The sequence below is a fragment of the Anopheles coustani genome, chromosome 2 (genome assembly GCF_943734705.1).
Source record: "Anopheles coustani chromosome 2, idAnoCousDA_361_x.2, whole genome shotgun sequence".
Lineage (NCBI taxonomy): Eukaryota > Metazoa > Arthropoda > Insecta > Diptera > Culicidae > Anopheles > Anopheles coustani.
The window spans coordinates 26,037,599-26,179,599 of NC_071289.1; the positions used below are offsets into that span (position 1 = coordinate 26,037,599).

Below are 142,001 nucleotides of genomic sequence, written 5' to 3' on the forward strand. Positions count from 1 at the left end.
TCCGAGAGCGAGTCCAACGATGCTGACCCGATTCGCATCCGCCCGGGCGACCCGTTTTCCTTTGCCGTAGGTCAGTTTGGGAGGGCAGCCGATTACCTGGTCCGCAATTTTCGCCCCACTCGTTGCATAAGCAAAACAAAGGGTCGTCCCGAGCGCCCACCAAGCGCCTTAGCGCCCAATCGCGACAATGTAACAATCGATGGTCATTGTTTTTTTCGAGTCCGCAATCAATTTGCACCTTCGGATGCAATTCGGCGTTGGTGAAAGCGGCGCAAAGGGAAGCGTTAGCTTTCGAATCCCTTTCGACGATTCGTTCCCGAAGCTAAACTCGATAGACACGAAATTCGGGGAGGACCACACGAGGCGTCTTCCTGGTGCTAGCGCCAGGTTATATTTAACGCCGGCACACTAATCAACCCCGGTGACACAATAATCAAATTGAGGAGAGTGGAACGAATTGATCGTTAGTGTGAAATGTAGGTTGACATAGTTTAAACCTGAATCTTCCTAATAGAGAGAAATTTTGATACGCATGTTGATGATATTTTGACAACGCCTCTACGTCTGATTAGTTTGGGAGGTTCTTCATGAGATTAGTTTGGGATATTAGTCTCTTAGAATTTTGCACGTTTTAATAATGACGATCTCAAGGACAAGAGTTCTTCAGTATATTAGTATGAGAGTTCTTGAGAAGCTGTTCATAATATTATTTTGGACCATTGGTTCTTCACTTGTTGCTACCAATGTTGACTTCGTTTTTTTTATTTTGGATATCAGGAGGTAAATGTTTCTCAAATAAATTTTTTTTAGAAGTTCTTCATGAGATTAGTTTGGTGGTTCTGGAATAGTTCTTTATCAGATTAGTTTCGAATATTAGTTCCTTAGCTGTTACTAATGGTGAACTCATGAATTGATGTGGTTAGACGGTCAGTAAGAGATCATTGTCAGATAAGTTTGAAGAGTTTATCAGATTAGTTTGGTAGTTCATGAAGAGTCCTTCATCAGATTAGTTTGAGGGATTAGTTCCTTAAGATTTCACACGTGTTACTAATGATGACCTCATGATTTCATTTAGTTTGATGGATCCGAAGAACTTCTTGATCAGATAAATTTTGGTTCGTCTCGTGTTACTAATGGCAACCTTATAATTTTGTTTGATCGGGAGTTCAGTAGGAGTTCTTCATCAGATATGTTTGGAGGATCAGTTCTTGTGGGTTTTGACTGTGTCCCAAACAGTGACCTCATGAACTTAAGCTTTCCGAAATCCAAAACACCTTCGAGACTTCCGCACACTTGATACCATCTCCCCTGCGCACTTTGATCCTAGTACGATCACACGCGGAACAGCTGATCTACGCACTCTGCCTGTACGTTCTCGCGTCAATGCGTGCCGGACCACAGCCTCCCTGGCAACCACATCTGGCCAACAGCCTTCGGCTGGGTGAGCGATAGCTTCTACGATTACAGCTGAGAGCGATTACATCCACCGATAGGCATGTTTGTGCAGGCAGACCGCGGTGGGAAGCTGCTTAGAGGCTTAGAATGCGAGGTTACATACCGAACGGCAGATAGTTCCAACCGCCACGCAAATCTCCGCACATCTCCGCGCGTTAATCATCGCGAACGAGGAAACGTGCGCGTGCAGCTGGAAGCATTTGATTTATTCGTTTGTTGAGAGGATTAATGTTTCGTTTATTTTTTTCCTCTTCCTCTTATGAATCCATCCTCATCCTCCTCGCCCCTGATTCACTTGGGGGAATGGAATGTTACGTCAAAGTCTCGTGCGGCATTGCCGAAAACGATTGGCCCTTAAAGAGACCTCCAAAGCAAGTTCGTCAAGTCCGTAGACCAAGATATTTTAAGGTCCAAATTTAAAATCGGTGTCCGGTTCAAATTACCGCCCACCTCCCCCGCTTGGCAAAGAGTCGTTAAATGGCACCCTTTTGTGGACATTCGTGAGGCTAGTTCTTTGAGCGTTTGTGTGTAAGTGTGTGTGTGTGCGTATTTGGAGGCATTGGAAGGCCTCTCGACTTCCGTTGGGTTGCCTCACGCTGGAGAGCCCTTCGAGCGCATCTTCCTCGGATTGGTCGGCGGCGGAGAGTTATGCCATTGAATTGGAGACGCGGATCCAAGCCGCTTAAGGTCAACGGCGGCGAGGTTCCCTGCCTCCTGCCACCAATTCATCACCCTCCCGTTCCTCCTCCACACGCTTCATCAACGCAGGATCTGGCATAATCGAATAATCGACACACAAAACACCACGCGAAGGTCCCATAAGGTCGGGCGGTATATGCTGCTTTTTAGTTGCCTTGTCGTTCGTTTATTCTTTAACTTAATTTTATTCGAGCGTCCCCTTGGGGACCAACATAAACTGTTCGGTGGATGTGTGTGTGTGTGGGTTTTTTTTTTGTTCTGCGTCCATCCTCATCTTTTTCGTTTGAAGTGTGTTTCTCGATCGATCGCACGTGAAAGGGACACGAACAAGATGGCCAGAAAGAAGCATCGAGATGCGACAAGACATCGGTGTGCGCCGCAGGGTGCGGCGAAAGGTGGCCGTAAATACGCACGCGCACGTTTTCAGCAGCCAAGGCGTAAAGTAGCGGCAAAGAAAAGACCAGAAAAAGGCTATGAAAATAAAACCTATGATCAAAGCTGAGCTGCGCGTGCATCCAATGGGGGAAGGAACGGCAGCCGCCGCTACCGGGGGAACAAGGGAAGGAAGCCGAAGACGAAGTTCAAGGTTGGCAAGTTAATGTTGTGTTGTGCCACGGAATTTTCGATCCCCTTTGTGGTGGACAGCGGCGGTGGGTGTTTGGGGGAAAAGGGGGTGAAAAGAAGCGGTATCTTCCCCAAAAATCGACACACTGCACCTCAGTACCGTTTAATAATCGCGATGTTGATGATGATCATCATCACCGCCATCAGCATCATCATCATCTACGTGAAGTAAACCAAAAAAAACCAAAGTTGTGAAATTCCAACGGATACACTTTCGCAACGTCCTCACCAACGCGGGCCGATAAAAAAACGAGTTGATGCACGCATTATTAGCATATCAAGCGGGATCGTAGGGTACCGTTGCCCTTTTCCCCGCGCTCTTTAACCTTGTTCTACCGGTGACGAAAAATATCTTGCGAGACAATCATCATAATCTTTCATTAAGAAATCGGTGGACAAAAACTACCTAAAACAGCAGGCACGCATAAAGATCGCGCTCAACGATCTAACGGAGGGTACAAAATGGAGGACAAGCAGGGAGAAGCTGGGGGCACTAAACGTGGGCCAAGTGGTTGGGTTAAAAATCGATTAGCGTAAGCGCACCCTAAGAGATGGCGAACAAGATGGCCTTAAGCGCGCGAGCGGGTGCTGCGTGCGTGTGTACCATTTTGTTCCAACGCCACGTAGGGGTAGGAACCAAGTGGCATTGTACTTTGGCCAGTTGTTAATTAAAACCCTAACTAACTTTACGTACACATGCGCGCGGTTCCTTTTCCAACATTTCGGAACGAAACGACGGGTTCGTCGCCACGAGTTTGGTGAGAATGTTTTCGTTTACACTCCCCTGCTCTTGCTGAGGGGACTGAGTGGGTGAGTGAGCTCCCACTGAGGATGCTGGAAAGAACAGGCCGCGATGCGGTCTATTGTGTGTGCGGACGCTGCGACAATGTGTGATGCGTCGGTTTGGCGATTGCGTAAAGCGGGTTCGTCGCTTGCCGCAAGTCTTTCGTTTCCCATAAAAACAGCTGCGTGCTAATGAGGGAATTCCGTGCCGCGCTGCATCTTCTTGTGGGATGTGTCATTGTGTTCGTTGCATTAATCGTATCTCTCTGTCCCTCCTCTACGCCCACTTTTTCCTTCCAGATGAACCATCGAACGAGGGCCCTGGTGGGGCTGCTGTGCATAGCGGGGCTGGCGTCGGGCCAGCTCAACCAAGGCTACCGGCCGGAGTTCTTCTCGCCCGGTCAGGGCTTCCAGTCGGTGTCGGCGCAGATCTCGCAGAGTAATGTCCAGCAGCCGTTTAAGCGTCAGGCTCCGGGTGGCGGTGCGGGCGGTGCCGATGTCATCCCGCATGACCAGAAGAAGCAAACCACCTTCTGGTGGGTGGCACCGGACACCCCGTTCAAGGCTACTAAAATCGGCGGCGGGGTCCAGGAACCTCCGGGCGCCGGTGGCGATGGTGATGATGGCGCTGCCGGGTCGGCGGCTGGTGGTGCTGGTGGTGCTGGTGGTGTTGTTGGTGCGGCCGGAGTGGCTGCAGGTGGGGCCACGACGTCCTTCCAATCGTCCTCTTCACGTACGACCGGCTCACAAACCGGGCAAGCGATCGGGGCCGTTGGTGCTACGACATCGACTCAAACCTCGACCGCTTCGCGGACAACCGGAACACAAACGCAGACGCAAACGCAAACGGCCGGTGGATTCCAGCAAGGGGTGGGTGCGGTCGGGACAGCCGGTGCGATCGGTGGCACTCAAACGAGCGTTCGCCGAACGAGCACCTCGTCGAGTAGCACCTTCGGCCAGGGCGCCGTCCAACCCGGCGTCATTGCTGGCTCCTCGCGGACCAGTTCCACCACGTCCAACACGCAGGTTAACACCGGTACGGTGCAGCCGGGTGTTGGTGCGGGGGGCGTTCTTACGTCCAGCGTCTACCGGCAGTCGAAAACGCAAACCACCACCGGGGTAGCTCCAGTGCCGGTGGCAACACCACCACCAGCAACCTCATCCATCACCACGACCGGGGTCCGGACGGACACGATCACCTCGAACGTGAACGCCGTTCCACGGACCACCGTCGACATTACTAAAACGACTAACGTAGATACGCAGCGTTTCAATACTGTCCAAACTAACCTCTATCCGGGCCAACCGGGCCAACCGGGCCAGCCGGGCCAGCAGGGCTCTACTTCCACCACGACGGTCGTCGGAACGGCCACCACCGGAACAACCACGCCAAGTAACGCCTTTTCGCTTTTCCTCTCTCGCTATCCGCTAATCCTTTTCTTTCAGCTATTACGATTCAACCCCGCGGTCCATCCCGAAGACGAACGAGCTCTCCGGATGGTTTAAGAGACTCGAGCTTGTCGACGTTTAAGCGTATCTTACCCAAGATCTGTTGCATGCTCCGTAGAGTAGTCTAATCTCTGGTTGATGTCTCCGCTATCTCTATCTTATCGGCTCGATAGCCGGTGGTTTGCTACTGTAGAGCGTTTTGTTTTGCATGCTTTGTTTAAGCTTCGAGTGTAGTTTGATTGACCGTAGCGTAACTTAGTACACCGATAAACTCCTCCCTGTGTGTGCGCCCATCAACTAATCGACATTGTGTTCGTCCCGGTCCAGATAATTACGGTGGCACGTCGGTTACGAAGACCCAGGAGCGGACCGAAGGTGGCATCACGAACAAGGTCATCACCACCGGTACGATAACGCGGCCGTTCTACAAGCAAACGACGGTCACCTCCGACGGCTACAACTACCCGACGCCGGACACGATCCCGTGCTACGAGCCGAACAAGATCTGCGCCCCGAATCAGTTCTGTAACGATGGGTTCGTCGACGAGTCGCAGCTGAATCTGTTCAACACCAACAATCAGGTAGGTTTCAGTCTGTATTCACGGACACTGCAGAGGACTTGTAGGACGAATATTGAGGACGGTGATTCTAAAAGCCTTAGATGCAAATGGGACTTTAGTTCGATGCAACTATGTCATCCAGATCGATGCGAGTCTGTTCCTTTTGACTTCATAAGTGATAAATTGAATGCGTATGTTATAATCCCATGGTCCTTTGAATTGGAATTCACAACGCGCATCGAAGATCTTTTTCATTCTTCTTGGCATTTGACAATCCCACTCCCCTCGGTGACAATAATACCAGAAGACTGAGATAATGAAAGAAGTAACCTAATGCCGCTGTGTGCTAGCGTTACAAGACGTTACATAGTCGCTGTGATGCAATGGCCGGGATCTCCCGGCAGGACGCATGATCTTTTCGTCGGTTAAACTTTCACATTCAATACAACCACACTTCCACACGCCTTGCCATCACATCACTCACTCACGGACCCGTACCGCAAAGTGACACAAATTGAGCAGCTCGTGTCGGCGCGGCAACCATTTCGACTCACTCAAACAGTCGACTATTGGCGCGCTTATTGAAATGTCATCCCAGAAAACAGCACGCATCGATCACACACAGACGCAAATGGAGCGAGTTGTTTATGACATGTCGGTCCCTTGCGCGCAACATTTTAATCCCGGGTCAATTGATTTCTACGCTGGGGTGTATTAAGTCGTAGGTTACATGTCGGCGAAGGATGGTAAGACTCCTCCGTCGACAATAGAGCACGGGATCTAACGATTAATAACAATTGACATCGCTTCATCGGTCGATTCGATCGATTCCATCGGTTCGATTAACCAACGCTCGATGATTGATCTTCTTGTCCGGTGACCCAAATTTCGCCGATGAGCATTCGAAAAGCCAAGCGACATCTAAATGGACTAACGCCAAACCTTTGCCGCGTGATGTAACCGAAGGTGATGGGCGGACGGAAGACGAATTTAACGGCCTCCATCGACCCACGTGCAGCCGATAACACCAGCTCGGGACGTCTCAATCGAAATGTGCGAAAAGTGACACGCAGTGTGATCGGATTTAAAAAATTAATTCGCCTCTATCAACTCCCGGCGCGCGTGTGTTTACCGTAGGCGTAGGCGAAAAGATGCGCCTCACGCGTGCACCAGGAATGTTGTCGACAAGTCGTTGGTTCCTTCTTTGCTCTTCCTTTCAGCTGGCCCACGTTCAAATTACGACGGCGCCGAACCTGCTGACACGGTGGAATTTATCTGTGGTGTTTGGCAAAAGTATGGCAAGGCAAGAGAAACAAGCAAAGAAAACGGGAAACGGGGCATCGTTGGTCATTCGACACGAATATAGACGGCTCATTGATGGTGTCACATAAATTGGTAACGTTTCGGCGTCGAGGCACGTGCTCCCACAGTGTGCGCGCCCAATTTTGGCGCTGCTCTGGAGGGAAAAACTGGCCATCGAAAGTGACAGGTGAATTCGGGCAGAAGTGACAAATGTGTTCGCATTTGTCGGGCACGGTTTCGGGACAAATTATCCTCCAGCTTGGCAGAGTTACTTTTTCCCCTTTCCGTTCGTACCTTATTTACGAGACTTTTCGGTTGGGTTTTGGAACGAATTCCCAAGGCTTGCTAGGGCCGGGTGAGCCGTGTTTTGTTTTGCCGTAATTTATTTTAACTTTCAACGGCGGGCGAGAGGAATGCCAAGAAGAGACTATTACTTTCGATCGCATTATGCAACACCCGGGGGGAATGTTCATGTTCGTCAATGTATGCGCACGGTGGACACCAGGAACGGATGGCACTGGTTGCGGCTTGTGTGTTGTACCGGCAATCAAGAACATCAACGTGTCATCATCATCGCCATTGCATTGCCGATCGCCATTTGCATCTTCGCCTCTTCGCACATACGCTTACGCTTCATCTCGTTCACAATTTGTCATTCAAATGAACCCAACCTTGCCATTTCTATCCCGCCCTCCTCCTCCTCCTCTACCAATGCCGTCCATAGATGAATTTTCATACGTGAACGTAGGTGAATTATGGCTATCGAAACAGAAGCCGCATACCGGGAGCGCCGGAGTCGATTGATTCGTTCAGCCTCCGTTAGAGACGCGCTCCGACCGGGTGGTAATTAAAATGGAAGCATGGGGTGATAAATTTTCCTCGCCAAGATAAACTCACCCCCCAGGTGATGCTGCGTCCTGGGTGCTGGTTGGAGGGATTTAATCTAATAGATTGCGGTGAAGTGAAACGCATAGAACCGGCCAGCGCACCCCGAAAGGTTAAACATGGCTGCCATTTAAATCGCTTTTAAATCATCCGTCGTCCGGCGGTGGTGATGGTGGCGGCGGCGGTCGCTTATTAAACAGTATCGCCACTTCGGCGGACATTCACCTGCCGCCACGAACGAGTGGCGTCTCGAGGCGCGACATTTGATAGGGTCGACAGCGTTCTTCGGATTTGTTTAACACGCCATGCCGTGGGCAAACTCACTCGCCTATCGGCGTTAGGATAGGGCCATCTCGTCCTTGCGCGTGTCAACACCAGAACCACTACCGTGCGCCTGTCTGTATGTGTGTGTATGTGTGTACTGCATGTTAGCGCAATGTCGCCGGGCCAAAGGTGGCTTATCAGATGGTGTATTCGTTAAAAACGACCGATTGTATCGCAGCTGCATGCACTTTTCGTATGCACGCTTGCAACATTTTGATGCACCCGGCAGCCAACCACATTCCCTCTACCGTCCGCTTGCCTTTGGTCACGAACGTGCATACAACGCCATCGTGGGAGAAATTTATGCCTTTGCGCCCGGCGGTGGGATTTCGATGCGTGGTGTTGAATATTTCGGTTCGCGCTGAGGTTCGTCTTAATGATGCTTTGGCATGCGGGCATGCAGGCCGCCGTCGGCGTGTAAAACTGTAAAATTCACCGAGCATGCGCGAACGAACCACCCCGAGCGGAAGGAAGTAGTTTAACATTTTAACGAGATAATGGGTATATTATGCTAGTTTTACGCGATTTATCAGACAGTGGAAGGGTAGGCATTTTGTGGCACGAAGCGCGTGTTTAGGAAAGGTTTGCAACTGTAGCATTGAGATCTGCGAATATTTCAATCACGCAAAGGAAACTCAGCTGCGGTTGCGCAACCTTCAGAGGAAAGGCTTTGCGGAATGCATGCAACCTACCAAATTACAAAAGCAACATAACTTTCGGAGTAAAATTTGTGTTTTATTTTTCGTTTCTCATGGGAATTAGAAAGCCTCTTTTTATTTAAAATTAAGCTTGATTTAAATTTTAAAATTTATGACTACGCCAATGCATGATCTACTGCTAAAATATTTAAAAACAAGCCGTTTCACCAATGCTCATAAGCACTGACTGACTTTATCTTTCCGCAGGGTTTTCCTTTCTTGCATTTTTTTTAAAATGAAATAGAAAAAAATTATAGTTACGATTGTAGTCACTAGACGAATTTGAAATATGTTGAGAACAGTAAAATGATCAAATTCAATTTAATATAATTATTTTGTATTGTATTTAGTTGGTTTAACAACCCGATCTTTAAGTTATACAATTCGACCTGTTGTTAAACAAAAACTAAAAACGTGTTCTTTTATTATCCTATTAATGAACTTGTTTATTTTTTTGTTTGTTACCAATAATTGAAACTTTCGAAGTATTTTTTTTGCAATATTACAATTCACTGTGGCATATAATGATGAGAAATTATTAGGTGAATGTAATGAGACGTTAAAAAAAATAAATAACTGCGAGTTAACACAAGATCGAAAATTCATGAATACGTTAGTCGAGCTTCTTGCCCTGGAGTTAACCTTTTCATAGTTCATTAAATGTTATTACACCGAATACTTTACAACAGTTTTATTCAGTTTTAATACATGTGTAAGTGTCCTTCGGGGTCGAAGGTACATTAAACATTATTACTTTATTTTGAATCCTTAATGTTGACGTAAATCGAAAGCAAGAACTTATAACGTCTTAAACATGATCTCAGCTGTGAACCAGCGGATGACTTGTGGGTGTCAAAAACAACCCTAATTCCGATCTCCCACTCGCCCGCAACGCGGAACCGTCACGAAGCGCTTCAAGATCGATGAGTATAATTAATCCCCCTGCGGCCGTGATTTTCACTCACTCAATTCTCGGGCGAGGCAGATCCAATCGAACAGTAAGGTGCGTCACGATCAGAACGCGGTGCGTGCGTGCACACCTGTTCCGATGGAGGGTTGGGAGGGATGTGTTTGCGCGCCTGTCTGAGAGGCATTCTCACATGCATAAATATTCATTGGCATGCTGCGTATGTTGCCGTGTCGTGAGGGGGATGCAGAGGGAACAGAGGGAAGGGACGCATCATTAGTCAAACACCATTTACATTCTTTTCGTAACGGGAAGCGGTGCTGCGGAGAGGTGACGCGAATTCAAACAACCGATGAAACGATGTCTCACATGTTTGCTTATATTTACTGAGAATGTATGATAGAGTTGCACACAAACGGACCGACGAACGGACATACATACACACTCACCGAATGGAAAGGAATTTCGCGATATCTGCAGGCAACGTGCCACATGATCCTCCATACGACCCTAACCTCAACTCTTTTCCTTCCCGGTTTCGTCCCATTTGCAGAACTGCAACTCGGCCACCGAACAGTGCTGCCGGATCCGACCGACGCCGGCCACGCGCTGCCCGGACAACAACCACGTCTGCGTCTCGGCCAGCTTATGCAACAACGGTCTGCTGAACTTCGACGCGCAGAATGCCATCTCGTCGCAGCAACTGGTAAGTCCAGGCCTTCTCTTCCTTCCCGAGCTGCCGCTCACACCAGCTCCACTCCGGGGGGTGCACTGGAGATATCGTATCCATCCCAAAACGGAGCAGGTTCCCCGAAATTGCTGAAGAGACGGAACGCGAGGAGTTCGAACGCAGTCTTCCTGTCTTACTTAATCGTGGTGGATATGCACTGTTTTTTTTTGTGGGACCTGACCAGACGCAGACGGCCTTGCCGAATGTGCTGCTGACTTTTCCTCACCCTCCCGCCTTCCCTACCCCCCTCGAGATGCCACGAAACTGCAAGCGTGAAAGCATTCGTCGGGTTTGCTTTCCTATAGCGTCAGCTTTTCGGCGTTTTTTGTTGCGATTTTGGAGTTGGAGCGGATTTCTGAACTCCGACTCCGACTGAGCGCATTGCGCACACCCCGGCCGTGTCCTTCCCTCTAGGGTCACTTCCACCCACTTTCTCCTGCTCCCCCCATCCCCTCTTCATGGGGTGGTGTGAAATGTTTTATGGATGTTTGCTTTCATTTTGGTTCGATTCGCGCCGTATCCTGCGTGAAATGGAGTTAAACTCCTGCGGTTCGCCGATTGCGGGTTTCGGGGAGGGTTGCATTTTTTTTTTGTTTTCATTTCGCTCGTCTGCTACTCCGGTTCCTTCGCTTCCTGCTTACCCTCGGTGAGATGATCGGTCGGTGGCTGGCGGTTGCGTAATGCCGTTCGTCCAAACCAGGCTTCCTCGCGTCCCGATCGACCATTGCGACCCGACCTCGAAAGCTCCCCCCGAGGCATGGGTACCCGGCTCCTGTCAGTCCGGTCGATATCGACATGTTGATAGTGAATTAATAAACGGGACACAGTGACGCTAGAGAGAGAGAGGGAAGGAGATGTTTGGTGCAAGGATCGCGCTGGCGTAACGTCAATTTAACCCCGACAACGGAAAGGATGCAGCTCCTTGGCTCTCCTTGGGGGATTACGTAAAGGACGCACTGAACCTGGTCACTCACCCTCGCCGCTCCCGGCACGGCACCGGTCACCTTCCCCCGAGAACCATTGGGGAAACCGGTAGTCGTCGGCATCGCGTCATCGCCGACACGCAAAACCTCGTCTCGCATAACGGAGTTCGACGTCAGATGACGTCAAAGTGTTCCTGGCGCGATGGCGTAATCGAGGCAGATGTTCCTTTTCCCCCGCGCACACAAGAAACCCACCCAGTTACCTTTGGTAAACAACACTCCAACTCCCCCCTACCCCCGGGGCGGCCCATGGAGTTGGTTCGAGGAGCGAGGAAAGTGAAACGGCACACGAAAACTAACGCGAATCTATCGACGATGGAAGGCGGTAATGTTGTCTTAACCTTGACTTTCGGTGTGTGTGGCCTGAGCTAGTGTGTCGTCGTGGATCATGGGGTGGTTTGTGGATACCCGTGTTTTCCTCTACCCCGATTCCACCCCGTGGGGTGCAGCCGATCGTATATTCGTGGGCGAAATGGTTGGCTTTTCGCAGCTTCCTACTCCCATAGCTACCTCGGTGGGTGAGCCCTTTGCCAATGGCTCTGCACATTCGTAACGCTTCGTTGGTGTGTTAATTGTAGGAAGTTTGCAGCTCCTAGCCGATTTCCAATTGACTTTGCAAATGCCAAGGAACCGCTGAGGCCCGGATCAAAGTTTACATTAACCAGCGACCCGTGCAACGTACGCTACCTAAACACACAAACCCCTATCAAACTCCCAATGGTCAATGTCACACGCTTGGTGAAACTCCTAGTTTTTTTGTTGTGATCATCAAAAAAAACCCCTCCGAATCAACACCGGGTTTTTATTTGCCAGCTCGGCAAAATGTTGTTTGCCAAAAGATTGTTTGGAGGTTATCTTTGAAATTACGGCCCGTTTGCGCTCTCCCCTCTCCTCCTTCTTTTCCTTCGGGTAAGGTTAGGTCGGCCAAAAGCGGACACACAAACATGACGCGACTCCCATTAGAGTGGGGGGAGGGGGGGTCATTATGGTGTTGAGTGTTTTTCGTGTTTGAAAATTTTATGCTATTCTCCCCTCGAGGGCGAATCTCGCGGACGGTATCGATTTCCGAGACGGAGGGGGGGAGGAGTGGCCGGTCATCCATGATGTTGGCTACATTCCACCAAATCTTGCCATTTGTCCCCCTCCCCCCTCCCGTCCATCTCGCCCGAGGTTAAAGGTGACAAATGTGGTGGCGAAATTCGTGTGTGGTTTATTGATTTCTTTCGTGTTTTGGGGGAATCACAATCGAAGATGTTCGATGCTGATTAATTTTGCTGCCCAGACTAGACGGGCCGAAGGTGATCTCCGGTGCGGTGTCCTTCGGGGCAGGGGGGATTTAGAGGTGATTATGGACGATTAATAGGTGATTACCGGACCTAAAACCGTGCCCGCGGTCCCATTATGGCATTTTGGCGGTGATCGGTCCAAGGATCGTCCGATCGAAGCCGGTGGCAATTAGGAAGGCATTTTGATGCCGATGACAAACGCTCTACCAATTTAATAGATTTTTCATTTCGTTTTTGGAAGCAAATTACAAAAAGTTTCTACTGTTTTTGCGAGTTCGAGGCGTAACACACTTTTTTTTTAAAACCGCCCCTTGCGTAACGGGCATCCTTTTTGGCTTCCTCTTGGCTCGGAGGGTGGAAAGAGAAAGAAAAAGCATACAAACATATATAAGTCGAACGTAATGAATACGTATGCGACCGCAAAATGATAAATTCGACCACCGAAACCGAATGCCGAAGAAATGCGATCGAAAGGGTATGGGGAAAGCAGAAAAGAAAACAGCAAACCGCAACAACGATCGAACCGAATCGAGCAAAATTAAATCGTCAATTCGTATCCCGCGGATCGATCTTGTTTTTGGTTGTGCGATTTTGGGCGTGTTTTATTTTATCGTGATTTCTTCTTGTGCATCGGTACTTTTTTTCCCCGTGTCCCCGTCTTTCTTTTAGGCCGAGAAGGTACAGTTTCTTTTGAACCTTCTTTTTCGATGTGCGAAAACGCACCCGGTTGCATTATTCCACTTCATTAAGTTGTAATTGATGAAAATTAAGCAAAAACCCAATCGAATGCAAACACGAGCGAGTGGAATGCACGGCGAGGAGGTTAAGTAATGCCGCGCGGGGTCCAATTTTTCCACCCGATGATGATGGTGCTTAATGACAATTATTAGGCGTTATTTGGACGGCCGAAACGGGGAAAAACAAAACCGAAACGCAGCGTGGTTGAAAGATTAATTTGATTTCTGGAGGTTGCCAGTTTCTCACCCGTCGAGGAAGTGGCGAGAAAGAAAAACGGAAACGGGGTCATCCGCTTAAGATGTTCTATTTTTGGAACAAATGAGCCGACGGTCGAAGGTTCAAGTTCAAGATCTTTAACGGCGGCGGGTTTGCAAAACTTTCACGAGCTGGGGGAAAACATTACCAAGATGGAACTGTATAAACCCGTCATCGGTAATGGCTCGGAAAGGTTAGATTTGTTTGGGTTTCTTGGACTTTCCATTTTTGCACGAAGGACGTACGCTTCGCTCCTGCAGTCACCTGCAAGTCACCCGACGGCGAAATGGGCCCCTGGGTCTCGTGTCCTAATTATTCCTCACCATCGGACCTCAAAACCGAACATGTTGCATTACGCAACCACACATAGTTCACCGCACGCGAACGCATCTTTGATGTGGACGACCTCCAACGAAAGGGTGTGGATCGTGGTGTGATTTGCACATTGATTTGAATACAACAACAAGAGAAGGAAAAAAAAAGTCCCCCCCGGGGAGCGAAGGGGGCAGGTTTCTTCGGTGACAAAATCGAAGAAAGGGGACGGCTTTCTTCACCGTCTTCTGCTTCTTGTGCTGTGGCGAGTCGGGGGTCGATTGCATCTTAGAAAAAAAAAACCCCCAAGCTGGCAATCAACCTCACCACTGACCTAAACGCTGATCTCTGGCGTGGCATTTCATTAAAAACATACATGTTTGTTGGATGATCTTTTTTTTCTCTTGTTCGGTATGTTGGCAATCTGCTGTCCGTTTTGCCCTCGGGTTCAGGTACGCACCCGGGTCCCTGTCCCCGAGTCTCCCTCCGAGAGGTCAACACCGTCCGACGGGTGGAAAAATGGGCGAATGAACTCGCGGGTCGAGCTGGGTGCATTTTGCAGCTCAACACCGCGCGGTCGATTGCACAATGCAGCAATGTGGAGAAGATGCAACGTTGAGTGACACTCGGCAGGAGACCGATCTCCCGGCGAACTGCGTCATTCGGTCAATCAATGGGGTTTCTGTTTTTTTTTTTTCAAATCGTTCGATATTTAAATCGCGAAAACTCCCAACCCTTGGTGGAGGATGAGTTGCACCTTCTAACCCGCTGTCGGTGCGCCAGATGACAGGCGACAACTGCGTGGGATCGGAACCGACTTTGCAAAACGAGTGGCCAGTCTGAAGATGTTGCAGCCGGCGCGTTGTGGCCTAATAAGTCCGGCCGAGAGTGTGTTACGTAACACCGCACAGGAATGATTCAATCTCTCTTTTCCCTGCAACTATCTTCGATCTGAGATGCAGAGAAAAATCGGGGACAACAATTTATTCGATCATCAGAGTTGCGGTTTCGGGGACTTTTTATGTAGGTTAAACACATTACTGTGCAAAATTATTGGAGGCACGATTCTTCCACAAAAAAGTCGACGAAATCGAAAACCTTTAAAAGCATTAATTGCTCAGTTGTTTTAAAATCCCATAATCAAATTGCATTTCTCATAAATCAAATTTGCAAATTTCTTGAAAAAACGTATGCCCGATTCAAGTAGATATTGATTCAATTTATTGAGGTTTGATCATACTGATCCAAATGGTTAATGGAACATCTGACAAAATAATTGGAAAGTCTGTCTTCCAATATCTAGCCATTCTTTTGCTAACGCTTTTGCTTATCGCTGGCTATATTTTATGCTTTTGTCTGTTTACTACTGTTTTTTTACTACTTTGTGTTTTAAGAAACACTTTGTAAATATTTTACAGATTTTATTTCCCGTTTTGTGAAGCTTCCTGCTTCGAAATTTTAGAATCTTCTGAACTTGCTAGTTTGCAAAGAAGGATTCACGTGCAATTTATTTACACGATACAAACATAAATTAACTCAACGTATGTTTCTGATCATCGGCACAATGAATGCCTGGGAAATTCCTCACTTCCAGTGCACTAGCATTAGCTCAATTAAACCGAACCTCGCGTAATGACTGCGGCTCACAAATATTCCACGAATTTTAACCGTCGGAGATGAGAGATGAGCACGCTGAGAATAACTCGAACCCGGATTTACGCCATCCCACGCGAGATCTCGGTCTGGTTTCGGAATGCGAATGATCTGCGTTTGGTGCATCGTGTGGAAATTGCTTTTTCGTAATGCCATGCAGGCAGGAAACCGATTGCAATCGTCGACTCGGTGGTCTTACCCAACCGTTACCCGGACCCGCTCGGATGAAACAATCAATCCAATTCACATTCCCCACCACCAAGAACCGCGGTGATGGTGGGAGGGTGATCCGATTATGGTGATCTTCCTGTCGTAAACCCGGCGACGGTAGAATCCGGTAGAAGTGTGAAACAGTGGCGCGCAGTGAAACGGAACCACACGTGGTTCGAAAGCCAGAAAAAAAGCAACCAATAGAAGAACAAGAGTACATTCCACTTGGCATCCACTTGACCAGCGGTGGAGCCTATGGTCGGTTCGCTCATATCCGGGTTCGTGACCAACCAACCGCCAAAGATGACGCCGCCCGATAAGAGGTCCAGAAAATGTTCGGTTCTTTTTGCAAAAAACGATAGAAAAGGAAGAGAAAACAAGGAGTAAAAAAACAAGGGGAACGTTTGCAAACATGGTGGAAAAAAGTCCAACTCATTAGATTCCCGGGATCGAACATAAAGATAGCGAAGCTAATTGGTTTCGATTTCACCGGTTTTATCCCGGAGGGGATCGAGCCGCAATCGCGCGCATTGACTGACGGCGGATTGGATTGCAACCGAAACTCGATCACGTCCGGTGTGCAGCGTTGTTGCATAATTGGCTTAAGGTCATTTGTTGCAAATAAAACTTTAAATGCTTCATTAACGAGACCCCCGTTTGAGCAAAAAAAAAAAACACGCTTGCGTTTGCGCTTTGATGACCCCTTTAAGCAAACACTACCGACACCCCAGATCCGGGAGCGGGAGGCGACAATCGTCGATTAGGAATCGCCGCCGCGACACCAGCGACCTCTTCGGTTTGATTTTTCACCCTCCCCACCGTCGACACGATCGAATTATGCAAATGATGTCCAGCGGGCTAATTATTGCCCATTACGAGAGCTCGAGTTTCGCTTCGATACGATCGATTAGAGAGCCTCTTTTTGTTCAGTTTCGCCGGTTTGTGTGTCACACTTTGGCTGTGACCGAATTTCGTCCATTTTTATTGTCTCCAAGTTGGTTTCGTTTTTTTATTTATTTATTTATGTTGGGTAGCATCGAGTGTTATTAAACATATTTTCCACCGGCGGGAGGGTGGTGTTTGCTGAAACATCGTCTCCCAAGTGCGCATGATCGACTGGGTTGCGCAATGGAATCGTAAAAAAGGGTGTCATTAATCAATTTTTCCCATGATACACAATCGAATCGGAGTGGGCAAGGCTTTATTCGAATGCAAATGCATTTCCAACATGTTGGTGATGGCGCGTAGACGGCCAATTTCATGCTTCAATTGTTTCCTCTGGATTGCTCCCGTTAAATTGCGCTCCATCGATCTCTTTCCGAAAGCTCCCACGATTGTGAAGATGCGTCTATCTTTTGTAGAATCTACGTTTGTATCGTTCTAGGAAAAGCTTTACTGTGTTTTTGGTATTGCAGTTGGAAACGAAAGAGATAAAATTGTTTATTATGTTTGTTTGTTCTTTTAGTATGTTTGTTTGTTGCTGTTACCAATTTTCAAAAAAAAAGGACAATATATTTTAACTATTCAGCCGAACCAATACCATTAATGTAAGGAAACAATGTTCCAAAGACAAAGTTTCCCCGTTCGGAAGAGGTATTTCTGTTCCGCCTGACTAAATTTCTGTTCAGTGGCTCTCACGCTCCAGCTAATTGCCGCTTCGACGATGATTCCTCGCGCGATCGGAGTGCAATTAGGCGTGTTTGCTCCATCAACGTCGGATGCCGACGGTCGGTCCGGCGGTCCGACGGTTTTGACCACGTTTGACACCTTCGACCGCTGCTGCAAATGCGCCGGCACCCGGAGCTGGGAATACTTTGTTGCGATCCGCGATCGATACGCGTGAAAATAGATTGTTGTTCAGCGTTCATCTTTACGAGCGCATCGCGTACGTGGAAAATTCGAGACAGTCGATGGGAAGCGAATCGAACGAGACCGGGCTGGGTGCCAATAATGGAGCTGGCATGTTGTGTGGTTGTTTTTTTTTCCACACGCGAATCCGTAATTGATTGGCGATCTCACGGATCTGCCGGACGCCACCCGATGGGAGTGGGGATGGATGCAGATTCTAATCAGTTAATTAAGTACACACGATGTACTGCAACACAATGCGCATGTCGAATTAATTATGTGTGTGTGTGTGTGTTTGTGTGAGAGAGTGCGCGCGCGCGCGGTTTATGACGACAACCTGATGCTAACGGATTCTTGGCCTTCTATCGTTGGGATGACGATTGCCGCGACGATGGAGTGTTGGTTTTGATTGCTTCCTCTTTTTGTTTAGGTGGGAAAATCCACGGAATTTTAATCCGTAAAAAGAAACGCAATGTTCCCACAAAGAAGAATTTAGTTCCATGACATTTAAAAATACTTCGAATTAGCAGATATCGATAAACAACGAAACATAAGCTCACGGTGAAGGATCTTTCCAAAATGAGGGTTCCGGCTTGAAGGACCTTTTGGTGAATTTCCCACCGTCCGGGCAGCCACAAAATATTATCGTTCCATCGAAGCAAACCTATGAATCGACTTTTAACGGCCCTAAAAATCGCGTCCACACAAGGGCGCGCACAATGTGAGCCTGTTCTTGGGACGCCAATCAAGCGTCACAAATGACTATTTAAATGAGCAGAGATTTTTGTTTTTCGCTTCGTTTTTATCGCTTCCCAATCTCATCAACCGGCACCACGTGTTTTTTTCGCGCGGGTATTGATTTAGTCGCCCGCTGTTTGGTTTAAACTTCGCATAATCAAAAAGGAAGCTTCCCTTCGAGGGGCTAGTGTTCTGGTTCTGAAGGTGAGACCAAGAAGCCCTTGTTTGTCAAAAGCTTTTCGCTAGTCCGGATGGGAAATTTATTCCTAATCAGATAATACTGGCTTGGGTGATGCTTCTTGTGCCTTTTTTTTTCGACCATCATCGTTACTCACTGCCAACAACTTTGTGTGCTTCGATAAAGGCCCTTTGTCATGCAAAAAACGGGGAAACTATTTGTCCCTTCTAGTCTTGAGAAGAGAAGTGTGTACACATGGAGCTACACACAAAAGAAGTTTACCAAGCGCTCGGCGCGCGTTTCCGTGTGTGATGATTGGCATTCGATTGTGCGGAGGGATGGAGAGGGGAAGATGGGGAGGATGATAGTTTGTCTACCAAATTCACACTTCTTCTACCCGTTCGAATGCTTCCGCGATGAGCGCGCAGCGACCGTTCGTTTACCGATCAGACAACGTCAGCTAGCAGCGAGCCAACAAAAGACTTCAACGGGCGCTCGAGTGACGAACGCGATGCACGATCGACGGGCGCTAGGTCTTGAGTGTGCAAAAGTTCAAAAGATTAATTAATCTCGTCACCTAGAACTTCATTGGAAAAAAAAATAAAAAAGCGAAAGTAAGACCAAGCCAGGAGCTTGATTGGAGAGAAGAATTCGGCAGGATGTAATGATGGGAAAAAGTAATTATTTACTTCATTTACATTTATTGCTCTCATCCATGATGGTTTTTTTTTGACGTATGTTCACTCAATTTTAATTGTTTCGGTGGGATTGCATACGACATCCTTCGGGGCGGTTGATGGTCAAGCTTGGCTCAAGGAACCGGTTTTGAACGCATCGTCTGGAAATTCGAATGGCATTCCCCCTTGTTTTCATTTTTACCGGCCAGCGTTTAGAACCAGCTGACATTTTGGGCCGCGGGAAGGGAAGAGAAAACCCCATGTGCGAAACGATTGTCCGGAGACAAATCTTCCCCGCTCGACAGCAGAAAACCATTACCGCTCATATTAAGGGTAAACTAATATCGTACGTCGTGGCACGTTTAATGTCACACGCCCGACGAATCTTTATGTGTGCGTGGTCTGAGTTTGCGAGAAGATGAAAATGTGAACCACTGGTGAGGTAGGTGATCGTAGGTGATCTCCAGGCTGAGGAACTAAACGTACTCCGAACCTCCGCGTTTCTTGCAAGCCTTCTTCTTCTTAGGCTTCGAATAAGCCTCGGTCGAAAGGCCGTCGAAGCGTTCGTACGGCGCCTCGTTCCGCGCAAGACACCTCATTAGCTATTCCGCCTACGTGCGAGAGCCAAACGCGTGCACGGTCGTGTCTAACAAGGTTAAGCACACCATCCTTCCTTCCCCCGACGGAAGAGGTGACGGAATAAAATGAAGCAAAAAACAAAACCCAAACGAAACACCTCTAAACGGGAGGGGGCGCATCTTGATCGGCCTAAAGTAACGCGGTAAATCCCACGTAAATTGGGTGCTTCCGTCAATGATTTTATTACTTCATTCGGTAATGACTCACTGTTGGCCCTTGTTGTGGCTCGATTGTATCGCGCCGCCGTTGCACCAAAACGGCACGTAATGCGGATGCGGGAAATCAGTTCTTAATGGAGGAATTTTCGGCCAATTAGGAAGCGGTTGGAGGCGCTAGCGATTTTTTTCAGGATTCAGGATTTTTTCATCTCTTTCTTTCGGTCGATGCAGAGTTCATCTTGTTTTAGTTATTGGGTTTAAAATTGGAAGTTTATTATAGAATAGATGTTTATGCCTTTGCTTCGGTGAAGTTCGTATGCAAAGTGAAACCCTCAACACCATAACAAATGACAAAGAAAAGACTCATCCTAACGACCGAAGAACGACGTTAGGAGGATCGGCAAATATTGTCACAGCAAACCGAACCGAACCGACCCGCGCAGAGTGGTCTATTTGCGCCGACAGGTTACGGGGCGGGAAAAATCTTTCCCCTTACCGGACGACTTCATTACTCATACTCGCCCGCGTAGAAGCGGTCAACACCTCTACACCGACGCGCGCATTCTTTCGGGCCGTTTTGTTCCGACTTCCTTGTCGGGGAGACATTAATTTCCATAATCAACCAACCGCTTAATTATCACCCAGCTCCGTCCATTTGTCATTCGTCCCGGGCACTCGATCATGGTTTTTCATTTTTTTGTTTGTTTTTGTTTACCCAACCGTTCCCCCCCCCCCCCCCCCCCCCCCAACCCCATTACGTCAGACACATTCCGGAATTTTGGGGTGGAAAAAGGCCACCTCATTGGTCAAGCTTTCAACGAAATCCGATCGACGATTGTGTTATGGGTAAAGAAATGTTTATCTGTACTTTTGAGATTTTTAGGGATGTAAGAGTGTTTTGTTTTGTTGCTTTGCTTTCCTTTACAAAACTGACCTTTCGTACCCGGGGTTTTGCTTGTCGTTCCGTTGGCGTTTCGTTCGAATTTTGAACATGTTAACGGCAATAAATCACGTATCGATCAACGGGATGGAGTTGCTCCGAAGTAACCATAGATGAGGGTAAAAAGGGAATAAAGGAAACTGAAACATGGTTCCATGAAAAACGCGCTCTCCTTATCGTGTGCCTCGCAGGGTTAAAACCGCTCAAGACAACAACATTTAAAAAAAAAAAGACAGTAACCTTACATTTGGCGTTTCGGGATCAGCTGGGAAATGCACATAAATTACCGCTCGTTATGTCAATGCTCACGCGCGGTGCAGTGTGTGGTGTGTGTAATTGTTTTGGTCCTTTTTTCGAGCCCGGTTTTCCTTCATTTGGAACGCTTTCAAACCCCGGTGCGCCTCGGGGATAAAAATCCTTCGTCCAGCGTGTGTTGGAGGAAACAATGGCACAGGCATGTCGTTGTGAGGTTATTTTACCTCCATTTTTTTTTGTGGTACACTTTGCCCCACCGAGAGAACCACAAATTACGTGTCTGGTTCGCTTTTTGGGACCGAGCCGGGATGCTGCCTGTTTGGGAAGCGGAACCATTCCGCTCGAAGTCGAAAAAGGGGACGAGCGTGAGGGGGAGACCCGTCGTCAACCGGGTCTCTTATCCAATTCACAAATTGGTCCTCCCGCGGGTGACACATGACCGGGCACGAAGAATGCGGTTTTTCGGCAGGGTTTTCTTCTTCGGGTTTCCTTCTTCCGTGCTCCCTTCATGCTTTGCTCGCTTCCCGAAAGGCCAGGTTTTGGGTTTCCTTCTGCTAGCGGCATTTGCTATCGGTTCACCTATGTAGATGCCAGAAACCGGTTTAGCGTGCCGGGTTCGGGAGTTCGGGACAGGTGATTGGATGGCTTTCGATTTTTTTTTTGCAATGTTTTCGGTTTTTCGGTTTTTCTTACGACGCCCGGGGAATTGCTTGTCTACCCTCGCAATTGTTCAGGCAAGGGAGCCAAAAAAAAAACACGGTATGTAAAATCGGACTGAGGATATTTCCTCGTACCCAGTTTTATGCACGTTGACGTCCCGTTACGGTGCCGTTCGTTTTGGTTTTGTTTGCTCCGTTTCGTTCGGGGGTTGTGATAAGTTATCAGAAAGACATTCCTTCAGAGCCGACACATATTGTGGCGAGGCACGCAAAAGGAGACAACTTATGCAATATAGTTCCTCGTGTCTCGTGGCTTCGCGTCAAGAAATGTGGCGAGGGGACAGGTTTTTATCTGGCTTTAAGTTTTAACGAGAACTTAAGCTTCAAGGGATATTTACTCTTTAACAGAACCTCCATTGAAGCGTTTTAAAACTCGAGCAGTATTTATCGATACAAACTTCATTTAAAAAAAACAACCTCTTTCAAAGCCAGGTGGAGGTGCTTCTGGTGTTGAATCATCATGCGCCTCCATCGATTTCGGGAATCGTGCGACCACGTGCGCGCGCGCTAACTCCTTCGGCGATCGTCGACCTTTCCGTTCAGGTATAAGAACCTCTTAACAGCGTCAAAGAAAAGCATAATAAAAAAAATGGTAAAACCTTCCCGAAAAAAGCTGACAGCCCATGAAATAGAGATGTCCTATGACTCTCCACCACCACCACCGAAAGCAGTGTTTGGTGATAATTAAATTGACTTCCCCAAGGCTTTCCCGCGGCTGCTGATTTCTTGCACACTTTTGCGCACAAAGCTAATTGCCGAGGTCAACCAATGTTGACTGTTTTTTTCGAGTTCTTTTTTTTTGTTTTTCTGCACGCCGCCCGTTTTATGAGCTCCCCTCAGAGTGACTGCTTTCATCTCGTCGTTTCGCAACCATTAGACACCAAGTGTGTGAGTGTGTGTGTGTGTATGAGGCAGGTTAAGGAATGTCACGGCACGGTTTATAGCTCCGGTTCGTTCCGTTTTGATATTTTCTGCCAGAAAAATGGCAGACGCTGAAACTGAATCCCATCGGGCCAAGGGGCTCGATGCTGTGAAGAGTAAGGGAAACGAAACACTAAAGGAGCTGGTTATGCAACGAGCAGATCAATTCGTTTTAAGGAAAGCGGGCCCCCGGCGCCGACCGCTTCGTGGGAGGTTAATTGGGCACTTTTGTGGCGCCCGGCTGGGAACTGGTCTGGACGAAGAAGGAAACACCCCGCCATAAAACCGTCCACGATATTTGGAGCAAAGTGACGGGTGACAGTGGTTTAGGTGTTTAGAATTTTATTTTACGATCGATAATTGCACGAAATGGTTATTCAAATGGAAGTGTACGTTTTACTGTAATAAATAAAACCATTTCGTCACCCAATGGAACAAATATTGGTATTGTGAAATGGCCACTGATACCGTCAACTTTGCTCAAAAGAACCCAATAACCTCTTCTAACATCCGCTAACGTTGATAAGTTACCGGGAGAACCTTGACGGGCGTCTGCCTAATAGGTTGTTTGGATGCATTCCATGATTTACACCGTTTAAAGTGGCAATGTGGCTTCCCACCTGCTCCCTAGACAAGGTCACCGCAGACAAGCACCCCTTGTCAAGTTTGTCGGTAGTCAGATTTATGGGCAGCCTTTTGAGCTTTCCAAACTACCCGGCTCAACTGAAGAAGCGCGCAGCCGGTGCGGTTTCGGTTGCGGTACATAAAAAAAAACACCAACCCTGGCCAACAAACTTGATTCCCCCGGCCGGTTTCTAACTGTTGCTTCCTTCCTCGAAACGAACCCTTTATCGGTGGGCCGTAAAACGCCAGCCCGTGGGGTGGCATCTCCGGTTGGAGCGTTTCATCGGTGTTGTTGATGAATGTTTGTTTAATGTCTCTCGCCCGGCTGTGGGACGCCATCGCGTGCTAAGAAAGTCGTGTTTTTACCCATGTTGCCCACTCTTGCTTTAATCTCCATTTGGTTTGTCATTTAATGGTCCTTGGAGGTTTTGAGATGCTTCGGTGGTAAAGTTTAGACCTTTAGCCTGTGGTCTACGCCACGTGGTCCGGCGGGGAGGAACATCAGTCGGTAGCTGGAGTTTGTCTCGCCACCATCCCTTCCCCTCAGTCCGTTTGCGAGAAGTTCAAAGATCAACCACTAGTTGGAGGTCAGATGAAACATATTTCACCAGCACCGGGTTTGACAATGCGTTCTTGACCGGGATGAAGTGAACTCTGTTTTAAGCTGTTTATCCTTCGCGCCGCTTCAATTCAAGAAGCCCCAATTTTGTGTTTGTAATGTGTTGTCGCACTCAGCCCGGTGGCACCATTTCCTTGCAATGATCGTGTTGATAATGGGCGCCGATGAATGTCCTCAAACGTCGGGTTTGGATGTTCGTGTCTGCCCGTTGCCGTTGAACCGTCGCCGATCAATCTCTCCTGGGAGGACGCACAAGAAGCTGAAGAGAAGATGAATGTTTGCAGACACACAACACTACCCGTAATAAACACGGACAGCGGGGCAAGGAAAACATTCTCCCCCCAGTCACGCCAGTCAATCATCGAGTGTGGGACGGCGTGTATCTATGGGATCTTTCACGGCGACTTGCGTGTCACATCGGTTCACCGGCGAGTTCACGATCGTAAAGTTGGTTAAAAATGGCAGCGCAAGCTCTCGAACCGATGTGCGCTCGGCTTCCATTTTCTTCTGCACCTCACGATACAGTCCTTCCGAAGGGCGGCCAAGCGGACCACCATGTTCCGTTCTGTCCGGTTGACATTTGTTTACGGTCCCGTCCCGGACCGCAACTGTGTCAATGGCAAACGCCGCCGTGTGGCTTAATTTGAGCATCACATCTCGTCGCCAGATCGGTGGTCGGTGCCGGTACGACGTATTTGGCGGGTGGCGAAGTCGTCATAAATTCTAGCCAAGCATCGGCATCTCATGTTTCATGCTGCAAACCCCTCCCCCCATCCCATGGGGACGGAACCCGGACGTTCGGTTTTGCGGAGGACAAGGGAACCCTTTGACGTGGGCTTCGGTGGGCCTTAGAAATCAGCCAGATGTTGCCGCGGTCATTTTGCTCGTTTACCAATTTCACCCCTCCGGTCCACATCCCGCGTCCTCGATACTGGCTGCTTTCTAGGCAATCAAATAAATGATTCCGATTAGCATACGATTTGCATACGATCAGAGGATCAGCAGGCTTTCGTTACAATACGGATCTCCGAACGGCCCTGCCCGCGGTTCTGGTTCGTAAAACCCAACCAGGATGTAGCCCTGTGGGTCTGAAACAGAGTGGTAAACACAAAAAAAAAATACTCAAAAAGTAGTACTAGGAATGCGAATTAAAAAGAAAGAGAAACGACATTGACTCACCAAAGTGTTGGGTTGACGAGATCAGATCAGGATGCCCCATTTGACAGCAGCCGAAACATTTCAGCGGTATTTGACACCGAAACCGTAGCCTACTCAAACCCTTGTGCTTTGTGCCCTTGTTAGAAATAGCTCAATCATCCACCGGCAACGCCAACGCGTGCTGCGTTCGGATTTTTGTTTGGACAAACAGTGATCAAATTTGTCGACAACGACGCCGTTTAGTCCCGGCAAACATTGACCACTGTCCACTGACCACGTTCGCTACCCGGTGCGGGGGTTCGCGGAAATCGAAGACATCCTTCCAGCCACTCGAAGCGGGTCAATATTTTCCTATTACACAAACCGAGAGACCCAATTCAACCCGGCAGAGGAGCGGCGTGAGCGGGGTGTTATACTGAGCCGGACGGATGACACCGATCACCGCCGGTGCCGGTTGTTGTCACCAGCGCTGGTTGCCAGGTCAGGTGGCAGACATATTTATTCCGGTTGATGGCCATTTATTTGCCGATCGTGATCGAGCCGAAGATTTTACGCTCGGCGTGTGTTGTGTGTGGAGGACATCTTTTATTTTTTACCTCGCTGTCGTCACGCAAGGGTAGGGTTTTTTTTTGTTGGGTTTTTGATTTCATTAAATATGTTTTTCAATCAGCTTCTTGTTTTCCCCGAAAAACCTATGCTGCCCGCTTGGTGACCCTCTCCACCGCAAGCAAACGCGCTGAGGGTTGGAGGATTATGTAAAAAAACGTGCAAATCTGCAGACCTGTAAAAAAGAGTGGTAAAACAAAAAGAAATCAAGCATAAAATACCTCCCGAACCACCGAGAGTCCAACCGTGTCGGGCGGGTGGTGGAAGGAAAATAAAAGGAGCCCAAGCGAACGAACCCCCAGCTTCGGTCCTATTCGATTATGTGCTTCGGGGAGAGCTGCCCGACCTGCCCGAGATCGGAGAAACCTCCAACTACATCCGGGATTGGTCCGGTTTATTTTATTTCATGCCTTTTTTTACCTTCAGCCCACCTTTGGGTGTGTGCGATTGTTAGTGGGTCGCTTTTGGGGACGCAAGGCTGCCCCACGATCGGATCGGTCCCTCTCGTCAGGATCGGGAGTTTGGAGGACGGAACAGACGGGACGGTTTTGGGGAGTTTAGGGCAAAAAGCCATCCCAGCCGGGAACAGAGGGATCTAGTGAAAGGGAGTGGGTGCGGAAAAAAAGAAAGATTACGACATATTCGCCCGATAAGAGCGAACACCACGAACGTTCCACGGCAGTTTTACAGGCTGACACTTGCTCCACTAGGAACGGAGAGGTTCGTTACGTTGGGGCTCGTTGTGTTTCTTCTTGAATTTACAGCTGACATTTCTCTCGGCCCTCCCCTCTCTGAGGTGATGCCCTTTTTGACAGCTGACAGATGACAGCATGGGGGCCAGTCGCGCCAAGCGCCAATGGGGTCCAGCAGCGTTGGCTCTGGAAGCCGTCGGTTCCACCTTTCGGACCGAACGGAAGGCTTAAAGATCGCTGCGTCGGTTAATTTGAGCTGATATTTCTTGCCACTGCGTTACCGATGGGGTTCCTTGCTGCGTTTGGCCGTGCAAAGGCCGCGCCACAACGTGTAAGACCGGTAGCGATATTAATTATTCACGTTCGCCGGTTGCGCCGTCGGTTGTCGATTAGGGTTCGGCTAGAATACAGCCGCATACAGCAGGGGCATTGGCGAGCACAAGATGATGGTCGGCCCAAGCCATTTGAACCGTTCAGCCCCCCTTTTTTGGAGATGACACCGTACGGTACACGGTGGCTTGAGAACCTCCCGAGCGGGTCGTTAATCCTCCGATATCGCGTGGCGTTACATCACGTTAAGCCATCACGTGTTGGGCAAATTCCGGCTGGTGGAAGGGCTGTGAAGATGGATGGGCAGAGAAGATTAATTGGACAAAGATGGGTTGCGAAATTGTTGGATGGAAACGTACGGTTTGCGGTTCGGTCCATGGCAGTGATTCTCAACGTACGGAATAAGGGAGCTTGACGTCCCGTGAGGTTTTGAAATCGTATCTAACAAGGCCTACTTCGGTACCGCGCGTAAGCAAGTCGTGTTATCCAAACCCTAATGCATTGATAAACAGTGAACACAAAGTAAAGATTTCAATCACTCTGTTGATTAAGAGCTCGATATGAACCGTGTAGTGCTGGAAGACGACGGCATTTTCTTACTACAATGAAATAAATTTCCACCCGGAAAGGTTGGCCATCGACATATTGCGTAAAATGGCATTGTCTGCAGTAAACTGATTTGTAATTATTTTGCCTCGTTTGGTTATTTAGTGTTATTTGTTCTTGTTATAGAACCTTTAGTAAAAATGCTGGTATTCATTAATGATCTTCACTCGAGTTAAGTTAATTTTCTGCGCATGTGGATATTTGGATAAAACAAGCAACCTTTTAGGAAATACTATTATATTTGCTTTATGCTGCGTTGAAAGAGATGAAAATAATCAACTATGAGGTAAAAAGTACACATACAATTCGTATTGTGTCCTGATCAATTTTAGTACTTAGTAAGTTTGATCTCTTATCCTGTTCATTTAATTTGCATACATGTTATGGGTGTGTCTTTTTTATTTTTAATGGCAATATTTTTACTGATATTATAATATGCTTGACAATCTCTGGCCTAGCTTATAACGACTTTAAAAAAATGTTTCTGGTTATTGTCCTTTTTCCTTTGCGATGGATACGATTTCGTCTTTTTAATTTCCTTCTTTAGAGTTGTATGTTTCGAAAATGATTGTTCATCGATGTTCCCATTTGTTTGCTTCTATTCACAGACTGGCGAATGTTATGCACCGGAAGTCTGCTGCAGGCAGCAGTCGCTCCTGTCGGACTCCAACACCCTGACCAACGAGGGCTACGTCGTTAAGGTACCGGAAAATCAGTACCTCCCACCGGAGGGTCAGAACACTGTCACAAACATTCAAACCGCACCCCCACCACCACCACCCACCACACCTCGCCCACCACCCACCACCACACGGTACGTGCCACCACCGACCACCACGCGCTACGTGCCACCACCGACCACCACGCGCTACGTACCTCCACCGACCACCACCCGGTACGTGCCGCCGCCGACGACGACGCGCTACTTCCCCCCACCGACCACCACGCGTGCACCATTCCGCGGCGACGAGTACATTCCACCCCGGGAGGAAGTGCCGGAACCGTCCAATGACGACCCTAACAAGATTAGACCTCCGCAGGACGAGCAGCCCAATCCGGCCAATGAAACTCCGGTCGTGGTGCGACCGACTCCCCAGCGTCCGTTCCAACCGCCGCGCCCGCAGGAACCACAAGGACCGGCCCCACTCCCACCCGTCGGCTGCTCGGCCGCCATGAACTGTACCGAGGAGGAGTACTGCTCGTCGACCGGCGTCATCTCGAAGACACCCGTCGTGCTGACGGAGGAACAGAAGCTGTTCCGCGTGCCGGTCACGGCCTGCCGCAACCTGGAGCGAGGCTTCACCGGCGTGTGCTGTCGTGATCCGGACTACGTCGATCCGTGGCCGGTCGGCCAGCTGGGCCAGTACAACCCGGAGATCCTTGGCTTCGACGACGGTTCGTACAAACCGACGAACGGCAACGGTAACGGTAACGGGCTCGCCAACGGTAACGGTGCTAACGGACGGCGCCCCGGTGAGCCGATCCAGGCTTCACCGTCGCAGGTAACGTCCACACAATCCTTTGCACCGAACCAGTTCGTCAGCCAGCGGACTGGTGTGACCCAGGCGAAGACGCAGTACGATCGTGGCGTAACGGCGTCCGCTTCCTTCCAGTCGACCGTCGGCCAGCGCGTCAACAGTCCGGCCCCGAGCGGGCTGCAGTTCACCAACAGCGGCAACACCCGGTTCCGCCCGTTCCAGAACCAGCGCTCGGAAAGTACCTTCACCAACACGCAGCAGTGCGCTCCGAGGAACTACGTAAGTGTAACCCGCGGCGTCCCAAGATCCAGAGCTTTCTCCCTACAGTCCCTCAAGGGACGCTGCGAGTCAATAGGGGTTTACGGCGGCCATAAAGAAACCATGGGATTGATTTTGTCTCGCGATCTAATAGCAATAACATTATGCTAATGTGTGTCGTATATCCAATGCGATACGACGATTGTGTCGTATATCATTGCGTTGCCGATTGCTTGGAGGCGTCGTAAAATTGAAACTTAATGCTCCATCCGCGCTCGTGGGGCGCTTTTCTAACGCCCCATTATAGCCGGGTGTTGTAATATCGATGTTGATTGGCTTTAATCGTCGGCTTGATGTCTCACTTGTGGGGGAGGCCGTTGATCACTCGTTAAAGTGAAATCAAATCAAACAAATATGTTAATGGTGTCCCCGACCGTTATCGTTCTCCGTAGAACACTCAACCGCGTGGAGCTGGACCGCTCGGCACTGGATTTGGTGAGTTCCCGTGGCAGGCGATGGTGCTGTTCCAGCCAAACAAGACGCTGCTGTGCGGTGGCGCCATCATTTCCGATAACACCGTCGTGACGGCCGCCAACTGTGTCTATGGGTAAGGAAATAATAAAACAACCTATTTTCGGTAGGGGTTTTTTTAAAACGTCCCAATTGTTGTCTCCAGACTGAACCCACGCACGATCCAGATCAAGGGAGGCGAATGGCGCCTGGGAGTCGATGCCGAACCAAAGCCATTCCAGATCGTCAACGTGAAGGATGTGGTGTACCATCCGGCGTACAACCCGACCACGCTGAACTACGACGTGGCCATGCTGGTGCTCGAGGATCGTCTACGCTTCGACATGCACATCGGTGCACTCTGTCTGGATGAGAACGACGTGGTTCCGAGCGCTTCGTACGAAAACTGCGTCACCACCGGTTGGGGCAAGGAAGTGCTGAAGAGTAAGTGATAGAGAGGGATGAGGTTCGAGGGCCCAGGAGCGGGATTGATTGAGGTTTGCATTTTTCGTCTTTGCAGTTCACATCTCCAACGCGCTGATGCAGCAGATGCCGATCTCGTTGCTGTCGGAAGCGGACAGCCAACGGCAGCTGCAGGCGAACGGTTTCGCCGCGGAGTCGCACATTTGCGGCCGACCCGCGGGTGATGCCTGCCAGGTCGATATGGGCAGCGCGCTGGCCTGTGCGGACACGAGCGGCACCTACTACCTGAAGGGTGTCTACTCGGCCGACAACGGTTGCAACCGACCGGACCAGATCGTCTCGTTCTCGAACATCGACGTGCAGTGGATCAAGCAGGCGCTGAAGAACCCGAACCAGTTCATCACACCGGTACCGAACTACCAGACGGCCGCCAACAGCCCACAGGTGACGCGAGTGCAGCTCCAGTCCACCCAGGGTCCGGTCTACAACAACAAGTACCTGCCGCCACTCTAAAGAACCTCCAGCCTTCCGGGGCAGGAACGCAGTTAAAAGACAGCAGGCACCAACTAATAACTCCCAGTGATAGAGTACACGAACAGACTCGATGTTGGTCTACGTCGGTGCCGTCCTGCCAAACAAATACCGACCCATCGGAAAGGTCGATCGAGTGCTGGCAGGATGTTCGATGTTCGACACGGAAACAAACACCACAAACATTTACCACATCCACATTCCACACGTAACATTACACGATCTGCATTCGACGATCCTTACAAACATGTTAACACACTGCACTACTCGGTTAGTGGTGCTAGTATTCTTAAGACACGTTTTTCCCAACCATTTCACAACCATCAAACCTGATCGGAGAGAGAAGATCAAACAAACAAACGAGTCGTTCCACTTCACCACCCAGCGTGATCCAGTCCATGTGTTGTGCAACTCTCGGGTGATATCTTAGTAGATCACCAAAAAACAAACGGCTTTGCATCCAACCGAAATCAGACATTCTTTGGCAGTTCTATTTTGATACTTAGATCTAGCTTTAAGTGGACATTACACCTCCAAAACTTATTGGTCCCTTTTCTAACCACCACACGCAAAGGGAAGGGACTCTTTATTGGATGCACCGCTATATGGTAAGGCATTAAATAAGGCGCTCGTATCTTGATCATAGAAGAAGTAGAATACACCCACCCCGAATTCCCGATATAGAGCACTACAGTCATCGCAGCCGCGGCCACCACCACCGTGGACCGGGAATATCCAGTTGGCGGGGGGAATAAATAGTTTAAAAAAAGGGTATCCCATCCATCAAAGCAACACGCATGACAACCATCCATCATCGTAGGTTTACATGAAGCACCGAATTACCGAACAACCTCCCGCTTCCCTTTTGCTAGGAGATTGCATGAAAGAATATCGTTTAGAATTTAAATTACATTGAAACGTACAGTCAGATCGAAAATAATAAAGCATGAAACACTCATCGGCGAACACATACACACACACACACATATTGACAGGCGTGAAGTAAAAGTATAACGCAACGTTACTATCTTCTTATATCTGTAATATTATTTAATTACCTGTACATAATAAATATTGTAAGCTTTCGTCGTTTTTAGGAAATAATTCCAGTCTTTTATTTGCTCGATAACAGTGAAAATCAACAACACAATGATAACAGTCCAATTACGGGGTACACGAAATCTAATAACTTAAATGCCTCACGAAAGAAAAATTATGTTGGGTCCGTAGAGACCGTTATTTCCAATTTCTCTTTGCTGGGACATAATTGAAAGAACGCGACTTAAAAATCATAATAGGAGCTCTTTTGATAAACTCAGATAAACTGTCGTTGTTGCAATATAACTTGTCGAACAGTGGAAAACCGTAAAACTTCTGCATTAGATACTGAAGCGTAGAGGAAGTGAAACGTTCCCGTCCAGAAGAGACACGAATCTGCCATCAATTAATGAGTGATCACATCCATTAGTGATGTGAAAATAAGGAATCGGGACTCCTCTAAATTTTTGCAATCAATAATAATCTTTACTGTGGGATGGAGCAGCTCATGGAAGGTTTTAGATTGAGCTGCGGGAATTACACGAGATATAGAGAGAGAGTGACGATTTAAAAAATACCACCTCGAAATATTCCAGCAGCTCGATCTGGAACGGCTAATCCCAGTCGAGGGTTAACATAACATAATAAACCACACCAGGCCAGATCTCCCAACCATACGCCAAATGTTGAAGAAGATGGCCAAGTTACAAAAAAAAAAGAACATCGACCATCTCTTAATCGGTATCAAGCCACGATATATCGTTTGGAGTCTTAGCCAAAATCATAAGACACCTTACCTTGGATAGACCGTGCGCATAAAGAACTATTGTTGAACCCGCCACCACCATGCTCCCGCCGTCAAACAGATGGGACATCAGAAACTACATGGTGGAAGCTTCAGGGATCGTCCTCTACTTATGATCCACGTCGTGGCTGGATGTTTGAAACAAGAGTATCCTATAGAAGAGAGGTTCGTGGACTAAATAGAGGACTGCCTCTGAAACAGCGAGGTTTACTCAATGTTCCGTTAATAGAGTACAATGAACATTAAATCTAAGTAAACTTTCAAATACTCAAATATTCTTTTCGCATAGCGGATCATAGTTTTCTCAACCAATGTAACAGCAATCAGTACATGTTGGTCGGGAACATCTGAACGGAGCTGATGATAATCGCAGCTTTTGAAAGCGGCAAAAATTATAATCCATCCTCAAATTTCTAATGCCTTTGGGGCATGAATGACGTTTGTGAGAATGCATTCAATAGAAATCTGTCGTACAACCGAACATCAGTTTTCGAATAAGAGAACTGATACATGTTTGCAAGAGCAAAATTTCCATAGAACGGACAAAGAAAAGTCTATTAATCACGATGAGTAAGAGCTTTTACTTTGGTCTAATACATAAAGTGGCTTATGATATCCGAGAAATGGCCAATTGGAGTACCGTTTTGTCAACCATGAACATACTTCTCACACCGAGTTTGAGACATCAAACAACTGAAAACATCCTTGTTTAGATCCAGTCAAAAGTGTTCCTATTACAGTTCAAGCCCAGTCGCCTTTATCAACAACAAACTCAAAACTATCCACATTCCCAGCGTTAAATGAAACCATCTAAAAAACAATTCAAAATATAAATTAAACGATTCATTTGCTGTACAACGGGATTGGGGAAAGAAATCCTTTTTTGATTCTTCTGTTTGTGACCCCCTCTTGGCGTACGGTAGTTTTATAAAACTCACTTACCACCCTACTTCCTTGCCTGATCATAGTTTTGTATGTACCACTGTACCGTTTCCTTCATCGCAACGTCAAAGTCGGTGAACTGGAACTCGGGCAGATGTGTTCGCAGTTTCGCATTCGAGGCCGTCTTCCGAAGCTGACCATCGGCCTTGCTTGTGTCGAACTCGATTTTTCCCTTAAAGTCGAAAGCTTTTACAAGCGATTCCGCCAGCTGGGCGATGGATACTTCGGCCGATTCGTCCACAGAGAGGATGATCGGCTCGGGGCTGTCGTAATTTCGCAGCACCCAGATGAAGAGCTTGGCCAGATCGAGCGAGTAGATAAACTGCCGCAAGGGCTTTCCAGTGCCGTATACCGTGAATACTTTGTCTTCTTGGGGTGTCTGCGAATAAAGTGAAGCTTATGTTAGCCATTTGCAGCTTTAACGAAATGAGGAAAATATTAGTATACGCACCTCGGCATCCTTGACGTAAATAAGTTCATGCAAACGATGGATCATGCCAGGGATGACATGGCTTACGGAAGGCACGAAATTATCGTGCGGTCCAAACACGTTGCAAGGCACGACGGAAGTGAACATATCACCGTACTTTTGATTGTAGCCCCGGTTCAACACATCGATCATGCGTTTTGCGTAACTGTAGCCAAAGTTGGAATCATGTGGAGGTCCGTTATGAATCTAAAGGGAAGAGAAAACCATACATTGTAGGAATAAACCGGAACAAAACTTCGCCATACAAACCATTGTCTCGTCGATGGGATACGGTGTCTTATCGGGGAAAATGCAGGTCGATAGGCAGGACACCACTTTCTGCACGTGCGTTTCGTGGCTAGCGAGCAGCACGTTGTCATTGATGAGTATATTCTTTCGCAGGAAATCGATGTTGTTGCTCATGTTGTGAAATAACCCGCCGACCATAGCGGCCAAGTGCACCACGTGCGTTGGTTGATGTTGTTCGAACATTTTCCTCGTGGCCGCTAGATCGCTGGAAAAAAATCGAAAAACCAGGCGAGGGAGTGGTCAAGTCGATTCCTTTTTATCAACGGACATTTATTAGTGTTAAAAGCGTATCAGATGAGGTTTTTATTCGTACAGTAAACAAAGCAATGGAACACACTTGGAATTAGCATTTGTTGGGATGTTTATTGTTTTCAAGGTACCAAACATCATACAGCTCACCATACAGCTGCCTTTTTTCCAAGCCAAAGAATCAAGAATATTGAACAGCAAAAATAGTGGCTGGCATCATTTGAAAAAATCGCAAACCCAAACGATCGCCAAATGTAAATTAATCTACTATTTCAGTGCATTTATGAACGAACTTATAACGAACACTGACGAACGTTGACGTCTAACGACTTCTCTCACGAAACCAGCCCGTTGTTCCGAATGTTCTTTGGTTCAAACATGGCATAGGCTGATAAGAGTTTTGAATGATAATAGCACAGGAAAACGACATCGCTCAGAACAACTACTAACTTTATCAGCGTCCAAAAAAAAAACAGAGCATCATTAGAAAGAAACCTCAATCGGGCCAAACGGCAAAAAAAAAGAAATCTCGAGCAACTGCATCGGCTCGCGGTTTCTTAAGGCACCCCGAATATTACACTGGTTTCGCAAACAGCAAACACATGTATCGCTTATCAGTAAGTTCACTCGGGAACCGTTGGCCCTATCAGTGTAACTTGAACCCCATGGGGTGATTGCTTCCCATGGAAGGCATAATAAAGCATAGGATGCCAAAATGATATGTTAGCATACAAGCATTAGAATATGTTGAAGGGACGTATAAAATACAATGATCTACAAATAATCGTTGCACTTTGTACTGCGATGACCAAAGCAAGCAAACAGATAGATAACTAATATTGTAACTTTACTTAACTGCCCTCCAATGGGCAGCAGTTACAAATATTCCCTTTTCAGGCTAAAATATCCATTTGAACGAGTTGGCTATCAATTCAACGAAAAAATATTAGATTATAAAATAACGTATTTTGTTCAATCTATGCGCCTTTTGGGACAATGTTGTCGGGTACACGAACCGAGACAAAACAAGGGACTATAGTTGGATTTGATTCATCCGAACACGGTTCAAGTACATCAATTGTTCAATCTATGCGCCTTTTGGGACAATGTCGACGGGTACACGAACCGAGATGTAGACAAAACAAGGGACTATAGTTGGATTTGAACATGCGAACATGCGAAACATGCACATCAAGCATTGAAAATATGCAATGCAATTGGCTGGAAAAACTTGGTGTCAGTGCATGCAACGGCGATAGCGGAGGAGGCATGTTTTTCAACATGAACGGTACATGGTTCTTGCGAGGAATAGTGTCATTCATTGACCGTGTTAACCGATGTTAGTAAATACCGCGAATGGATAACGAGGTACACCGGCAAGTTGAAGAGTTACAGTTAAATAAAGGATGTAAAGCAATTTCACATTAAAAAGGATTATGCTCTAAATTTAAGGCATAACGAGTCTTTAACAGGTAGACATGATGTGCATGTAATAAATTATATTTCATATTGTTAGTTACGAATTTGGTGATTGCTGCCACCGGATTCGTTGCTACTAAATATGCGAAATATATTCCTGTTAATCAAGGGGAGTATCCTAAAGTTAATGATCACACGTAAATTTCACGAGATAGAATTTATGGAATGATCGTTGATATTAAGGATGGGCTGTTCCTATAGGATGCCTGATAGTAACGGCGATTATAAATTGATTTCTAAACACTAACCGTGAGAGAACGATTAGGCTTGAAATGGAATACAAAACAGTTTAGCGAAAATAGTGCTTCTGTTGAGATAAGAAGACTGGAGGCAAAGATGAACTGACCACAGTATCTTGCCTGACCAACAAGATCATGACTATACAAGTAGGAAACAAGTTGAGATAACCCGTCAATGTAGTATAATGTTATTGTGAGGTTGAGATTTCGCACTGGTTTGGTTCACTGGGATCCGTGCGATTCATTGCCCGTTTGACGAAGTTTGTGGTAAACCACTTTTCATCATGTTTAATAACTATTGAAAAACAAAAACTTGTACACGTGTGCAACCGATGACGTCGCAGTTGTGCAAAACTTACGTGAGATCGGCGTCCTTTGATCCAGCGAATATCCATCGTTCGTTTTCCGGTTTCTGTGCGCTGATAACTGTTTCAATAGCTTTTCCTATTAAACCGGTGCCACCGGTGACTAGCACTACTTTGCTCATTTCTGGGAGTTAACACCAGGCAAAGCAATTTAATACTGTAAATAGCACACTTGATTTCGATGTTTATATCTTCTACTGTTGGCAGTAGTGTTGGCAGAATCGGGATTCGGAAGATTCGAAGATTCGATCCCTAGACGGATTCTAAAGATTCGAATCCCATTTGACGGATTCTAAAGATTCGAATCCCATCTGACAGATTCTAAAGATTTGGATCCCAATGATTGATTGTACAATTGTTAAAGTAACAAATAATATGAAAAATCGGTAAATTTGGTAGGCACGCATGATATGACGGATTGGGACTCGGATTCAAAGATCCGGATCTCAGAATGGATTTGAATCGAAAGATTCGAATCCATGTAGGGATTCAGTTTCCTCATCACTTTATTAGTGATTCGTCAACTCGACTATTTTATTGCAAAATCATTTTTTACCATGCAGCAGTACGGCAAATGTGTGCTTCGTAGGCAATGTGCAGTAATTTATGAAATGACCGTTATATCACATATTGAGTAAAGTAGCAAAGGATATGTTTAAATTGTAATCATAAACAGAGCTGTCATAAGACGAGATTTTTTTTAAATTGTTATCATATGTTATCATGCAAGATAAGCCGCACTTCAATTGAATGATGGAATGTTCTCCTAGCCTCTAGGTCAACGTTCACGATTGTGATCTCTAACTCACCAGTTTATTTAAGGAATTTTTGGTCCTGCTTAAATTATAACACAGCACAGTATATGCCGTATGTTCCATCGCGGTCAATTGATAGTGCTGTTCTTACTGACCGATTTTACCACGATGAAGCAATGCGACTACCTCAAGAACAAATAATTTGGGAAGCATCGGGTTTCACTATCTGGTATTTTTGTTTTAGATTATCTTGAGCCAGTCCATTAAACCATCAAGTATAAATAGAATGACTCTCCACATATCAACGGGATATTTGTATGATTTCGGAGTGGTTCTTCTATATACAGTCTAAATTTAGTTACGCTAATTTGCACGATTTGTTCCGAATGAAAGAAAAACATCAACAAGACAAAATACTCTAGCAACACGTGATAAATCTTTTATTTGACGGTTATAGAAATATGGTAATCAGTTGCTAATGTGCGTTATCGACAATCAACAGAAAATAAAGCCATAAATTGACCAAAACCTTATTGAGCCTTTTACCTGTATATTAACATGAGCAAATCTACATGAAACATGAACAATGAATGAGTAAACTTCACCTAACATACTAGAATACAGACCGGTAGCCTCAAACAACGAATGTAAAAATACCCGAGAACACATACGGATTGTTCATCCCTATGCTTATTTTGTAACGTACGTGAAAGTGAAAAGCAAATAATTTACACTTAAAAAAGTGCCCTAAACCTTGCGCTAATACTAGTCCTTTTTCATAGCCTCTTGTAGCAGTCGTTCTTCGCGCTTCGCATTGGCCTTTCTCTGCTTCGCTATCATTACGCCTACGCCGTACAGTGCTATCCACAAAACGTACCCGATAAAGTATACCGAGCTATAGTAGTACCAAATTTTGTCGACGGTCAAAAGCAGAAAAGCAATCCCCAAGTACGAGAACGCGAAGAACTTTGAGATCCAACACAGAACATTTAATACCATCCGACGCTGGCCGGTTGCATCCTTGATGAACAATTTTACGTAAAGATCTTCGATGGGAAGATAAAATGGTGCTCCGCAGATGCAAAAATAGTAACCAGCGTACACGCCGTGCCATATGGCGCTAACGGCCAGAGTGACCAGTGTGCGATACTTCTTGCTAGGGAACCGTTTGTACACGTACATCGCCATCCAGTACTGTACACACATGTTCCAATACTTCATAGCCTCACGGAATGTCCAGCAGCGTTCAGTATTTATCACATCGATATTGCGAACAGCCTCAAAGTCATATTCCAGCGACGATTCGCTGTCCACTAGGGCGGTGTAATCTTCCTTGCTTGGACCATGGCCCGGTTTGTTGACGAAAACGGTGGGATACGCGCCAACCCCTGCCATTGTACAAACGCACTCACTGAGCAGGATACCCGTGTAAATACGCATTCGGAAAATGAAGAATGTCGGCCAAACGTACATCAGTCGGTAGATGAACGAGCGTTCCTCGTAGAACTCGTTTTCCATGGCATACTGCAAGCAAAAGGATTAGCAGGGTTAAATGACAAGCAAACGAAGGGATAAACACTGCAGAGGCTTCACCCGTTCGGATTACCTGAAGCGGCCAAATGTACGACACTAGAAGAAACAGTCCCGCGTAGAGGGGGATAACCTTCAGCTTTTCCACCGTCGCCCCAATGCAGTCCGCTTTACCACTGAACGGTAGGTAAATAGCATCACGGTACGTTTTGAATGTTATGTATGGCCCCGTTAGCACTCCGACATAGTTAAAGCTGTAGTGGAAGATATCCAGCATGTCCAACTTCAGGAGGGCACGATCGACTTCATGCAAAGTCGGAACGGGAGGTTGGTCCCCATTGGCCGCCTTTTTTCTTTTTTCCTCTACGTCCTTCGACTTTGTGGCTGCATTATTTACTTCGAACGCCAACCCAACGAGTTTCAGGGTAAGAATCATCTGTATCATATTTGTGTGTCCCGGTGGCGTATCGTAGCCCAGAAAGGCTAATGAACGGAAGAAAAATAAATAACCGAACATGAACCCGAAACAGGCCAGATGACAAATCCTAGAAATGAAGAAAAATAATCCCTCTATCAAAGTCGAGCATGGTTCGAGCGATTTTTTGTCACGCTTACCTCGGGCTAGCATAGATTATCAGCAGTGCACTGACGAGATAACAGAAAAGCATGTGCAGCATGTGGAACCCGCTCACCGACAGCACCACCAACAGTCCAACGGCGGTTCCGACCAGCTTCTTCTGCTCTGGATCGGAAAATTTCCGATAAAACTGTCCAAATCCGATACATGCTGCCAACAGCACCAGGTAGATGATATCGTCCTTCATCGCGTGTGTCCACACTTCGAGGCGCAACTAGAGAGTAATGTCCGCCGCAGAATGTTCACTTCGAATTTCAAAACAAATTCACCGCTTCATTGATTACGTAAAGCGTGGGCAGTCGATGGTCTGATCGAGAACTAAGTCGAACCAGACGGTGCACGGCCGAAAGTGGTTATCAACAAAATGCACGGACCAAAGTTGAATGCTCTTTTCCACATGGGGGTGCACAGCACGACAAAACATAAACAAAACTGTACGAAATTTAGAACTGAGCTGTTTTAGTACAACCCGTGCGCTTTTGCTGAAGAGGTTCTCATTCTAAAAAAATACGAAAATTAAGATACAAAGAACAACTGTTTTGTACGATAAAGTGCGATTATTTTTCACGAACAGACTTAAAATAGCTTTTTTATATAAACTATAAATATTTTAACACAACGGGTCTTTTAAAATGACAGCTCCGATTAGACCTACCCCAAGCCGAAATTACGCCTACCTTCGAAGCGTCACCAGCAACAAGGTTACTAGAACAAATGTTATAGCTACCGTGGTCAGCAACGTAAAAGCTGTCATTTGGAGGAAAAAAACAAATTCACAAAACGAGTCATACAAAGCGATGGGAAAATCGACTCCCATCAAACTCTGACAAATTTTGGAGTTGGCTCCGGAACCGGTTCCGAACTAACTGCTCCAAACTAATCGCTTCGGAGCCGGGTCTGAACAAACTAACTAATCTCTTCGATTCTTTCACTAGAGTAGATCATGCGACTAAAAAAAGGGGGTCCCGTAAGATGAGATTCGAATCTTTGGAATCCGTCAAATGGGATTCAAATCTATGGAATCCCTCTAGGGAGCGAATCTTCAACACTTCCAAATCCCGATTCTGCCAACACTAGCTCCTTCACGCAGAGTGGGAAAGCAGCAGAGCTGGAATAGCAACGTAAGTAACCAGCAGCTATGCGGACATCGTTGCCGCGGTAGGTTGCAAAGTTACAGTCGAATCGACAAAGGAAACGCTTGCATTTTAGATATCGGCCCTCAGGTGGTCTCGCCTCGCCACAGAAAGTGCATCCCTAGCGCGTGCAGTGACGGTGAACGGTTATGGTAGACGCGTCGTCGTGTCGTGTGTTCCAGGTTTTCCATCGTACGCTTACGCGTTTGGTGTAATAATGCCATAGCATTCCTTTTAGCCGTGTCGTGAAGACGATTAGTCAGCAGTCATCCGAATTCGCCATCAAAGTAGGTGCTTGTGTATTTTGTGTACGCATTCCCCACCCCCCAAACCGCTGGGTGGGTGCAGTGAGGAAGGAAGAATGGTATGCTTGTGTTCCAAGTGCCAAGTGCTGTGTCTCTGGGCGGATGTGTGCATTCGACACGCGAAACAAGATTCCCGACCCCGAATGCCAGCAACGGTGTTCCGCGCGCCCCGCGGGCCATAGGTCATTCTCGTTCCGTGTGGAGCCTGCTCCGCTGGACTGAACCAGTTTAGAAATGGTTACTGCCAACAAGAGGTAGCTGGCCGAGTGCGCCACCATGCCAATTATCATCAACGCATAATCATAATATTGGCAACATGTTTTCCGTGTAGTAGCCGCCACATGCTCCTTGCAAACATTTTGAATGTGTCTTGAAGTTATCTTTGAAGCAAAAAGCTGCACAAAGCGATCCAGCTTGCCAGCACCACCATTTGCGTAGCCGTCCCCGCACAACGCGGGAGGCTTCTCGCACACAACGGTACATCGCATCCGAACGTCGGCAGGCGCAAGAGCTGGTGCACTTTTTTGCATATCGAGTGAAACCGAAACGCACCACCTATTGCGGAAGAAAGTGTGTTGCACGGTGCTTGTGTTTGTGTGTGTGTGTCTACATTGTGTGCTGGCGTGTTTTTGTGCTGTGGTTGTTGTTGTTGTTGTTGTTGTTGGTTGTGTTGTCTACACAATCGTGTCCGCGCGAAACACCTTCGCCCGCCCGCCCGTCCGTGAAGTAACGTCTGCGAACGTCCGAGAATGCAGTAAAATAAACAATCGAGGTTTGTATTTCCTTCTTGTATTCTGAGCTTTAACTTCCTTTGTGTTCGTCGTGTACGGGTGGGGTAGGTGGGTTGGATGTCGTGTGTTGTGTTGCATCCTGAATGCATTCCATCCGCTTATCACAAGGGGTTTGCGGAACGACCACTAATGCACACACGACTGGTTGCGGGTGGTTGCTGTGGGCGACGGATTATCGTTCCATTCAAAAGATGCTGTTAACTATGATTAACCCGGCATATAAAAGATTCGTCGAATGAATCAACAGTAAGTACCACCACCAGTAATGCTCCACTCGCCAGCAGTGGGTCAGCACGATGCTGGTCGGAATCGGAGTTCGACTTGTTGAATCGAGACGGTTTTTCTTTTTAGCATGGCCCCTACCAAACGGTACTGTGGTACGAAAACCAACGGGTAGCATCATTAGTAAAGCGTACATATTGGGCAACATCGAGCTCGGAGCATGCACAGTTGCCGTCTCACAAATCGCACACTTTTCCATTGCGGGGTAGCCAAAATCCCAGTTCCAGACCTCCAGGGGGAGGCCCAGCGCTTCCCCTAGGAGACAGCAAAAGGTGGAGAAAACAGGGCTAGAGAAATGGATGGTCCTCACTCCTCGATTCCCACTCCCCCCGGGCCAGGACCGGTTCGGATGGTGTGAAAAAGCGGTAGTTTTTTTTTGTTGTTGTTGCGGAATCTCCCTTCCTAGCCCAGCGGCCTAGGGGGGGAAGCAATATCATACGGAAGATACCAGAGGAGAAGCAAATTAGCGTGGCGCAGGAAGAAACGCGAGAGAAAGAGACGCCCAGCAATCGTCGAAGAGAAATGATTGACTGGAAAAATGTTGATGATGGGTACTGCGCGAAGAACAGCCTCAGCAGCAGCTGCGGCTTCGCGAACCGCGTTTAAATGAAACAATGCGAAAGAGAAATGAAAAATGAGCTACGAACACAGGCGGTGGCAGCACAAGATACGGTTAAGCAACAAGCAGATGGGAAACTGAAGAAGAAGAAAAGGTGGAACCGGCGTGAAGACAGAACTGTAAACCATCGATGGGGGAATGAAACAGGCCAGGAGAGTTTTCTTCTGGATCCCGTGGACTGATAGCCACCACAGTGGCTCACTGGGCGGACAAACGGGCTTAAAATATATTCCAGTAATTTTAGTAAAGTTTACCTTAAGAAAATCTTCTCAGTTTCATAAGAAAACTTGACAACTTCTTCAAGATAAATGTTTGGTCTTGTGCAATCGTTCATGGAAAACGCAAAACTCCTCCAAAAGCCGCTCGGTTAGCCACTGTGCACCGCCCATCCCAGATGCACCGGGTGTGGGGATGCACATCTCGTATCGATGTGTGCGTTTTTGTTTAGGCATCTGGAATGCACCGGAACAGATACGGTGCAAAACGAACGACTAACGTCGCAAGCGTGGGGCGAAAATCGAAACAATTGCGATGAAAATTCATTTTCTTTGGACCTTTAAGGTGGTATCGAAAGAATGCATCATCGGGTGTATCGGGTGTACGAACGGTGGAGGTGTCCAGAGCATGTGGCACAATAGAGATGAGTGAGATGGAAATCAAATCGGCACCGAAGAGGACAGAACGTCTCTGAACGATGCAATGAATCGTACACTGGCCGGTTCCCGGTTGTCGCGATTCCGCATTTCTATGCGTAAGTCTCTACTGGTGAGGGTGTGTGTGTGTGTGCCTTTAAACCTACGAGAATGGATGGCTGTCCAACGCACGCTTCGTACACAACAACGTCCAAAGTGGGGACACCCCGGAACATCTCTCCTCCAAAACCTCAACACATCCATACCCCAACCCGTCCAGGCGGACTGGAATGGAATTCACGATGTGGCCTCCACCCCTGGCCCAAAACATTTCATTCCCGAAACCCGTTGCTTTTGGCGTTTCGCGCGTCTAAAACCCGAACCTCCACCCCCTTTATTATTATGTTTCGCGGGTGGATACCGTTCGAACCACGAACGGTCGACAATTTTAGTCCCCTTTCTCGGCCTCTCTTCCTGCTTCCAGTCCTTTCCCTTGGCATTCATTGTTACGTATCTGAAATCGCTGAACAGAATCGATACGAGTGATGGATCTGTCCAACGTGGGGGAAGATGGAACCAGTGGAGTAGAAACCCAACCCGAGGCATTAAGGCTCACGAATACGAATATTACCCGAGCATATGTATGCTCAGGAAAACAAACAGAGATGAGAGAATTCAACAGAGAGATAGCTGGTGAGCGATCGAGCGAGATACAAGAATGGGGGATGCTGGCTCCGTTTTTGATGAAAACCAGCTGCCAACAACAGGTTAGCGCCACCCCCTTCTCCCCCACCCCACACATGACGATGTTCCGGTTGGTTGGTTTGGTTTGGGAAAAGCCTTTCCTTCGACATTGAACCAACTTGTGTAGGCAGACAAAGGTCCCAGGGCCTTGAAAATGGGACTTTGATGGCAAATATTTTCAGCACAAAATTTCACCAAAGCGGTAGTCCTGGGTTGAGATTGGAAAATGCTTCTCCATGCCATGGGTTTATGAAAATGATCGATATTATTGTTTATGGGTGAGATAAGCAGATCCATTTTTGGGAGCTCTTTTCAGAATGCCGCACTTCGTTTAAAACAGACCTGAAAACTCGATGGCCGATGGGAAAAAAACTGAAAAGGTTCACATTTTTGATACCACTTGAAAGAAGGAAAAATGAACATTAATCTGTCTGGGAAGCATCGAGAAGATTCCCAAAAATCTCGCTCCGGATGGGGCAAGGGTGCTCGTCAGCTGCTTTTTCGTACTCACCAGCGTTCGTTACTTCATGCGTCGGAATATTATCAGCGACCAGAGTGTGACGTAAACGCTCGAAATTAATCCGGTGAACGCAAGCTGAAATGGGGAAAATAAAAAAATAAAACACCCATGACACACAGGGGAAGGTTATTACGGCAAAAACATAATTCCCCATCAAACAACAGCGATTACGATGCGAATGAGGCGAGAAAGGAGAACATCATCATGTACGCGGTGGGAATTGGCATCCCGTGGGCCGTGTCCCCGTGACCCGATCGGAGCGGAGGACGAAGTTGGTCAAATAGTTGCTTCCTGATTAGCCGCACCCCTGCACACAAAAATCGACTCGGGTCAATTGGTACCGCAGCCGTCCCGCTGGACACAGGGGTTCGTTAAGTTGGCAATCCCTGGTGGGTGGAGGTGGGTGGTCAACATTGTTTTACAACATTGGTGCGCCCTTGTGAAGTTTTGCTGCATAACCGCAACACTCAAACACATCCCCTGACGGGCGACTGGAGAACTGGGAAGGTCGCGCATGGCGCGTTTAATTGAAAAATGTTTTCATTGTCAACGCCGGCGACGAGGTGTTTTCTCTCCCGCGCGGGCAATTTGAAGGTGGACGCTTTCTACGCCAAATCCGTTGCGCTGACGGAGCACACACACACACGCACACGCTTGTGTGGCGCAATTTCACGCCCCAACATCACGACTCGCGGATGCTCACATAATCGTCTAACGGGGAAACGACGGGCTTGTTTTCCCTCACCACCTATCCTGTTGTGGTTGTTGCGTTCACGCGACGTACAGCGACGCTATATTCAACGAAATAAAATAATGATGGACTGTTTCGGAAGGTAAAAAATCCTGCCACGAGTTCGAGAGCCGGTGAGGGAAAAAGGGGTTTTTGCTGCATGGCAACTTGGCGTTGTGCACGTCTTGGCCGGCGGGGCCCATGCTGATGATGTTGATGATGACGCAGGTCTCCTCCGCTGAAGATCGCGTTATTACATCTTTCACTACTTTCTCCCGCCCGGTGTGCCGGCGAAGAAAAGGACAGCAGAAAGTCGATATAAAGCGCGAAGGCTATGACGCGTGGAGAAAGAGATAAATGGAGTGAAAAATTGTGTTGGGGGTGGGGAGGGTGTGCAGGCCCATTTCTTCATCTTCCAGTTTATCGTGCATTTTTTGTGCCTATTTCTTTTTGTCCTACCTTAGTGTCATCTTATTGCGCTACCAGGCTCGTGTGTGTGTCTTTCGGTGGCATTTCGTTTCCTTTCTTTTCACAACGTCACGAGTTCCGAGATGGTCTCCCTCAGAGGGTTTATTTGCAACAAATTTCCGCGCTCCATCGATGCTCAAAATTGCTGCTGATGGCAGTTTCTTGAGGCGTTCGTGCTCGCGAAGATACTTGTTATGGCTTTTAACTCCAACATCCGACAATTATCAACGGGAAAGGACCATCGACCCTACCGATGACTCGTTGGGAGTGTCCAACGGTGCTTTGATTGATGCTAGATAGATGATTGTTTAAAATAAAATATAAATCAGGGTTTTGGATTTTACGTAATCCATCTTGGCCATCGCAATCCATAAAGGTTCTTCTAGGGCCTGCTTACATAAACTAATATTAAAAAGCCTGAAATAAGAGTAAAATGTATGGTAGGTCTTCTTCGTGGTTGTATGCCTTTTAACATCACATCTCAAAAGTGTAATGGTCCAGGTATTTGAAATTTAAATTTGATCCAAGTTATACATCTTGTGTTTCGATGCATATCCCTTTTGCCCAGCCGCAACACCACTGTGCGAGCGTGTTTTTACAACAGTTGCCCACCTACTAGGTGTCAAACTACGGGTTGTTTTGGTCCAAAACCATGCGCACAGTAGTAGGCCTTGTCGGTAAACTTGATTGCAGCACACGTGAGGAAAAGAAAGTGGTTGAAAATGAACCACGAAATGGAATAAAACTCATCCCATCCGAAGGGCTGCTGAGAACATTTTACAACCATCAATCCTGGCAGGTAAACATTTTGCAAAACCGAATAACCTTGCTAATGATCGCAAAGAAAGGCCCGGAGGGCAGGGTTGATGTAGGATGCAGCCGCAACAGGTAGATTGATCCCTTGCGTTACGAATCGTCCGCCGAAAGCATGGATTACATTCTAGAAGGAAGTGGAATTTCCCTACCCCGGGTACACCATAGAGCGTGGGATGCACTAGGAATGAACCGCCCGGCGATTTTATGCGAAGGATTTAAACCTTGAGAGACTGATGGTTGTGCATGATTGTATGAACGGCCGGCCGAGAGGACGTGAGAGAAGCTCGATTTGTTGTAACCGGCCGAGAGAGAGTTTGCTCTCGAGGATTAACAGCAGGGATCGGACTGCGCCCGGTTGCATTGTATCGAAGGCCAGTGCAGCATCTCTGTTCGACATAAACCCACCGAGATGCAACCGGGCTGAGTAAAACGGGTCAGGAACCGGGCACAATTTAAATCCATTTGCTTCAATTTAGTAAGGCGTTGCAGTAGGCTGGGTAGACATATTCCAAATACACATTCCTAGCGGAAAAAAGGGCGTCTGAATCAAAGAGTCCAAAGGTTCCAAATGGCTTTTGTTTGCTTCGAAGCCGGGACAAACACTTTTCTATCGCCGGATGATTTGTGGGGAGATTTGTTGATTTGACCAAAGGTTAACAGTGTGTGATCCTACCAAGAAACCCGGAAGCCAACGCGTTCATGACCTCGACCCGATCGTTTCACGCAGTTGAACGTCCGCTTGGCGAAGGGTTTTCCCCCTAAAAAATGGTTCGTTCGAGCATTTGGTGCCTCAAGTGTCCGATAACTCATACATGTGTTTTTCTTTTTTCTTCTTTTTTACAGTCTAAAAATGGCCCTAACTGATGCCACTTATTGCGGAATTCAAACAGCAACAGTCGTGCCGGAAGTAGCGGTTGGAAAATTGGGCCCCTCGAAGTACTTGAAGAAACCGTTTGACCGCAGCGTCAGTTTGCCTCCTGATCAAATCCGGCTGGCACAAAACCCCCCGAGGAGCACCCTCTTCAAAGTCGATCGACTCCCGCACGAAACCGTTAGCGCGAAAGGAGACAAAATAAGCAACAAAGAATACAATCGTGCACAATTCTGTCCACTGGACGACCGAGACCGTAACCGAACGTCGCTGGAATTCGTTTAGTTTTAACCTTCGTGACGCGCCACACGGTGGCCACACCACAGCAAGTGCCACAAATTGCAGTTTCGATGCAAAATTGCAAACCTCACCTGTAGGGATCGACCGTCACGACCGAGCGGGGGCTGTGGCGCACTTCCTTCGCGGTGGAATGTGCAAGTGAATGCGATAAAAGCACCCACTAGGGCCCCACGGACACTCACACAGACACACATCGCGTAAGATGTGTTGTTCTGAAGGAAAGACGAAACCTGTTCCTTCGTGTGACCTGACGCGGGCCATTTGGCTGAGGAATTGGCTGCGCAAACTGGCGGAGGAGGGGTAGAAGAAAAACCTGTACAGCCTCCCCCGTCGGGGTGGAGATGATTACGTTCGATTTTCTCCACCGAGGGTGGTTAGAAGCAGGGAGTGTGTTATTTTTTTGTTTAGAGTCGTGTGTTGTGTTGGAGGACTAGAAAGGGATGCTAGTTTCCAGAGACCCTTTGGAATGAGGCTTGTGACGCGTGGGGCCCGCTTTGTTAATGCAAAAAAAACCTGACGTTTTTTGCTCTTCCACCAGCTCAGGTGGAATGTCGCATATTTATACATTAACCTTCTATTTTTCCTCTTCCTCTATTGTAGGTCTCCTCCAGTTCTAATACCGATTCTGCTGTTGCCACCGATGGAAATGAAGTGAATGAAAAGAAAAACATAAAAATAGGACTGTGTGTGCATCTCAACCGGAGATTGTTTTCCAATTACCTTTTCCTACCTTGTCGATAAACGTCGATCACCGGCTGAATCGGATGTCGCTACCAGTGGCGGTCGAGGATTGAGTGGAGCATATTGATAACACCCCGTAACAAGGCATGTGTCGGTCCGTGCAGTAGCGAAGGTGAAGCAACATCTTAACCTTATTCGCAACGCAAGAAAGAATTGGTGTGGTGAGAAAACTACGGGACAACTTCCTCCCGATGATTTCAAAAAGGGGTGGATAAGTGCTGTGTGGCCCCGAGAGGCGACAATGTGTAGTCCCAGGGTGGGGGCACGGTGTTCCGCTGGCGATGCATTTCCGGCATCCTACTGGCCGCAACTACGGCACGGGATGATGGCTCGCGTAGTGTAATACAGCTGGAAATAGTGGTGTGTTTTGAAGTCCGGAGTTTTCACCTTCATCCCGAGCGAAGACATACGCCCCATGAGAGGAAAAATCAAACCGATGGCGGGGAAAGTATAGAGTGCTTGCAAAGTCCATCAACGAAAGCGAGCCCCCCGGGGGGTGGTGAGGAAGCAAAAACAGCAACAACAAAAAAAAAAAGGAGTGAAAAAGATCGAACGAAGTCGCCGGTGGTGTGTGTGTACTTTGTGTTGGAAAAGTGTGTTTTCTAAAAATAATAGGTCATAAATGACCGATAGAAAATTGCCAATTAGTCGTCCATCGGAACAGAGTGGCGAGTACGGTGTCGTCGGCATCAGCAATAGGGTGCACCAGCAGCACCAGCATCATAACCACCACCAACACCACCAGCACCATCACCAGCAGCATCTAGCGCAGCATCCTCTGCGGCAAGTCGTTCCGACGGAAGCCGTAGGTGGATTGGGCGGTAGGCCAGGCATTGGCCCAATTTCAGCACCACCGCTTCCCCCGCACTCGGCAGCAGGGGCGGCGAGCGGGTCCGGTAGTGGCGGTCCGGCTCTAGGTGTCTATCCGGTTGTTGTTGGCGGTGCTGGAAGCAGCGTTGCCGCGCTGGCGAGTGTCAACAGTACCGGCGGCACCATCGGGGGTGGTGGAGGTGGGGGTGGTGGTGGCGGTGGCGGCGGCGGTGGTGGGATTGCCGGGGCCGCTACCATCAGCTGTAGCAACAACCATGCGACCGGTACGACCACGGCCACCATCAGCAACAGCGTCAAGCATGTTGCACCGATGCATCGCCTAAAACACACGAACTCGGTGAGTTTTACCTACATATAGTGCTTCTTGTTTGCTCTCCTTTTTTTTTCTCGAGAAATGTAGGAGCGTCCACACCATCCATCGCGTGTCACGCAAACAGTCCATGACCGGCTAGTGTAGTATAATAAATAAACCGATGGGTGTAACACTACCATTGAGGGTGTAAAAGGGTTCGTCATCAGCCTGGTATTACATTTTAGGGTCGGCGTTTACATATTTGAACTGAATTTGTTATCAAATTTCAGTTACCATTCCTAGGTGTTGTACATTTCGTAATGAAAAAAAGTCTTCAATCAACTGCCGAAATTTTGGGTTCATTCATTATACTTAATGCTATCGAAAACCCACTTCCAGTCCAGTGAGTCAGTGGAATATACTGATTCATGCATTATAGTCATGTTGTTTTTCTTTTCGTTTTTCAAGAATATCTATACATTTGGGCATTAAAAAGTTGGTATGCGTTCTGAAAAGTTTACTTTGAGCATTTTCAGATATTGCGCTCTAGTTTACGATGGCTTGCAATACAATTGAAGTTGATTGATGAGTGACACGTGTCAGTACCAATCAAATATGATCAACCCTCATTGCGGTCGATAGTTGTGCCGATCACAAATTCTACCTTCGTTCTCGTCTATCAATTGATCACATGTTTGTGCAAACTATTTTAGCATGGTGTATTGATTTGCTGGCAGCATGAAATGATCTTACTTCATGCTACAATTCGACACAATTAGATTCCTTCTTCCTTTGCGGAAGATTGGGTTTGCAAACCCGCCTTTTCCACTTTCTAACCTTCTATGAATCAGAATAATTGTTTTTTCAAGCATGTAACTAAAAATGTTTGATTCATACGTTTTTATCGAATTTAGATCTTATTTTGTGTTGTTATTGTACTTTCGCGTGTATAACATCACCTTTTCATCCACTTTTATTACTTCGAAATTAATTCGCAAGTTACAGCTGAGTTTTTTGTACTGAGTTGCTTTACCAATGAATATATTTGCCCTTGTGACTCAACACTAGTTTTAGGCAAAACAGATGGTTACATGGTGGTGAGGGGGTAACGCAATAAACGCAAAATTATTTAATGTTCAAATTTAAATGCCTATGTTGTTAACGATGGGCGTCAAACGCATGATGAACGACACTTAAAGAAAGTTAGTGTAGTCGTAGTAAGTTGTTATCTTTGCTCATAAATTCTTAACCGGCAACCGATTTGTAAAGGTTTCACATGTAAAAAAACAAGTTGTGTCAAGGTGATATTTAGTGTTTTAAGCAAGCATTCGAAGTTAACTCAACTGTGATTGAATCGTATAAGACACTAAAGATCGTAAAATAACTCCGTCATATATAATAATAGTTTGTTTGTGATGTTTTCACAAAAAAACGGCGATAAAACCGTTTGACAGACAGGAAAAAACATTCCCTTTTCTTCGTCTTGTTTTTCCCCGTCGAACGGAACGGAACCATCGCTGTAAGTGGCCGTATCGACTAATGTAACGCGCTTCACCGCGCCTCGGCTAATGTTTCCATCGACGACAAAACTGCTCAACGGAACGCGCGAAAGTAATTTCTTTTTTCTTTGCCACCAGTCGTGAACTTTCTCCCTCTAAAAATCGACATCGAAATCAACACATTTCACGTTCGAACGTCCTCGAGGTCTCCACCATCGTCGCCGTCGTTGAGCCACGGGGGGAGGTCGCGTTCGGTTTCGCTGTTGTGCATAAAAAGGTAATCTTGTTACGCTGCACTTCGTCACCTTTCAGCGGAGCGTGCGGTGGTTCCGGAGGAAGCAATCGAGGGATAAGGCGTGTGGGCTGCAGTGAAGGGGTTTAGTTTTTTTTAAATGGATAGTTCAAACCTCCACCAGCCCCATCCCTTAGTTCAACCGCAAAACCGAAGCTCGAACCTACGCGAGTTCTTTCCAGTTGTAACGAGCGTTTTCCTTCTTCCAAACCGCAACATGGCGTTCGAGGGGATGAGTTTGCGTTACGTTCGGTTGACGGTTGTTACGCCCCGGTGGATAAATAATTTCGCTCCAACTCTCTCGGCGCGCGATGGAAGTGGATTAGCAATCCGCCCTCCGCTGAAGGCATGCCGCGGGAACAGATTGGCGACGCACTAGGAGCCCGGACTGACTGAATCCACTCATAACCGTTCTATTTCCGCTTGCAGGAGGCAAACTTTGCCGGAGTGTGCCGGAACAGGGCGTACTCGGTGAAACAACACCATGTCGTGCGTCAGTGCGAAGATGTGCGCCTAACAATCACACTGATTGTCGTCCCCACTATGTGTGTGTGTGTGTCGACCCAAGCTCCCCATGTCGATTGACATCAGGTGGCCTAAATTTGCACTCGCCAAACACAAGGGTCCGCGTGCAGACCGACCGGGGCTGAACTGGATCCCTTTGATGGATAAACAGCACATAAAAGAAGCAGCATCGCAAATAAGCTCAGCATTATCCCGGGTCCCTCTGGGGAGCCCCCTAGGCCCCCCTCCGGGCTACAGACTGTGCCGGACACTTGACGTTTGGAGATCGTTGGTGAATTGTTTGATTTATTGCTCGACCATGTTCCCATACATATGGGCCGCATATTGGACCGACCGAACTCCCCTTGCTCCAAGCCGTCAATGTCGCACGTTGATCCATAAGGCACCAGCACTGGATTTGGTTAATTTAAATTTCAATGGCTCTGTTAATGGAACACAACTCGCGTAGCGTATGGATCTCTCACCCTAACGAGGACTAATCTACCGTCGCAAGCTGAGCTCCGGGAGCCACCATGGAACCGGTGGTCGCATTGGCATGATCTAATCGCGACAGGATTGATGAATGGACATTAGCGAAAAAAAAAAATGGCCTGGTAAAAGCCAGATGTCCCACAGTGGCGACCCTCTCCGTGACTTGACTTCGCAATGATGGCGGGAGGAAGTCGATGGGAGTTGGATGGTGTATGCCACAGCATGATTTCCACATGGAAGTGTCCCAGGTTTTAGCTCAAGGTTAGGTTCTCGGGAGGGGGGAGCAGAGCTTGGCATGGAAGCATCCAATTTATATATGTCTTACCATTTATCTCTTGTTGTTGCGAGGCAGTTTTGCTGCTGTTTGAAAAATGTAACTTATGCCCTTTTGTTGTCACAACCTTTCAATGGCAACCTTGCCAAGTGCACGTGTTTATTGTGTGGTAGAAGGGTCGCAACATAAAAAAGATACAATATTATCCAGCGAATCCATATCGCATGTTTCCATTTATGCTTTTGATCGCAATCCTGTTGAAGGTCAGCCTTTCTTTGTTACGTTATCAGGACGTCGTTCTAGGGTAGACATTGTACAATTTATCCCGTCCTCGGACAAACGATTATCTTCAAGAAGATCCCCAAGGAATGGGAAACAACAATGTCATGCAGGACTATGGTATCTGACTTGGGTGCAGTGCGGTGCAGAACCCCGATACACAATAGCTGACAGCATGTTCCTCCATTTTCCATTGTAAATAGACAAGCGGTTTTCTTTCAATGTCCCCGCCCGGTTGAACTACCTATACGCCGAGATTTTCTGTGCCATTCGGCAAAATTTGCAAGTCAGCAATCAACGGCACTTGCTCCAGTTTAGCCCTCCATTCCGGATTTGTCACTGTACACTGGTGCGCCATGTGAATTGCGTTGTGGAGACCCTTTTTCTTTCGCTTCGCCATAAAGAAAACAAGAACCCTCTACATACTGACAAACCCGTTTTGAAATGCAGTTCATATTTCTCAAAAAGGGTTTGCGGGGTTAAGCAGGGGGACGTACTTAGGTTGCCATTATCGAGGTGAAAACGTGAGCTAATGCAACCGGAGAGCACTAATGGCTCCAGAATTGCGGCCAACACGAGGGGTCATCCCTCACGTCCGTTGGAAATTCGAAAAGGGCTAAAGGTAGATGTATGTCTCGGCTCGACCGCCTTCTGGTAGTATGAGAAAAAGCTGCAGCCTCTTTAACTCCACGTGGCAAAAAAGTGTGCTTTCGGTTGTTTTAAAACACGTTTGCCTGGTGCCTCCCAACTTATTAGTGAGTTCTAAAAAAGTTCCTTCGAAATTTTCGATAATAGTTGTAGAAAATTTGGGGATCCCGAATCGGTATTAAGGATTCACCCCACTTTGGCGATAAGTAATTCATTACAAAGTCTAGGGTTTCGCATCTCTTTGAAATTTGTCAAAAATTCTCTTTGGCGATAAGTAATTCTTTAACTAAGTCTAGAAATTTGCATCTCTTTGAAATTAGTAACTCTTTTACAGATGGTTGTCTTATTTAAATTCCAATCCTTGTGGCGATCACTAACTCTTTCAATTGTTCATTCGTTCTTTTGAGATTCGACTTCTCGTTTATGAATCTAATCTCTCTCTGAAGCAATTAATCACTGATTTCGCGTGTTCAAAACAATTTAATTATTCTTTCGTTCTTTTGAGATTCGACTTTCCGTTTATGAATTAAAACTGTCAAGCAGTTAATCTCTGATTTCGCGTGTTTAAAATACACAATCATGCAAGATTTACTAAAAGACTTATAAAAAGATTCGAATCATCATCATGATGATTGCTAAATCGGTTTGCTATCCCTAGAAAAAGTTATTATTCCCATCATCAAGCCGTAACGATAAAGAAACCGCTTTCCGAAAACAAGGAAGAGTCATCTCGGAATAGCAATGAAAGTTTCTGGTTTCTGTAAACTGTAAAACAAGTCTTTCAATTTATCGCACGTACTTACGCACGCACGCACGCACGAACCAAGCGCCACTATGGGATAAGAGATTATGTAGCATTTTTATTATGTTTCCCTCGGTGCGTATCTATGTTTTTTTCCGCGCGCGTGCGTTACGCGTATGACCCAAGCACTTATGAGCATTTGTTTACGATGCAAGCTTTGCGCGATGATTTGATTTGGTGTTTCTGTGTGCCCCCCCTCCGGTATGTGTTTGGTCTTTGCCGACGATCCTTGCCTCCCTTTTCCCCCCGAGTGTCAGCTTTCGGCGTCGCGATTGTGCAACACGGAATCGCACTGGTTTATTGTTATGCTGTTTTTTTTCTGTTTCGGCTTCTACTATTGGTTTACCGCTTTGTCTCGCTTCCCCACAACATGATCCAATGAGTAGTTCCTTGTTAGGCTAATGATCGACGATGAGATTGCGTCATGTGGAGTGTGCGACATGGGGAGTTTTATATTTTCCATTCGCAGCTCCAGCCCCCCGAATCCATTCGGGACGAGGGAAACGTGGTACCTGTGCACCACTACTACTAAGGTGTACTTTAATTTTTGGCATTTTTATTTATTGGCTTGCGAAAACATTAAAAATAAGGCAGTTTGATTTGTCTTCACGATGATGAACCGCCGGCCCTCGAGCGGGGCTATTCACAAAGAAACGGCATTTCTAGCGGCATGTAAAATTAATGATTCTCCGACTTTTTGTGGGAAAAATTTCCCTTAAAAAACGATATTTTGGTGATTGCTTGCTTTACGATCAGCGTGATTATTTGATTGCTCATTTCACCAAAAAAAAAAGGGGTTGAGGTTTTTACTTTGCCCAACGAGACAAACTTTTTTCAGTTAACGTTGTTCGCAATTGAGTCAGTTATTACGTATCTCGTGTTAATTTCACTTGTTTGTTCATGATTTGTTTCACAATGTACGATCGGTTGCTTTCCATGTGAATAATTCATTTCTGTCGCGCTTGGGTTTTATGTTTATTAATTTTGGCAGTGATTTTTTCAACTTTTCTGTTACTTTTTGGCCCAAAAATTCCTACAGTCCAGCCTTACTTTCTCCTTATCACACCTTGTTTGTTTGATTCCCTCCCAGTCAGTTTCTCGTTTCCTCTTTGGGGTCTTTTTCTCACAAGCCACATGTGGAGGTGCGGCTTCTGATTAGTTGTGTCGCTCTGCTTGTCATTTTCGAGCGTATGTTATCGCGTCAAACTGTTAGTGGTCACTTCCTACTGTTTGGATCTCTCTGTGAGTCTCTGAAATTCCTCTCGACTAACCAACGTTACGTCGGACTGGGGTGTGGATGCATACGCCTGATGAAGGCTTAACTCCGGTAGCTCGAAGCCACTTCTGGTCTACTCTGGAGGAAAACATTTCTTTTTCTTGCTGTGTGTCTTTTTTCTCACTATTTCAACTCCTTCTCCATCGTCTCGGAACAACTGACTGTCCATCATAATGGTGTGTGTCGAATAGGCGGCGTTGCGGCGTGTGGTCTATCATTTTTTCACTACTTTTTTCCTCCTCTCGCCCGGTGGCTTTTCCTCTGGCCACGATCGCGATGCTAGGGGCGCGTGCCGACCTCGTCCACTCCCGGGCGTTTGATTGCACTTCAAGTCATGAATAAACATTATGTGTATTGCACCGAGAGCGATGCTGCGTGCTGCGGGCCTGCCTTGTGGCATGAATGGACGCACGGTTTCATCTCGATCGCACACACACGCATGCACGAATTACCGCGCCCGTAGAAGGTGAAAAACTGGGACACGGTACCCGGTATTTTTTCCGTAGTGAAATGGAATTGGTTTTCATCAAACTCTCTACCCTGAAATGTTCGCCGTGGACAATTTCCTTTTCTATACAGCCGTTGCCTTTACATTTTGTCCAAGAAGCAAGTATTATTGTCTCAAAGGCTTGTGTTGATGAATTAGTTTTTAAAATAGCGTATCACTTTTTGTCTCCAAGGCAACTTTATTAAAATCATCCTTTTGTCTAAGGATAAACAAGATAATTGTAGAAATTTTATAATTATGTTCTAGCTGCCAAACGCCACCATTCTTGATACTAAAGCTGCTTTTTGTATAATGCAAAAACTGCTCGTCATATTTAACTTTATGTAACGTGACACAATTTTTAGAATGCGACAAATGTTTGATTGTAAAAAATTGCTGCCGTAGAGGAAAATATAGGTGACTACGAAGGAAACTCGTATTGGAAAACTATGTTTTATTTTGTGGTCATTTATTTTGATGTTCTTTTTTTAATATTTCGTATCGAACCCAACGCCCATCGGAAATGTTTCACATAGTTGCCTAAACTATTTTCGTGAAAAAATAAATAAATTAAAAACATCCATCCGGATAGATCCTACAAAATGGTAATTTTAAACATGATTCGATTCATCTGGATGAATCCCACAGAATGGTAATTTAAAGCATGGTTGAACATCTGTGTATCGCAGGAAAGTGTCGGGACCACCCTTCATGTCGCCAACGGTCATTTCACTAACGCCCACAGCCCTATGCCAGAGCACTATTTGCCCACGAAGGATCGTCGATGTCGGCCACCCATCTGCGGGCCGGAAATGCTGGGCAAACAACTCATCATCACAACCCGAGCACACTCGGCTTATATGCTCGTTTGTTTGCACAAAACCAATTTGTATCTCACGAGCTGTCCTGTCCTGTCCCCCCCCACACCAGACGCCGGCCACATTTCGCTTTTCTTTTCTCTAACGCCTCAACCCCAGGACAAACACCTCCGCCGTGAGTGGTGTCCGTTTCGTTATGCTGCATGCATTTCGATGTTGCTGGTGTTGCTCTTTCTCCCTTTTTTCCACTCCGAGAAACGAGGGCAACACCTTTGCAACTGTCCAAGGCACCCGTGCGCCACCCGCCACCCCGCGCCGGTTTGCCGGATCGATGTAGTTCAGTGGAACAGCATCATTAGACGAGAGATCCGATTCGTGCGGTGGAAAATGGTGGGTCGCGGCGTCCGGCCAATGCTGCTGCATTTATGTACTTTGTTTCCCTTTTTACACTTCTTATGCCCCGCTTCTGGACGAACCCGGGGCGTAGGGTCAACGATTGGCCGGTGACACCGATTTGGTGGTTCGATTTCGAAGGCGGAAAAAAGCGAAAAGAAAAACGGGAGTTCCTTCCTTCCCTCCTCCTGCTGCCCGGGGTTGGAAATGCAATTTGAAGTGCGCCCGATGGTTGACGGTAGCTTGACACGATTCCGACCGTTGACACAAGGCTTGAGAGGGTGGGAGAGAGGAAGGTCAGGCGGAGGAGGTTGCGGTGCTGATGGGGGAATAATTTATTTCATGCAGCTTCACAGGATAGACCGCGTTCGTTGGCAGCATAACAAGCTTTTCTCAAGCTGAATCATCTTCGTTCGTGATGAGGAAACTTTATATGATTTGCGTTAGGCATAAATATTAATAGTTTTGATTATCAAAGGTCATCTTTGTGATCCCAATCGGAAAGCAAATCATCCTTGGTGTATGAAACAAAATGCTGCAACGTAAAATTATCTTTGAATGAAAAGAATTTAATTTTTGAGTGGTTTATAGATCATTTTGTTAATGTTTCAGAGTTCATAGTTCCTTCAAATAAATTGCTTTCAAATTGGCACAAATATACCCGTTTCACGACCCGAGAGAATTTTACGAGCCGTCAATTTAATTTAACATCAATAAAAAAAAATTACGGACTAGGGGTTTTTAAGTAAACTAGAAAATTTAAGTTGACCGACCAATTGGTAGCAAATGTTTCATTGTGGATTTTTCTGTGATCTCGTATGTAAACTCTCGATGAAAAAATTTTATGGAAAACGCATTGCCGGAAGATTAATGTTCTTTAATTTACGAACAAAATGGCAACTACTTAAATCAAAGGGAAAGAAAATGGAGAAAACCGGAAGCTGTTGAGTTGCAGCTGCTTCCATATTTCGTCAAACTTCTTCTAGGCTTGAACAAGTCGTAAACTCTCTTGGAAACTTTGTTCCAAATTGTTCTTCATCGAGCATTTCGGTGCCTGTCGGATACAGCGAGAGAAAAAGACCGACAAAGATCGACAAAAAGGCTTGTTTGGTGAAACATTGTCCAACCGCAATTTGTCACCGGGGCGGTTTGGTACTTCCCTCCTCTTAAACTCTTATGTCTATTGCCTCTATGTTTCTTTTTTTTTTACACGTTCTTCTCCGTCTCCAGATAGGATGCCATAGCCACTCGACCATCGCGACACAATAGCCTGATGATCCCGCGGCAGGTCCACCATTGTCGCGGGGTCACCCATTGTTGTAAACCGCGTACAAATTTGTTCGTAACGGTAGCGGATGTTTTTTTCTTCTTGTTTTAGTCGGGTGGGTTTGTGTGCGGTTTTGCGGTTGGCGGGGAGTCAAGAGGAAAATGGTTAGTCTTTTGGGTGGTGGCCACCCCTTTTCTCAGTTTTTTTTTCACCCGTATTTTATTCCGTTCGCCCGACTTCTCGACACTTCCAGTAGAGTTCCCCCGGGAAACGACACGGACCTGAAGCTGCTGAAGAGGCCGCGTCCATCGTTGACGTCGCGACGAACGGCTTCAATTACATTAAGTGCCCAATTGAGCATGTTCCACGTATTGGTACTGGTGCCACATACTCCCTTTCCGCAGCCCGAGTCCTGCCGGAAGGATGCTGACAAAGGTAGCATTTCCCAAGCAGAAAGAAAAGGGGGAAAAGACGGAAGCCCTTGCGTCAAGTACCTCGAAAGTGGCCAAGAGAAGAGAGTTCGAACTGTATGAGCAGCCCACTTTCACTTCGGCCGCTCTCCGGGCACCGGTACTCGGAAAAGAGTACACGTGGGTATGGTATGGGCTTTTCCTCGCGGCTGTAAAGACAGCTGCAGTAACGTTAGAAATAGCGGTTGTCTGTGCGTTTTGTGATGAAGCTAAATCGACCGTTTTTTCTTCTGTGCGTTCCGAAACACGTAAGTCCCTAAAGTCTTGCTTAAAAGTTCATTAGGGAAGCTGAGCTGGGTTTCCCGTTCATCGAAACGTGAACAACCTAATCAAAACTAAAGAAACACACAAAAATCCTACACTAGTGGAATGTGGCTAACGAAAACATAAACAGGCAGTGCGCACACGTCTGGATCTCGCTGGGGGTTAACGGTGGTCAGCCAAAGCTAAGCCAGATCCAGCATCAACTGTTCGACGCCCCGCAGCCGCCGCCGAACGAAGCGGCGCGTCCAGTTTCTATGACTGTGTGTTTTCGAATGGATTTCCACAATCCACCGTAAAACGCGGACGTCTGGCAGTCTGGTTTATCTGGCGCACTTAAAATGTGCATGCCTGCATGTGCGCCGATGCTGCCCCGACATGCCACAGCTTTCCGTCCCTTTTTCGGTTCGTTTAACATTCATGCTTCGTTTTTTTCTCTATTCCTCCATCAAATGAATTACCAACGGCTCAAGTGAGATAGATATTTGTGGAGTTATAAAGGAGATGGGAGGGCGATGAGCCGTCGTGTGTTCCACCCATTAGATTAGCCGCACATTCGGTATGCAGTGCGGCTCCACTTTATCCCGCACGTCGATTAAGTGGACCCATTTTTGTTTCTCCATTTTGTGGAGTGTGCTTGTTTTATGGCCACCTAATGAGTCTCGCTTTTCCGAGGATGTACGGGAGGTGATTCCTTTCGCTTCTGGTTGGTTCGATGAGATACTTTACATAAAATTATGAGCCATTTTTTGGGGAACAGCCAGACTGGACAGAGTGTAGTGTTGTTTGAGCAGCGAAAGGTAGCGAGCGAGGATTTTAAATGACCATACGAGTTTTTACTTTTCCCTTTCACTGGCTGGTAAATCGCCCCTAAACTATACGTTCAAGTGGTAAATGCCCAAGTTGATCGTTAAATGCAGCAAAAAAGGAGGAAATTTTAAAGGACATTAAACATCATGTATGACTCAACGCTATCTGCCTAACGGTTCTTGAACCCTAACTTGAACGTCAAATGTTTCATCCGTTGCCATGGTAATTTGAGTTTACAAGTGCTAGTTCGAGGTTACTATAGTGGATGTTACTATAGTTTAGAATTAAAATTTTTCATATTGAGATTTTTAAAACGATTTAAACATTTTTTTTTATATTGAGATGATGTACATATATTGTGTTTAATTTAATTTGGCCCAAATCAGAATACCCAACAACTGTCTGTAAATAAGTTCTTCATGTAGCAAATTATTCTTCCGTGCTGATTATTCTGCTGCGCTGTCATCATCAATCCAATATTTTCCGACGTAGCTCTACATTTCACCCTCTCCCCCACACCACACTCCGGTGTCGTGAACTATCGGTAATTTGATGGTGCGTCGTTCGGAATTTAAATCACATTACGTAACCCATCCGCTTCGCATTTCTAATGCATGATTTATAAGGTTTCCCCCATACGATCGATGATCCGGTGGTCGTGCACGGATGGTCGAACGGTTGGGTGAATTTGGGTTGTGTAGGAAAATTATATATACGTTCGTCAAATTGTTTCGACGCAAGTTGGAAAGTTAAGTCGTGCATTCTGTGCACTTGCGTTTCGAGCTTCTCTCTATCTCGGTCAAAGCCCTGTGGGAAGCAGTGATTTCACTGGAAAATCAAACTTAAATCCAAACGCAGCATGATGCAGGACACACAGCGTGTCGCTCCAGCTGCGTTTGATTGACATCCAATTAAAGCAACCAGAAACTATCTGGCAGATCCCGAACAAACCCTCGAGGCGGGGAGAGAATGTTCGTCTTTCGAACAAACTTTGCTGCGAATCCTGGAACGGGGAAAACTTGGATCGATCCCCAATTTCCCCGAGTTGAGTGCAAAGTTCGAAACTGAAACAAACCTACACGCAAATCATTTGCTAACATCTGTTTGATATGCGTCAGCAGCAGGATCGCTTTGTTTGAAATATCGATGTCCGATATGCTTGAACCGTTTACTGACCGAATGGAAACGGCTTTCGGTTTTCGTCCTTCAGTAGTGGATTGTGGTCTATTTTTAAAATGGTTTGAAAGGACTCCTGCCGACCGGAACACCACAGTTTCACAGGTCGCTGGAGCTTGTGCTACATCGTATTCCAATAGAAACAAATGGTTTTTCATTATTTTAGAGCCAAATAAGAAGATAAATGTCATCAACGAAAATGATCGATTGGAAACATGTTTTTGTGGAAGAAAAATATATCCCAATATTTATTTTTGACATTCGTTTCCCGTTCGGGTTCCCTCTTGCACAACAACGCGGGGTCGAAGCATTGATCAAACCTTTCTCCCAAGCTACCCGCTTCTACTCGAGCGAAGAAAATACGCACGATTCCAACGACACGATTCCACAAGCTCTATTAGACACGCTGAAATCCCTTTCACTTCGTCTTCGTCCCACATCCACAGCTCATCCGATGCAGTTCCCTCTCCATCTTCCCCCGTTCCTCACAAACGTACACTTTCCGGTTTATGCTCTTAAGATTTCTTCTCGTTTTGTTTCATGAACTCACTACATCAGAGCGCGCCTTATCAGCCTAAAAGAAGCCGTAGAGCGCATTTGTTTTTTTAACTCTCCTACCCAATAAATCATCGTCGCGCCCGTGACACAACGTACGACCGGCATGATGCTGCATTCCGCGTCCCTACCCGGAGCACCGCCATTGATCGTGCTGCCGTTGTCTGGTCTTTTGCCTAATGTGGAAGCATAATAAGAGGTTGAGTCTTCTATTGGTATGCCCGTTTTATTCGGCGGGCGATAAGCGGAAGAGAGTGGTGGACCTGGACTGCGCGGTGGTTTCCAAACCATTTCCCTTACCCACCACCGTTTTAGGCCAGCTGCGGTACTTTCCTACCCGAAGCCAAAAAACTAGTTAAAAGTGCATCGGTTTGCTACTGATACGAACTTGGTTTAGACTTGTTTGAGGGGAGAAAACATGTTCTACTACAACAGGCTCGGTGTTCCAGCTCGTCTCGGAGCAAATGTGAGACAGAGAAAAGTCAAATAGGTGGGATTTTTAATCTACTTATTATGAATAACGTGTTGGAGGAAGGTTAAGAAGTCTCTGGTACGGTTCGTTTCTCTTTTATCGCTTCATAAGTAATAGTTTTTTTTGTGCAGTGTTTGCGAGCTGTGACGAAGTTGTGTTGTTTTTTTTAAATCGAACTCCTATCAGATTATAAATATTGTTTTCATCTCTACTGATAGCTTTCGCTTGTTTTTACCCTCTTATTATAAGTTATTCGTTTGACAAACGTTCTGTAGTAGCTCTCTTTGAGAAAATCATTCATTATTGAGGAGAACGGGGTGATGTAGGTGTAGAAGATGCATTAAAAATTAAAAAAATATCTTTTTTAGGTGAAACCCACATTTCCAGAATCTAAGGTTAACATTCACGCTTTAATATAATTAAAATTATAGCTTATGTTAAAAGTAATGTGAACTCAATTTAAAAATTTTAATTTAAGATATCGGTTGCTTAAACAAATACTGCCTAACCTGCTTACTGTAACATTAAATGCATAGTTTAGGTACTCGCTATGATAGCGCCGCACGGTTTTCAATTCGTTTTTTTCTGGCACACCTAGTCCTTAGTAGAGGCTCGTTTTCTTCATGATCCTTAAAAACTCCTCCTGGTTCACCTCCCCATCGCCGTCCCGGTCGGCTTCGTCGATCATTTCCTGCAGCTCCTCGTCGGTCAAATTCTCACCCAATTCTTTGGCCACCCGTTTAAGGTTCTTGAACGAAATGGTCCCTGTCTCGTCGTCGTCGAACAACCGGAACGCTTTCAGTATCTCCTCCTTCGAGTCCTTCTCCGCCATTTTAACGGTCATCAGCTGGACAAAGTCATCGAACGACAGCTTCCCGGAGCCGTCTTTGTCGATTTCGGCGATCATCTTTTTGATTTCCTCCTTCTTCGGCTCGAACCCGAGTGCTCGGATGGCCACTTTGAGCTCCTTCGTGTCGATCATGCCAGTACCCTCCGAGTCGAACAGATCGAATGCTTCCTTGATGTCCTGCCGCTGCTCGTCGGACAGCTCGAACTTCGGGCCGGATTTTTTACGGTTGGCCCCACCGCCACCGGCCGTGGTTACCCCGGCGCCGGACGTTCCGGTGATACCCGTTTTGTTGGTAGTTTTTGTTCCTGTGGAAACGGATACGGATCCAGATGCCTAAAAATAAAAACAAACAAACAACGGCGAGAAATGAAACAAAGGTCAAATCGCATGTTTGTATAATATTTTTCTACGAATGACTGGGGGAAAGTTGTTGTTTCCACCCTAGGTGGGTTTCGTGCAGTGTTTTTGGTGAAAACACATGCCCTTGACCACGCGATGGCCTGGCCATGATTATGGAAGGCGTGGAAAGTTACATGCAAAAACAGTCGTGTGAAAAATGTGGTGTGTGCAAAAGCAAGTAAAAGAATGGAAAATGCCTCCATACACACAGAACGCATGCGGTGATGATGTTATGCTAACATTTGGATGTAAATGCCCTCCTTACCATGCTGGTGAATCAGGTGGTGGTTTTCTGCCGGTTCTACTCTTTTCGATGGAAACACGCACTGCTTTTTCAAGCAGAGCACAGAAAGACACTGAGCAGGCGTTGTTGAGTATGTAGACGAGGCCGACTTTTCCTAGTCGTAGGTGGTTTCCTTAGTTTCGGTCGCGAAGGTACGTTTCGTTGTTGCGGCGGTTGCTGGGGAGCCGTGCGTTGCTATAGGAATCCTGGAATATTCCACCAAGGACTCTCGAGGTGCAGCTGGAACTACACAACCGAAGCCACCATCAATTTTCACCGTATTATATTTTTATGCAAGGCACAGTCACGTTTGCACTGCTGTTGAATTTCTAATGATTCTGGTGAATCTAAACCAGTTGCAATGAAAATATTATGCCGCTCTCGGGCCCCGCAGTACACCAGCTGTTGTTTTTACCACCCGCGCTAGCTTTGTGTTATTATCGATTGCTTTCACACACGAGCTGGCAGCTTTTTCGACGCAGCTTCCCAGGGCGCAGCAACCGTAACAGCTGTATGACGTTATCCGTCTGTCTGTCCCGGATGTGGAAAAACAATATTTTTGCACTGCTTTTCGCCGCCCCTCGCACAAGCCACCTTTTCGTTCTGTTCCAATCGGATGCTCCGCTCGACGCGGCGTTATCTTTTGCGAAATCGAATGTAATTCCTAGCTAGCTCAATGGTTAGCGTGCATTATGGACAGCGTGAGCTTCCCGACCGGAATAATAAATTCACTTTTGCACTTCAATTGAGTGGAGTTAAAGGAAAGGAATACAAAACCGCGCACGAACGGCGTGTTGTGCAAACTGACGCGATCGGCAGGTGGACGATGTCTGATATTTTTGACAGCTGTTGTTTATGTTTTCATCTTGGTTTTAAGTATCTTGGCCTACCTTAATACTACAAACCTTTGCTAAGAAATACTTGTTGATTAGAAACCTTGGTCGGCGGTTAGCCTCGTGTTAACCACCTTCCCAGTGCCACAAAATCTCACTGGTGAAAGCTTTCTCACCATAGTGAAAAAGTGGCCTTTTAGCTGGCCCCATTTTGGTTCTGCCTTCATGCCCTGTAGGAATTGGCAAAGCTTTGGAAAAAAGCTCGGAGCGTAAGCTTTGACCAGCCACGCCCCGCGATTGCTTCGCATTGACTTCTGCGTTGGTGGTCGTGCACCCGTGGCTCGGTCACCGTTCGCGCCTCTTCTCTGTCTCATCTCTTCTTTCTTTCTTTCCTTAGCCAGCTTGACTTCCTGAATCTATCGCGCGTGTCTGTTCAGCAGTATGTCCACAGCGCTGGTACGATGCAGTCTCAGTCGGCTGGCTGTGCGTGCTCCGTCCAATTTGCGCACACGCTCTTCCATGCATGCATGCGGCGGGGTCTTCTATGCGGCGCGATGTCGTCGCGTGTCGATTCCGTTCCTTCCTTCTGAAAATAGCAAACTATATACGTTAGGCCATCGCTGGCTCCAACAATCACCGTTCTTGCGTCCAATATAAAATAAGTTTTGATGCGCTCAGGCATCACGAAAAAAAAATTCTAAGTCCAAATATAGAATTTTTCAGTAATTTTTTTTGTTTCAGAAATCGAATGTGCATCATCTGCCGACATGCTGATGTAATCGATTTGTTCGTGACCTAAAGGGAAACAGTTTTTCGGCTCTAACGGGCAAACGGTTGAAGATAGCTAATTGCGGTCTTCGACAAAGTTTTGCTTAACAATAAATTACAACTTTTTTACTTGCACCACTTTCGTCTCCGAGGCTTCCTTCACCCCATAAAAATAAAATTAATAAAATATATATATTTGTTTTTTGCATTCAAAAATTAACTAAAACTTTGCCCATGACTGTAAGGTACTGCAAGAAACATAATGATACGTTTAGGAAACAGTTTTATCCTGAGCGAAGATTTTGTTCTAGTTGAAATGTTCTGTACTGGTATTGCGGCGGTGGCAACGGAGAATGACGGATGAAGAAGAGGCATATACCGCGTGGCAAGTGTACGGTTGAGACCGCAGCGTGTTTTTATGGTCGATACGGACATTTAACAAAGCGTGTCCAGGAACGAAATTCCGCTGCCTTCTATGGCATGCTACCGCGTCGGCTAGCAGCGATAGACTGAAGAGTATATTAAAATCATATCGCACGCATGTGAACGCACTGGAAACGAATGAAAGAATGAAGAGAAATCCAGAAACGCGGTACGCGTCTGCTGGTGCGAACGAATGGTTGAAGCTAAACCTATACATATTTACACATCGTAAATCGCAGGGGGTACCCTGCCGCAGGTGTGAAAGCGAGGGAAAAAAATAAAAACGAGACAAAAGTAGTAAAGCTTATTTTTAATTGCGCCGTTCGACGCTTCGAACAGAGAACGACGCAGAATGAGCCAAGTGAGAATCTCGCCTCATCAAATTTGTGGGAGAGGGGTGTTGGAGAGGAATGAAAGGGAAGCAGAGTGAGCTGCTCGCCCGTGTACAGATAGGACAATACATACAAAAATTAAAGCTCCCGGGTGATTCTTGCGGGCTGGGTTGGTTAGTATAAAGTTTTCTAGGATATTAGGATATCCTTGTTTAAGGATATTGATAATCAATTGCATTTTTATCTTATATATCCGTGGAGAAATACACGGCGAAAAACGAGAGCTTTTGTACTAAAGTGTACTAAAAGCATTGTATCTGTTGCTCATTTAGAAATCGTCGTTTTGCGGAATGTTAAAGTTTAAGGATCTTAGGTTTGAGTCAAAATAACACAGAAATGAATATGTTATTCTTCTTTTGCAGATTACAACCAACATCTACCCAGAGCTTTATGATAAGGGAAATCGATTATCGCACTCGAGTGATACCAGCCAGGCTGATACCATGACATCGGTGACAAGCTCTTCTCTGGACTCGGACGAGGTCGATCTGTCCGGGTTGGTGGAGTCCGTGGTTGACTCGGACGAGGAAGATATTGCTGAAAGTATCGATGTAAGTAAAAAAGCTAGCGTATAGCCACCCCGTTCCGTCAGGTCTAATCGTGCGCCCTTTCATTTGCCTTTCACAGAGTTTAAGCGTACGTGACACGGTACGAGAATGCCTGGAAAAGGATCCGAGCGATCGTACGGTGGACGATATCGAGGTGCTGCTCGAGTTTACGCAAAAGTTGAAAGCATTCACAAACATGACGTTCGCGGTCCGGCGATCTCTCTGCTCGGTGATGGTATTCGCGGTGGTCGAAAAGGCCGGCACGGTCGTCATGAACGATGGCGAAGAGCTGGACTCGTGGAGTGTGCTCATCAATGGGCACGTGGAGATCGAACATAGCACCGGGGAGGTGGAGTATCTGCACTACGGTGACAGTTTCGGCATTATGCCAACGATGGACAAGCTGTACCATCGGGGCGTGATGCGGACCAAGTGCGATGATTGCCAGTTCGTGTGCATTACACAGACGGACTACTATCGAATACAGCACCAGGGCGAAGACAACATACGGAAGATCGAAGAGGACGGGCACGTGGTCATGGTAACCGAGCTGCGCAACAGCACCGGAGAGAATGGCACCCGCAAAGGCTACGTGGTTATCCGTGGAACGGTGGAACGGTTGATGCACCAGCTGGTGGAGGACACAACCCAGACCGATCCGAACTATGTGGAAGATTTCCTCCTCACATTCCGCACGTTTATCAACAATCCGATCGATATTTCCAAGCAGCTGCTCAAGTGGTTCAACGTGGAAACCACGAACATCGAGGATGGCAGTGGTGGTACCGGATCTACCGATCACGTGGACAGCAGTACGGCTGTCTCGATGGGTCATCACATTTCGTTGGGGTCGAGCGACAGCGTGCTTTGCGATCGAGTAACGCGAGTGGTGCTGCTCTGGGTGAACAACCATTTCACGGACTTTGACACCGACCCGCAGATGATGGAGTTTTTGGAAATCTTCGAATCGGCCCTGGAAAAGAAGAACATGCTCGAGCAGCTGCGACTGCTGCATGTGTACGCCCAACATAATGCTCGCGAGCGCAACGTAACGCTGGCGCGCAGCTCGCGGGATGAGGATTTAAACTTTCAGGTCTCGGGCGGTCCGGGTGGTATCTTCATCACACGGGTAGAGCCAAAAACGAAAGCGTACGATGCGGGGCTCAAACGGGGCGATCAAATACTGGAGGTAAATGGGCAAAGCTTCGAACACGTGACGTGCGCCCGCGCACTGGACATTCTGATGGGCACGACACATCTCAGTATTACGGTCAAGAGCAACCTATGGGCGTTCAAGGGTATGCTGTCGAGCGCGGAAGGTGGTGGCGGTGACTCGAGTAAGCTGAAGCTTGGTGACCTGAAGAAGGGACTGCGAGCGGATCTGCTGCAGTCGCAAAAGTCGCTCGATCTGGTCGACAAGGCTGGGTTGCCGCAGTTCCTCATGCCGCTACCGGTGCGTGACATCGAGTACGGGCGGAAGGACTCTGGTGGGGCGTCGACACCGTCATCCTCCTCCTCGTCGCAGATGAACAACAACAAGGGTGGCAGCTTCATGACGCTGGGCGGCAAAAAGCGCATCCAGAAGGCACTGATCAAGATGAACCTACTGCCAAAGAATACCCAGGTCTTCCAGGATGATAATATCAATAACAATAATAATAACAATAACAGTAGCAGTACTAATAGCAGCAACAATAGCAACAGCAGTGCCGGTGGGAACAATGGCAACAGCAACAATGGTAGTAATTATGACGGAAGCGATCGTTCGTCGGGCATCAGCGTGAACTTTTCCTCCCAGGCGTCGTCGATATCGACCTCCTCGATCACGACGGCCGATTCGGACGAAACACCGCCGACCTCGACCGCCGCCTACCAGAGCAATCCCGATCTGCGGGAGAATCCCTCCACCCCGGCCAAAGCGCAATCGACGGAGGCGATCATCCCCAAGCACGGGGGCGGCGGCACGCTGTACTACGAGGAGCTGCGGGCGAGCGACTTTCCCGAGCACATCCTTAAGGTGTACAAGTCGGATCAAACGTGCAAGTATCTGCTGGTGCACAAGGAAACGACGGCGCATGAGGTGGTCATGCTGGCGCTGCAAGAATTCGGCATACACGACCCGAGTTCGAACTTTTCCCTGTGCGAGGTGAGCGTCGGCGAGGGTGGTATGATCAAGCAGCGCCGGTTGCCCGATCAGCTGCAGAACCTGGCCGAGCGGATCGGGCTGAGCTCGCGTTACTACCTGAAAACGAACGGCATCACCGAGACGCTCGTGCCAGACGACGTGGCGCCTGAGTTGATTCGCGAAAGTGCGGTACACTTTTTGCAGCTGAACGCGAACGAGCTGGCGATTCAGCTGACCCTGCAGGACTTTGCCATCTTTCGGCAGATCGAGTCGACCGAGTACATCGATGATCTGTTCAATCTGAAGAGCCGGTATGGGAAGCCAATGCTGGTGCGGTTCGCGGAGCTGGTCAACAGGGAGATGTTCTGGGTGGTGACGGAGGTGTGCAGCGAGCATAACATGATGCGCCGGTGCAAGATCATCAAGCAGTTCATCAAGATCGCACGCCACTGCAAGGAGTGCAAGAATTTCAACAGTCTGTTTGCGATCATCAGCGGGTTGGGTCATGCGGCCGTTAGTCGGCTGCGGCAAACGTGGGAGAAGCTGCCGTCAAAGTACCAGAAACTGTTTAACGACCTGCAGGACCTGATGGACCCGTCGCGCAACATGTCAAAGTACCGGCAGCTCATCCAGACGGAGCTAAACGCCCAGCAGCCCGTCATTCCGTTCTATCCGGTTGTCAAGAAAGATCTCACCTTTATTCATCTCGGTAACGATACGAAGATCGAGAATCTTATCAACTTCGAGAAGCTGCGCATGGTGTCGAAGGAAATTCGGACGCTGCTGCACATGTGCAACTCACCGTACGACATTCTGACGATGCTCGAGTACAAATGTCAGCCACCCAGTTCGGCCATGCTCGCCCTGAACCAGATGTCGGTACCGTCGGGCAGCGGGAATCTGATGCTTGCTCCACCATCCGCACCACCACCGGCCTCGGCTGCGGCCGCCTTCGTCCACAGCCAGACGGTAAAGCGGAGGAAAAAATCAACGGCCGCACCGAATCCGAAGAAGATGTTCGAGGAGGCGCAGATGGTGCGGCGTGTGAAGGCGTACCTGAACAACATGAAGGTCACGACGGACGAGGACGAACTGCATCGATTGTCGCTGGAGTGTGAGGCGCAGGGTGGTACGACCCCGAACACGGTGCAGGTGCGCAAACGGTATCCCTCACCGACGCTCTCCACCACCTCGAGCACGAGTTCGACGAGCGAGGGCAAAAAGGGTGCCCTAGGGTTGGGCATGAGCAGTCTGTCGATCGGTAGTGCGAGCAGTGGGAACAGTGGAGCACCGAAGTTTGGTGCCGCCTCGCCACAGGCCGTCAAAAAGCTGCTATCACTGTCGGAGCAAACGAAAACAAGGCCCCATCAACCGAGACATCCATCGGTAGGTTCGGTATTGCCACCGCCGTTGAACACGATCCACCAGCACCACCATCATCACCATCATGGCGGGCTACCTGGTGGGCATCACGGCAGTACCCTCTCTCATTTCCACCACGGACACGCCCCGACGGCCTATTTGCATCACGGCACTGGTCTAACGATAAGTCCTGCGCAATCGCCGGCACACTGTTGCGCCGGTGCTGGTGCTAGCTCGGCGGTAGGAGGTGCCGCTGGTGGAGGTGGTGGAGGTACTGTGGCTGGGGTAGGTGTAATGGGACCACCGCAGTATCCGCCGCCGCAGGGTCACGGAGGTGGCGGAGGAGGATTTACAATGTCCTCGGCGGCCGGCGGAGGTGGTGGAGCTGGTGTCCATTTACCGAACATGCTGTCGAATCCACCGAACTACAGCACCACCATGTCGATGTACCCGAACGGGCGGCCTGTCATGGCTAGCCGGATACTGGAGAGCTCCGTCGATGCACCTAGTCAAATTCCACCCCCAATGGAACTGCCCCCGGAGAGTAGCTCGTTCAGAAGTCCCCCCAACTACGGTAAGTGCCGCTGGAAAACACAAACAAATTCTTGCTTTTAACACTTTGACTGGCAAGCGTTTTTAGAACATTTGTTTAGTACCATCATTTTAATGAAAGTTGTTAATAAAACAATTGCTAAGACTTGTTTGAAACCAGATGCAGAAAAGCCTACTACTATATAAATGTTATACTTTATGAATTTAAAAAAATAAAAAATGATTGTACTAAAACATGTTCTAAAAACGCTGGCGACACTTTGAGTATGAAATATAAAAAATCAATTCCTTTGTTTCCTGTCCTTTAAAAACATTGTTTATGTGTCTTTGTTTTTAAACTTCAGCTCAAACAGCCCATCGAAGGATAGCGAGCAATAATACCACAATCCCGCCACCCTACCCAACGCCGCACCAAAATTTTGGTGCCTCCTCGAGGATCATCGCCGCCGTCGGGATTTCCCCGATTGCACCGAACTACGTGGCACCGGCCGTCAACGCCATGTCGCCCATGTACAGTGGCAACGCCGGTGCGACCGGCGGTGGGGCATCGATTGCGTCGAGTTTACCTCCGGCAATCCCGGCTCGACTACACGAAACGGTCGGTGTAGGTGGGGCGGGCGGTGTGCTCGATTCGGTCCCACCACCGTTACCGCCGCCAAGTTTGGACCTGTCCGCCGAGAGCAGTTCCGTGACGGTGCTTAGCAGTGCCGCTTCCGGTAAGTGCCATTCGCTGTCGCTTTTTTAGGTAGCAAAGATTTCACTTTCTACTCCTGCCATCAGTGTAGTGGTTTTATTCTTCTATTATTGCCTTAGATCTTTTACTTTACATATTTGATGTTACTGTAAGCATTTGAATCTATTTTCGTTCTTATCGATGTTACTATTTTCATCTGTTTTAGTTCTTTTTTTTTCGTTTTGAATATGATAAGCACCATTTGATTGTTTTCCTTGATTCTCTTCAGCATGATTGTTTCTATTCCGGGAATGTTTGGCCCGTATATTTATCGTTTATATTTTAAAATCCATTGAATGTTCTCTTTTTGGTTTATTTTGAGGGAATGCCAATTGGGAATGAGATGATCGAATGACTGGTTTTACTCATACTTGTTTTCGTATATTTGTAAGAATTGATAGATATGCTGTCGTGTCATGGTTCCCTTTCCCTTCTTCCGTTCCATAATGTCGTCACTGAACGTTATAATTTCATGTATTCAGTCTTTGCTGCATGGAAAACGGATGTCGTGTTTCCGTTTGTTGATCTTTCAATTACAACCTTCTCCAGCATGTGCCAGTTTGTGAATACTGTGTGGTAGCGAAATCCTGTCAATATGATTTTTTCATCCGCACACATCACTGTTGCGCCCACGTTGACCACGCTCTGGAAACGTTACATATTTGCAGAGCACGCTGGTAATTCAAAGCCAAACGACGGTAACGACCCGAACGACGAATCCGTTGAAACGGATTGCCTGGCAACGATTTCAACGGACGTTTAAGACGAACCCGGGAAAGAGGGCATCAACAATGAGCCGAGATCCTGTGAATCAGTATAATATGCTTCTTAAAAGGAAGGTTTTTCACACCGCATTTCTAATGGATAATTAAATAACGGGAATTCAAAATAGTCACAAAAGTACATACTGCTATGCATAACCAGATAACACACGCAAGGAAAAAAAAGTTAAAACTAGTTGATGGTATATTGTTGTTGAATTGATCGAATCGATGTTTAAATGAATGATGAGAAGAAGCGAATTGTTTTTTTCTCTTTTCTGAGTATTTAAACGCTGTTTATTTCAACTCTATGCCAAGCTGGTCAGAACAAAAATCCTTCGTTTTTCATTTCCATCACATTCCATAATCGATTTAAAGTCAAGCGCCTGATAAAGTTCTGTTTGATACAGCTTGTCTAGGATTTGTTTGTGTAGTTCATATACATTGAAAAAGGTATAAAGTGAAACGATTCCCAAAAAAAATCTCCACGACTGACCATTAAGCTTACACTTGAACCTGTTGTGCCCAAGTTATAGTGACAACAAAAACTAATTTCCATCCCAAGACTGATGATAAAGCAAAGCAAAGAGATAGCATATTTTTCTATCGACTAGTAGCACACGCCTGGCTACGTATATTCACTACCTACTGTACCCATTCGGGTCCGTCCGGTATATTCAGGACCATAAGGATACTTTCCCCGTCTTACAGGAATACTCTCTGGAATGTGGAGGAGATATATGAAGTCGAGGCTAACCTCCCCTTGTTGTTATTACAGTTATTTACAACTAACTGTTCGCTCCATAGTATCTACCAAAGAAAGCAAGCAAGATTTCATTAGGTATGCACAATTGTGAGGAGCGCCCTGACAGCCCATACAGGTAAAATCGGAAGTTGGAGATAAGTGTTTAAAAAACTCGCACAAACGTGTGCTAAGATGTTTCAGGTATCTATGAGGCTAGAGAAAGAAACAAAACTGTTAAAAATCAAAAGTACCGTTATCATTGTTACAATGATTATATCTAATCGTATGGATACGAAAATCAAACCAAAAAAGGCAAAGAATATAAGTTATAAGATGTATCTATAACCAATCCTATCAGAAGAAGATAGCACCAGAACTCAAAATAAGATTATATAAATTTCAAACATCTATCTCAATGGTTAACATGAACATTATATAAGGAATGAAAAGGAATGAAGAGAATTTGAAATACTCGATAGCATTAGGCATTTTATTTTTCGCTTTCATCGTCAAGTAGCATCGTTTGTTGTGGCTTATTTCATTCTCGTTTTAATTTCAAGAATTTATATTCATATCAATTTTCTCGACGAGCTTTTTTACCTGATAAATAGAGGATGCTTGCTACTTCTATCGTTCTTTAAAAAAAACTAAGTTGTTTATCCAACAAGTTTTGCTACTAAATGCAACATTTCCAGATAACACGAGTTTATAGACTTTGTAGGTAACAAGACGCGTGAAATAGTCCTCATCAGGCAGCTAACAAAACATTTTATACACACTTTGAATGGATAATTGTAACAGTGTTGTTATATTAATATCTACCATGCAGGAAAACGCAGAAAAAGAGGCTAAAACTGATTGTTAAATTTCATAGGAACTATTCGCAGATATAACAAAAAAAAAAAAAATACAATTACACACGTACGTAGGACGTTCTAGCACACAACTGGGCACATTTATCGACGGGAACACACAAATCAAATTGTTATCACAAAACATGAAAAAAAAACTCACACAAAGCTAAATATGTATATCTATATATTTATGGAATGAATTTTCTAACAAACCATATTCTTATAGATGTCACACTGTCGACCGTTTCCACCAGTCATAGCATGGAACATAAGATTCCTAGGTTAAACAAGGATAACAATCCAGGAAACAAACGAACCGCACTGGGCGTATAATCAGCTAGTCTTACTGACCGTGTGACTGCCGACTGAGTGGGAAATAAATAGTACTTCCTTTTTTCTACCTTTACAAAGCAGGAGAAAACCTCCTTGCAAGGGAATGGATGAAGAAGCGTAAGATCTTACTATATACATTCGAGCAAAAGGTGTTTCTTCTTATCTACACATTTGTCTATCGCTATATATATACATATATGAAAATTTATGTAAGGACATGAAAGTAACCTAGTTACGAGCTGGCCAACAGACATATATTCTACAATCCGCATCCAAACGGAAACAAGAAGTTTTGGATAGAGGAACTAAGCAGTGAGTGGTTTCACTATACTGTAGCATTTCAACATACAACAATATCCTGGTGTATCGGTGGATAACCGTCATCCTATTCTACAACACAAAAAAAGCAAGTAAATAAAACCGGACCCTGCAGTGTTTATCTTCATAAATGGATACACGAAATAAATGTTATACTTATACCGACAAATGTCGTAGTTGCACGAAATTGAGATCTATGAATGGCAAAACTTACTAAAACGTGCTTTTTTATAAGACTTATCGGTATGTGACTTAAGTATGTGAGACATACTTTATGTTTCCTGTGGTCAAATGGAGATGACATTTTAACTTATAATTTTCATCTTTGGGAAAGGGCGATCAAACGATCATAAAAGAATTTATGGAATTTCATCGACCGGACATTTTTTTTTATTCAAGGGAATCTTTTCTTATATCTGAATCACATGCTGGAGAGAAAAAGAGAATCCTCAAATGGTGCTATCAATCAAATATCAATCATAATCAACAGATCAAATCATAATGCTTATTGGCGGTCAATGGCTCTTCTCGCTGCAAGGCAAACAAAAGCTCTCTAATCAACTGTTGTGGTTATGGCTTCCATATTGTTGATTCCGTTTCGCAAGAGACATATTTTTGAAATTCGATACTAACCACCAATCTGTTTTTTTAATTTTGTTTCTAACTTTTGCTTTTGTAGTGATGTAGAACAAACGAACAAATAATATGATCCCCACGATCCAGACACACGACCACCCCACTGTCCTCTCTACTAGCAACAGTAACACGTGTGCGTGTGTGTATGTGCGTGTATGTAACTGCGAAGTACATGATAAAGGACACTTTATTTGTTTGTTCGTTAATCTCTGTCCACCTTCCCGTGGCTCGGGTTCTGGTGGTGTGGTTAATCCACGACTGATTGGCACAAGACAGCTGCTACTTACCACTATTGACGCTGCTACTGCTAGCTTCGCTGAAGGCTTTCGGTTCAAGAGTTTGGTTCCAGCAGCCCCCGCCAAGGGTAACATCGACTTATCCCCCCCGTCCTGCCGCATGATGCTACTCGACCGCCTTCCTCCAGCCTTCCAGAGCCAACCAGCCTACAGACATGCTCCTATCAGAAGCCGGCATCTAAAACCAACCGGTCCCATTTTTCCTCAAGACGACGTGGTGTGATAATAACCTACACATACACACACGCCAAATCAGACCAACCCCTGGTGCTGGTCCTTCTTTAGAGTTATTCTATTGTAGTGCTAACGATTAAGTAGTTAGTTCCTCCAGAATGGAAAGAAAGAATGAGGCAGTTAAGAGGATGTTAGGAAAATCCTCTGCACAGCAAATGTACCGTTTTCCGTAAGCCAAAGAATCAACGATCCATAACCGTAGCATAAGTCCGATGCGCGATCGTTTCCATATTGTCTCGACCGCTCGATGATCATTCTCGTTTTTGTAAACCGTACTCTCTACCAAGCCCTAACGATAGACGAATTCTCGAATGGTAGGGCTTTTAGTATTATTTTCTGTTTTCGTATAGATTTTTGTTTTGTATTTTTTTGTACCCGTTTACCGTTGGGAATTATATGACAAACAAGGCAAACCCTCGGTTTGGTGGTGGTAATTATGTAGGTGTGAAGGGAAATAGAGGAAGCTCAAAAGTAGATTCTCCCCGAGTTTTCGAGTGAAAAACCGATTTACATATATAGTTTTAGATTTACCAAGTAGAACTCGCCTAGTTATCTCCTAGTAAGAATATGTTTTCGCACACGAAGTTACGAAGGAAAGCTTGCTTAGCTAGTGAGACACATTGTGCAGGCATTACGCTGTACCTTCGAATCCCGTCGTATTGATGTTCTCTCTTTATTCCCCCGCTCTTCCAGTGCGTTCACCTCCCTACGGACCGTATTCCTCTCAGCCGTTCCACAATCATATCTCGCGAACGCGTGGTCCTCGATTTTAACGGGGACCCCCGGAAGCAACCAGGACAAACAAGCAATGTGCGCAATGAGCAAGAAATATGCCCCACACCGGAATTGGATAGCAAAAGATCTATCCGTGTAGTCCGTAGGCATTCGATTTTACTAAACGCTGTACATTCACCAACTGGCAACTGACTGTAATTCATCGTTCAAACATTCACCAACAATATACGCTGTACCCTTACCGTAAGCTGTAACCAGAGACTGAAGGCAGGAAAGCAAATCACAGCGACAATGAAACGCGTCCTTCTCTGTTTTGCCTGCGAATCGAAAAAAAACCCCGATGCTTCTCAGTAAACGACATAATCTCACGCAACTGAAACAAATCAATCAAAGGACAACGGAATTCATCTCTATCGTCTGTAAATGGAGGATGCTAGAATTTAAATCCCTAAAAAAAAAACCATCGGAAATGGAATGCAGTAAGGTTCCTGATTGGGGCAATCAAACATGACGAAATAAAGATGGGATTGTAGTAATCAAGGGCGGAAGAGGAATTCAACCGAAGATAACGTAAAGGTTTGCTTAGTGAAGTGAATTGAAAATCACTACAGTCGTATCGAATTAGTTTGATACGTGTTAGAAATGTTTTGTCTTGTTGAATTAACTAAAGTTTGCTCTTTACCTTTCGTTGCATACCTTTTATGGGTTAAGAAATTTAAAATTTCACCTGTTTTGCAATAGAAGTTTCAAATGGTAAAAAACATGACATCCGCAACGATCGCGAAAAGCGAAGTGAATTCAAATGATTCGAAAAATGTTGACGCAAACTTTACGAAAAAGACAGATTCTGTACAACATTCACTGTTCACTGTTCCTATTACTACTTACCGAGGACGATTCCTTTGCTGCGTAATTATCGAAACATCGATTGCAAAAGTTGGGAATGAATAACTATGATCATTGGATCATCGTTAGCTAGTAATGTCGCTTTTTTTATCATCCTCTTCTTAAGCATTCTATGGTCCGATGGTTTTTCCAATTGAATCTATATTCAATCGAATAAGCAAGTAATATGCACTTGATAATTAGCCGTTATTCTGACTCGAGGATTTCCGTAGCGTTTTAGGGCGGATGGTAGTTTAAATATTGCCGTTCGTGTATGTAACAATTGTTGTTGTTGTAAAGATAGTTTCTTAGCTCGAGTCGAATCCCAATGAAGGAATCTTCTGTTTTCCAATGGGAATCGTAATGTACATAGTGATGAAACAGAAATTAAACAAAGAACAAACTACTTATATCTCAAAGTATCAAGACAAAAGCAGTTCCACTAGTTTCCACTACTTAGTGCATCTTGTGCTGCGGTCAATCGGTAAAATTAAGTGCCCGAGCGCGTGCTGTTTGTATGTCGGTACACGTACCAATTCAGTGTAGGTACAATATATTATATTTTTCTTATCTCTCTAACAATACCAACTCCTGCACCTGACTACGCGTGTTTAACGGTTTTACGTGATAAATGTGATACATACCTAACTCTATTCCAAGACAATGAGCTGACACGATGATCGTGGTACAAGAAAAGTGCAGCATTACTTCAAAAACGGGACGTGGTGGACGGAAAACACACGCGTACCTCAAACAATTCCCCTTCACGCGTGTGAAGGACACACCCTTAACGCTAGTGTGCGTGTCTGTGTGTACGCAATATAATGAAGGTTGAAGAAAAGAAAAGACACCCAATAATGACTCAAATTCGCAAGATTCCACAATGAATACTCTCTCCTCAGACGGTGGTGATCGAGTACAGATCCCCACAGCTTCATCGTATTCCAGCCCAGCACTCATCATGACAGTATAGTAATAGATTGCGGCGGCCCCCATAAGCGTTAATCATACATGCATGTACACGAAAGTTAAAAAAACTTGACAAGTTCCAGACTGTTGGATGCAAATAGGCGAGAGTAAGTTTAGAAAGTGTCACCGGTAAGTAACACAAACACAAGGGGGTCCTAACAGAGAGGAAAAAATTAAGAAGCCGTTACGCGATACCGAGATAAGAAATAGTGACAAAAATTAAAAATCGATCACAAAAGTCGATGCGTTTGTGTACAGAAAGTAGCAGCAATAGAATGGAACCGACAAGTGTTAACGATTTTATTATTTGAGAAATAGAATATCTGAATGTGAACGATTGGGTTCTCCCGTGTTTCGAGGGATAGGAGTATTGAGAAATGATTTACAAAATGATGATTTACTTTACAGTATCTGTATTTCCTTTCCTTTTTTTTAGATTGACCTATGAAAGATGTTGTAAAATGGTTGAGACTTCAATGGTACCTAATGTTGAGCAATTTTCACAATTTTCACAATTTTCTAGTACTTGGCCATGTTCCATATTTCCATTTATTAATTATGAATGAAGAACACCGATGTTGGATAGAAGCTGAATAAAATATATGTCGGTCAATATTTGGACGATCGGTAAGTAAATTGTAAAAGCTTCACACTCTGGTATATAGAATTACACGTTATATTTCAATTATTATGTTGAAATTATGTTTGCATTTGCTGCAATTGATTTATTGGCATCTTGAATAATTTGTCCAGTACAGAACCGATCACTATTTTCCCGCTCAGTAGTTCATCATATAACTTATACGCTCTTAGTTCGACCGACGCGGCATGTTTAAAACTGCATTTTTTTATCTTTTCTGTTTGTTGACATCCTTTTTCTGATTTGCTCGATCGATAATACTATTGGCTATTCCCAGCTTTTTGGGCCCACCTCATACGGAAGGAGTCTTTTGACGTACGATACCTATCACAAGTTTTTGGCCAAGTTTAGGGTTCACAGGGCCAGATCTACGTCAAGATTTAAAGGGAAAGCTCTCATCGTCAAATGCGTCGCTATGTTTTCGCGAAAACTGGATGCCTCGGTGCTTGATACTGACCGATTTTGTACTTTGAGTTTAAACTATACTCTACAATTAATGTCAGCTAGAGAAATATCAACCGAATGAAAACGAGGACGTATCAAACTCGTGCTGAGACTTTATGGGACACCCTATGTGATCGAACCTTCCACTACTGGCCGACGATCGAACGAGAATCTCGAAATGCATCTAAAAAAAAAAGGGGAAAGATTTATTGTCGACATGTCCATTCCCGTCGCAGAGGACTGCATACGGAATGCTGTGATTCGCTTCCCAATTAAGATGACATCCGAACTCGATCTTCGGCGATTGCACTACCTGTTCCGAACGCAACGGCTTCCTATACACAGCTTCCAACAAGTCCGATTGTCGTCGTCGTCGTCGTCGTCGTCGTCGTCGTCGTCGTCGTCGTTGTCGTTGTCAGCGTCAAACTTTACGGTGCGACCGGCCGATGTGATGGACCAGCTAATAATTCAATTAGACATAATTGTTGATCGACTCCAATGTCGGCCGGTTGTGCGCTCCTCTCGCGCACCGGCACGCGGGAGGGTCAGCACCGGAGCCCGCGCCAAAGGTGGCAACGATTGACCGCGACCACCGAATGGATGTGCTGAGGAACACCCGGGAATGAGAAAAACGGAGTGGTGGAGGAAGAAAATGTCTTGTTTTAGTGCACCGTCCGGCACTGAGCGGTCAGTTCTATTTCGGAGGTGTTACCGTGAGGTGTGATGATCGACGAAAGTGAAGTGTTCGTGGTTTGACGTCGTTTTTCCCTGAGTAAAGCTCACCGTCATCATGTCGATAGGAAAACACTTACTCGTCGATCTTTGTCTATTGCTCGTCTGGTGTGGTGCATCGGAAACGCTTACCGTCAGCGAGCCCCCCATAACAGCTACCACGCTGCGGACGCTTGGTAGCAATGTAACGTCCTCGATCGCATCCAACCGAACGGCGGAAGATTTCGACGAGAGCGAGCTTCACTGCTCGAACATCGACATCCGTAATGGTCTGAGCCAGTTGCGGCTCATACAGAACTGTACGGTCATCAATGGGTACCTTCATATGATGCTGATGGATGGAGTGCCCACGGCGGAGTTTACAAAGTACAGCCTGCCAAACTTGAGGTAAATTAGAGGGGTGTTTTCTTCGCTTGCCCTTCGATCGTCTTTGACACGCCGTTTCCACTTTCCTCGCAGAGAGATTACCGGCTATTTGCTTCTGTTCCGCTTGATCAACCTTGTCTCGTTGCGGAATCTGTTTCCGAACCTTATGGTGATCCGTGGCCATCAGCTGATCCGGAATTATGCGCTGATCCTTTACGACATGAAGGGCATGATTGAGGTACGTTCGTCGACCAACGTGACAATATTTCGGAACGATTCTAACCCTCTCCCACCCTTCCAGCTTGGCCTGAAGAATCTTATCGCCATACAGCGCGGTTACATCTACACGCAGCACTGTCCTCTGTTGTGTCATCTCGATACGGTAAATATTGGGAAAATATTAATCCGCACCATCGAGCGAGTGAACTCGAGTGTCTCTTTTTTCCGCCTGTTTAGATAGACTGGAGTTCCATAACGGTTCCGACCAATACTACGAAGAATCGGAACTACTTCGAAACACCAAAGGTACGGTGTAATAGCGTGGAAGTGTGCCGTGGCTGTGAGCCAAAGTACTGCTGGGGGAGCACAAGTTGTCAGAAGTTTTACAACGGCTACAATTTCAACGGTAACGGAACTTTTCCACCGGATAGCTTCTCGTCCCTGCCACAGTTTATGCAACATGTTTCCCATTGTAGGAAAAATCAAATGTCATAAGCAGTGTCTTGGTGGGTGCACCGGTACGAAGGACACGGACTGTAAAGTCTGTCGCGGTTGGAAGGAAGGAAAACGGTGTGTCGAACAGTGCTCACACGAACGGTAAGTTGTTATATGGAATATATACCCGTGTCCAATATATTCTCATACAGGCCCATTTTCCCCATTCAAATATTAATCATCCATCGCTATTTTCTATCATATTCTAAAGATTTGGGCGTTGAAGAACTGGGCCAAAGTGGACATGTTTTGCTATATTTGATAGAATATATGGCCACTCAAAATAACTCATTGGATTTAGATCTCGAAAACTTGCAGGCCAGTCTTTCTGGTCGAAAAAGTCAGTTAAATTCGTTCGGTACCAGATATGGATTAGATAAGCAGTGTTAAAAGGTGTTAAAGCAACTTATCATGTTAAGCAACTATCCTCTACATTTATTTTTCTATTTTTGTGCTCTCGGTGCGCTACCATGGCGACCATGATAGAATTTACGCCTTAGAATTTAGACCTTACCGGTTTTTGATAAAAACAATCGGTATTTTTGACCATTTTTGAATACACCCACTTCAATCGTGACGGTTTTAGAACCATGGAATTTTTCTATTAATATACAGAAGATCCTTGGACCTATGAGACCACAATCTGTCGTTTTGAACAGTCTGGGATTGCTTCAGGATAAATAGTTTTCATCAGAAATGGCAAACCCTCTGCCAGCGTACCGAGATAGCGTTTTATCATCTTATGCATCAACTATGTTAATTTTTTTTTAAATACAATGATATTTAACACGAATCCCAACCGAGACCGGACCCTCCCCTGTACGAGAGGACTGACTATCCACGTACAACAGGGAAACAAGTCTCGTAAGCCTTTAATGGGCAGGCATGACCAAGAGGTCGTTACGTCAAGAAGAAGATATTTAACAATGAGTGATAACAACCAAACAACCATTTTTAATATCTTGTGTACACACACTAGTATATGTAAAAAATATGTAGAAAATGGCATGGGAATATATTGGATACCGTGTAAAACAACAATCCAAAAATGCTATATCTCAGCTAAATCTCTTGATTCTTTAGATTACAGTATCGTCACACAAATCGATGCATCACGTGGGAAAGCTGCCTGAAGCGCGGTGGCAGGCACCACCTGAAAGAGTGCGTCCTCGAGTGTCCGGCCGGGTACAGCCCGACCAACGTCGACCAAGAAGTGGCCGACTTCGACGCCCACACGTGCTTCCCCTGCCAAAACCGCTGCCCAAAGGTGTGCGACAGTGCGGACATAATGTACCTGTCGGATGTGGATCGGTTCCGTGGTTGCACGGTGATCAACGGATCGTTGCACATCCGCCTGAAAGAGGATCACCCGGATCTGATCGGCGAACTCAAGAGTGGCCTGATGGATGTGGTGGAGATTATGGGCATCCTGAAGGTGTTCCGTTCGAACTTTATTTCGTCGCTCGAGTTTCTGCCCAGCCTCGAGATCATCCACGGGCAGGAAACGGGCGATAATACCAACTTTTCGCTGATGGTGTACGAAAACAGCAACCTGCAGCGGCTGTGGAACTTTGAAGAGAAGAAGATGCTGCAAATCATGTCCCGTGGGATGTACTTCCGGAACAATGCGCTCCTGTGCAACGCACACATCGTGACGCTCCGGAACATCACCGAGTACGACAACTCGACCGATACGATCGATTGGGGCTCGAACGGGTACATGCAGGCGTGCTATGTGGAACATTTTCGGGTCCGCTCGGAGGTGCTGTCGAGCCGGAACGTGACGGTGTACTGGGGGAAGTATCTGGGCAAGACGCAACATCGGTTGCTCGGCTATATGATATACTACATCCGCACGAACGGGGACAAGACGCCGTACGAGGGCCGTGATATGTGCTCAAAGTTTGGCTGGAGGACACGCTTCGTGCAGCTGGAGAGTATGGTCATGAAGGGAGAGTGGTACATGTACAATTTGACCCGACTGAAACCGTACACGCGGTATGCGTTCTACGTGCGGACGTACTTCAACGAGACGATCAACAGCTCCACCGACCATGTGGGGCTGTCTGAGGTACACTACTTTAAAACGGCTAAAGATCGGCCGACATCACCGCAGCATGTGCGCACGGTGCGGAAATCGGACACGTCGATCACACTCGGCTGGGTGTTGTTTCCGTCCGAGCTCGAACTGGTGTCTCTGTACCACGTGGATGTGTTCATCGAACCGGACGAACCGGGCAAGTTTGATCAGCGAAACTTTTGCCTCCATCCCCATGAACCGTCGGTGTCGAATGGGGCAGCGGATGACGCGGTGGACCTTTCCGCGGCCTGTAGCAAGGAGTTTTGCTGCGATCTACTCGAGCTCGAGGAGGAAGCTGACGACGAGGACGGTGATGATGAAGAGGTAACCGGACCGGATGGATTTTTCGGCGAGCATAAGCCGAACAACGAAGACGACGACGACGACGACGACGACGACGACGACGACGACGAAAAGGACAGACCGTCGTCTCGTGGGAGAAGAAGGAAACGATCGATAGAAGAATCGACACGGAGGGCCAACAAAAAATCGTCCGTCGTATATGACGAGTTTGAGAAGAGTATGCTCAACCTTCTTCGTGACGCTGGTGCGGAACGACAGGAACAGCAGCACGGTGGACGGTCACGGCGTGACACGGAGGAGATAAAGTTTGTCAATCGGATTGCAGCGCGCTCGTTCACCACGGACAACTATCAGTACACGGTGGAAGGGTTGGAACCGTACAGGTATTACATCTTTCAGCTGTTCGCGTGCAGCGAAAACAACACCATGTACTGCAGTGCGTACAGTTTGTACGCGGACCGTACCGACCGGTCCCCGTTCATCGATCAACTCAACGTGACCATCCTTACGGACAATCTGATCGCCACGGCTAAGGTGCAATCGAACGATACCGCATTTCTGGTCGTGAAGACAACGATCGGCGATCGCATTGTGCTGCACTTTCCCGAACCAAAGCAAGTGAACGGACTGACGGTGGCGTACCGTATCGAGTTGGAGTGGATGAACGGGACGGTCATAAAACGCTCGTCACGCTGTATCACTCGACTCGAGCACGAGCAGCAACAGCATATCCATACGATCCGGGATGTTTCCCCCGGGGAGTATCTTATTCGGGTGCAACTGATTTCGCTTGCCGGTCCGGGTCCGTTTACCGAGTGGATGTTTATCCGTGTTCTAGCGCCACCGCCTCCAGAAGAGATGGGACACAGGGGTACGCAGCTTCGCGATGGACTGATCGCGTTTGCCGTCGTATTGATTTTTGCCGCGTTCGGTGGAGCGGGAGCATTTATGTGGAAACGGCGGCAACGAGGAGGGGCGGGCTGGCAGGACGATAAGATTCCTCTCGCGGACAACGATGGGAATCAAGTCGAGTTGGACGATGGGTTCGTCAACTGTTCCTTGAAGTGATCACTTCAATGATCCAAGTAGGTAGAATACATAAATAAGCAGGCGGTTGATAACGTAACCACCTACTTGGATTTTAGTTTAACCTTAATTAATTAAAGAAGAGCACTTGTTTGTTCGAATAAAAATCGCTATAGAAATTTAGGAACCATTACTAAAGAATTTAAGGTTAAAACGGCAATTGTGTGTCTTTTACAATTTCGATTTAAATTTTGAAAGGTAATTGTAGGTCATTCGATAAATTTACAAAGAAATTAAATCCCCCTCGCGCGATTCTTCGAGATGCAGAAGATTCATGCCTTCCAACGATGAAGAAATGAAGAACAAGAAGAAATAAATCAAATGGTAGGCATAACTGACGAGCAATGCTTACTAATACCGTTCTCTACCACATGTCTATCTATTTCTGGTTCCTCATGAAATCCCGTTTACGGTCAGTTTCACAGTTGAAGGACGAAAAAAATCGATGATTTTTTTTAGTTGAAATTGAAGTTTGAATAATTCAGATTCATTAATTTCAATAACTTTACATTGTATTAGGCGGTCTGATTCTTTAAGTGAGAGATTTATACATCTTTGAAGGCTCAAGTAGATACGTTTTTTGCTGTAAGTTCCGTGATCGATGCCTATCTGTCGATTCATAACTCTTTGGCAAATCAAAAAATTCAAGAAACTGACAATACAGCAATATCCAAATTGTCATTTCGAAATTCCAAAAAATCATATATCAATTCGAATGAATCTCGTTGAAAGATGTATAGGGAAGCCACGCAAGGATTTTGCCGCTTATTGTGTTATATTGCAAGAAAGAAATTGCACATTAATACCTTAGAAAACGGTTCGGTTCTAACGAATCAGATAACTGAATCAACTCATCAGGCAATTTCTCGATATCTACAGAGAAGCATTCGGGATAATATTTTACAGACAGGTCATTTAGAAATCCCGGAAAGCCAGAAAGGAAAAGACCAACTGGAATTGTTTTATTAGAAATAATTATTCTTCTCAGTGCACAACGTAGCAATAACGTAACAAACAAACGAATGGTAACTTGGAGGTGGCTTTTAGGTGTGTTGCAAAACCTTGGTGCGCCCAGTACTCGAGAGGCATCACATTTCCGTGATTATGTACAAACGCCACAAACATATGGCTGAGAGACAGAGATTTTCACACGAACCCCTTCGGTGAGTTCGCCTCAATCCAGGTGGCGTAGTGCGCGATCGAGGTGTAAACGCTCGGCATGTTGAGGGCGCCGCAGGTTTCCGCCCCGAACGACATGATGCCGATCTGGGCGTATCGGCCCTGGTCGCGTATGATCAGCGGGGCACCGCCGAACCCGTGGCAAGCGTCCCGCCCTTCGCCTCCCGCACACATCCATTCGCCTTCGATCGATTGGGGGGACTGCAGGGCACCGGTGGAGGCGTACGATCGGACACACTGGTCCCAGGACGTCAGCGGTACCTCGAGGCTTTGCAGTTCGGGCGACTTGGAGCCGCTGGTGGACAGCTTGCCCCAACCGATGATCTGTACCCGGCGGCCGACGGTCAGGTCCTGTTTGCGCGAGTGAATGCAGATCGGCTGTGCGGCGACTGTACAAAACGGGAAAAGAAAAACCAGTATCAATATCACACTAGATTCGTTCTGGTCTACATCAGAGGGTGCCTCAAACGGGACAAATGGACGGTGTTGACAAAATACACTTTCACGGTCAGTGAGTACGTGAATACATTATTTTTCCGTATCCCACGCGCGCTAATGAGCGCTCGCGATTCGTTGACCTTCCGCGGTGGGGGCGGTTCGCGGTCGTGGCCACTAGGGGCTACTACTTACCAGTGTAGTTGATCGGCGAACGGAGTATTAGCAGCGCGATGTCGTGATGGTACTGACCCTCGATGTAATCCGGATGGACGATGATCTGGCTGACGGCGTGGTTGATCGCTACCGGGGCGCAGAACCCGGTGCTTCCGCAGTCCGGATCGGTGCGCGTGTCGTAGTCGCCCACACGCACGGACGACCTGTCGAAGAAGGCACTCGATTAGCCGGATCACTAAACGGCCGAAAAACGCATTAAAGCATGGCGCAGCCGGAGGCTCCATTGTACGGCATGGAAAATTGCTTCCGTCGAACGGATGAATGAATGATGATACGCTCGGGGAACGTGTCATTATTCGGGGAGTGTGTATCAACCGAGGACCGATCTAGGGAAGGTTAATGGAACTGGGCGGCATTTGGCAAATGTTATGTCTAAATGTCCCCCCTGCGGCGGTGTCCATGTTTTCATGTAGATTATTGATTTGGATTGGCTTAATAAAAAACAGGTTCCATTGGAGTAGAAGTGAAAAGCAACTATTTTTAATCATGGAAGTGAAAATAGTAATAATGTCCTGTAGGTAGATGAAGCTTACACGTGATTAATTAATCTTTATTTAAGTCCAAAGTATATTGAACAAACACGTGGCTAGCTAAATTTAAAAAATGTAGATAGCAACACTTTTATATAACACTCTGCTTTTGAAGAAAAGCGTTCAACAAATTACCGTAGCATTTTATTTGTATTTTAGACATTGTCCAAAACGAAGGATAAACACAAAAAGTTTACCAAACAAATTCCATTTTTAATGTGAAAGCTTAAGTTGGAGAGTCAAATTCATCTTGAAAGTGTTTTCGTAATTGGTTTATTTAAAATGAACTTTGGGCATTAGAAAAATACTCAAAAATGATGCAGGCAACGAACAAGAACATTCAGTATTTTTGAGGCCGTAAGTCTTTGATGAACAGAGTACAAAGAGTATTCAAATTAAATCACTTTGACTAACTGTACTTTCATCGAGAAAATTCGGTAAAATGATGTGTAAAGCAAACAGAAAATCCTTTTAAAATGCAAATGCAGCAGGACAGAAATGCATCTGGGGAAAAACAAAGGAGAAGAAATTTGTGACAAAAAATATGTTCCGCCTATTTGCATTCTAGCGTTATTATGGACAGGATATAACCGTCATTGGTTTGCAAATTCGGTGCGTTGTTTGACGGTGAAAGCTGCACTTAAATTGAACGATTCAAACAAACAGATTAACTGGTAGAGACCGTCGGGGAAAACAAAATCACTAGAAATAACAATGTACCCACCAGGGAGGCAAAACCGCCGATTTAAAAACGGTACGTAAATTGTGCAACCGTAATTTGTTCTTGTTTTTGTTTTGTAGGAAACACTCTCAACTCAGGTCGTCGCCTACTCGGATACTTACAGTCGATGGCTGTCCGCTTTGGCGAGGGCACAGTGGGCCGACGTGAGGACAATCTGGCGCGCGATGATGGACCCGGAGCAGGGAAATATAAAAGTTCCCGTTTTGGTGTCTGTTGTAAATCCGTCCGAGGAGTGTGTTCGGATCAGGGAGGGGAGGAAAAAGGGAAAGTAATCGATTAACGAACGTTCAGTGGACGACTGCACTAACGATCGGGCCAGTGGATCTCTAGGTCAGATCTTGGCCACAGCGGCGTCCCATTGTCGCCGGTTCCACAATAATATGAATCCCATTGTTCCGCCCATTAACGCGCCATCGTCGTCGCCCTCGGCTAGACTGGACTAGAGACCCGACATCGTTTCATGGATGAAGTTCATCTAATTAGAATAAATGTGTGTCCCCATGCTCGCCAGCGGTTGGCGGCGGCCTTCAGCAAAGGTTGGCCGTCCGATACGTACTTTTGAATCCGATGCGTGCCACGAACGGATACGCGCCCAGCCCGTTGTAGAAGTCACCCTGCACGATACTCTTGCCACAGGCCGGCGGATTGCGCTGGTCGTTGAACGTCGGCGTGGTGACACGCGGGCAGCACACGTGCGGTTCGAACTCGTTGACGCCGCACGACAGCGAGAAGTCGCCCCGGTAGCACTGGCGGGAGATTTCCAGCAGCAGCTCCGGACACTCGGCCAGCGGGACACACTCGCTCCGGCCCTGGCAGCTGACCCGGTACATGGCTTTCGATTCCCGGTGAAGTGCGGCCGTCGTTATGCCCGGCGTTGGTGCAAGATCGGCGTACGTTGCCGAGCGACCCGAGACGGCGTTGTTGGGACCCGTTGGAGTTTCACTTTCCTCGATGGTGTGCGCTATGCGGAGAGAATAGGATGAATCGTAGAATTAAAGCTACAGTAACGTTCGATATTTTACGAGGCCAACTTGTCTTCGTTTCATTCCAAAAAAAATATAATTTTATCCCACTTATGTCCTTCAGTGTAAGGACGGCTTAGATGTATAATTTTTTGTTGCTTAATTATTATACTTTAATAAAGTGTTATACGCCAGTAAGATGCAGCGTGAACCCGGGCTCTCCGTAGATGAGTTCCATCTTCGGGTGATGCCACGATCGGGATCACAAAGGGATCGCCGTAGCTGACGGGGCCGAAGCGTTGGCCTCGCTCTCTGGCTACCTGACCTCCGGTGCGTTCGGACGTGTGTAGCGTAACGGGTTCCATAATTTTAATATGTTTTATTGTCTAAGAGTCTAAGTAGAAAATAAAGAGCTTTTAAACCCAAAAACATAAAAGTGGCGACGAGGATAGTAGTGGATTGAACCCCGGTTAAGCGTGTTTAGTGTTCGTGAACGGTTGATTATTTATTGAACTATTTATTTTTTTTTTAACGTGTGTCGTGAAAGTGTTAAAAAAAAAAAAAGACGATCGTCGCTGAACATGAACAACGCAGCAGAACAACACACGGACGAACAGCGCAGATCCTCCGGAATGTTCGCATCCGCATCGTCCGTGCTTCAGCCATCACCAAACGGCACGATGCCGCATACGCTCCCGGAGGCAACGCCCGAGCAGCATCATCACCCGGCGCCATCGCAAAATCCATCAGCGCCGCCATCGCTCCCACAGCTCGCGTCGGCGTCCCCAAGCAGCGATAACGGAGTAATATTGCAAATGATGCAATTGTTGCAGCAACAAATATCTCAGCAGCAACAATGGATGGCCAATATGCTACAACAAGTGCCAATGGCAAAGCAAGCGGATAGCCAACGTGAGCCGAATGATCCGGAGATAATTTTGAACGCACTCGCGGAGAGCATCACCGAATTCCATCACGACGCGGAGGCGGGTATCACTTTCGGAGCGTGGTACGACCGCTACGAAGACCTTTTCGATCGCGACGCTTGCCGTTTAAGCGATTCAGCAAAAGTGCGTCTTTTGGGGAGGAAGCTGGGCACCGCCGAACATAATCGCTTCACTAGTTTCATACTCCCTCGCGCTTCCCGCGACCTCACCTTCGCCGAGACCGTAACCACACTTAAGGGACTATTCGGCAGTAAGGAATCCCTTTTGAGCAAGCGTCATAGATGTTTCAATACATCAAAAGCTCGAGGGGAGGACTTACTCGGTTTCGCCTGTCGGGTCAACAAGGCATGTGTGGATGCTGAGCTATCGGCCATGACAGAGGAACAATTTAAGTGCCTTATGCTGGTGAGCGGCCTGAAGGATGAAGAAGACCGGGACATCCGTGTAAAGCTTCTGGCACGGATCGAGCAGCACCCGGAAATCACTCTGCAACAACTATCTGAAGAGTGCAACCGCATTGTAACGCTGAAGGAAGACAGCGCCAGGATCGAAGCGCCCGCACACGATCGCGTTCTTGCCGTGCAAAGTGGAAAACCAGCTAACCAACGTTTTCGGCGGCCTACAACGGAATCGGGACCCAAAACGGCGTGTTGGCTCTGCGGAGAGCTTCATTGGGTCCGCGACTGTCCTTTCCGTTCCAATAAGTGTGACGCCTGCCACAAGGTCGGTCATAAAACCGGATTCTGCAAGCCGAAACGTTTCCGACGCCATTCCGGAAAGCACCATGGGAAGCGGCGTACAGCAATCCGGGTGGTCACAGTCGATGTCCGTAGTGTCCAAAAACGGCGTCGCTTCGCAGCAGTCATCATCAATGGTGTCGGTTTCGAGATGCAGCTCGACACAGCGTCAGATATCACCGTCATCGACCGGACGGCCTGGACGCAGCTTGGTAGCCCTCATCTGGCTCCACCATCTGTCATCGCCCGATCTGCGTCCGGGGGCAACGTGCATCTTGACGGCGAGTTCTCATGCACAGTCAGCATGGGACACCGATCTACAGAGGCTACAATACGAGTAGCAAACGCCGGACTTCTTCTCCTGGGAACCGATCTCGTGGATGCCTTGGACTTATGGACGCTGCCAATGGACAAGTTTTGCCGCAGCCTGGCAGTGTCGGCGGTATCGTCCGGAAACTTTCACGAGCGGTTTCCAAAAGTCTTCAACGGCACAGGATTGTGCACTCGGGCAAATATACCAATAGTTCCAAATACTAATTGTGCTCCTGTTTTTAGGCCCAAACGACCGGTGGCGTACGCTCTTCAGGACACGGTCAATCGCGAGCTCGACCGACTAGAGCAGCTAAAAGTCATCACCCCGGTAACATCATCCGATTGGGCAGCCCCGGTAGTGGTGGTTCGAAAGGCAAACGGCCAAGTTCGCATTTGCGGGGATTACAGTACAGGGCTAAACTCAGCACTACAGCCCTACGAGTATCCTCTACCCCTGCCGGAGGACATTTTCGCACGGTTGGCAAACTGCACCATTTTCAGTAAGATCGACTTGTCAGATGCCTTCCTACAAGTGGAGATTGCGCCCCAATATCGCCCGATGCTGACCATCAACACGCATCGCGGCTTATATACCTATAATCGGTTGCCGCCAGGAATCAAAATCGCGCCAGCCGCTTTCCAGCAGCTAATGGACACCATGCTGGCTGGCTTAACAGGCGTTTCCGGTTATTTGGACGATATAATAATCGGCGCAGCAACTGTGCAGGAACATGATGCCGCCGTAACCAAGGTCCTGGAACGCATGCAAGAATATGGATTAACCGTACGTCAGGAAAAATGCGTTTTTCGTACACGGCAGATACAGTACCTGGGACACATCATCGACAAAGACGGCCTACGCCCTAGCCCAGAGAAAATCGAAGTCATCCGCCGTCTTCCGGAGCCTGCTAACATCACAGATGTCCGTGCCTTTCTAGGGGCCATTAACTACTATGGCAAGTTCGTTCCCAACATGAGGAAACTGCGCTATCCTTTGGACGAACTTTTAAAGGCAGACAAACCCTTTTGTTGGACAAGCCAGTGCAAACAAGCTTTTAAAAAATTCAAGGACGTATTGGCATCCAACTTGCTACTTGCTCATTACGACCCGAGACAGAAAATCGTGGTTTCCGCCGACGCTTCCTCGGTGGGTGTTGGTGCGACGCTAAGCCACGTATATAGCGACGGTTCAGTTCGGGTGGTGCAGCATGCAGCAAGAGCACTAACTAAGGCTGAGCAGGCCTACAGCCAAATCGATCGCGAAGCCTTGGCAATAATATTCGCAGTAAAAAAGTTCCACAAAATGATATTCGGCCGGCATTTCCATTTACAAACCGATCATCAGCCGCTACTTAGAATTTTCGGCTCAAAAACCGGCATTCCGGTCCACACAGCGAACCGGTTGCAACGATTCGCTCTCGCTTTACTGTCTTACGATTTCACCATTGAATACGTGCGTTCCGAAAAATTCGGAAACGCTGATCTACTATCGCGGCTCATAAATACTCACGACAAGCCCGATGAAGACTGCGTGATAGCAAGCATAGTTATGGAAAGAGAGATAAAAGAAACAGCAGTCAAAGCGTTAGAAACTATTCCACTAACATTTCACGACGTTGCAAAGGAAACAAAAACAGACCGTATTCTAAAAAAGACATACCAATACGTACAGACTGGATGGCCGAGTGGTTCGTATGAAGGTGAGATGTCACGACTTCATGCTAGGAAAGAGGCATTAACAACCGTAGACGGATGCCTCTTGTTTGGAGAAAGAGTGGTGATTCCGCGGAAGCTGCAGCAAAAATGCCTTCGTCAAATACATCGCGGACACCCTGGCATAGTGAGAATGAAAGCGTTAGCACGAAGCTACTTTTATTGGCCCTCCATGGACCGCGACATTGAGGAGTGGGTCAATACATGCCAGCCATGTCAACAGGAAGCCAAATCAGCTCCACGTTCCAATCCATCTCCCTGGCCAGAGTCTACTGCTCCGTGGCAACGTGCCCACGTTGATTACGCAGGGCCAGTGAACGGTGAGTACTTCCTGGTGGTGGTGGACTCGTACACAAAATGGCCAGAAATCATTCGGACGACAACCACAACGTCGACAGTTACTATTGATTTATTACGAAGCATTTTTGCTCGGTTTGGAGCCCCGACAACATTGGTTTCCGATAATGGAACGCAATTCAGCAGTATTGAGTTCCAAAACTTCTGCATGCAACAAGGAATAGAACACGTCAGAACGCCTCCTTATCACCCACAGTCCAACGGACAGGCCGAGAGGTTCGTGGACACTTTTAAGCGAGCGGTGAGGAAAATTTCAAGGGAAGGATGTCCTATGAAGGAAGCACTGGACACCTTCTTAGTAACGTATCGTTCCACGCCCAATTCGTGTCTACATTCAAGGACTCCGGGCGAAGTTATGTTTGGAAGGAAGCTGCGAACATCGTTGGAGTTACTGAAGCCTCCGCCCTCTCCGGTAAAAGTGCACCCATCTTCTGAAATTGCCAGACAATTCCGTCCCGCAGATCCAGTATATGTCAAAATGTATTCTGGTAACAACTGGAACTGGATCGCTGGAACAGTAGTGAATCGGCATGGTAGAGTTATGTATGAAGTGATCACGGAAGACAACAGAAACATTCGGCGGCATATCAATCAGATGCGGAAGCGCGCCCACAGCACTAGAGACGCGCCTATTGCAACAAAGTCACAACAGTTGCCTTTAGAGATTTTACTAGATGAATGGCACATACCACCATTACATGCTAAAGGTCCTACACCAACGGCTAATTCATCGTCAACGTCCGCATCATCGTCTTCGCAACAATGTGCGCTATCGTCACCGTCTGTCCAAGTTACTGCACCAGGTGTGTCATCGTTAGTTCCAGCGTCTGCATCATCGTCAGCGTCACCGACTGCATCTTCGTCAGTTCCCGTTCTTGCAACAGAACCTGCATCTTCTTCATCGCATCCCCACTTCAGCAGGATTCCTGGTAGACCCAGATTTGCCGGTCCAAAGCCGTTACCGGTACAGCAGCCACGACGCTCTTCTCGTAGGAGAAAAGTTCCTAGTAGGTTTGACTTGTACCGGACAAATTTAAAGGGGGGAGATGTTATACGCCAGTAAGATGCAGCGTGAACCCGGGCTCTCCGTAGATGAGTTCCATCTTCGGGTGATGCCACGATCGGGATCACAAAGGGATCGCCGTAGCTGACGGGGCCGAAGCGTTGGCCTCGCTCTCTGGCTACCTGACCTCCGGTGCGTTCGGACGTGTGTAGCGTAACGGGTTCCATAATTTTAATATGTTTTATTGTCTAAGAGTCTAAGTAGAAAATAAAGAGCTTTTAAACCCAAAAACATAAAATAAAGCTTAAATGTATGACTTGGGATTGGGACGGATCGGGAAATACGATTAATTTGCAAAAAGCCCAATTTTAATTTCAAATTACTTATCACGGGAAAAATGCTGCCTATGTACTACACCGTTTAAAAAATAATAAATAATCGTAACAACAAAAATGCAAAAATGACGTATGTTTTAGTTAGTTGGAATTATTGAAATTGAAACCATTTAAGCACTTCTGACCAGAAGCTTGTGAACGTTTTAGTTCATTCTGTGAAAGAACTAACATTTAAGAGAATTTTGTCATTCTTTTAAGGTTTTGACCTAAACATCGGTCGAAGCTGTGAGATAGAGGGCACGGAATATTATATCGCTCTTTAGAATGCGACCAGCAAGAGGCCAATATGGCAGTAGGAAAAATATTATCCCGTTTGGTGTTAGGAACAACCAGCTAATCGGTTTCGGCCACATTTAAACTACGACAAAATGATCCTTTGTGTTAGAATACGTTGTTAACTCCGGTAAACAGCTGCGGGCTGAATTTTATAGAGATGTTACTCATTGTCACTCAACACGGAAATAATAGAAACCATTTACATTACCATCGCCTGACCACGTGACGAGTCCCGAGAGTAATAAAAAAGTCACACCACATGATGGCACAAAACGATTGGATTTCATTTCTATTTTTCTGAATTATTCGTTCACTTTTAAAACCACAATCACGAAAATCCTTTAAATTCTAATCAAACTTTCACTCTTCACCGTTCTTCAAGACACCAATTCTACCATCCAACGCCTACTAGAAGCCTAGAAGTATTTGCATTCGTTCGGTCGCGCACCCAAATCCCAACTGGTTCATCTTTTTCTGCGCCAGGTGCGTGCGTGCGATTTTCCAACCCATTCGATCAGAGTACCCGCTCCGTCCCGTCTCTCAATCATACCCCGCCGATGTGGCGAATTTTCACTCTCATTTTCCAGCTCCAGCATTCAACGGTTCGTTGGCGTGTCGCGCATATTCGTTTGACTGTGTTGTTAACCCTTGGATGGGTAAATAGTTTTCCAATAGTTTGCAAAAAATAAAATTGCAGCTTGATAAAATTGCACAAAAAATATTCAAGCTTTTGGATGATTTTTTTTATTTTAATTTAATCTCTTGAGTATGTTAGCCTTATTTCTAATGTCACAAATGAACTGACAACATCAGTATGGCACTTGACTCATCGAAGGGTTAAGGCTTGTTACATTCAGCCGACCATATGTAATGGGCTTCAGTGGGTAGTAACGATTTGTAGATCAAGCATTAGGTTTGGCCGGTAGTGGCTCGTTTTATTTTTTATTCTGTACACTCCTCTTCGACCTCCCCCAACATGGCTGGTTCGACATCAATCACAACACATTTTCCGCAATGAATCAGGGCTTTTTTCCGTTAGTTAATTGTTGTATACCATCCCGCATCGAGGTGAGAGGCAGTCGGAGGTAGTGTATGGGGGTGTTAGAATGGGATAACATTTTTGCAAAAACGAAAGATGATCCATATTGATCGAACGCGTGAAGGTCGAACTACGGGAAGGTTGTAATTACTGGCGGAACGTTTATTTCATTGCAGAACCACAATTTAAAAGCAAATACAAACCAGTTTTCCGGTTGAAAACACATTTCAAAACGGTGCCCTCTGCATCAACGGGTATCTGGGACGCACGATAAGAGATCCAAAATCATTCGAAAACTCCATTCCTATCGGTCGAATCGTCGAATTGGCCCCATTGTACTAGAAATGTCTTGTTGATAAGCCGATAAAATTGCTTACTAACCACGGTCCTGCACTTTCACCTAAAATTGGAGTGCTAACTTGCGAATCGACCCGATCGCGCAAACCATACAAAATTGCAGCCCATGCCACACATTGGCCACACAGCGAGGAAAGGGACCTTATCTCTGTCGAGTGTTGCAAACCGTGAGCATGGGGCGTGTAATGGGCCACAAAATTGTCCCTTGTCACACAATTTGCAGCGTACAGTTGCAGTTGCACTGGTTGCCAGGTTTTGCCTCCTACTTCTTCTACTATTCCTCTCCTGCGACCATGGTCAAGTCAAATCCAACATCCGAACGATATGACGGTGGAACTACGTTCTACGGGGAGATGCTTTTATTATTAAACACTGCTGTCCATCACTTCCCGTTTTCATGCATAGAATGATGACGGGGTTTGGTTTGTGTGGTTTATCTTTCCCAACGGTGTTGTGTTGTTATCGGAAAATTATCTACATAATGCCAGTAGACAGAAATTACGTAACTGGGGCAGTTTAATGACATGATTGATAAAGCATATTACGTTTCATAGAAGACTCAGAACGATACTGGATTCCAAATTAAAAGTGAATCTATTTACCCCGCTCAATTTCGGACTTATCTTTAAAAGACAAATTAATAAAAAACCCTTCACGCTGTTGCTCGCTTCTATATAAGAGTGTGAAGATATATTTGGTTTTCTTTTTGTTGGAGTGTTTAAAAGTATGGATAGTATAAGATTTCGCATTGCTTCCTATTTCCCGCTGAAATCGTTGTTGTTACACGACACGAAAATAGGGGCATAAACACAAACACGAAACGAATCCCTTAACTTCCCTCCTGCAAGCTTATCAAAGTCAACGTTAAGATTATACAACATAGCCGTACGTACCAGTTTGTTTCGATTGATGGCCGTACTCTAGCAGTTTCCCTCTCGGAACGAATTATTTACCCTTGTTTTTATAGTATGTACAGTAATATTCGTTACGCGTTTTTTAAGTGGCATCCACATGTTCCTATATTAAAATTATTGATTTATTTATGTTCTGCGTGATGCTCGTCGTTTCATGCAGTTTTGTTTTTTTGTATGCAAGCTGTTGCAGCGGCTCAAGAGTTTGGCTTTAGAGGGTCATTGATAAGTATTTTTTCTTTTTAAATAGTAGTTACAATGTAAATCAACCCGCAGGACAAGTCGTCCCGCCATTGCTCGTCTGTAATAAAGCAGCGTTTTTTTCAAATTTTGTTTTCTTTTCGGCACCGCACGATCGGCCATCGAAATATAGATTATTTTACTCGCCCCTACCCTAATAATAATGTTGCGTATGTCCCTACTAATTGCTTCAGCTTGCAGCTGCTACAGCTTTTCTTTATGTATTCTAAACACAAAACAAACATTTACGATTTTAAACATTTGAACGGTGATTTAACGCAAACATAAAACCAACCCGTGTTGTGGGACACAAACGATACCATATTCTGGTTTTGTAAACATTGTGAACATCAATTACCGTTTGGTTGCTGAAATCAATTACTGACGTGGAGATTCTTACACCCTTAGTCGCGTGGATCGTTGGATCGTGTTTTTTTTCTTGCCTTAGCTTGTGTATCTAAAGATATTCCCGAACAAAGTGCTCTATAAAGAAGTTTCTCAAAACGAAACCACAAATATTTAAAACACGCCAACGCGACACACAACACTGCTAACTAATCTACCTGTTTGTGTGTGGGTTTGCATGTGGCGGGTACTAAAACGTATAAACGACAAGTATTTAAAATCAACACTAAATTGGTCTAAAATACACGGACACGTAATTGAAATCAAAACACTTAAAATACACACCGCGCAGAAAACGCGCAGCGCCATCGGGGGTGCACATAATTGTCTTCAAATATGAATCCTTTTTTCTGCGTTATTAATTTGCTCATTTTCTACTATTGCGCTACCCGTCGGCAAGACGCTTTACGTTATGAGGCTATCAAAAAATACAAACAAATAAACAGGAATGGTCAGCCTTACCGGCGATATACAAATTAAAATCGGAAAACGTCCGCGAGGGAGGAGAAAAAGATCAAAGAACATTGCCTACGGCGAGACGTTGACGGTCATTTGTAGCATAAATTTTTCTGTGACTATCGAGAATCTCCTCTCCTTCTCTGGGTTCTCTTATTGGTCATCGCCGGGTCAACCGGATTTTTGTGCCAGCTTCACCTTCTGCATGGCCTCATACACCTCAATCTCCTTCTTCTCCTTCTTCTTGTTCCGCTGTTCAAATTCCAGTCTATGGCGGATGATCCGTTCGACGATATCTTCCGTCGTTATCGAGTTGCCTGCGAAAATTGAAAAAAAAAAACACGTAAAATGATGGTTTGCGTTTGTCCTTTCCAGTTTAGTATCTTCGGAAAACCGGATCTTACCGGAATCGATCAACTGGAATTTGCCCATCTGCTTCGGTATCGCATACGGGTCTATATTTCCCACGTCACAAGCTATGTGAGTTTGGCCGTGGCACACCAGGCCGACGTTGAAGTGCTCCATCATGTCGGCCGTCACTGAGTAGGGCGCTCCGATGACCACCTCGTTCACGTACTTGCACGCCAGCACACTCAATACGCGCTCGTGCAGATTCATAATGGGATAATTGCCTCCCTTGTACTGGTTCACCACCGGATCGGTGTGCAGGCCCACGATCAGATAGTCGCCGTGACTCTTCGCCTTCTCCAGGAAATCCAGATGGCCCACGTGGAACAGATCGAACGCGCCGGCTACGTATACAATCTTATCCGTCGGCTTCGGTGGTTTGCCGTCGCTGAATTGGATGATCTTCTGCGTAGTCGGCAGGAACTGTGAGCATCCGGTCCAAGGGCTGCGGGCCGTGTGGTCCTGGCCGAGCTGCGACGAGCCTGAGATTTCGAATTTTTCTTTGTATTTTTTAATTAATTCTTCGAGCGTGGCTGCTACGTACGAGAGAAGGCAAATGAAGGATAGGTAGTGTAATAAAGCATGCATGCGAGGGTTAGAGCGTTCGGTTCAGGGTGTGGGACAAGAGAGGAGAGGAATTGGAATACTTTAATACAACGAGACACGACGCAACAACAATATCTGGCTTAAAAAAGGGGCAGATTTACAGTAAGATTAGAACTACTGCGCGTAAAAATCAATCAAAACAAAACAAAAATTGTCACGACAAAATTAAGACTAAGAGTTAGAGAAGCAGACTAAGAATTAGAAGATACAGAAGAACGGAAGAAGAACAGCACACACGAAACGGACGAAACGCTCGGGCGCGAGATGAATATTTACCATCTTTCCCAACCTCATACTCCTTATCACCTTGCTGTAGATGATTCTTGGTGAGGAGCAGCATGCGCCCCACCAAATCAGTCGTTGAAACGCCGGCCGTGCGGGACACTTCCCTAAAAAAACCAAAACGAAAAAAATAAGAATATGCTTCAAGGGTGAAGACAGATGATGCCATTGATATGTTCTTACTTGTAGCGCTGCGCCTTTTTGACCAGGTGATACGTATCGACTCCATCAGCAGTAAGGGTTATATCATCTGGAAGTAAACAAAAAGTGAATTGAAATAATAGGTCGCAAAATTAGCAAATAAACTTTTTTATGCCTTTTATGGTTTTAGAATTGATTTTAGAGTACCTTAAGCGTTAATGAAAAGTTTTCTTTTGTAACAATTGCAAATGTTTGTAACAATTGCAAATTTAATTAAAATAGTCCAACTCCCCTGTACGAGAGGACTGACTATCCACGTACAATAGGGAAACAAGTCTCGTAAGCCCTTAACGGGCAGGCATGACCAAGAGGTCGTTACGCGAAGAAGAAGGAAAAGAAGAAGAAGCCCAACTGAAAATAATTACGATTCATCTGAATTTTAGTTTTCTCTTAGAAGGACTGTTTGACTTTCCCGTACTCAGTTGTACGCATTATATGCTCTGTTGTGTATATTTTATTTTATTGCAGAGAAGCAATTCTTTTTTGAACAATTCTAGCTTCTCGAACAAACATCGCAACAACATCTTAAAAGTGATATATTTGAAATACTTCCTATTGCTATTGAAATGAGCAAAAACTACAATGGTACAATATAAGACGCATCATATCAATCAACTGAACTGAAATAATTTACCCATCGGTTACCCCGTTGCCAATCAATTAATACAATTGCGCGCAACTAACAACACCTCTCTCGCTCCCTCTATCAAATCTAGACTTCATTATAGTAAACATTTCCCGGTGATTAAAGGTCAATGCTTCTTTTGCGGAATACGCCTTTGAACACGGTTTATTTTACTTGTCAATGAACGTAGACGCGAGATCGCGGAGCCCTTTCTTTAAAAAGCGGAGCCCGCGGGACGAACCCGGATCTGTCTGAAACAAGGTCTCGGGGAACCATATGTGCGTCGCAGTTGATACCGGACACCAGAAACAACATCACACCACCTGATCATAGAGGATGATATGGGCGTTAGATTCGCGTGCATTGGTGGCGCCGTGCAAAGTCGTAGCGATATGCCGATGGAACACAAGGCCTTGTCTATGATGTCTACACACGAATGGTGGACCTTTTTCCCTCCGTAGTATGATCATTTTGCCGGTTAATTCGCTTCAGAAGCCGGTGCATACTTACCGCCGTGAACGCAAAAGTCGCATCCATTTTTATCCAACGTCTCGAGCGTGGTAACGTAGGGCGCATCTTCGACCACTTCGTCCACCCATTTGATACCGCGTACCATTTTGTATCTGCAATGATATCATAACAATACAACATTAGAAACTCAATGCGACAACATGGCAATGTCGTCCTATTCCAGTATCTTCTGTAGAACACACGTCACTAGTGACAAATCGTATTTACATTTCCATATCGATCCCCCAAGATAAATTTTACGAGAATGGAAAATACTAGTACATGAACTAGATCGAGTGTCTTGAAAGATCGATAAACGTAGTAGCCCTGGTTTGCTTCAATTATGGAATGAACCAAAAGCGTGGATCACACGCCTACTACGGCTGTCAATGACTTGGTGGAATGTCATCAACAGTGGTATATCCCCGTCATTTAACCTGATCAAACTCCGTGTAAGCTGTCACATGCTGGAGACACGTTGTCGACCGCTTGCCCACCCGAGTTCCCGTTATCAGCCTTAGGACAGGTGACGAAGCATCTAGTCTTCGCGAGCCGGCGTCGGTTGGGAAGTGCGCGCATTATCGCTAGTGCTGATGTTCCTGCGTGGCGCGGCAAAGCACAGGCAACCGAAACCACGCCACCCCGACGCTTGATAACCCCAACGTTTGCTGTTTGCAGGGCGAGCTCGGCGTGTGTTCGTTTCTGATAAGTGTTGGTCATTTGGTGTAAGCGGACGCGCTCAACAACACTGCACCAAGTACTGCCGGCAAAAGTACAATCGCCCACTGGAACTGAGACGGAAATGAAATACTTTTGGCGTGTGTGTGAGTGCGTGAAACAATGTCCCTTCTTCATTGCGCCAACTGACCAATGATTCTCTCTTTCGTTCAAGCAACTCCTCTATCGCTTTGCGGAACCACACGAGGGGGTTGGGTTAGCGAAGGTTAGCAAGCAATCGGAAACTTCGGACTCTTCGAGGGAGGACGCGGTGGTGCCACCGGAGAAGGTAGGACGTCGGTCTGTCCGTCCGTCGTTCGATTGCAATCCAAAGTTCGCCCCGCCGGCGGTATTTCAATGAACTCGAGGATCTCGAGGCAATTCAGAGTCCAACTGGCGAGCGAAATGTTCCACATTTCGCTGCCCCTTCCGACCTCCGACCGATGATGATGTTGTTGGTGATATATGCGGTCTTGATTGATTCGGCATATCGTGATACCGCTGCGCTACCCCATTATGATTGTGGGACAGTATTGCAAACGTGGACTGGAGGTGCAATTCGAATGTTCTACTCATCTTGGCAATATTGTTCTTACTTGCCATTCGAGAATTTCGAAATGACCCGATTTCCAACCCCGCTGCCATCAGAGTTCAGGGGTTTCGTATTTCTTATCTTTGACGCCACTAGCAGTTGCACGACATCGATGACCGGGATGATGAGAGCTCCCAGGGACAGGGAGGATTTAAATTGAGCAACTTCCGAAATCGGAGAATCGGGTAGCGTGTTTTAGGGTCGTTATCAAAGGCCTAATCTGAAGTTACGTCAGAAGGTCACCCACAATAAAAGGGACTTGCCGGTATGAGCGCAGATGTGTGTGTTTGTTTGATTGTTTCACTTTCAACCGTGTTCTATCGGACGCCTGATAACCAGAAATCTCCCCGGGGGCAAGCATGACCTAGGGATTCGCGTAGCTTCGATCCATATACAACAGAGTGGCGTGACATTTGCGTAATCGAACGAGTGGATTAGATAAAGCCGGTTCGAGCTGAACCCGATGGACGTTTTTTACGTATACAGGAACAATCGGGAATAACACAAAATAGTTGTGTCTAAGGCCACGCATTCATTATTGGTCGAACATACGAACATAATCCCACAATGTGTAACTGAAAAATAAATAGCTCTGTACCGTTCTTCTTGCGTGAACACCGGTGGACCCTTGTTTTTCGTAATGTCCTCATCGTTGTGGATGCCAACTATCAGCTTGTGTCCGAGGGCCTTGGCCTGACGCAGGGAGTTCGCGTGTCCAAAGTGGACCATATCGTAGCTGTGAATGAAACGGGAAAGAAAAATAATATGCAATGAGTAAATGGAAAATCCCAACCAATTTGTACAATGACGGATAGAGTTTGAGTCGGTGGGTTCATCTGGCGGAAAGTGCAACGCCGCGTGGGTTCTTAATGGATATTTTTATTGGAAACACGTGTTCAGACGTCCAGCTGTAAGTGTCTTCTCTCTGTTCAACTAGTCACAACCCTGACTGGAATAGACCGAAGGTAAGTGAAGCCTTATAACTTCAAAACAGCGTTCGTTTAAAAATAGCAAAGCGTGATTCCGGGAAATATTCATGTTATGACGACAAAGAAATTATGACCACCTATACGCGAAGGTAATTACTACGGAGTCCTTCAAACGCGCCGAACATAATAAACTTCTGTAGGCAATGTCATAATTATGAGGTAACGATGTTAAAACATCCTGCGTCGTCACTGTGTATATTGCATTGTTCTTGGTTGATTATAATTGCTATCATGGGCGGAATATCCTCGACTGTAGAGAACTCCATTGACATTTTCAAGAGACATTCCATGTTGCATCGTAAAGCGTCCTTGCTCTCCATTTAAACGGCAGACGGAACTCATTAGCAATGGCGCGACGGGGTTATGACCATTGCTAACAGTAAATTCACTACGGAAAGCTGAAAAGTTTGATACCTATTCGGGAAAGACCTGAATGGCGGTTGGCTTAACAATTTCATTAAATCCTTTTTACAAACTTATCTGACCCCTTTCGTTCGATCAATGAACTGTACGATACTTTGCAGACGATCTCAATTGGTTGTAAACTGTACTAAGACATTAATTGCTTGGACGTCTTATCTCATTGATGTCGAATCCTAGTCTACAAAGAAACAGTTATCAGAAATATCTCGAAACAAAAAAAAAAATCCGGAAATGAATGGTAGACTATGTAGACGTCTCGGTTGAACTTCCGTCGTAGAATATGACGAATTACCATAACCGCCAACCACCGGTACCGGTTTATCTTATCTGTGCTAATTGGCAACCATACCGATTGATAGTCATTAGGAGGAGTGTCATTACGAAACGCGCACGCTTGCAAAACCAATGGCGATTGCGGATGAGTAATTGACTAGCGTATATTGCGTGTCACCGTTTTAGACTGGAAAAAAAAACTAGATTTACAGTATTTGGAATTTTTAATGAAACATCTCCTCGACTCACGATTCGCATGTAAGAAACTATGATAAGCCGAACGATACTGCCCTTGGACTACATGTTTGTTTCCAGGACTAAGTGCAAATTCGATTCTTTGTGTATGTTTACCAGAGCGTATGCATTGAGTGAATCAAAATACAAAGCAAAAACATACAAAACCTTTGAGCAGTAAACTGATTGAACAGAACCCTACTTGACCATGTGAGGAGGATCGAAGAAAAAAACACCGGTTTCCGACCATTTTCGTCTGCCCAGTTTTGAAAAGTTCGGTGCAAAAAAAAAGTGCAGTGCGGTAAAACGTCTTACTGCTCACCCGCGTGTGCGTACCCGGAAAGAGTAATGCCAGGCCGTGGCATCCAATGGCGCGGATAGAACCATCAACCTGCGACCTTGACCTAGAGAGTTGGGGCAACAACGGCTTTATACCGGTTGGTGGTTCCCGGACTGGACGACCGGACCTCCGGGTTTTATTATCCACATGCAACTCAACCCGGCATCATCTGCTTCCCTTGCATGGCCACGCGTTTGCTGGCTGGCCCTTTTTGTGCTACTTGAACCAATATCAAGGGCAAGGTAAACAACGTGGCAAGATGCGGTGAAGCAACGCGGATGACGCTGCCGGTCTCTGTTTGCGAATCACCTTAACCGTGCGTGTACACAACTGCTTTCATTGCAGAGCGTTCCGAATTTGGCGGTTTGGGATAGACTCGCTCTGAAACCTGTTTTCCCTTCCAAGCAGTCCAACCACAACCACTTCCGTGGTATTCTCTTCCACGTTTGGTTGCGCGGATTGTAATGCTTCCAAAACTTGGACACATTCATCATCTCAGCAGGGTCGATGGTGAAACCCGGTCCATCGAATGGTCCGGTTGAAAGGATCGGGATATGAAGAAGAACGGGAACAGAAAAGAAAATCAACTGATGAAAAATGTCCGTAAGTCCAAGTACATCTTCTCGGGGTCAGGGTGGTATCGGACACAAGTGCTTCTAGCATTTACTGTACTCTTTGGTACGTCTCTTTCGCTCCTTCGCTGGCAGCATCCTGACATCATCCGATCCGGTGCCGGGTCCTGCGCACTCTTCGCTGGACAGGACACCCCGCACTCGGTGCAACAGCTTGCGCGCGCGTTTGCGGTACGTCCCGCGCGTCATAGGAGCCGCTCGATGCTGATAGGTGTACGGTTGAATCATACGATCCGCGTGCTATGTTTTGGTTTGTACACTTCCCAGGGCAGACCTGGGGATTGAATACACCTGACGCATTGTACGTGCACACAAACACACCCAAGGTGGGTCAAGTTTGACGTCCGACCAGTGACCAAAATGTTTTCCGTCCGTCCGACCAACCCCCCCTTGCGCTTGGCTGCATTAATGCGCATGCTTGCGGTTGACGCCGGTACACGCGAAAGGTTCCATCGACGACCGGGTGGGGGACGTGGTGGAGTGTGACGAACAGCAGGGCGCGGACAAGCTTATGGTTCATTCACCTAGAGGCATGTTGCCTGCTTTGCTGTGAACGAGGTGGCCCATCCCTAAACGTATGAGAAATGCATGTACGTTGATTAATATCGTCGGTAGGAGACACTACAATGGTTGGAGCAGCACCATTAGTGTTCCACGGACCCACCATCGGTTTAACGGATCGATGCATTTTCCAGCGGACCGGAAGTATCGATCAGTGATGGACGTCTATGTTTACTTGATGAAGGGATTAGTGATCAATATAATTTTGTCTGAACAATATCGCGCAAAGGGAATATCGTTTGTTGAGGAACGATGCCAAATGGCTACAACATTGTAAAAAGTTGCCAAGAGTATTCAGCATTCGTAAAATAGCTCAACCATTACAAACATTGTGGCAAATATAGCCCAACAAAGACATTCCTGTGCAACTATTTCCCGAAGGTGGCAACAAAGTTTCCCTGTGCAAGGGTAAGGAAGGTACGTAGGAGAGACACAAGAAAGCTCTAGGTGGTGTACGGTGCACGAAAAACTGTATCACCGAGGAGCCACACGTAAGCGAACGAACGCGTATAACGAATTTTTTGGCCCGAGCTTTTTGCGGCAATCGCTGTATACCATATTTATAACAGTTGGTCTGTTTTTTTTACCCGTACATGGAAGGGGAAGAATGCCCAAAAAATTCGCTCGACTTTTTCTGTGCGCTAGCGAACGTTCGCTCGAATTCTGAGCACCGAACGTGAACCGAAGGAAGGAAAGAGAAAAATATCATTAGAGCGAGAGGCATTGCTGACACACGGTAAGCTCCAGCCGCTCGAAAAAACGTTCGTTCGGTGTAAAAAGCTTCACGTGTGGCTCCTCGGTCAAACGTTTAGTTTCGTGTTCGCTAATAGCAACACAATTCTCATGGTAATGCGAAACGTAAAAATCGCACTAGAACCGGAACAATCTACTCTGGAACCCCTTCCACTGCAGCTCCTTGCGAGTCAATGGAGGGAGATTTTTTCAAGGTGAAAAACAGTAAATTCTACAAACGAGTGTTTTGCACAGATTACTCATCAGTTAGTTTGGTGATTTTGGTCACACGGGGGAGATTAAATGAAATTAAATGTACATACATCTTTGCACCATTTGTTGTCTTATTCTTTTAAATTTACGCTCATCGTAAAGGCCATTCATTAGCCGTGTCTGCACAAACAAATTCTATTCCTACCAACACCACCGGACGTTCATGTCCAATTTATGAGAAATGATTCTATTTTCGGAACGCAGTCCGCACGGTCAGTCAAGTACACTGGTCCTAAGGTCAACGGGGAAACGCCAAGCTTAGAACAAGGTAGCCAGGGAAAATTGTTTTCCGAACTGTACAACACCCATCACAGTACTCATTGCGTCAGCCAGCGAATGGTACGATGGTACGATGTACGTGAAAAACTGTGCTTTTCCGCACCAAACTGATAATGAATCTACACTTACCACCCATCGCACCATACACGGATTTCTTGGGCCGAGTTTTCGTGACCGTTTTGATGAATGGTTGCCATTATTTCTGTTAAACACTTTTTCGCGGGCTAAACGAAAGACGGCACTGAACTTTTAATGTCGACCGGACAACTCTTCTCCAATTCACACACTTCCAGTGCTAACCGATTGCCGCAGACGAATGAGGCTGGCCCGCCGTCGGAACGGTTCTTTTATAAATAATCACTCCGAAGTGATAACAGTTTGCGGCGCTGCTACTTGCGACTGGGACTTGGTTGTATTTTTCCTTTCCTATTTAGGCTGGAAGAGTGATTAGGAAATCTCTTCTAGAGCCGGCACACTACTGATCTCCCGAGACTCCGTGATTTCCGTATGAAATCAGCAATCGCAATGGGCACGGCAATGGCTGCTTCCAGTCGTTTTTCGCTAAGTTAAAAATACTTTCACGATAAACCGTAGTCTCTGCTAATTTTGTAACGATGCAGTACGTTCAGCGTCTCGAAGAAAACTGCCTTTCGTTTCGACTGTTTTCTCGGCCAAATGTTGCTTTGATGACAGCTGAGCTGATGGAGCTTGAAACCAAATTTGATATGATATAAGAGGTCTGCTCATAGCTTCGTCGTGGTAGCCATATTGAATTGGATGTTTTGACAACAGCAACAGATAAATAGAAAATTATACGTTGTCGCTGCTACAGGCGAAAATAAATCGCACAAACATGATATTTTGCTTATTTTTATAAGGACGGATCTGCACTTGATAGTTTTCTCCAGTATCTAATATCCAAAAGTTTCTAGGAGTATGAAATTGATATTTTTACCCTTATTAGACAAGGAATATATCTATCATATTTTTCCATCCTTTTACTGTCAAAGTAGGCTCTGGCATGGCGTTTGACATATAAATGATGACCGCTCGTGTAATAACGCAAAGTTCCACAAAATGGGTTTTGCAGTTATTTGATCATTTTGTAACGTCCGTCACTAGCTGTAGACTCTTGGCATTAGGCACCTTGATATTGTGCGGATACCGGATACACCTTTGTAAACCTACCTGATAGAATTAAGAACCTTGAACTACTTGAAGTAGAACTGTCAGAATAAAGCACGAGGCTCACTCTCTTTCGGAGCCGACCGTCGAACTGAGTAGACGTGTCGTTTTTGTATCTTCGGTCCTTGTGTATCATTCCGAAATGGATTAACTTTAGTTGTTCTATCCTTCCTGACTATGGTGTGGTGCAAGACCTTCGGCAGACTCTACAAGACTCTACAACTTCAGAAGTGGGATTGCCCAGAAAATCGCCTTCCAGCGCTTAACCGTGTCGTTCGTGCTCCGAAAACCGCGTGGTTTTAGAAGATCGTTCCTGCCACCCCTCGGACCACGGACTTTCGCTTACGACCTGCGAACAGGTTAAGTTGCCATCACGTGTGAAGATAGTGCGTAGCCCGACTTCCGGATGCCCAACGACCTGCTGTCTACCAACGATGTTCGTCCTCAGCTATTTGTCGTGACGCGATCGTCTTCATTGGTCCGGAATGTTCTTCAGTGTTGCGTCGTTCTGACTTCGCTTCTGCACTTCTGTTCTTCGGCTTCTGAGAAATACAGAACGAGCGCAAGCTGTGGAGAGCTACGGTCCCGATGACGAGAGTAGCATCGACATCGTGTTGGAGATCAACGGATTGGGAGGTCTGCTGCTCCGGAGGAGGCATAGACATCGAAAATTGAGGTCAATTTAGTAAAGTCAGGATTGGCCGAGCTGTAACGTCCGTCACTAGCTGTAGACTCTTGGCATTAGGCACCTTGATATTGTGCGGATACCGGATACACCTTTGTAAACCTACCTGATAGAATTAAGAACCTTGAACTACTTGAAGTAGAACTGTCAGAATAAAGCACGAGGCTCACTCTCTTTCGGAGCCGACCGTCGAACTGAGTAGACGTGTCGTTTTTGTATCTTCGGTCCTTGTGTATCATTCCGAAATGGATTAACTTTAGTTGTTCTATCCTTCCTGACTATGGTGTGGTGCAAGACCTTCGGCAGACTCTACAAGACTCTACAATTTTCATGTTTGAATTTAGCGTATTGTTCATCCTAGAGTGACGAACAAAATCCGTTGCAAACAACAAAGCAAAAAGTAAACAAACCGCCTCTTTGACATATAAATGCCAGTCGAAAGAAAATCGGAACCGGTCATGCCTGATTCCGATTTTGAGGAAGGAATGTATCTGTCAAGAGCGTTTGGCAGATAACTTCTGGAAAAATATGACAGATACATTCCTTGTCTAATAAGGGTATTTATCGTAGTTTCAAGCTCATCAAATGCGCTGCAAAACTCTTACATTATACGAACGGTAGGAATGAAAGGGATTTATTCGCGGTGGCCCATCCCCCTATCTCATGCATTATTATTATATTGATGGCTATTACGATGAGCCCTACCTTTTAAATTTTTTCCATCTTGGGAAAAACTCTGTGCCACCAAACTGTCAAACGTATGACTTGCTGAGCCTGCCCATGCACAAACCGTGCATCTAATTATGCGACCGCAATAAGCCGCAGTTTTGTTTTGTTTCTGTTCGCGGTAGGTTGGTACTGGCCACGAGCGTGGCCATCTTCCCTTCGTTTTAGCTCTCCGGGACAAAGCGGGCCGTTTCGATACGTTCGAGAGGAGGTAAACTCTGCTGTTACGAGCAATTACTACAACCCTAGCCTTAGCCAAGATGCCTTCATCGAACCAAAATCTACGAAACCGGAAGGTAAGTGACAGGAACGTTGGATTCTATGTTTTTTTTTGCTACAATTTGCTCCGCAACGGTTCGATTTGTCATCAAGACGAAGGGAGGAAAGAAACGTCAAAATTGTTCTGCGCTGTCGTAAATGTAAGCAAGAGGAAAACTAGGAACAGTAGCTCGGAAAGAGGTTTTTTGCGGTGGAAAGCGTTTTCCCGGGTGGCCTTTTTTGGTTGTAATAATTAGCTTCCGTTCCCGGGTCAGTGCGTAACGAGGGTAGAAAGTTTCCTCGAAAGTGGTACATCGGTGTCGTGGGTTGCTAGGATCTGCGGTGCTGCTGGATGCTGGATCGAACCGAAATTCGGCAACACGTTGACACAAACAAGTGTTTCTGATGCTGCAACAGGCTGACCTTCGCCGAGGGAATTGATTTGCATCGGTTCGATTGCATTCAGCCGCAACACCCGGAGGGTGTTGGCCATCGATGCGCTGCCGGGAGCTGCATTTAGCGGTGGACAATGGAGTATTGCCGTATCTGTTGAATTTTTGATAAGATAACGCGTCCAAGGCGGACTTGGAAGACAAATCTTCCACAGTCAGAATGGGATTCAAGTACGAATTGGTAATTATTTTATGCTCCAAAACTAAGAAGAGATATTATTCACACGTTGACCTTCCTGTATATCTCACCGCGTTACCACGACCATCACAGGTGGCTAGCTCGCGAAGATAATGGCGGAGATTGTGTTACCGATGAGAAGATGATTAGGCAACTTCGTCAATTGAATGAGTTGCATATTTTGTTGAAGAAGTTTGTCTTCGTAAATGTCGCCTCGGCGGTCAATCGAGTCGCTTTGTTTGTGTACGTCTTATCGACTTAGCGTTTATAAAAGTTTGTTTTTTCTCCACCTTCCCATTTTCGTCTTTCGAACCAACACAGCTTCAACAGCAAGACTCATCGGAACGGACGGCACCGCCGGCCGGATCGCGGCGAAAAGGTCCCGGTGGCGCGAAGACCGGAGGCGCCACCAACTTACGCTTTTCGTTCATCTGCCTCGTTATCAGTGCCTCACTACTTATATTCCTCCTCGGTGCTTACACCGACTCGTTCCATCCGATCATCGACGGCATCGCCGGAAAGCTCGGTTACCATGAGAAAATCTATGCCGTCGTGATCGATGCCGGTTCCACCGGAAGCCGGGTGCTAGCATTCGAGTTTCACCATGGCTACCTCGATGGGCGGCTCGTACTTGATTATGAATTGTTCAAGCAGTCGAAACCGGGACTGTCTGCTTTTGCCGAGCGGCCGGAGGATGGCGCGGCCAGCATCGGAAAGCTACTGGAGGAGGCGAAAACGGTTGTGCCGCTGGAGAAACTTTCCCAGACGCCACTGGTGCTGAAGGCGACGGCCGGGCTTCGTCTGCTGAAACCGGAACAGGCAGAAGCGCTGCTGGCCGCCTGCCGGGCACTGTTTAAAACGTCCGGCTTTCTGGTGGACGAGCAGGCCGTGGAAATTATGGACGGTACGGACGAGGGCATCTTCTCCTGGTTCACGGTGAACTTCCTACTCGGAAAACTGAACGGCAGGAACACGGTGGCCGCATTGGATCTGGGTGGTGGAAGCACGCAGGTCACTTTCGCACCGAAGGACGTATCTCAGACGCCCCTGTACAAAGATTTCATGCACCGGGTACCGACGTTCAACTCGTACGTGGAGGTATTCACCAACAGCTACCTCGGGGCCGGATTGCACGCAATACGGCATGCCGTATTCACCCACCGGGCGCCCGAAAATCAGACGAAGCTTTCAAGCGAATGCGTCAATCCGATCATCCAGGATAAGCTGTTCCGCTACGGCACCGGCCAGTACTACATCAGTGGTAAGGAAAACCCGAAAGCCACGACGGTTCCGACGGTTGACTACGAACTGTGCGCGTCGATCGTGCGACAGAAGCTGCTGCCGACACTGAAACCCAAGCCGGTCACCCTGAAGCAGCATGAAATTTCGGCTTTCAGCTACTTTTTCGATCGTGCCATCGAAAACGGTCTTGTTGGTGAGTGGAATTCTGGACCTCATTGCGTCATACGCGCGAAACCCGGACTAATAACCCTCGAAATATCTCTTTTAGAACCCATGCTCGGAGGAGAAACAACTGTCGGACACTTTGTCACCCAATCGCGTGAAGTTTGCGCCAACCCAAACGCTGACCAGCCGTTCATGTGCGTCGACCTGGTTTTTATCTCATTGCTGCTTGAAGAGGGTTATGGTCTGAAGCCGAAAACTCCACTGAAGGTAAGCTACCACTTGCGCGTTTTTAAAAAAGCATCCCTTAAACATAATCATCTCGCCTGCTTTCAGCTCTACAAAAAGATCGATGGACACGAAATATCGTGGGCCCTCGGTTGCGCCTACAACATCCTGACGAGCAGAGAAAATGCAAACAAACACTAAATTAGGAAGTGTTTGTGCACTCTCCCGAATTACGATCAATCGAATTCAGACAACAGAGGACAATCTTCTGCGCTTAACTAGTTTTACTTGACACTGATCGTTTCCTAATAGCGAACAACGATGTAATACAATCATGAACCCTATTACCATCCCAGGGCGGACAAGCGTAGGAGCTTTTCGATAGAACGAAGTAGTAGTAAACAGGTGGCCAAAGATGAAATCGCGTCATTATCATTCCTTACTATTGGAAGGAACATGCAGGAAGGATATTGTTTTTACTGTTTTGTCAACCACATTTAACTCAACGAGAAAAAAGGATTTCAATTTAAAGCACTATAAAAGGGAACGGTTTTAGAGAAAAAAAAACATAGGATAAAAACACAGGAACCGACATACCGACCGGTTATAGATTGGTTCAACTGAAACGAAACTATTTTTATGTGCAGGTGCAATGCGCTATCCTATTGTTGTGATTTTTAACGACTCAAACGACTCAATTCATACGTTCATATACAACGTGGACCCGCCGGAATAGTAAAAAGTGTATATCCAGAGCTATTTTTAAAACCACAAACACAGATACCCGTATCGAAAAACAAAAACAAAATGCAACGAACTAACCATTTTTCGGTATTTCTTACAATAAACTCAGTCAGAGTCAGAGTGTGGCATTTTAGACGAAGAAATGGACGAAACCCCCTCCGGTCGTTTTTCCGACCGCAACTATATCCAAAACGTGCCTTTTTTCATAACAATTTTGTCTGTGCCAGAGAGAGAGAGAGAGGAAGAGAGCAAGAAAAAAGGACAAACCACGCGCATAAGAAAAGCCCACAAATGCGAGGAGGTGGTGCAAAAAAGTTCATACATGTAATACACACCCTGCATCGACCGTCATTAATCTGTAGCCAGTAGAAAAAAGTAACGAATATTCATCGGTAGAGAGGCTAGATAAAAGCAAGCAATCTAGAAATGCACCCGAAATGAGCTCGTTGTGCTTATCGTAGCAGTAGAATGTAATCCGCACGAAACTTAGCAATCTGCACATCCGGAAGGAAACCATCCGCACGTCGAACACATCGTAGCTGTGTGAGTGTGATATTTTGTTGTTGTTGTTGCTGTTGGTTGTTCGAGGGCAAAGCGTTTTTGTGCCGAAGAATTGCTTAAGATTTAAATGCACGATACGGTAGGCAAATATTTAAAGTAGAATCCATGTGTGACAATGTCCTATGGCCTAGCCAATGGTTCTAGCTAGAGAGTGTGCGAGTGTTTCCGGTAGTGTTAGCGTATATCCTATTGTTACAAGAATGGCACCACATTCCCCGTACATCCCATTCCCCGAAGGAGTCCCCGGAGGCAGGAGACTCGTAGGATTCACCGTCACCGTTCGCATCCCAGCTGTGTCCCTTACTCTCTGCACCCTTACATTTTACCTCTGGATGTAGCTATTGTTTTTCGCACCCACAGCACATACGATTAATTGCACAACATGTACCATTGACTCTGAGGGTCTGTGGAAAGAATAATTAGCAAATCGAAACGGTGCCACCGAAAATGCGATCGATTTTGTGATGCTGCCTGTGTGGATTGGATGATTAGTGTGATAAAATGAAATTGTGAAAAAACACCCAATAATAGGAAAAATTAGTAGATGTTAGAAGGCAATCAAAATGCTTCACGAAGTTGCATTCATTCTTCATCTTGCTTTGGCTATCCCGAGTGGTATAAATCGATCAGACTGTTGTTACACTATCGGTTTCCCATGGTAACGTAGCCTCGATCAAGAATCATTGTTATGGCTACGGCAACTTCGCGTCAATTAATGCTACTCGCGACGGCACGGAAGAAACTAAGTGGTCGAGATAATAGGAACATTTTTGGGGTGGGTAGAAACGAAAAATATCTGACATATCATTAAATTACACATGCTACATGGTAGGACAACAGGATGGCAATCTTATTGTATAGTTTTCTACACTTTCCTTTCCAGTAACAGCTGATGGCAATGTTGTAAAATAACCGGTAATAAAGCTCAGGTTAAAGGTACCCGAAGTGAATGGTATGTTTTTCTTATTTGTTTTGGACAGATGTCGTTGCAAGGTCTTTGTGTTTAGATTTTAATGTTCATTAAGGATTGCACGTGTTTTAAAGGTCTATAACAGAACAAGAACCATCTTGTGGCTCAATTCGAGGGATAAAGTAAAATTTAACAAGCTTTCTACCGACATAACGGTTCCTTTTTTCTGCATGCGATTCGTCGAAAAATGTTATAATCCAACCGGGTGAGTGAACGTGATGCTTCCGTTTTCTGTGGAATTTTTCTTCGTTAAATCCTACTCGCTCTGGTTCCTGGTTCACTGCATTGCCCGGAAATAGTTCCGCATTTCACGGGGGAAAAAGCCAGCCAAGTGTTACGAAGAATAATGTGATTATAAGCGCTGTTCGTTGGATTCGTTTATGGTACCAGCGCCACCGGAACAGGGAATGATAAAATGCAATACATTCTGCAGAAACACGGCAGAACCGAATGGTACTAGCAACAATGCCGAAGAAGTAAAACGGGTTACCAGAGCAAATACGTCGACGGCGGCGCAAGCGACGAAGCGAAAGATTCGTGCGGCATTAAATTCTCATTTCTTTCAATTTTCAATGGCAACGTGCAATCTGTCATCGTCTGGCATGTCGGCAAGGGCGACCTGCCCGTTTTCCCCATTCCTAGAAGAACTAGAGAGGCTTTAAAAGTTCTCTTGGCTTTTCGAAATCTTTCAGCTAGCGTTTCGGTTCGGGTCGGCTGAAGCACCCCCAGAGGAGAGGCTGACATGACCTGACAGTAGTGCCTGCAGCGGATGCAACCGTATTCGATAGCGAAATTACGATCATTCGTTCGTTCAATTTCGTTTCAATTTGTTGCGAACGGAGAAAAAAAAGGAAGCCATTTAGCAGCGTCCTCAAATCCTCGCGGGGGGAATTGAGGGAAACTTTTTGTTTCATTATGGAAAGAACACCGTGTCTTTCTGGGGGGTATCTTTGGGTAGATACGATCGAATGTTATTGTGCTAGTTACCGGGAGGATGAGAGTAATGAAAAAGGATAAAAGCAAACAAAATTTAACTAGAAAGTATTCCATGCCTACTTTCGAATAATGCTCTTTCGACCTCAATAATTTCATTGATACAAAATTATATTTTACTACTGTCATTTGCATCTTTAAACACAATTTTCTTCCAATAAATAAATAGGGCCCTTTAAATGTTCGTTTGATGCCCAAGAGTATAAAACGACACAATAATGCTGAAGTGTACTCAGGTAAAACTTCAATTGAAAACATGACTTCAATTCAGTTGACTGGTTTTACAAGTCCTTGCACTTGTTTAAGTTGAAAGTAAAACCCATTGTGGAAGCAGCTACAATTTCCAGTGAAAACCACTGTCGATGAGTTTATTGTTGTAATGTGAAAACCAATTGTCGATGAACAATTTCATGCAACGTTAATGTTGCTTGTACCGCGAATTTATAATGAACCCGTCCTGTTGATAACGACACGTAACGATACCTGCTTTCTCTTTGAATGGGAACGAAATAATAAAAATGGCGCACAGAAATAAACATTCAACATTTGCAAGAGGTGGTATTTAAAAGGAAAGTGTAAATGAAATATGGCTTCCTTTCGCGAAAACCAATAGAAATGGTGATGGAAATGATGGGTGGGTTGGAACTGGGGGGATGAGGGGGCAGAACTCCTGTATGCGCTCTGCGAACGCTACCTTTCGTTTTTTTTTTTCATTCCGGTTCGGCTGTCTGTCTGTCTGTCTGTTTAATTTAATTTATAGCTTCCTATTGATTTTACTTTGCAGTGCTTTTTTTGGTTTGCTCATTTCTACGTGCATTTTCCATCAAAGCGACCGTTCCTTTTTATATGTTTTTTTATCACTTTTTTTTCTATAAAAAGGACAAATAGAAAATCGACAAGACGAATATGGTGGGCGGTATCTGTTTCGTTTTTGTCCACCTCCACCTTCCAACAAATCAAATCGTGGGCAGATGTAACTAACGGTGGCGGTTACAATCCCCTCGCAAACGGTGCGGGACTTCGGTGGAAAAATCTGACCCCTTCGGCTCCCCCGGACCATGCCCCCTTCTGGCGGGATGGTTTCCGGTGCTTTGGTGAGCTGCGCTTTTTTGCGCAAATTGATTTATCCATTTTGCTCTGGACGTGCACAGTTACTTTAATGCCGAGGGCACTGCGTAATGGGGCAGGGAAATTTCAACTGCAGTAGAACGTTTTATTGTGTATGGTCCTATTAACGTTCATTTGAACATTACAATTTAAAAAAAAAAAAACAAGTGGTAAATCGGTGGAATATTGAGAATTACCATTGAAAATCAAATTTCGCTGGAGAACCGCTTAAAATATCACATTATTATATTAATACTTTGTTGAACAAAAGCCTACCTTGATGCATTTTTTAATCGTTTTATTTCATGTTGATATATTTTTGAGCATGAAACTGTTTCTGGTGAAATAATGATGGAATAATTTCCCCCAATGAGCTTATTTAAAATTTGTAAATGTTTTATAGAGGGTACCTTATTGTAAATGAATATTCGATTTTATTATAGGGTTTTTTTTTATAAGTTCAACGCTTTTTATGTGGTTTTGGTGCAACTCTACCTCGTTAATTTATTTTTCATTTTAATTACTGAATTGATTTACGTTTAAAAATTGAAAAAAAGCTTACTTGGATTCCTTCAGAGTATTGCAAGGTTAATTAGGCATGTTTGTGCTTTAATGCCCTTTCACTTTAGAACATTCCATTCATTTATTTCGTTTATCCAAAGAACCGCTAAGATTTTATAAAACCACGAGTAACCATTAACGAACCAACGAAATCCAGCAAATCCTTGTTTATCCACGACGGCTCGACGGCCCGGCGTATGCTTCCGAACCTTGCCGGCGCAGACAATGGCAGCATAATGTACTCATCTTGTCGCAATTATGTCGTGGCGTCTGTCGCGTGGGTGCAAACAAGTGGAAATAATTTTCAATCATCCTTCCCATTATGACATCCCGTCTCGCCGTTTCCAATGGCGTACGCTACCCAAAACGTATTTCTCCGTTGATCCTACGATGGCTGGCTCAAAAAAAAAAAAAAAAATCAGGAAAAGCCACACCATAAAATACGGCACTGAAGGTCGTGCCGTATCCGCGAGCAAAGGAATGCTAGGGAGCAGCAATTCAATCAGAACTCATTTTCCGCAGGTAATTTTCCTCTTATTTCTACCGCTTAGCTCATAATAATAAAAGTTCCTCCGGGAGTAGCGCCTGCTTGAAGGTTGCTGGCGTTTCTGCGCTCCAGAACGGGGGGGGGGGGGGGGGGGGGGGGGGGGGGGTGGCCAGAAGTAGGAGCCCAAAGGGTTCGTGCTGTGCTGCCGAAAAGTTCGCGAAAGGTGTACCGGCAAAGGCAGTAAGTGAAAACGTTCCTTCTTCTCCTGGACGTGGCCGATCACTTCCGTTGACGCCCGAGCGGGCTTGAAAAACACCTTCCGGTCTGTCGTTTTGGCTGTGGGGGAAGGAAATGGCGTTTGGAATGGATGGTGGTAGCTCGGTTTCGGAACACTGTTGAACCAGAGCTGCACAAAGCTACGGTTGAAGATGGTTGCATTTTTCTACTGGTTGTGTTTTTAAATGGAAACAGAAGGATTGAACTTCTTTTGTTTATGTTGGATATTTAGTACACCTGCCATAAAATGCTCATTTTTGATTTGATGTTTTTTATATTTATGACTTATTTATTTTTATGTTTTTCGTAAGTTAAAATTCCGTTTTTACTCTTAATAACCTTTTTCACGTATGCCATTTAGTTATTCTCGCGGAGTTCTTGAGTGTACTGTTGAATCGTTCAATTAATTTTACCCTATTTTCTTTTGAACCACTTTTGAATTTCGAGTTCATAATATTTGTAACATAATTGTTTGTTTTTTCCTTTTCATATTAGACAAAATAATGTAAAGCTGTAGCTGTATGTCCACCTCAAAGATTTTTGATTTTTGTTCAGTATTTCTGTTTAAATCAATGTAAATACACTGTGATCTCTATTTGTATCTTGTTTTAAATATCCTCCATAAGATTCATTTATAAATTAATGAAAAAAAAACAAATTCACGTTGAGAAAAAATGTATTTAAATAAACAGTGACAAGATAAAGTGCCCACTTAAAAAATTGAGTTTTTTCATGAAGCTTCCTTTGAAAAATTTTACAATTTGATAAGTTATATGGTTGCTAGAAATCTCCTTGGCCAATGCCATAAAAAAGTTTCAGAAAATTAATGGATACTTTCTTGTTGTACTATAAGTATTGCAAGGAAAATAGTTTCCTCTACCGTTATAACATAATCCGCTCGGTTTCATTTGATCGCACATATCGTACATCGTACCCCTCCAACCATTGTCACCTTGAGTCACCTCACCCCTTGTCCTCTGGTTGGTGGTATTAAAACAAATTGTTACGACGCTCGTACCACGCTCGGTTCGTTACACGACCCTTCGCGAGGCACCCGCGCGGTCTTTAGTTTCTCCGGTTTGATGGGCTCCATTTGCACCGTTTGAGTTGGGTTGAAGAAACCGCAGCGGCAGCAAATTCACCACCACCACCAGCACCTAGTGGCATTTTTCCCGTCGCTTGGAAAATGGAACCGAATGGCAAATGGCGATCGACCACATCGCTGCTGTTGCGGTTAAAATAATCAGTTGCGCCTTTTGTAGGCAATGGGCAAATGTCTTCGCCAAAGGCTACAGCGGGTTGGAGAAATTGACCACATGTCTTTGGCGGGATGCGGATGCGTGTCGATGTGTCCATTCCAAACATTGCACGGTTGGCAAACCGTGTGCCACGTGAGAGGGGCTTCTTTTTGAAAGTGACACATTTTTCCGGCACATCCCGATGAACGTTCCGACACGCTGTAGTAATGGCCAACATGCCACAGAAGCGCCTCTGCTCACCGTTTAGCTCTGCATTTCTATCACCACTGGGGAGCAATTTTCTTCTGGTTGTCGGGTGATGGTGGTGGTGGTTGGGTGGCCCAAGTCATTAGCATACGCGACTCGGGTGATACTCTATGTGTGTGTGACTGTGTCGGAAGCACTCAACCTCAACCCATTTTCGTCGAAGGATGCCACTGGCAGGTCGGTGCAATATCGAAAGATAACCTCCTAAAAGGACGAGTAAATCTCTCCCCCCTCTCCCCCACGGGGCTGTGGGGAGGTTGTAGATGGTGTTTTCCAGGAGACGACAAACCGCAACATTAACACCATCATGACGATCCCCGCCACAGGGGTTTGGCCACAGATTTTCATTCATTTCAGCTCACACGCAAGAGGCACACGAGAAGGATGGCGTGTACGATGATGGCGGGGCCGTCGTTTTAAAGCGGATAGATAATGTAGACCACCGCAACACATTACGTGCCATTCGGGCTCGTACCAGCGTATGTGTGGAGCTAAACGTGGATCAGAAGTTGCTCATTTCGGGGGAGTTTTGTTTCAAAGAAGGTGGAAACTCATTCCTCCGTTTGGTAGCTGGATCCCTTCCGAGGGATCCTTCCTAAACATCTCTTTAACGCTACTTATTCATTCATTTATCGTTAGCTGCTCGTGCTCCACTCTGCTCCGAGACGGACAGCATCCACTGGCTCGAGTATCCCATTTTCGGGAAAACATCGTTTTAATGAACTGTAAATCGTCCGGAGCTTTTTGTAGTGAAGTTGTTTAGATGAAAACTTGAATTAAGCGACCGACGACAAGCGCCGAAGATGGTAAGGTAAACCGTACGGGCCAGACAAGACGACGTGGGCCATATTGGGGAGGATCGGTGTGCCTTAGCCTGGCGCTCCATTGTGGCGCACGAAGGCACGCCTCGTACTCCGTGGTCGCGAGTGGTTTTTCGAGGAGAATTAGATCGCGGGACGCAAGAAAAAAGAGGAAGTAAAACCCATGTCTCAAATTATTTCATCCTTGCCACCTCCCATCGCCTTTCTTCCTATTGCCTTGTTTATCTCACGTTCAGGCCACAATGGAGATGTTGCGTGTGTCCTGCGAAGCGTACAATCGTGTAGCAAGGATGAGGAAAACCACGCCGTTGGAACGATGGTGATGATGTTTAGTGACTTAATTTATTCTTGCCATTGAGCATGATTACGCTTTACAAATGTCGGTGTTGCGGTGTGGCTTAGCATTAAATGATGGCAAAAAAAAAGAAAACATGCTTCTTTCTATCGTGCAAACATGTTAGGAGGAAAACATGTGGAAATTGTATTTCAAAGTGGGTGGAAGGTGATTGTAACGGAAGGATTTGTACCATTTCTGATGGATTATTGGATCATTATGTACATTGGATACACTCTTGAATGCTTTAAGTACACATAGGGAAATGAAAAGCAAATCAATTACGTTATAAAATCTACAAAGGCAATACATCAACTGCATTTCTACATAGATTAAAGAATTGAAGAGTAACTAATTGGAATGAGCAAATATTTTCAGAAATTGGATTTTGCATTGAATGTCAAAATACTGTAAATTTAACAATGAGTCTCTAAATACTTTTATAATACTTTTGTACTTAGTGTTAAATTCAGATCGAAAATATAGAGACAATCGTGACCTAGCTTTTTGGTACAATTAAACAAGATTCTTTCAAAACCTTATACAAAATAATACTAGAACGGGAAAGTTGTCGATGTAAAGAATTTACAATTTTCTAACTTACTAATGACTAACAAATATTTACGACTCTTAGAATCCATAACCATTTTCTTAGTTTTAGTTATCGATCTTAGTTTTTTATCGGTGTGTTTTACAAAGTTTATCTATTACTTAAACATCTCACTAATTTGGAATAGATGTTAATAAGTAAATAATGGTAAATATTCCAATTAATTTTTATTTTAACAAGAAAACAAGATTTTTATATAGAAGCAATCAAGATACTTTTGTGAACAAAGTAAGGATTTGTTTTAGTAAGAGTAAAAATTGGCTCATTTTTAAGTTGTATTTTTACTAAATTTACTAAAGATTCCGATTTGTTTGTTGACTTTCATACTATCCTCCTCCATTGAATGCGGAATTCTTAATTTTTTTTTGACTATATTTTTATCGCTTCGAATCAATTTCCATCATCCACCTCCTTTCAGCCTTGAAGTAGCCATTATGATAATGAATTTTCTGTATAACATGAAAAAAAGAAGCCCGTTTTTTTTGTAACCCCACAAATCATGCACAACGAAAAAATCAAAACGTCATCAAATTAGCGACGGTTCTCCGCGACATTTCCCGTTTCTTGGTGTGGCGATGTGTGACACGAATTCGGGCGACCAGAGGATGTTTTCATTTATTAATTTTTTTTACTCGTCATCGCTTGGCTTATGCTGTTGGCCTCGATAGATCAAACCGACCTCACCGGAAAGTGTACGTGCTCGGTGTCGTTAATGTTGGGCTCAGCAGCCAAATCAATCATACGACCAAGATTGAAATGTACGCCATAGCTGGTGAGAAAACGCAACGGATGAAAAGACCACAAGTGAGGGTCTCTTTTTGTCCCGATTGACGAACGAACACGTGGGCCTTAGGCCACGTATATACGTTTTCTTCCATACGGCTGGTTTTCTGTTTCACCCCGGACAAAAGCTTTTCGTTGGATCACATGGTTGCATCTGTTTCTTTAGCCTTTTTATTATATTGATGTTCGTTTAGCGTAGCACAATGATAAAGCAAGTAGAAAAATAGTAAAACAACATGTCACCCATTATGTAATTCCTTTTTTATCGAAAAAAATGATTCGAACTGGGAAAAATAAATTTCATGATGATACGACCTAAAATCAAGTTGAATGTCAAGACCGTTTCAATCCTTCGTGGTATCATAGTTTTCACCAATAATCTTGTTTTTGTTATTTAATCATTCGATAGGCTGCCCACATTCTTTCAATTTCGCATTGGCTTTGAAGGTTCATGGAGGTTGATAACATGAAGTAAAAAGGTAAATAAAAGTGTCACCAAATCGTGTGGGCCTTGAATGTAACAGAAATTACATGAAGACTAGGAAAAAGGCTTCCAAAACTGTTCTCATCGTACTGAGGGAATTTTTTTTCCTTCCGATCGGTCGATTGTTCTTCAATTTCATCGTTTCGGAAATGTGTATCGTTCCAAACGTACTAGAAATTTAAACGAACGATGACAGTTTATGGTCGAAAGGGCAGAAGGCCCGAGGAAAAACAAGTCATCGAGCTTCAACGGCTCGAAGTAAACGGAAATGTGATGAAAACTTCGACGACCGGAACATCGAACGGTGGCTGCGGTCGGAAATTGGCCATATTATACCCAATCTTTACGTGCACCCTGTTCTTGTTTCCGCAAATTGAAGTGCGCAACATACGGGACGCTTGTTCATGGACCGATAGTTACAGTTCAATGGATAAATTGATTACACCGCAGCGAAGCATCGGGATGGACAACGGGTTGCCCGAGAGCGTGTCCCCGTGGGTCGGGGTATGAGTGAAGAAAACCTTAAAAGTATACCGGCATCAGGACAGAGCTAGCTTCTTTTCGGGACCATACCAGGGCCAAACGAAGGACAGTAATGATTACATTGTACGTTCTGTTGTTCTGTTGTGCCGTGTTCTGTGTTTTCCGGTGCTCGCAGCTGCACGGATGGAGGAACATCATACATCAAACAATCTTTTATTACCGAACAAGTTCTATTGGATGTTGTGCAATGAAGGAAAAGGCTTCTTCTTGACAAATTTAGGAATGGTTTAAATTGGGACTATTTTCGTCTCTTTAGGTGTAAACTGATAAATTTCTGCAATTTTGAATCGTAAGTTTAATAATTTAAAAAAAAACAAATGATCATTTGGATACCACAATTATGTATGTTATATTTGATATGTTACAGAAAGATAATCTCTATATATCTCTATATCTATGATGGATGTAATGTTATTACATTTTTACTTTAAAACAGTTTGCTAGTTGAATTTTAATATTCCATGGGTTAACTGTCACTCATCACTATTACGGTGTAGAAATATACCGTTTAGCATGGAAGAAATATCGAAAACAGCTAAACTTAAGATGTTTCATTTAGTGAGGATCAAATAGACAGGACTTTGAAGATTTTGTTACGCCGGCATTAAAACTTTTATTTTTCGGAAAAAGTTTTCCCGCTTTGTTCTATTATATACTTTGTGTAACGCGAGCTTTAACATTGAAGCTAAGAAATATTTAACAACCGGAAAATCGTAATCTAAACAGAACCCTTGTTTTACGTTTTTGTTAAGTGTTTTCATTTGATGAATGATCACATGATGAACATCAATGAAATATACTACAATATAAAAAAGAACATTAAAATCGCTGAAATACAATTACAATTAACGAACGAAGCCAGGATATACAAAAATATTTCCTTAAACCAACGTATCTTTTTATGCAAATTACCAATACAATTCGTTCACGAATTTGGCCAAAAAATCAATTTCAATGGAGTCGCCTGGCTTACGATTAAGTACTTCATTACTTGAGGAAAGTTGACTAACAGTAAGGAAAACACGGTAAGAATTTATCGTTGTCCAAATATTACTTATCGCTTCCACGCTAAGAAGCAGGCTAAAAAGAAGCAATTTAGACCGAGACTCGGTAATGGAGACGCCTGGTCCCTCACGTTTAAGTATTTCATTGCTTGAGGAAAGCTGACTAGCCTTAACGAAAACTGGGTAAGAATTTATCGTTTTCCGAATATTACTTATCGCTTCCGCGCTAAGAAGCAGGTTCGAAAGAAGCAATTTAGATCGAATGATTGTCTTACCGATAAACCAATTGACCAAACGATATCACACCGAGCTTCCGCCGCTCTTTCCCTGTCGCCACCCTGTGCCCTTTGTTATCGAGTGTGATTTACATAGGTAATTCATAACCCTCGATTCCTTGGCAAAGTGTTACGCACCACTTGCCTAATGCTCCCCTGCGGCAACATCCCGAACAAGCCGTTTCCGTTTCCCCCTAGCTTTACCTTTCATTTGATTCCAGCTCATGCTCATGCACGGTCCTACTCTCTCCCTCTCTTTTTATCACACCAAAAGCCCTCGTATGTGTTCTATCGTACAGGCTTACTCCATCTGGGATCGCCCGTGCTAACGGGCTGCCAGTCGCATTCCACAACCCAAATCCCTTCCGCATCCTGGCGGTTAGTCAATGGTCGATCTGAGTGCATCGGCATCCCCATCAGCCATGCAGCCATGTGGGTGAGGGAGGGTGTGATGGAACTGGGTAGGATTATTTATCATGGCAATCGGTCGGTGGTGGTGAATCTGGCCCCAACCGGAGCCGGCTGGTTGTTTGCAAGTGCTCGAACATGGTGCAAATTAGATACACACTTACAGCTGCGCACAAATAAACGATTACATCACGGGTTTCCCTGTGGTAGCGGGAAAGGTGGGGTGGGGTCGGGTCACCGGAGCGACAGGGAACTGCGCGGGTGGTCTGCTGTGAAGCTGCATGTGTGATGACCCTACGGCAAGGCGCGCCACTCAAAAGCCATGTGCATTAATCGCGCCCGAGCGAATAAATCCCCTGCACAAACACGAGGGGCTGGTGAGGTGGGGGGGCAAAGGAAGGTCATTTTCCTTTTTCCACCCAGCCCATACACCTTCCGGGTATGATGCACCCTGCGGTTGGTGGGCGGCGTTTTGCGTTTGCGTTTGTGATAATGCGATAATGAGCAGCCGTGAGCGTTCGGTCATTGGTCAAACATGGATTGAAAAGGATTACGCGGGGGGATGAAAATGGATAATGGCTGGTGGGAAGACCGGTGGAGACGGGGGAGTAGGTTGATCGATAACGCGACGCGTAAAATAAGCCCACGCTCCGGGAAAGTACGGTGGTATGGCTAGAGAAAATCCACACCGTTAATGATCTGTTTTCCATCATCAAGGTTGATGGGTGGCGCCGGGCGAACTTACCATGCTGATGGTTTAATTGATTGATTTACGCGCGCCGTCGCCTGTGCGTGGGATTTTAATCGAACCTGTCGAGCCACCCTCACACGGGAATCGGAACCGTTGTTTTCGGACCGGTTTTATTTTACCGAAGTACGACCGGCAACAGTTAACCCCGGTGCGATAATGGAGATACTTGTTACGGAGTGGATTACACCTCTTCTTTTTTCATTGGTAGGGAAACATTCGGCCAAGGGCGAACCGCGTATGTATGCGGGAGCGTTTGAGTGCACCGCAAAACATTTACACCCATTCCACGGCCTGGCGCCGATTGTTAGGTTAGATTAGGTATAATTATTGCAACCAACTAAACAACTAAAACACTTGCTTTGACCCGGAGCAAAGAGGAAACCAGTAACGGACTCATGGGTCAATTTATCCAACCCCCGGGAAAGCTGTCCAGCGTAATGTGCGTGTGACACGTTGCGAAAAGTGGTCGGTTTATCGGACAAAATCTGAAACCGCACGACACGGCCCTACCGTGCACCGCACCATAGATCCGTTTTTCGGCTATTGTTGTGGCCGAGAATAGAGAAATCGGCGTTGTGATTTGATAATGAACGTTGTGCATTTGACATGCTCTGGTTCAAGGGATTATTATCAACCGGCACTAGTTGCAGCACTAGTTGCTAACTGTTGTGGTCCCACGGTTCAAATGTGTTGTTCTAATATGACCTGTGAAACTCGTAACGCCCCGATATATTTATTCCACTTACAATGCAGAACTCTTTCTTTTTACCCTTTCAATGCAGAAAATTCACATGAAAATCGAGACAGTACGATTTTATGATCTTTTAAATAATATTTCTCTATTATGCTAGGATAATAGGAGGGAAAAAATTAACTCGGATTTTACCAGAGAACTGTCTTTCGGATTTTCTACAAAATTGGGTATTTAAAAAAAAATGTCGAAAGAACCAACGGTAAAACATTACGATATTCATAAAACTTTACTTATTTATTATAACGAACCATATAAACTTCAAATGGAATGTATGAGATGGCTCCTTCATATTGAAAACAGCCCATATCGTATTCATCATACAAAATAAGTTTTAAATACAAATTACCCACCCTTTACCCAATTACCAGTACCCTTTATATCAGCTTATTAGTTTATTTTACTTTTTATTGTAACTTTAACATCATACCCTTCAAATCCGGTATGTTTGTTAATATTAGAGAATATGTTTAGATTTCTATCTGTTTTAAAGCTTTATTTTTTATCATTTTGGAAATTCTGAATTGTGATCTGAACTGCGTGCATTTTATCTTCCGGGTACATTTGAATGGAATCTTGAAAACCGCAGAAAAGTTGTACACATATTTCCGAAAATGATTTATTCACTAATCAAACAAATTTTCATACATGAACGAATGAATGAATGAATATAAACACTCATGTATGAATATAAACACTCTAGTTGCCTTAAACGAACTATGATTTTAGTTTCTGTTTTGTTTATATGCTCTTTTCTCACACTTTACAAAATGTTGAGTTAGTAACAGCTAAAAACACTTCTAGATAAAGTTTTTTATATTTTTATTGTAGTCCAAACATTTTGACCCACCTGAAATACCCAACTCTTGAAATGTTTTAATTTCACTTCGTGAGAGTGGATCTCAGTGGAATGTAACATCACCGCCTGGGGCAAATTGATGAGCCTTCGCCACTCGCGTGCCAGTGTTTAAACAGTGGATCAGCGCGCGCTATCAAATAAATTGCTTTCGATCACTCCAGTGCTCGTCGAGTGATTAATTACTGCTCGTCCCGGTCCGGCATAAAACATGACGGCAAAAGCAATCGATCAACGCGAATCGTCTCATCAGCGGAATGATGATCGACCATTAACCATACTGGCTGGCTGGTTGTGTGTTATGAGGTTATTCGTGTGCAATTCGCATGGCGAAAACTAATTGGCGTGACATTCATATGAACCTTCGGGTGACATGCGACCCCCCTCTCGCGTTTTCTCCATCATTTTCCATTCGTGTCAAATGGTGTGAAACATATTATGGCTCTTTACCACAAACAGCAACAAAAAAAAAGAACAAGGGGGACGGGAAACCAAAACGCTCGACCATACGAAAAGCGCCACGTTCCATTAGCCATTGCTGTGTGCGTAAGTTTTTGTTTTATTTTAAACCATTCGCCACAGTGACACGCTCGTTCGGTTTGTCTAATTATGTGTGTCAAATGGGTTGAATTATTTGCTCAACACGTTGTGTAAAATTTTACCACCAACTGCCAGCTTGACGAAAATAAAAGAATCGGGGAAACAAAAAAAGAGAAAGAGGTCCAGAAAAAAAAACACAACAAAGTGCGGTCCTGTTCTCGCTGCATGAAAACATGCCCAATTGTTAAGCTCACTGCACAAAAACTGGATGGGCTGAAAACAATGCAAAACACAAGCACGAACAAAGAGCGAGCTTTTCCAACAATTTTGGCAGCCGTAATGGCTCACACAAACGGTGGGTGGAAAAAAAAGAACGCCCACTGACACCCTTGACGTCACCCGGGTATTACGGTGTGTGTGGGTCGGGTGCGTGATGTGAGCACAGAACCAAAAATTGTACGATAATTTATGGTGTTCTGACAAAAGTTGAGTGCTAATTTTGGGCCGGCCAGAGTGAAGCACTTGCGGGTGGGCACTTTATTTTTCTGCCAACCCGAGCCATGTCACCGGGGGAAACAAGGGGTAGAAGAAAAGTCACTACCAGTTCTATGTGTTGGAAGGCCTTATTTTTATGTGTTACAACCATTACGCAGTGACAACCGGACTGAAGGTTGACAGAATGCAATTGCATTATTAAAAGTGAACATGATCAACACTTTGGCAGTCATTTTTTAACAAAATGTGTTTATAAAACAAGAACTTAAGATTACATTATTGCAATTTCCATAGCAACTATATTAGTTCAAAACTATAGTAGTTGCGAGACAGGATCGGAATCAAAGTGTAAAAGGACCTTTTCAATCGGTATGTTTTAAATAGTAACAATGATTACATATTTTTGATAGATGCTAAATATAACTTTTTTATTGCAGTTTTTTTTATTCTGGTTTTATATAAAATACTTTCACGCCGATGGAAGAAAAACGAATTCTTCCCTCATTTCCCTTTTAAACACATTGATTTTTATTTCGAATTTGTTTTTATTTCCTCGCTACGTTGAGAAGAGTGTCACGTTATATTTTTTTCAATTTCTATCGAAAGTTTGTTGTCAACTACAAACGGGCCGAAGGGTAAGCTTCGTAAGCTGGTTTGCATTTGCAGGCGAGCTGAAATGAAAACCAAACAAAAACCGACACTTGAACCAAATGCTATGCACATTCGCTAATGCTTCGAGTGGGGTGGCAAGTGGGAGGGGAGAGAGGGTGGATAGAAAAAAAACCTCCCGATCCCGATGGCGTTATAGTGAGGTTGGTTGGAAAATTTGGTTCGCCGAATGATTTATAGCGTGTGCCAACACTTGATGATATATTTCGACGCAAATTGCTAACATATATTCACATTTGCAACCGAATGTCGGGCCCTGTTTGCTGGACTGTATTTGTGTTTTGCTGGCCGTGTGAGAGGGGTTTTTTTTCGGAAACGTTTGCGGTGCGGACGCTCAAAGGATAGCATCCTTCTCAGCTGAGGCGAGCTCGCCGTTCTGGGGGTGACTAGAAGAATAGCTGCAAAATAACCAAAAAAGTATGCTTTCGGTATCGCTTTTTGCTTGTATCGTTAAACATTCGGGCACTGGTTGCTTTCACACTCTTTTACCAACACTTTGGAGGGTCTTCGCTGGGCGGCTGCTGCAGAAGACCCCGCCGTTTCGGCAAGAAACGACAGACACGCTGGTGTCGCTTCAGTGGCAACGATTTTTGTTTCCTAAGAGTCGCTAAAGAAAGCAAAAAATCAATCCTCCCTTTCGTCGGATGAAATGCTGGCCCCCCCCAAGCGACGCTCGATGGAGGCGCCTGGTGGCTTGTGGAAGAGCTTTTTGACCGCGTGCGCTCGCCCGTTTCCCCCTCACTCTCTCCCGGTACAGTTGACATCCTCCAATAGTTTGGTTGAGTAACATAAACGAGCCGGCGACGTAAAGCATTCAATTTGCAGTGAAGATTATTGATAGATGGTATTTTACGGCGCAGTTTGTTTTGTCTTCTGCCGTTCGGCGCGTCTGCTCCCCGGGCGCGGGCTTGTTTTTGCCGAAGCATGAGCCATTTTACCCTAAAGCACGAGCGCACAGCGAGGAATCGTGACGCACGGGGCCAACTTTATATGGCGTGAAATGTGAGATGGAGTGCGCGTAATGTTTTCGTAAAATAAGGCCAAACCTTTTAGCTACGTTGGGAATGTGTGGTGAGAGCATTTATCTTGATCATGAGTTTGGAAATACAATATTCTGACTTTTAAGTTTGTATACTTTGTAACCACACGTTTGATTTTAGAGTAATTGAAAGAGTACAAGGAAAATATTGTAAAATTATTTTATAAATTTAATCAACTGTTTCACATAACTCGAAAGCAAGAAAGCAGACTTAAAACTTAAGTTTGTTTTTCAATTTACTGTTGGTTCAAAACCTTCAAACTTCAAATTACTATTAGTTCAAAACCTGGCATCACCCCCACTTTTTAACACGTAAATAAGTATTAAAAAGGGTTTTGGTAGCTAATGCTGTATTTCCATAAATTCATAACGATCATTCGTTTATATGGATTACCCTTTTAAGAGAATATTAAACTTACTTTCTGTTCAGCTCTTACGAAACATAAAAGTGTTTATACAAATATGAAAAATTGTCAAAAAAATCGAAACCACAGTGTAAATGAAGTAAGCTTGTCAAAAGAATAGCTTAACATAACTGTTATTGAATAAAGATGAAACTTCTTATGTGTGTAACAGTAGCGGGTGCTTCAAATGTGTAATTGTGTGTCTAGGAGTAATAAAAGAAATTGAAATAAGTTACAGTGTTAGTTTTGGGGCTGATACATGTAGTAAAACAGTCGATGGGTTACTTAAACAAACTATTTTAAAGGAAAAACTATTTTATTATGGATAGTTTAATCAACTATCCTAATAAAACAAAGTGGTGTTATAAAAACATGGTTTCACAGACGTAAAAGTACTACTTTTTAAATGGTATCGAATAAACCGGAACGTACGCTCTCGCTTCATACAAAACATAGCTTTTCATACCGACAACCTTTCCCAAGTATCTCACTTTCGATGACGTATATCGGCATGCTCGACAATTACGACTAGCGGAATGTTGCATCGTTCATGTTTGCAACCCATAATCGCTGACCCTGTACTAGCACGTTGCCGTTCAAAGTTGGCAATGGAAAAGTAAGGGAATAGACGGATACGAAAAAAAATCCTCAAAAAGCTGCACGGCTACTTTAAATAGTCTATGTGTAAAATAATTACCAACAAAGTTTAATGGTCCGACGGGTTTTGCTGACGGTCCCCGAAAAGCCCGGACGATGACGACCAACGCTCAACACGTCCACGCGCACGGGACAGTACGTCTTTTGGGCGTCGTTTTTGGGAAAATCACGACCGACACCGATTTGTTTTCCCGGAGGGGGTAGCAAATTGTGCACTCGAAAGTGTCGCAGCCGGGGTGAAACTTTTCCTGAAAGCAAAAATTAGCGATCGTGTCCTTCGGGGTGGAAGGGTAAATGGGGTGTGCGGGAAGCAGGAGGGAGTGCACTATTAATTACCACCCTCTTGCAAACAGTTTCTCTCTAGCGTTCCCGAGGGAAGGATGATGGTGCGTTCGGTGGGATTTATTGGACGCCGGGAGTTGTGAACGTAGCTAGTTTGAGGGGGGAGCAAAATGGTCAATTTTAAAGTTCACGATCACCACGTTGTGTCAGAGGCACACTGGACAAGGTGAGAGCAGCTCGGGAAGGAGGGAAATTTTAAGCTGTTCGTTTCTATCCGCTGTTGTTGCTTTGAGTAGAAGGGCGAATTTTTAAAAAGTGGAATCTTTCGCTTAAGCCCAAATAGAAATACTGTTCGTCGTCAACAGTCGCAAACACTACGACACAGCGCTGCCAGGGACAAGTTTCCCCCCCCCCCCCCCCCCGAACATTCCACCGATGCTGAGTCCTCTAGCGTTGGAAAGTAAGGCAATGGTACTGTAGATAAAATAGAGCTGCCGGTAAAAAAAACGAACCCATCACAGTTCGCTGCAAGTGCAAGTGTTGCTGCTGACATCGTTGCGCTCGTTGATAAGCGGCTCGTTGGGGGGCCAGCGTGCAGAACCGAGAGACATTTCAGTGCCCGTCGGACGAACCGGACGAGAACTCAACTGGTAGCGTATGGAATGAGCATGTCGAGCCGAGCGGATGCAGTACGAAAGCGAAAGCGTCGGTTAGTTGGGAAAGACGGTTGTTCTACTGGTCGTCCTTTCCGGGTCCTTTCACCGGGGTTTTGGTCCTTCCCTGTCCGAGCAGGCAGAAGTAATGGACGAGCTGCATTCCGAGTAATAAATTAAATTATCTACTCTGCCACTGTGGCCAGTGTGGTGCGTGGTGAGCAGAAGAAGAAAAACCAAGGAACCTACTTTGAAGCTCCCCCTTTTTTCCGGCTCCATGGCGTGATGCTGAGACGTGCAGCTTCCAGTAATAATCACCACTGAATAACTGGACAGTTGGAAGGTTTTTTTTTTATTCACTTCTCGTTTTCATTTTCATCTGTCGCTGCACAGGAATGTTACAGTTGGATTCCGATCCAAATGCTTCTTCTATTTTCTTGCCACCCTAAGGCTTTTCCGCACGACACGATTTAATGATGCACATGTAAAAAGGGGCAAGCTTAAAAATATTCCACTGGAATTTTTTTCACTGGGCTTAAAATATACAAATTTCACGTTTAGTGCTTATTTCTACAAGAGTTTCAGATAAATGACGTACATTTAAAATGATGAGTGGTTACCTCCCTTCAGTCATTATGTATTTGCTATCTTTCTAGCAGTTTGAAGCATAATATGATTATTCTGGTTGATTAATGAACAGGTTTAGATCTTTCGGATTGTATCAAGGGACTATTTTATTATCATATCTAGAGTTTAATTTCATAAAGATGTTTTTCTGGTCACAAAACACTTCATGGAGCCCGGTATAATTTAACGTTTGGCCAAAACTGACGTATCGTATATGAGTTCTTGTGACAATTACTTCCCGTTGAAAAAGATCTTATTCAAATACTTTTTAGATAGGGATTTTATTACTTTTTAAAGTTAAAATAGCTTGATCGGTGATGTTTTCGTCATACTTACAGAAATAACAAAGCGCAAATTTTCAGTTTCTTTTCGGTGCACTTGAGCATCTGGTTTCGTAAAAATGTTCCTCACCAACGAGCTAAAAAGTTCGGGAAATGGCAGCGCATTTTTTCATCATGAAAAATTAAATGATCTCCACCTCCGTTATCGTCACGCTATATCTTTTCAACTCGCATCAGGCTATTACGAAAATCTACATTTAAATGAATTATTTTAATACCCCCATTAGAAGCTTTCTGGCCGTTCGGACGTGTCTTTATGCAAATGGTTCAGTGGAAAATACGAACGAGAGAGACAGAGAGAGAGAGAGAGAGAACAGCAGATTATGCAGCTTTTCTGGATGATGGCGTCGACGTGGAAGTCAGGGAAATCCTTTGCCTGGTCTGATGAATGTGGAAGCAAACGGGGGTTGGTCACTGGCACCGCCAGAGGTGTTGCAAATAAATTTATGACACATTACTACCGCCGTCCGTGGAGGATTGAGCATTTAAACTATGCAGACGTTCGCATCCGCACGGAAAAGGATTTGCCTCGGCCGAGCAAAATGTTTGAAAGGCTAGGTCTGGACAGTCGCTCGTGGAAGGGTTGGAATGTGGCATCAAGATGGAAGAATTTAAAAAAATTAAATGCAATTTAATTGACCACGCATTCGTGGGATGGTTGTGTTTTCCAAATGCTTCGCAATTAACTTCCGCCTTGTCCACTATGGATATTAATTATAGAACAGCCTTCCAATTCAACGAAACGACAATTCAACGAAACAAACGAAAGCTGTAATTATGTGATTTGAAAATTGTAATAATTCTCGATTGAAATATTCACGCTGGGAAGTGATTGTGGGTCAATTTTACCTGGTTTGAGTGCGAATGTAAGCCTTTTGTAAAGAGGATTGACACAATTTTGTAATGCAATGGAAATCGATTGAAGAGTCTATAAAATATTTGCAGCATTCAAAGAGGCAGCAGACACTGGAGTACCAGCTATAAATGATTTTATTCATTTATTACTGAGGGAAGCAATCGAATCAAGCTGAAGTTGCATACAGCAGAGGAAAAGCTGGACACTCGACGTTATCCTACCAACCATTGTAATCTAGACTGTCGCCGAAATCCCCTTCGGAGAGAAAGTAAAGTAAACAGAGCACCGGGTACAATGTTCGAAATCCCCTTTTATCAATTCGCTATTCTTCAGTACGTTTCGGACCGAAAAGGTAGCACAATCTCACAACATTTGCTAGCATCCGGTTTCCGGAATGCAACGCCGGATGCACGAGGGTGTCATAATAATGGTTTTTGCTGTCGTCCAACTGTTCGAAGGCACCGCTGGACCAATAGAGTCCGGTGCAGAATCGAATCGAAACGCAAAGTAATGGCATCTCCCCGCAGCGACACTTTCTTATGTGCTACATGTAGGGGAGTGTGGGGTATATACTCGAATGAAATTGAAGGTACTGGCATTTTTTTATTGATTGGATTGTTTAAAACAGATTGTAAAACATATATATGCTGTACATCAAAATTTGACAGTAAAATCAGGAAAAATATGTTTTAAATAAAATAATTTTTGTTATTAATATGATACCATAGTTTTGCTATAACAAATGTTGAAATGAGAAATTACAATCAAACAGACATTAATTAAGTACATCAGTATGTTGTTTAACGAATACTGTAATGAATTGGATTATTGATCCTTGAATGTTGCCGAGGTAAAACACAAAACATCTTAACTCGAGTGTAATATATTCCACGGTTTTTTGTAGTGCAGAATGCACCGGTATAAATGTAAGGTTGTACACTACAGCTTAAAAACTTATTCTTAGCTGTAACTAATCTTTTCCAAATAAATCAACGTAGGGTTTTATGTATTTGGTATTCATGGCTCACAAATGAATTATTTTTAACATCTTTTAACGGATTAATCTATGACACATCCTTGATTAAAACCCATTTATATTAGATGGTTGAAACGAGTTTGACTAAATTTCTTAAAATGAACATTGGAAATAGATAAAAAAATTTGCTTCATTTGAACAATTTGTTAAGTTTTTTTTTCAACGGACTACGAGAAATTAGTGTGCTTTGTCTAAAGGGTACATATTGCCTCAGCTCACCTTACATGTTTCACCATCGTTGTGTGGTCGATAAAAAAGGACATAATGCCGCCGGCATATGGAAGGAAGGGAGCGAATGTGTTGTGCAGTCCGGAAAACGCAGTGGAGGAGTTTCGAAAACAACAAACCAATAAATAAACATTGCACTCACCGTTCCTCCCGTTCCCGGCAGAGCGTCATCCGCTTGGGTCCGCCGAGGCGGGATAATAATTTTAATGAATTGAACATGTAAATGGAAGCAGGCCATATTTCATTGAATTGGTCATTCATTCATGCAGTCGTTTCGGGCCGGCTCGTGGAGTTGATTGCATTAGGAAAGGGAGGACGGGTGTTTGTGTGTGTGTGCATGTGTGCCTTAGGGAGCCTTGTGGTGCTGCCTGTTGTGAGTCTTCCGTGTATCAACGCAGCATCATTGCCCAAGAGATGGCGCCGGCAGCCGGGACTGGAATCCGAATCCCGTAATCATGCGCTGGGAAAACGGATTCCCTGAGTTCGAACGCAAGTGTTGCCAGTGTGGCCAGTGATTAGAGCTTTTAAAGGATTCCCTCCCTGTGTCAGTTGCCACCCACGGTCTCCGTCACTTAACCTCCATCGAACTATTACATGCTCGTAGACGTCCAACTCCCGGGTGCCGGGAAATCTCGGACCACCCACGGTAGGACGTTTGTGATTTATTCGTCTGCAAGGAATTGAACGGAAAGTTATGTCCGTCGGTGGCTCATCGTCACCCGATGGGGCCCGGGGCAATGCGGCAAGTGGTGGGAATTATTCATCAGATTTCCTCCTGCTGCTCATTATCGCCGACGGCCAGAGAAGACGGAATCAGGAAGTAGCTCGCCGCATCGCTGGAAGACGAACCTCGACCCGGAGAGGGTGGGAAATCTTACGTCAGTTTTGCGATGCACCGATTGCACATGATTGTCGGATGGTCTGCATAGCTGGGAAGGCTCCCGCAAATAGTTCACAGAACTCGACTGGTGACTGCGTGTCGACGCGCTCTGGGTGACGCCACAGATGACTCATTGCCTGGAAGATCTAACCGATTTAGTTTGCAACAAAGTCATCGCCATCGGGTGTTTATGGTTTCATGGAAAGTACTTCAATCATTTTAATGGCTTTCTTCTTCTCTTTTTTTCTAATACACACTTCTTTCTCCCCTCGTGAACACAACGGGCCGGCTAATTGAAGTAAACGATCCTTGACGGGTTTAAAGAGCAGCCTTTCCATAGGGTAGATTAAACCAGGCTTGCAGTGACATCTGCCCGATCGGTCTATTTTTCCCCTACGTAATTATTTTCCATAATAAAAACGTAACCGAGGCAAAAAAGCTTAATTGATTTAGGTCAAGATTTTCCTCCGACGCTGAAGAATCGGACGGATTCTACGAAGCAAACCGTGGTGGAGCTGGAGATCAAAGAGTGATAACGCAGCCAAGCGTTCGTTTTTTTCCTGCTGACCAGATTTTCCCTTCCACCAGAGGTCCCGCTCGGGCAACAATCTCCTTTGACGTTTAAGCCAGCCTTTCCTGTATCCGGCGCAAAATGAGGCAGAGAATGAGATTATGAAAATGTTGTTCCGTTCCGGCCGTGCTGCAGACGACGACGACGACGAGCAGTATCGGGTGCTCTATTGAACTCGAGTCCCGGCGTGATCAAAGTAAACCGTTTTAGCAAATTAATATCTCGTTCTGCAATTTACTCCAGATGGGACTGGCTTGTGCAAGGACCAGTTCTGCTCTTCCCGTCAGTTGATTTTGGGAATCGATCGTATCGGACGTTTCAGGCGATGCTAGCCTCGGAAAACCGGTGCGCCAGTACCTGTCGGGCAGCTTCACCATTCGCTTGACTTTTCATTCCGTCTCTGAGATCATTATCAAGTGAGTGATATTATTTATTCACTTCATTAGCAATGCCGTCCGTTTCGGTGTGTAAGGGTCACTTTAAATGATCTTTTAAGTAAATAATCTCTTTTTTACCCCTTCCATTCGTTTGTACTCCGTTTTTGTTCTTCATTTAATGGTTTCATTTTATCTTTTCATGCTTTTGCCTACGTTTAACAAACAGTGTCCACTCCCGGTTGTTTTCCAAATGTATCTATCCAACGGAGGTCTTGTGTAGATCGTTATGTTTATTCTATAAGAGTAATAGAGTTTTCAACCGTTTTGCATAGCTTTAAATATCTTTCCTTTTTAACTTCTAGCTACTTTAGTGCGTCGTTAACGGGTTATTTATTCGATTCAGAGAGAGTACCTACATAGTTGATGGTCTTAGGTATTTAGATGGATGGTATGTTCTCTTACATTCCTTGTTCTTGACAATAAATTCTAATGAAGCCAACCATGTAGGAAAACATTAATAAAATATTATAAAAGACACTTTACAAACAATGGTGCAATTCAGCCAATTTAAATTAAAACTGTTTTGCATAGCTCTCCCTCACCACACCCATGCTTTAGCGCTGTTCACCTACCTGTTTTTATCTTGTTCTGCTGGCTTGCCTTGTCATGCTAGCCAGACTCGCTTCGTGTCCGACGATAGACAGCAGGAAGGAACAAGGACCCGCAGCATGTCGGGACATTTCAATCAACCTACCGGGAGCACTTTGTCAACGTGCGTTCCGACATGACATTTATTGCTATTTTCCGGTCGTACCCGAAGAGCCGGAAGGGCGCCTCGCAGGCGAGTTGGTCGCTCGAGACTTGGCTAGGATTTCACTCGCTTTGATTACTGCACCAGAGTGATTGGTTCGGTTTGATGGGGGGCAGTAAAGGAGTTTCGTATTAAGTTTGCCAAACTGTGTTTACTACAACAATTCAATTAAGAAGTCTCACTTATGTTTATTATACTATACATTTTTAAATTAAATCACATCAAAGAATGAACTTTAAGATACAATTTTATTTTATTTATTATGGTATTAAGATTTATTTTTATTTGGTAAAGAAAACTTAAAGGCAGAATTGATACAGCCTAATGGTTCATCAAACTAATTTCGTGTAGATTTCCACATTCAACCACACCATCTTTACCAAAATCATCATTATCATCATCACCGTTTCACTGATGGTAGCTACTAACGCGTAACTACGGAGGTAAGGCTCGCAGATAAAGTACGCTCCCGGGACCGGAAGTTACCCCGTACCGGTAGGCACGGTGGCGGTGTGTCGGTTTTCCCATCCACTTCCGGTCATCAGATCGGTGAAGTGCGGGATGACGGGCGTGTCCGTGCTACACCGATCTCAGGCGGCTTTTTCCGGGAAAACCGAGGAAACACCGAACGTGCTGCGGAACCGAGGGCCCGTTACGTCATTAATTATTCATGTCTAATTATTCATCGGCAAGTCAATTGATTAAAGGTAAACACCTGCCAACTCACGTCGTTCGGTGCATGAGTATGTGTGAGCGTGTGTGTTCTCCCGGTTGTGTAGCGCAATCCGAGAGTTTCCTCCGTGGCGCGTACGATGCGGGAAAATAAATATTGCCGGGCAAGAATGGATGGGGGGGTTTTTTTTTATGTGTTCCTCTGGTGTCTATCGTCAGTTTTCATTTACGGTAGCCGGTCGGTGTTTTTCCCCAGCGTATGGTAGTGTAACGATCCTGGGGCTCGTATGATGGACAAACCGGGCCGCTTCCGGTAGATTATAATGGAAAAGAGCAATGGTGCTATCAGTGAAGTTAGAATATGAGAAGTTTCATCATCACACTGCTGAAAAAATTGACGAAGGTAGATGTTACACTTTATTGTTCATTGATAATGTTTTCTAGATTATTTTCATGTTAGTTCATTTTAATCATTCTTGTATTTTAAGCAAAATTATTTCTTTACTTATATACTTTTTTATAACAGTTTCCCGAGGCTGAAATTAGTTGGTTGTTAGTTCCTTTGAGGTAGTTTCATGTTTACAAATCATTGGGTTTATTGATGGTGCATCTTCATTTTCATGTGAGTTGATTTTTTAATCAATCTTGATAATAAGCCATGCTTTTTAAAATCCATATGAATACGTTTCCCGGCATATTTTCCGAGCACCTACCGGACCATCGTCAATTTTCATGCAATACTGATACGCGGCACAAAAATGCAAAAAGAAACGACCGCAAGCTCAAGCGAGTTTGCTTTCATTATCCAGGCTTTGAACGATGCTCGTCATTTTGCTGCTCGATTTGAAATTTGCGTCCCGGCGATACCTTCTGCTGGTAGTTAATTAGCATGAGAAAGACACAATCCCGACGTTCACTTGCTGCTGCGTGGAAGAGAAATCGGGTTTCCTTTTTTGTTTTTTGCAAAATGGGTATTCAATGTGAAGCGGAGGAAATAAAAACAAAAAATACTGATCTAAGGGTCCAACTTTTTGTTTGCTGGTTGTCCAATTAATTTCGCCTTTTGAATCCAAACGCATATGCCCATCGTAGCAAGCGCGCTGTTTTCCGGCTTGTTGTTTTGTGCGAGCGTTTCCCATCCGATCAGTTCGGAGTGTGTTTGGTAATTTGTGTTCCCCATTTGAGCTCGTCACCATCACTCGGGTGTCCTTTTCCTCCGCGCGTTTCGATTGCACTTGGTTTCGATGGTTTTTAGGAACGTTGTCGTTTGGTGCGATTCTTCCATACGTGCACGAATGCGCTACGCTCGAAGCACCGCCCACGGGCAACAAACGGATGACCGCGGGTTCGTCCACTGGTTTGTATTAATATTTAAATATTTCGGCACCAGCACCGTGAACGTGGCGAGCGTCCGATGGTGCTTCCGGTTGTAGGACAAACTCCAAGCGCTGCCACACCGAACCTTCTATCAGAATGCAATCGACTAGATGTCATGGTGGTCGGAAGAAAGCGAAGCTGCTGATGATGATGGTGACGATGATGATGATGATGATGATGCTGCTGGTCACTTTCAATTTTCCACCCGGTTCCACCCGGCCGAGGGATCGTTAGTGGTTGGCCAAATGGTAAGATCAAACTCATCGGGGACCTGCTGCCACAATAATGGAACCGGGATTTTTGCATCCCACCTTAGCGTCCCTATATGAGAGTGCATTGCATTCACCGGCAGCCGAAGTCCTGCCCCGATGGTTAGAGTGAAGTAGAGGAATAGTCCACAGCCGGAACGATGCCACAAAACGATACCGGGCTGCAGGTAAAACAGGTTTGTCGAATGCACGTCGGCGTTGGTCCAGCCCGGCCCGGCCGTGGCTTGTTCCGGTGCTTTTTCCGGTGGTCGTACGCTGGTCGTTGTTTTTCGCTTGTTTCGTCTGGCACTCGCATGGAAAACGTCCACCAGCTTCGGGAAACCATCCCGAGACAAGGGTGTTAATTGTGTGTCGGTTGAGTTTTGGCTTTTTCCGGTCGGCAGTCGGGCGGATCGCGAACCCGGGGAGTGCTGGAATGGGTCGGCACCGACATCGTCCGGATCTGGCTCGCTTTTTGGGCTCCGCGCGAATGTGGTTCCGGCGCTGGTCAAAATCTGATCAAGGATCGGTTGCGGTGCGTTATTTGCCCGATGAGGGAAAAGCATCACGGGAAAGCAACACGAGCGACAACAAAAAAAAAAAGACATCATGCTGTCCTACAGCACCAACACACTTTGGGTGCGTCCGCTCCATTTGCCATTTGCTCGCAACGTTGAGCACACGGCAGCGGAGCTCTTCTGTTTGGAGGGTATGAATTTCATTACAGTTTCAATAATTGAGTATTGGAACCGGACTCGCTTCGGACACCGTTGTATTCGGTGGTTTGGTTTGTTGGCTTCGGTGTGTTGTTACCCTAGTACGATGGATCGGAGACTTATCCGCTCCGATGTTGCTTAAGCACCAACGAAACGTGGTGTCTCGTGTACTCCAAGTGCGGGTGAGTAACCGTAACGGTGTTAATTGTATTTGCAATCGTTGATTCTATGTCCAAACAAATTTGTGCTTCCACATTGCACCGGATGGGTAGGACTTTTCGATTAGAGAAATGACGCTTTTTACACTCGCCAGAAGTGTGTTTGATTTAGATGGAGTTTTAACGGCTTTTTTAAAATTTAATGTAACGCTTGTTCTTTATATTTTAAAAATAGTTGTATGTTAAAATAAATTTGAAAGTAAAATGGTCAATCCAACGTTAGCTATTAACTATCGAAACGTTCAGCAGCAGTTTCTAAACTGCGGGGGTTTGATATCTCTCAATTGCACGATTTTTGTGGCTAATTCCCAAAATCCTCCATAACAATAGAGGAATTTAATGAATTTGTACGCCAACAATCCAGGTCAAAGGGACTCCTCCTATTTGGACCTCCAACCGGATAATAAAAAAAATTGTCGGCAGGTGGAACACTGTAGATTGTCCACCAAAACGAGTCACATTACCGAAATTCCCCTTTTCTGAAGGATAGTACTCAAATTGGGAATGTGACATTTTGCCCCTCCCCGCGGACCACTATTCCGTGGCATAGAGTTTCCAATTATGCGTTAATCCACGGCTCGTTAGAGGTTTCTTTCTCCAAATTGTTTTCACACATTTCCACCATTAGTGGTCTGCTTCGTCTCTCATTCACCTCCTCCCTCCGAATGCTTGGTTTTACCTTTGTACAGGTCGCTATTTTCATTCAATTTCCCAAATGTACGTACGCGAACGACAATGATGCGGGGTCTATCGAACCAGGCCAGCATCGAATGTTTCAGCTTGGGTTGGATCACCGCTGGCACTTACTTCCTATACGCCACAAGCTCACCGCTCCCCGCAGCACACCACAAAGTTGGGCACATCTTTCGCTAATTGAATTTTCATTTATATTTATTCTAAACTCGCGAGTACGAAACCGAATCGGTGAGTGCACTTTGCATCCACCGGCACCGTTTGATCCACCTGCTAGTACGAGGTCTTGTAGGCCCACCTGGGATGGACTGAAAACTATCTCGCTGCATTGCGCTGCGGTATTGAGTGTGAAGCTGTCTCACTATTCATCACAAAAATATTCCACAATTGTCGGTTTTGAGGGATTTGATTTTTTCAATTTCAGTAGCTTTTCTCTAGTGCCGACGATTGTCCGCTCGAGTTGAAAATGTATGGCATGTTCTTGTTTGACCCAAACATTAGCATACAATTGTTTAAAAAAATAATTAAAACCGAAATTGGTTAATGTTTGATTTGAAATGTTTAATAGTCTAATACATAGCATGTGTCTGTCGATTGCGGTTCTTGTATATTTTTATTTACTGTTTACTCAGTGATGTTGTGCCCTGCGCAGGTAGGAAACAATTTTGTACATGTTTCTTATGAATAATAGTAGTTGCTCTTTTTCTTTATTATAGCGCAACAAACAACTGCTTTACGTACAACTAATTAGAAATACTAATGAGTACTCAGTGGGTCTTCACAAAACCTTATGCAAGAAATAATATAAGGTATATGCAAGGTATACACTTGGCACCATTGGAATTTCTTTTTGTTTTCGTGAGCCAAACTGGCAAGAGATCATGAACTGGATGTGTTTTTGTCCTGATGAAGAGCCACCAGGGCTGCATATATG

At 45.5% G+C, this 142,001-nt stretch overlaps 10 protein-coding genes across 15 annotated transcripts; 5 read left to right on the forward strand and 5 right to left on the reverse strand.

The window, feature by feature from the left end:
• The first annotated feature begins 3,861 nt into the window (after positions 1-3,861).
• Positions 3,862-30,743, forward strand: LOC131264154 (mucin-5AC). Its single transcript, XM_058266443.1, has 7 exons — positions 3,862-4,954; positions 5,338-5,591; positions 10,240-10,392; positions 28,170-29,318; positions 29,750-29,904; positions 29,974-30,251; positions 30,328-30,743. The coding sequence occupies exons 1-7, from the start codon at positions 3,862-3,864 to the stop codon at positions 30,741-30,743; spliced, it is 3,498 nt and encodes a 1,165-aa protein (XP_058122426.1).
• Positions 30,744-33,425: 2,682 nt separating this feature from the next.
• LOC131262316 (probable GDP-L-fucose synthase) lies at positions 33,426-36,848 on the reverse strand. The gene is made up of 4 exons (XM_058264292.1): positions 36,651-36,848; positions 34,286-34,529; positions 33,998-34,222; positions 33,426-33,925 (listed from the first exon to the last, which is right to left on the reverse strand). Exons 1-4 carry the CDS (start codon positions 36,776-36,778, stop codon positions 33,551-33,553), a joined length of 972 nt encoding a protein of 323 aa, XP_058120275.1. The 5' UTR covers positions 36,779-36,848; the 3' UTR covers positions 33,426-33,550.
• A 987-nt stretch (positions 36,849-37,835) lies between these two features.
• On the reverse strand, positions 37,836-39,951 carry LOC131263173 (lysophospholipid acyltransferase 7). Its single transcript, XM_058265333.1, has 3 exons — positions 39,557-39,951; positions 39,018-39,486; positions 37,836-38,935 (listed from the first exon to the last, which is right to left on the reverse strand). The coding sequence occupies exons 1-3, from the start codon at positions 39,763-39,765 to the stop codon at positions 38,177-38,179; spliced, it is 1,437 nt and encodes a 478-aa protein (XP_058121316.1). The 5' UTR covers positions 39,766-39,951; the 3' UTR covers positions 37,836-38,176.
• Positions 39,952-40,752: 801 nt separating this feature from the next.
• LOC131266347 (rap guanine nucleotide exchange factor 2) lies at positions 40,753-78,796 on the forward strand. 2 transcript variants are annotated; one of them, XM_058268828.1, is made up of 6 exons: positions 40,753-40,998; positions 48,390-49,698; positions 66,739-66,927; positions 67,004-70,985; positions 71,308-71,679; positions 76,567-78,796. In XM_058268828.1, exons 2-6 carry the CDS (start codon positions 49,153-49,155, stop codon positions 76,644-76,646), a joined length of 5,169 nt encoding a protein of 1,722 aa, XP_058124811.1. In that variant the 5' UTR covers positions 40,753-40,998; positions 48,390-49,152; the 3' UTR covers positions 76,647-78,796. The 2 variants fall into 2 exon arrangements, with proteins under 2 accessions (XP_058124811.1, XP_058124813.1); XM_058268830.1 differs by having other exon boundaries at positions 40,988-41,075.
• Positions 61,627-64,749, reverse strand: LOC131266348 (uncharacterized). Its single transcript, XM_058268831.1, has 2 exons — positions 63,943-64,749; positions 61,627-63,611 (listed from the first exon to the last, which is right to left on the reverse strand). Exons 1-2 carry the CDS (start codon positions 63,943-63,945, stop codon positions 63,030-63,032), a joined length of 585 nt encoding a protein of 194 aa, XP_058124814.1. The 5' UTR covers positions 63,946-64,749; the 3' UTR covers positions 61,627-63,029.
• Positions 78,797-80,336: 1,540 nt separating the features above from the next.
• On the forward strand, positions 80,337-84,809 carry LOC131264155 (insulin-like peptide receptor). Its single transcript, XM_058266444.1, has 7 exons — positions 80,337-80,665; positions 80,738-80,882; positions 80,946-81,026; positions 81,101-81,269; positions 81,340-81,460; positions 82,442-83,791; positions 83,885-84,809. Exons 1-7 carry the CDS (start codon positions 80,337-80,339, stop codon positions 84,807-84,809), a joined length of 3,120 nt encoding a protein of 1,039 aa, XP_058122427.1.
• Positions 84,810-85,973: 1,164 nt separating this feature from the next.
• Positions 85,974-89,277, reverse strand: LOC131264156 (venom protease-like). The gene is made up of 5 exons (XM_058266445.1): positions 89,238-89,277; positions 88,507-88,911; positions 88,052-88,160; positions 86,637-86,821; positions 85,974-86,395 (listed from the first exon to the last, which is right to left on the reverse strand). The coding sequence occupies exons 1-5, from the start codon at positions 89,275-89,277 to the stop codon at positions 85,974-85,976; spliced, it is 1,161 nt and encodes a 386-aa protein (XP_058122428.1).
• Positions 89,278-89,493: 216 nt separating this feature from the next.
• Positions 89,494-94,015, forward strand: LOC131264158 (uncharacterized protein K02A2.6-like). Its single transcript, XM_058266447.1, has 4 exons — positions 89,494-91,094; positions 91,152-91,868; positions 93,318-93,781; positions 93,897-94,015. The coding sequence occupies exons 1-4, from the start codon at positions 89,494-89,496 to the stop codon at positions 94,013-94,015; spliced, it is 2,901 nt and encodes a 966-aa protein (XP_058122430.1).
• Positions 94,016-96,705: 2,690 nt separating this feature from the next.
• LOC131266961 (ethanolamine-phosphate cytidylyltransferase) lies at positions 96,706-107,388 on the reverse strand. 4 transcript variants are annotated; one of them, XM_058269665.1, is made up of 7 exons: positions 106,867-107,388; positions 102,600-102,737; positions 100,693-100,805; positions 99,540-99,606; positions 99,354-99,463; positions 98,465-98,932; positions 96,706-98,377 (listed from the first exon to the last, which is right to left on the reverse strand). In XM_058269665.1, exons 1-7 carry the CDS (start codon positions 106,932-106,934, stop codon positions 98,232-98,234), a joined length of 1,110 nt encoding a protein of 369 aa, XP_058125648.1. In that variant the 5' UTR covers positions 106,935-107,388; the 3' UTR covers positions 96,706-98,231. The 4 variants fall into 4 exon arrangements, with proteins under 4 accessions (XP_058125648.1, XP_058125649.1, XP_058125647.1 ...); XM_058269666.1 differs by having other exon boundaries at positions 98,465-98,922; positions 99,353-99,463; XM_058269664.1 differs by having other exon boundaries at positions 98,465-98,950; positions 99,351-99,463.
• Positions 107,389-109,506: 2,118 nt separating this feature from the next.
• Positions 109,507-114,103, forward strand: LOC131263047 (ectonucleoside triphosphate diphosphohydrolase 5). 2 transcript variants are annotated; one of them, XM_058265177.1, is made up of 4 exons: positions 109,507-109,629; positions 110,543-111,656; positions 111,732-111,895; positions 111,962-114,103. In XM_058265177.1, the coding sequence occupies exons 1-4, from the start codon at positions 109,594-109,596 to the stop codon at positions 112,052-112,054; spliced, it is 1,407 nt and encodes a 468-aa protein (XP_058121160.1). In that variant the 5' UTR covers positions 109,507-109,593; the 3' UTR covers positions 112,055-114,103. The 2 variants fall into 2 exon arrangements, with proteins under 2 accessions (XP_058121160.1, XP_058121161.1); XM_058265178.1 differs by lacking the exon at positions 109,507-109,629 and adding an exon at positions 109,752-110,224.
• Positions 114,104-142,001: the final 27,898 nt, after the last annotated feature.

Bases quoted from the DNA above. Each gene is read 5' to 3' on its own strand.
- LOC131264154 (XM_058266443.1), top strand. From the start codon at position 3,862: ATGAACCATCGAACGAGGGCCCTGGTGGGGCTGCTGTGCATAGCGGGG. The intron at 4,955-5,337 runs GTAACGCCTTTT...GTCCCGGTCCAG, and splicing joins CACCGGAACAACCACGCCAA to ATAATTACGGTGGCACGTCG. The intron at 29,905-29,973 runs GTAAGGAAATAA...TGTTGTCTCCAG, and splicing joins GCCGCCAACTGTGTCTATGG to ACTGAACCCACGCACGATCC.
- LOC131262316 (XM_058264292.1), bottom strand. From the start codon at position 36,778: ATGAGCAAAGTAGTGCTAGTCACCGGTGGCACCGGTTTAATAGGAAAA. The intron at 34,530-36,650 runs GTAAGTTTTGCA...ATTTTTTTCCAG, and splicing joins TCAAAGGACGCCGATCTCAC to CGATCTAGCGGCCACGAGGA. The intron at 34,223-34,285 runs GTTTGTATGGCG...TCTTCCCTTTAG, and splicing joins ATCCCATCGACGAGACAATG to ATTCATAACGGACCTCCACA.
- LOC131263173 (XM_058265333.1), bottom strand. From the start codon at position 39,765: ATGAAGGACGATATCATCTACCTGGTGCTGTTGGCAGCATGTATCGGA. The intron at 39,487-39,556 runs GTAAGCGTGACA...CTTCATTTCTAG, and splicing joins ATAATCTATGCTAGCCCGAG to GATTTGTCATCTGGCCTGTT. The intron at 38,936-39,017 runs GTAATCCGAACG...TTTTGCTTGCAG, and splicing joins CGTACATTTGGCCGCTTCAG to TATGCCATGGAAAACGAGTT.
- LOC131266347 (XM_058268828.1), top strand. From the start codon at position 49,153: ATGACCGATAGAAAATTGCCAATTAGTCGTCCATCGGAACAGAGTGGC. The intron at 70,986-71,307 runs GTAAGTGCCGCT...TTTAAACTTCAG, and splicing joins CAGAAGTCCCCCCAACTACG to CTCAAACAGCCCATCGAAGG. The intron at 71,680-76,566 runs GTAAGTGCCATT...CCGCTCTTCCAG, and splicing joins GCTTAGCAGTGCCGCTTCCG to TGCGTTCACCTCCCTACGGA.
- LOC131264155 (XM_058266444.1), top strand. From the start codon at position 80,337: ATGTCGATAGGAAAACACTTACTCGTCGATCTTTGTCTATTGCTCGTC. The intron at 80,666-80,737 runs GTAAATTAGAGG...CTTTCCTCGCAG, and splicing joins TACAGCCTGCCAAACTTGAG to AGAGATTACCGGCTATTTGC. The intron at 81,461-82,441 runs GTAAGTTGTTAT...TTGATTCTTTAG, and splicing joins GAACAGTGCTCACACGAACG to ATTACAGTATCGTCACACAA.
- LOC131264156 (XM_058266445.1), bottom strand. From the start codon at position 89,277: ATGGAACCCGTTACGCTACACACGTCCGAACGCACCGGAG. The intron at 88,161-88,506 runs GTACGTATCGGA...GATTTACAACAG, and splicing joins GGCACGCATCGGATTCAAAA to ACACCAAAACGGGAACTTTT. The intron at 86,396-86,636 runs GTAAGTAGTAGC...CGTTTTGTACAG, and splicing joins TTCGCCGATCAACTACACTG to TCGCCGCACAGCCGATCTGC.
- LOC131264158 (XM_058266447.1), top strand. From the start codon at position 89,494: ATGAACAACGCAGCAGAACAACACACGGACGAACAGCGCAGATCCTCC. The intron at 91,095-91,151 runs GTGCACTCGGGC...TCCTGTTTTTAG, and splicing joins GTCTTCAACGGCACAGGATT to GCCCAAACGACCGGTGGCGT. The intron at 91,869-93,317 runs GTTCGTTCCCAA...TCTACATTCAAG, and splicing joins GCCATTAACTACTATGGCAA to GACTCCGGGCGAAGTTATGT.
- LOC131266961 (XM_058269663.1), bottom strand. From the start codon at position 106,934: ATGGCAACCATTCATCAAAACGGTCACGAAAACTCGGCCCAAGAAATC. The intron at 99,607-100,692 runs GTAAGTATGCAC...GTTTACTTCCAG, and splicing joins CGACTTTTGCGTTCACGGCG to ATGATATAACCCTTACTGCT. The intron at 98,378-98,464 runs GTAAGATCCGGT...CAATTTTCGCAG, and splicing joins ATTCCAGTTGATCGATTCCG to GCAACTCGATAACGACGGAA.
- LOC131263047 (XM_058265177.1), top strand. From the start codon at position 109,594: ATGCCTTCATCGAACCAAAATCTACGAAACCGGAAG. The intron at 111,657-111,731 runs GTGAGTGGAATT...TATCTCTTTTAG, and splicing joins CATCGAAAACGGTCTTGTTG to AACCCATGCTCGGAGGAGAA. The intron at 111,896-111,961 runs GTAAGCTACCAC...GCCTGCTTTCAG, and splicing joins AGCCGAAAACTCCACTGAAG to CTCTACAAAAAGATCGATGG.